Source organism: Gorilla gorilla, chromosome 14 (genome assembly GCF_029281585.2).
Source record: "Gorilla gorilla gorilla isolate KB3781 chromosome 14, NHGRI_mGorGor1-v2.1_pri, whole genome shotgun sequence".
Classification (NCBI taxonomy): domain Eukaryota; kingdom Metazoa; phylum Chordata; class Mammalia; order Primates; family Hominidae; genus Gorilla; species Gorilla gorilla.
In genome coordinates this window covers 20,047,531-20,191,709 of record NC_073238.2, presented here as the reverse complement: position 1 = coordinate 20,191,709, position 144,179 = coordinate 20,047,531, and positions in this window count along the sequence as shown.

Genomic DNA, 144,179 nt, shown 5'->3' with positions numbered 1-144,179 from the left:
TCCATTGAATTCCATTCCATTCCATTCCATTCCATTCCATTCCATTCCATTCCATTCCATTCCATTCCGTTCTACTCGGGTTGATTCCATTCTATTCCATTCCATTCCATTCGATTCCATTCGATTCCAATCGATTCCATTTGATTCCATTCGATTCCATTCCATTCCATTACATTGAATTCCATTCCATTCCATTCCATTCCATTCCATTCCATTCCATTCCATTCCATTGAATTCCATTCCATTCCATTCTATTCCATTCCGTTCCATTCCACTCCACTCCATTCCACTCCACTCCACACCACTCCACTCCACTCCACTCCACTCCACTCCATTACATTCCATTCCATTCAATTGAATTTCATTGAATTCCATTCCATTGAATTCCATTCCGTTCCGTTCCGTTCCGTTCCGTTCCGTTCCACTCTACTCAGGTTGATTCCATTCTATTCCATTCCATTCCATTCGATTCCATTCGATTCCATTCGATCTCATTCGATTCGATTCCATTCCATTCCATTCCATTCCATTTCATTCTATTCTATTGAATTCCTTTCCAATCCATTCCATTCCATTCCGCTCTGCTAGGCTCCGCTCCGCTGCGTTCCGTTCCTTTCCGTTCCTTTCTCCTCGGGTTCATTCCATTCCGTTCCGTTCCTTTCCGTTCCGTTCCGTTCCGTTCCGTTCCGTTCTACTCGGGTAGATTCCATTCTATTCCATTCCATTCCATTCCATTCCATTCCATTCCATTCCACTCGGGTTGATCATTCCATTCCGTTCCGTTTCATTCCGTTCCGTTCCGTTCCGTTCCGTTCTACTCGGGTTGATTCCATTCTATTCCATTCCATTCCATTCCATTGAATTCCATTGAATTCCATTCCATTGAATTCCATTCCATTCCATTCCATTTAATTCCTTTCCATTCCATTCCATTCCATTCCATTCCATTCCATTCCATTGAATTCCATTTCATTCCATTCCATTCCATTGAATTCCGTTCCATTCCATTCCATTCCGTTCCGTTCCGTTCCGTTCCGTTCCGTTGCATTCCGTTCCGTTCTACTCGGGTTGATTCCATTGAATTCCATTCCATTCCATTCGATTCCATTCGATTCCATTCGATTCCATTAGATTCCATTCCATTCCATTACATTGAATTCCATTCCATTCCATTCCATTCCATTCCATTCCATTCCATTCCATTCCATTGAATTCCATTGAATTCCATTCCATTTAATTCCATTCCATTCCATTCCATTCGATTCCATTGAATTCCATTCCACTCCATTCCATTCCATTCGATTCCATTGAATTCCATTCCATTCCATTCCATTCCATTGAATTCCATTCCATTCCATTCCATTCCATTCCGTTCCATCCCGTTCCATTCCGTTCCATTCCGTTCCATTCCACTGAATTCCGTTCCATTCCTTTGAATTCCGTTCCATTCCATTCTGTTCCGTTCCATTCCGTTCCGTTCCGTTCCATTCCATTCCATTCCATTCCATTCCATTCCATTCCATTCCATTCCATTCCATTCCATTCTACTCGGGTTGATTCCATTGTATTCCATTCCATTCCATTCGAATCCATTCCATTCCAATCCATTCCATTCCATTCCGTTCTACTCGGGTTCATTCCATTCCATTCCTTTCCGTTCCGTTCCGTTCCATTCCATTCTGTTCCATTCCGTTCCATTCCATTAAATTCCATTCCATTCCGTTCTAATCGCGTTGATTCCATTCTATTCGTTCCATTCCGTTCCGTTCCGTTCCGTTCCGTTCCGTTCCGTTGCATTCCGTTCCGTTCTACTCGGGTTGATTCCATTCTATTCCATTCCATTCCATTCGATTCCATTCGATTCCATTCGATTCCATTAGATTCCATTCCGTTCCATTACATTGAATTCCATTCCATTCCATTCCATTCCATTCCATTCCATTCCATTCCATTGTATTCCATTGAATTCCATTCCATTTAATTCCATTCCATTCCATTCCATTCGATTCCATTGAATTCCATTCCACTCCATTCCATTCCATTCGATTCCATTGAATTCCATTCCATTCCATTCCATTCCATTCCATTCCATTCCATTCCATTCCATTCCGTTCCATTCCGTTCCATTCAGTTCCATTCCGTTCCATTCCATTGAATTCCGTTCCATTCCTTTGAATTCCGTTCCATTCCATTCTGTTCCATTCCATTCCGTTCCGTTCCGTTCCATTCCATTCCATTCCATTCCATTCCATTCCATTCCATTCCATTCCATTCCATTCCATTCTACTCGGGTTGATTCCATTGTATTCAATTCCATTCCATTCGAATCCATTCCATTCCAATCCATTCCATTCCATTCCGTTCTACTCGGGTTCATTCTATTCCATTCCTTTCCGTTCCGTTCCGTTCCATTCCATTCTGTTCCATTCCGTTCCATTCCATTAAATTCCATTCCATTCCGTTCTAATCGGGTTGATTCCATTCTATTCCCTTCCATTCCGTTCCGTTCCGTTCCGTTCCGTTCCGTTCCGTTCCCTTCCGTTCTACTGGGGTTGATTCCATTCTATGCCATTCCATTCCATTCGATTCCATTCGATTCCATTCGATTCCATTCGATTCCATTCGATTCCATTCCATTCCATTCCATTCCATTCCATTCCATTGAATTCCATTCCATTCCATACCATTCCATTGAATTCCGTTCCATTCCATTCCATTCGATTCCATTCCATTCAATTCCGTTCCATTCCATTCCATTCCATTCCGTTCCATTCCATTCCATTCCATTGAATTCCATTCCATGGAATTCCTTTCCATTCCATTCCATTCCATTCCATTCCATTCCATTCCATTCCATTCCATTCCGTTCTACTCGGGTTCATTCCATTCCATTCCGTTCCGTTCCGTTCCATTCCATTCCATTGAATTCCATTCCATTCCATAGAATTCCGTTCCGTTCCATTCCATTCCATTCCATTCCATTAGATCCCATTCGATTCCATTCGATTCCATTCGATTCCATTCTATTCCATTCCATTCCATTCCATTGAATTCCATTCCATTCCATTCCATTCCATTCCATTCCATTCCATTCCATTCCATTCCATTGAATTCCATTCCATTCCATTCCATTTCATTCCATTCCATTTCATTCCATTCCGTTCTACTCGGGGTGATTCCATTCTATTCCATTCCATTCCATTCGATTCCATTCCATTCCAATCGATTCCATTCGATTCCATTCGATTCCATTCGATTCCATTCCATTCCATTCCATTTAATTCCATTCCGTTCCGTTCCGTTCCATTCCGTTCCGTTCCGTTCCATTCCATTCCGTTCCATTCCATTGAATTCCGTTCCATTCCACTGAAATCCATTCCATTCCGTTCCATTCCATTGAATTCCGTTCCTTTCCGTTCCATTGCGTTCCATTCCGTTCCATTCCATTCTACTCAGGTTGACTCCATTCTATTCCATTCCATTCCATTCAATTCCATTCCATTCCATTCCGTTCTACTCGGGTTCATTCCATTCCATTCCGTTCTGTTCCATTCCGTTCCACTCCGTTCTGTTCCATTCCGTTCCATTCAATTCCATTCCATTCCATTCCGTTCTACTCGGTTTGATTCCATTCTATTCCACTCCATTCCGTTCCGTTCCGTTCCGTTCCGTTCCGTTCCACTTGGGTTGATTCCATTCTATTCCATTCCATTCCATTCGATTCCATTCGATTCCATTCGATTCCATTCGTTTCCATTCCATTCCATTCGATTCCATTCCATTCCATTCCATTCAATTCCATTGAATTCCATGCCATTCCATTCTATTCCACTCCATTCCATTCCATTGAATTGCATTGAATTCCTTTCCATTGAATTCCATTCCATTCCATTCCACTCCATTGAATTCCATTCCATTCCATAGAATTCCATTCCATTCCATTCCATAGAATTCCGTTCCATTCCATTCCATTCCATTCCATTCCATTCCATTAGATCCCGTTCGATTCTTTTCGATTCCATTCGATTCCATTGTATTCCATTCCATTCCATTCCAGTGAATTCCATTCCATTCCATTGAATTCCATTCCATTCCATTGAATTCCATTCCATTCCATTCCATTCCATTCCATTCCATTCCATTCCATTCCATTCCATAGAATTCCATTCCATTCCATTCCATTCCATTGAATTCCGTTCCATTCCATTCCATTCCGTTCCGTTCCGTTCCGTTCCGTTCCGTTGCGTTCCGTTCCGTTCTACTCGGTTTGATTCCATTCTATTCCATTCCATTCCATTAGATTCCATTCGATTCCATTCGATTCCATTCGATTCTATTCGATTCCATTCCATTCCATTGAATTTCATTCCATTCCATTCCATTCCATTCCATTCCATTCCATTCCATTGAATTCCAATCCATTCCATTCCATTCCATTCCATTCCATTCCATTCCATTCCGTTCTACTAGGGTTGATTCCATTCTATTCCATTCCGTTCCATTCGATTCCATTCCATTCCAATCGATTCCATTCGATTCCATTCGATTCCATTCGATTCCATTCCATTCCATTCCATTGAATTCCATTCCATTCCATTCCATTCCATTCCATTGAATTCCATTTCATTCCATTCCATTCCATTGAATTCCGTTCCATTCCATTCCATTCCGTTCCGTTCCGTTCCGTTCCGTTCCGTTCCGTTGCATTCCTTTCCGTTCTACTCGGGTTGATTCCATTCTATTCCATTCCATTCCGTTCCATTCCATTCGATTCCATTCGATTCCATTCTATTCCATTCCATTCCAATCCATTGAAGTCCATTCCATTCCATTCCATTCCATTCCATTCCATTCCATTCCATTCCATTCCATTGAATTCCATTCCATTTAATTCCATTCCATTCCATTCCATTCGATTCCATTGAATTCCATTCCACTCCATTCCATTCCATTCGATTCCATTGAATTCCATTCCATTCCATTCCATTCCATTGAATTCCGTTCCATTCCATTCCATTCCATTCCGTTCCATTCCGTTCCATTCCGTTCCATTCCGTTCCATTGCATTGAATTCCGTTCCATTCCTTTGAATTCCGTTCCATTCCGTTCCGTTCCATTCCATTCCGTTCCGTTCCATTCCATTCCATTCCATTGCATTCCATTCCATTCCATTCCATTCCATTCCATTCCATTCTACTCGGGTTGATTCCATTGTATTCCATTCCATTCCATTTGAATCCATTCCATTCCATTCCATTCCATTCCATTCCGTTCCACTCCATTCTGTTCCATTCCGTTCCATTCCATTCCATTCCATTCCATTCCGTTCTAATCGGGTTGATTCCGTTCCATTCCATTCCATTCCGTTCCGTTCCGTTCCGTTCCGTTCCGTTGCATTCCGTTCCACTCTACTCGGGTTGATTCCATTCTATTCCATTCCATTTCATTCGATTCCATTCGATTCCATTCGATTCCATTCGATTCCTTTCCATTCCATTCCATTGAATTCCATTCCATTCCATTCCATTCCATTCCATTCCATTCCATTCCATTCCATTCCATTCCATTGAATTCCATTGAACTGCATTCCATTTAATTCCATTCCATTCCATTCCATTCGATTCCATTGAATTCCATTCGACTCCATTCCATTCCATTCGATTCCATTGAATTCCATTCCATTCCATTCCATTCCATTGAATTCCGTTCCATTCCATTCCATTCCATTCCGTTCCATTCCGTTCCATTCCGTTCCATTCCGTTCCATTCCATTGAATTCCGTTCCATTCCTTTGAATTCCGTTCCATTCCGTTCCATTTCGTTCCATTCCGTTCCGTTCCGTTCCATTCCATTCCATTCCATTCCATTCCATTCCATTCTACTCGGGTTGATTCCATTGTATTCCATTCCATTCCATTCCATTCGAATCCATTCCATTCCATTCCATTCCATTCCATTCCGTTCTACTCGGGTTCATTCCATTCCATTCCTTTCCGTTCCGTTCCATTCCATTCTGTTCCATTCCGTTCCATTCCATTCCATTCCATTCCATTCCGTTCTAATCGGGTTGATACCATTCTATTCCATTCCATTCCGTTCCGTTCCGTTCCGTTCCGTTCCGTTCCCTTGCGTTCTACTGGGGTTGATTCCATTCTATTCCATTCCATTCCATTCGATTCCATTCGATTCCATTCGATTCCATTCGATTCCATTCCATTCCATTCCATTGAAATCCATTCCATTCCATTCCATTCCATTCCATTCCATTCCATTACATTCCATTCCATTGAATTCCATTGAATTCCATTCCATTTAATTCCATTCCATTCCATTCCATTCGATTCCATTGAATTCCATTCCACTCCATTCCATTCCATTCGATTCCATTGAATTCCATTCAATTCCATTCCATTCCATTGAATTCCGTTCCATTCCATTCCATTCCATTCCGTTCTATTCCGTTCCATTCCGTTCCATTCCGTTCCATTCCATTGAATTCCGTTCCATTCCTTTGAATTCCGTTCCATTCCGTTCCGTTCCTTTCCATTCCGTTCCATTCCGTTCCATTCCATTCCATTCCATTCCATTCCATTCCATTCCATTCCATTCTACTCGGGTTGATTCCATTGTATTCCATTCCATTCCATTCGAATCCATTCCATTCCATTCCGTTCCATTCCATTCTACTCGGGTTCATTCCATTCCATTCCTTTCCGTTCCGTTCCGTTCCATTCCATTCTGTTCCATTCCGTTCCATTCCATTCCATTCCATTCCATTCCATTCCGTTCTTATCGGGTTGATTCCATTCCATTCCATTCCATTCCGTTCCGTTCCGTTCAGTTCCGTTCCGTTCCATTCCGTTGCATTCCGTTCCGTTCTACTCGGGTTGATTCCATTCTATTCCATTCCATTCCATTCGATTCCATTCGATTCCATTCGATTCCATTCGATTCCATTCCATTCCATTCCATTGAATTCCATTCCATTCCATTCCATTCCATTCCATTGCATTCCATTCCTTTCCATTCCATTCCATTGAATTCCATTGAATTCCATTCCATTTAATTCCATTCCATTCCATTCCATTCGATTCCATTGAATTCCATTCCACTCCATTCCATTCCATTCCATTCCATTGAATTCCATTCCATTCCATTCCATTCCATTGAATTCCGTTCCTTTCCATTCCATTCCATTCCGTTCCATTCCGTTCCATTCCGTTCAATTCCGTTCCATTCCATTGAATTCCGCTCCATTCCTTTGAATTCCGTTCCATTCCGTTCCATTCCGTTCCATTCCATTCCGTTCCGTTCCATTCCATTCCATTCCTTTCCATTCCATTCCATTCCATTCCATTCCATTCCTTTCCATTCCATTCTACTCGGGTTGATTCCATTGTATTCCATTCCATTCCATTCGAATCCATTCCATTCCATTCCATTCCATTCCATTCCATTCCGTTCTACTCGGGTTCATTCCATTCCATTCCGTTCCGTTCCGTTCCATTCCATTCCGTTCTGTTCCATTCCGTTCCATTCAATTCCATTCCATTCCGTTCCGTTCTACTCGGTTTGATTCCATTCTACTCCACTCCATTCCGTTCCGTTCCGTTCCGTTCCGTTCCGTTCAGTTCCGTTCCACTTGGGTTGATTCCATTCTATTCCATTCCATTCCATTCGATTCCATTCGATTCCATTCGATTCCATTCGTTTCCATTCCGTTCCATTCGATTCCATTCCATTCCATTCCATTCAATTCCATTGAATTCCATGCCATTCCATTCCATTCCATTCCATTCCATTCCATTCCATTCCATTCCATTGAATTCCATTGAATTCCTTTCCATTGAATTCCATTCCATTCCATTCCATTCCATTCCATTCCATTCCATTGAATTCCATTCCATTCCATTCCATAGAATTCCGTTCCATTCCATTCCATTCCATTCCATTCCATTCCATTCCATACCATTAGATGCCATTCGATTCCATTCGATTCCATTCGATTCCATTCTATTCCATTCCATTCCATTCCATTGAATTCCATTCCATTCCATTCCATTCCATTCAATTGAATTCCATTCCATTCCATTCCATTCCATTCCACTCCATTCCATTCCACTCCACTCCACACCACTCCACTCCACTCCACTCCACCCAACTCCACTCCATTCCATTCCTTTCCATTCCATTGGATTTCATTGAATTCCATTCCATTGAATTCCATTCCGTTCCGTTCCTTTCCGTTCCATTCCGTTCCGCTCTACTCGGGTTGATTCCATTCTATTCCATTCCATTCCATTCGATTCCATTCGATTCCATTCGATCCCATTCGATTCCATTCCATTCCATTCCATTCCATTCCATTCCATTCCATTCTATTCTATTGAATTCCATTCCATTCCATTCCATTCCATTCCGCTCCGCTAGGCTCCGCTCCGCTCCCTTCCGTTCCTTTCCGTTCCTTTCTCCTCGGGTTCATTCCATTCCGTTCTGTTCCGTTCCGTTCCGTTCCGTTCTACTTGGGTTGATTCCATTCTATTCCATTCCATTCCATTCCATTCCATTCCATTCCATTCCACTCGGGTTGATCATTCCATTCCTTTCCGTTTCGTTCCGTTCTGTTCCGTTCCGTTCCGTTCTACTCGGGTTTATTCCATTCTATTCCATTCCATTGAATTCCATTCCATGGAATTCCATTCCATTGAATTCCATTCCATTCCATTCCATTCGATTCCATTGAATTCTATTCCACTCCATTCCATTCCATTCGATTCCATTGAATTCCATTCCATTCCATTCCATTCTATTCCATTCCATTCCATTCCATTCCATTCCATTCCATTCCATTCCATTCCGTTCTACTCGGGTTGATTCCATTCTATTCCATTCCCTTCCATTCGATTCCATTCGATTCCAATCGATTCCATTCGATTCCATTCGATTCCATTCCATTCCATTCCATTGAATTCCATTCCATTCCATTCCATTCCATTCCATTCCATTCCATTGAATTCCATTCCATTCCATTCCATTCCATTCCGTTCCATTCCACTCCATTCCATTCCACTCCACTGCACACCACTCCACTCCACTCCACTCCACTCCACTCCATTCCATTCCATTCCATTCCATTGAATTTCATTGAATTCCATTCCATTGAATTCCATTCCGTTCCGTTCCGTTCCGTTCCATTCCGTTCCGCTCTACTCGGGTTGATTCCATTCTATTCCATTCCATTCCATTCGATTCCATTCGATTCCATTCGATCTCATTCGATTCCTTTCCATTCCATTCCATTCTATTCTATTGAATTCCATTCCATTCCATTCCATTCCATTCCGCTCCGCTAGGCTCCGCTCCGCTGCGTTCCGTTCCTTTCCGTTCCTTTCTCCTCGGGTTCATTCCATTCCGTTCCGTTCCATTCCGTTCCGTTCCGTTCCTTTCTACTCGGGTTGATTCCATTCTATTCCATTCCATTCCATTCCATTCCATTCCATTCCACTCGGGTTGATCATTCCATTCCTTTCCGTTTCGTTCCGTTCTGTTCCGTTCCGTTCCGTCCTGCTCGGGTTGATTCCATTCTATTCCATTCCATTCCATTCCATTCCATTCCATTCCATTGAATTCCATTCCATTGAATTCCATTCCATTCCATTCCATTAAATTCGATTCCATTGAATTCCATTCCACTCCATTCCATTCCGTTCGATTCCATTGAATTCCATTCCATTCCATTCCATTCCATTCCATTCCATTCCATTCCATTCCATTCCGTTCTACTCGGGTTGATTCCATTCTATTCCATTCCATTCCATTCGATTCCATTCGATTCCAATCGATTCCGTTCGATTCCATTCGATTCCATTCCATTCCATTACATTGAATTCCATTCCATTCCATTCCATTCCATTCCATTCCATTCCATTCCATTCCATTCCATTGAATTCCATTCCATTCCATTCTATTCCATTCCGTTCCATTCCACTCCACTCCATTCCACTCCACTCCACACCACTCCACTCCACTCCACTCCACTCCACTCCATTACATTCCATTCCATTCAATTGAATTTCATTGAATTCCATTCCATTGAATTCCATTCCGTTCCGTTCCGTTCCGTTCCGCTCTACTCAGGTTGATTCCATTCTATTCCATTCCATTCCATTCGATTCCATTCGATTCCATTCGATCTCATTCGATTCGATTCCATTCCATTCCATTCCATTCCATTTCATTCTATTCTATTGAATTCCTTTCCAATCCATTCCATTCCATTCCGCTCTGCTAGGCTCCGCTCCGCTGCGTTCCGTTCCTTTCCGTTCCTTTCTCCTCGGGTTCATTCCATTCCGTTCCGTTCCTTACCGTTCCGTTCCGTTCCGTTCCGTTCCGTTCTACTCGGGTTGATTCCATTCTATTCCATTCCATTCCATTCCATTCCATTCCATTCCATTCCACTCGGGTTGATCATTCCATTCCGTTCCGTTTCGTTCCGTTCCGTTCCGTTCCGTTCCGTTCTACTCGGGTTGATTCCATTCTATTCCATTCCATTCCATTCCATTGAATTCCATTGAATTCCATTCCATTGAATTCCATTCCATTCCATTCCATTGAATTCCATTCCATTCCATTCCATTCCATTCCATTGAATTCCATTCCATTCCATTCCATTCCATTCCATTCCATTCCATTCCATTCCATTGAATTCCATTTCATTCCATTCCATTCCATTGAATTCCGTTCCATTCCATTCCATTCCGTTCCGTTCCGTTCCGTTCCGTTCCGTTGCATTCCGTTCCGTTCTACTCGGGTTGATTCCATTGAATTCCATTCCATTCCATTCGATTCCATTCGATTCCATTCGATTCCATTCGATTCCATTCCATTCCATTACATTGAATTCCATTCCATTCCATTCCATTCCATTCCATTCCATTCCATTCCATTCCATTGAATTCCATTGAATTCCATTCCATTTAATTCCATTCCATTCCATTCCATTCGATTCCATTGAATTCCATTCCACTCCATTCCATTCCATTCGATTCCATTGAATTCCATTCCATTCCATTCCATTCCATTGAATTCCATTCCATTCCATTCCATTCCATTCCGTTCCATCCCGTTCCATTCCGTTCCATTCCGTTCCATTCCATTGAATTCCGTTCCATTCCTTTGAATTCCGTTCCATTCCATTCTGTTCCGTTCCATTCCGTTCCGTTCCGTTCCATTCCATTCCATTCCATTCCATTCCATTCCATTCCATTCCATTCCATTCCATTCTACTCGGGTTGATTCCATTGTATTCCATTCCATTCCATTCGAATCCATTCCATTCCAATCCATTCCATTCCATTCCGTTCTACTCGGGTTCATTCCATTCCATTCCTTTCCGTTCCGTTCCGTTCCATTCCATTCTGTTCCATTCCGTTCCATTCCATTAAATTCCATTCCATTCCGTTCTAATCGGGTTGATTCCATTCTATTCCCTTCCATTCCGTTCCGTTCCGTTCCGCTCCGTTCCGTTCCGTTGCATTCCGTTCCGTTCTACTCGGGTTGATTCCATTCTATTCCATTCCATTCCATTCGATTCCATTCGATTCCATTCGATTCCATTAGATTCCATTCCATTCCATTACATTGAATTCCATTCCATTCCATTCCATTCCATTCGATTCCATTGAATTCCATTCCATTCCATTCCATTCCATTGAATTCCATTCCATTCCATTCCAATCCATTCCGTTCCATTCCGTTCCATTCCGTTCCATTCCATTGAATTCCGTTCCATTCCTTTGAATTCCGTTCCATTCCATTCTGTTCCGTTCCATTCCGTTGCGTTCCGTTCCATTCCATTCCATTCCATTCCATTCCATTCCATTCCATTCCATTCCATTCCATTCTACTCGGGTTGATTCCATTGTATTCAATTCCATTCCTTTCGAATCCATTCCATTCCAATCCATTCCATTCCATTCCGTTCTACTCGGGTTCATTCCATTCCATTCCTTTCCATTCCGTTCCGTTCCATTCCATTCTGTTCCATTCCGTTCCATTCCATTAAATTCCATTCCATTCCGTTCTAATCGGGTTGATTCCATTCTATTCCCTTCCATTCCGTTCCGTTCCGTTCCGTTCCGTTCCGTTCCGTTCCGTTCTACTGGGGTTGATTCAATTCTATGCCATTCCATTCCATTCGATTCCATTCGATTCCATTCGATTCCATTCGATTCCATTCGATTCCATTCCATTCCATTCCATTCCATTCCATTCCATTCCATTCCATTCCATTCCATTGAATTCCATTCCATTCCATACCATTCCATTGAATTCCGTTCCATTCCATTCCATTCCATTCCATTCCATTCAATTCCGTTCCATTCCATTCCATTCCATTCCGTTCCATTCCATTCCATTCCATTGAATTCCATTCCATTGAATTCCATTCCATTCCATTCCATTCCATTCCATTCCATTCCATTCCATTCCATTCCATTCCGTTCTACTCGGGTTCATTCCATTCCATTCCGTTCCGTTCCGTTCCATTCCATTCCATTGAATTCCATTCCATTCCATAGAATTCCGTTCCGTTCCATTCCATTCCATTCCATTCCATTCCATTAGATCCCATTCGATTCCATTCGATTCCATTCGATTCCATTCTATTCCATTCCATTCCATTCCATTGAATTCCATTCCATTCCATTCCATTCCATTCCATTCCATTCCATTCCATTCCATTCCATTCCATTGAATTCCATTCCATTCCATTCCATTCCATTCCATTGAATTCCATTCCATTCCATTCCATTTCATTCCATTCCATTTCATTCCATTCCGTTCTACTCGGGGTGATTCCATTCTATTCCATTCCATTCCATTCGATTCCATTCCATTCCAATCGATTCCATTCGATTCCATTCGATTCCATTCGATTCCATTCCATTCCATTCCATTGAATTCCATTCCATTCCATTCCATTCCATTCCATTCCATGGAATTCCATTCCATTCCATTCCGTTCCATTCCATTCCATTGAATTCCATTCCATTCCGTTGAATTCCATTCCATTCCATTCCATTCCATTGAATTCCATTCCATTCCATTCCGTTCCGTTCCGTTCCATTCCGTTCCGTTCCGTTGCATTCCGTTCCGTTCTACTCGGGTTGATTCCATTGAATTCCATTCCATTCCATTCGATTCCATTCGATTCCATTCGATTCCATTAGATTGCATTCCATTCCATTACATTGAATTCCATTCCATTCCATTCCATTCCATTCCATTCCATTCCATTCCATTCCATTGAATTCCATTGAATTCCATTCCATTTAATTCCATTCCATTCCATTCCATTCGATTCCATTGAATTCCATTCCACTCCATTCCATTCCATTCGATTCCATTGAATTCCATTCCATTCCATTCCATTCCATTGAATTCCATTCCATTCCATTCCATTCCATTCCGTTCCATCCCGTTCCATTCCGTTCCATTCCATTCCATTCCATTGAATTCCATTCCATTCCATTCCATTCCATTCCGTTCCATCCCGTTCCATTCCGTTCCATTCCATTCCATTCCATTGAATTCCGTTCCATTCCATTCTGTTCCATTCCGTTCCATTCCATTAAATTCCATTCCATTCCGTTCTAATCGGGTTGATTCCATTCTATTCCCTTCCATTCCGTTCCGTTCCGTTCCGCTCCGTTCCGTTCCGTTGCATTCCGTTCCGTTCTACTCGGGTTGATTCCATTCTATTCCATTCCATTCCATTCGATTCCATTCGATTCCATTCGATTCCATTACATTCCATTCCATTCCATTACATTGAATTCCATTCCATTCCATTCCATTCCATTCCATTCGATTCCATTGAATTCCATTCCATTCCATTCCATTCCATTGAATTCCATTCCATTCCATTCCAATCCATTCCGTTCCATTCCGTTCCATTCCGTTCCATTCCATTGAATTCCGTTCCATTCCTTTGAATTCCGTTCCATTCCATTCTGTTCCGTTCCATTCCGTTGCGTTCCGTTCCATTCCATTCCATTCCATTCCATTCCATTCCATTCCATTCCATTCCATTCCATTCCATTCTACTCGGGTTGATTCCATTGTATTCAATTCCATTCCATTCGAATCCATTCCATTCCAATCCATTCCATTCCATTCCGTTCTACTCGGGTTCATTCCATTCCATTCCTTTCCGTTCCGTTCCGTTCCATTCCATTCTGTTCCATTCCGTTCCATTCCATTAAATTCCATTCCATTCCGTTCTAATCGGGTTGATTCCATTCTATTCCCTTCCATTCCGTTCCGTTCCGTTCCGTTCCGTTCCGTTCCGTTCCCTTCCGTTCTACTGGGGTTGATTCCATTCTATGCCATTCCATTCCATTAGATTCCATTCGATTCCATTCGATTCCATTCGATTCCATTCCATTCCATTCCATTCCATTCCATTCCATTCCATTCCATTCCATTCCATTGAATTCCATTCCATTCCATACCATTCCATTGAATTCCGTTCCATTCCATTCCATTCCATTCCATTCCATTCAATTCCGTTCCATTCCATTCCATTCCATTCCGTTCCATTCCATTCCATTCCATTGAATTCCATTCCATTGAATTCCATTCCATTCCATTCCATTCCATTCCATTCCATTCCATTCCATTCCATTCCATTCCGTTCTACTCGGGTTCATTCCATTCCATTCCGTTCCGTTCCGTTCCATTCCATTCCATTGAATTCCATTCCATTCCATAGAATTCCGTTCCGTTCCATTCCATTCCATTCCATTCCATTCCATTAGATCCCATTCGATTCCATTCGATTCCATTCGATTCCATTCTATTCCATTCCATTCCATTCCATTGAATTCCATTCCATTCCATTCCATTCCATTCCATTCCATTCCATTCCATTCCATTGAATTCCATTCCATTCCATTCCATTCCATTCCATTGAATTCCATTCCATTCCATTCCATTTCATTCCATTCCATTTCATTCCATTCCGTTCTACTCGGGGTGATTCCATTCTATTCCATTCCATTCCATTCGATTCCATTCCATTCCAATCGATTCCATTCGATTCCATTCGATTCCATTCCATTCCATTCCATTGAATTCCATTCCATTCCATTCCATTCCATTCCATTCCATTCCATGGAATTCCATTCCATTCCATTCCGTTCCATTCCATTCCATTGAATTCCATTCCATTCCGTTGAATTCCATTCCATTCCATTCCATTCCATTGAATTCCGTTCCATTCCATTCCGTTCCGTTCCGTTCCATTCCGTTCCATTCCGTTGTGTTCCGTTCCGTTCTACTCGGTTGATTCCATTCTATTCCATTCCATTCCATTCCATTCCATTCGATTCCATTCGATTCCATTCGATACCATTCCATTCCATTCCATTGAATTCCATTCCATTCCATTCCATTCAATTCCATTCCATTCCATTCCATTCCATTCCATTCCATTCCATTCCATTGAATTCCATTCCATTCCATTCCATTCCATTCCATTCCATTCCATTCCATTCCATTCCATTCCATTCCATTCCGTTCTACTCGGGTTGATTCCATTCTATTCCATTCCATTCCATTCCATTCCATTCCATTCGATTCCATTCGATTCCATTCGATTCCAATCGATTCCATTCCATTCCATTCCATTCTATTCCACTGAATTCCATTCCATTCCATTCCATTCCATTCCATTCCATTGAATTCCATTGAATTCCATTCCATTCCATTCCATTCCATTCCATTCCACTCCACTCCACTCCACTCCACTCCACTCCACTGCACTCCACTCCACTCCATTCCATTCCATTCCATTCCATTGAATTCCATTGAATTAGATTCCATTGAATTCCATTCCGTTCCGTTCCGTTCCATTCCGTTCCGTTCGGCTCTACTCGGGTTGATTCCATTCTATTCCATTCCATTCCATTCCATTCCATTAGATCCCATTCGATTCCACTCGATTCCATTCGATTCCATTCGATTCCATTCGATTCCATTCGATTCCATTCCATTCCATTCCATTCTATTCCATTGAATTCCATTCCATTCTATTCCATTCCATTCCATTCCATTCCATTCCATTCCATTGAATTCCATTCCATTCCATTCCATTCCATTCCATTCCACTCCACTCCACTCCACTCCACTCCACTCCACTCCACTCCACTCCATTCCATTCCATTCCATTCCATTGAATTCCATTGAATTCCATTCCATTGAATTCCATTCCGTTCCGTTCCGTTCCGTTCCGTTCCGCTCTCCTCGGGTTGATTCCATTCTATTCCATTCCATTCCATTCGATTCCATACGATTCCATTCGATTCCATTCGATTCCATTCCATTCCATTCCATTCCATTCCACTCCATTCCATTCCACTCCACTCCACTCCACTCCACTCCACTCCACTCCAATCCACTCCACTCCACTCCATTCCATTCCATTCCATTCCATTGAATTACATTGAATTCCATTCCATTCCATTCAATTCCATTCCATTTCATTCCATTCCATTCCGTTCTACTCGGGTTGATTCCATTCTATTCCATTCCTTTCCATTCGATTCCATTCGATTCCATTCGATTCCATTCGATTCCATTCCATTCCATTCCATTCTATTCCATTGAAATCCATTCCATTCCATTCCATTCCATTCCTTTCCATTCCATTCCATTCCATTGAATTCCATTCCATTCCATTCCTTTCCATTCCACTGCATTCCAATGCATTCCACTGCATTCCATTTCTTTCCATTCCATTGCATTCCATTCTGTTCCGTTCCGTTCCGTTCCGTTCCGTTCCATTCCATTCCATTCCATTCCATTCCATTGCATTCTACTCGGGTACATTCCATTCCATTCCATTCCATTCCATTCCATTCCTTTCCATTCCATTCCATTCCATTCCCATTACACTCCCATTCCATTTCCACTCCCATTCCATTTCCACTCCCATTCCATTTCCACTCCCATTCCATTTCCACTCCCATTCCATTTCCACTCCCATTCCATTTCCACTCCCATTCCATTTCCACTCCCATTCCATTTCCACTCCCATTCCATTTCCATTCCATTCCATTCTAGTCAGGTAGATTCCATTCCATTCCATTCCATTCCATTCCATTCCATTCCATTCCACTGCATTCCATTGCATTCCACTTCATTCCATCCCATTCCATTCCATTGCATTCCATTCTGTTCCGTTCCGTTCCGTTCCGTTCCGTTCCGTTCCGTTCCATTCCATTCCATTCAATTCCATTCCATTGCATTCTACTTGGGTACATTCCATTCCATTCGATTCCATTGAATTCCATTCCACTCCATTCCATTCCATTCGATTCCATTGAATTCCATTCCATTCCATTCCATTCCATTCCATTCCATTCCATTCCATTCCATTCCATTCCATTCCGTTCTACTCGGGTTGATTCCATTCTATTCCATTCCATTCCATTCCATTCCATTCGATTCCAATCGATTCCATTCGATTCCATTCGATTCCATTCCATTCCATTCCATTGAATTCCATTCCATTCCATTCCATTCCATTCCATTCCATTCCATTCCATTCCACTCCATTCCATTCCATTCGATTCCATTGAATTCCATTCCATTCCATTCCATTCCATTCCATTCCATTCCATTCCATTCCATTCCGTTCTACTCGGGTTGATTCCATTCTATTCCATTACATTCCATTCGATTCCATTCGATTCCAATCGATTCCATTCGATTCCATTCGATTCCATTCCATTCCATTCCATTGAATTCCATTCCATTCCATTCCATTCCATTCCATTCCATTCCATTCCATTCCATTCCATTGAATTCTATTCCATTCCATTCCATTCCATTCCGTTCCATTCCACTCCATTCCATTCCACTCCACTCCACACCACTCCACTCCACTCCACTCCACTACATTACATTCCATTCCATTCCATTGAATTTCATTGAATTCCATTCCTTTGAATTCCATTCCGTTCCGTTCCGTTCCGTTCCGTTCCATTCCGCTCTACTCGGGTTGATTCCATTCTATTCCATTCCATTCCATTCGATTCCATTCGATTCCATTCGATCTCATTCGATTCCATTCCATTCCATTCCATTCCATTCCATTCCATTGCATTCCATTCTATTCTATTGAATTCCATTCCATTCCATTCCATTCCATTCCGCTCCGCTAGGCTCCGCTCCGCTCCGTTCCGTTCCTTTCCGTTCCTTTCTCCTCGGGTTCATTCCATTCTGTTCCGATCCGTTCCGTTCCGTTCTGTTCCGTTCTACTCGGGTTGATTCCATTCTATTCCATTCCATTCCATTCCATTGCATTCCATTCCATTCCACTCGCGTTGATCATTCCATTCCGTTCCGTTTCGTTCCGTTCCGTTCCGTTCCGTTCCGTTCTACTCGGGTTGATTCCATTCTATTCCATTCCATTCCATTCCATTGAATTCCATTGAATTCCATTCCATTGAATTCCATTCCATTCCATTCCATTGAATTCCATTCCATTCCATTCCATTCCATTCCATTCCATTCCATTGAATTCCATTTCATTCCATTCCATTCCATTGAATTCCGTTCCATTCCATTCCATTCCGTTCCGTTCCGTTCCGTTCCATTCCGTTGCATTCCGTTCCGTTCTACTCGGGTTGATTCCATTCTATTCCATTCCATTCCATTAGATTCCATTCGATTCCAATCGATTCCATTCGATTCCATTCGATTCCATTCCATTCCATTCCATGGAATTCCATTCCATTCCATTCCATTCCATTCCATTCCTTTCCATTCCATTCCATTCCATTCCATTGAATTCTATTCCATTCCATTCCATTCCATTCCGTTCCATTCCACTCCATTCCATTCCACTCCACTCCACACCACTCCACTCCACTCCACTCCAATCCACTCCACTACATTCCATTCCATTCCATTCCGTTGAATTTCATTGAATTCCATTCCTTTGAATTCCATTCCGTTCCGTTCCGTTCCGTTCCGTTCTATTCCGCTCTACTCGGGTTGATTCCATTCCATTCCATTCCATTCCATTCGATTCCATTCGATTCCATTCGATCTCATTCGATTCCATTCCATTCCATTCCATTCCATTCCATTCCATTGCTTTCCATTCTATTCTATTGAATTCCATTCCATTCCATTCCATTCCTTTCCGCTCCGCTAGGCTCCACTCCGCTCCGTTCCGTTCCTTTCCGTTTCTTTCTCCTCGGGTTCATTCCATTCCGTTTCGTTCCGTTCCGTTCGTTCTGTTCCGTTCTACTCGGGTTGATTCCATTCTATTCCATTCCATTCCATTCCATTCCATTCCATTCCACTCGCGTTGATCATTCCATTCCGTTCCGTTTCGTTCCGTTCCGTTCCGTTCCGTTCCATTCTACTCGGGTTGATTCCATTCTATTCCATTCCATTCCATTCCATTGAATTCCATTGAATTCCATTCCATTGAATTCCATTCCATTCCATTCCATTGAATTCCATTCCATTCCATTCCATTCCATTCCATTCCATTCCATTCCATTGCATTGAATTCCATTTCATTCAATTCCATTCCATTGAATTCCGTTCCATTCCATTCCATTCCATTCCATTCCATTCCATTCCATTCCATTCCACTGCATTCCATTGCATTCCACTGCATTCCATCCCATTCCATTCCATTGCATTCCATTCTGTTCCGTTCCGTTCCGTTCCGTTCCGTTCCGTTCCGTTCCATTCCATTCCATTCCATTCCATTCCATTGCATTCTACTCGGGTACATTCCATTCCATTCCATTCCATTCCATTCCATTCCACTCCATTCCATTCCACTCCACTCCACACCACTCCACTCCACTCCACTCCAATCCACTCCACTACATTACATTCCATTCCATTCCGTTGAATTTCATTGAATTCCATTCCTTTGAATTCCATTCCGTTCCGTTCCATTCCGTTGCATTCCGTTCCGTTCTACTCGGGTTGATTCCATTCTATTCCATTCCATTCCATTCGATTCCATTCGATTCCATTCGATTTCATTCGATTCCATTCCATTCCATTCCATTGAATTCCATTCCATTCCATTCCATTCCATTCCATTCCATTCCATTCCATTCCATTCCATTCCATTGAATTCCATTGAATTCCATTCCATTTAATTCCATTCCGTTCCATTCCATTCGATTCCATTGAATTCCATTCCACTCCATTCCATTCCATTCGATTCCATTGAATTCCATTCCATTCCATTCCATTCAATTGAATTCCGTTCCATTCCATTCCATTCCATTCCGTTCCATTCCGTTCCTTTCCGTTCCATTCCGTTCCATTCCATTGAATTCCGTTCCATTCCTTTGAATTCCGTTCCATTCCTTTCTGTTCCGTTCCATTCCGTTCCGTTCCGTTCCATTCCATTCCATTCCATTCCATTCCATTCCATTCCATTCTACTCGGGTTGATTCCATTGTATTCCATTCCATTCCATTCGAATCCATTCCATTCCAATCCATTCCATTCCATTCCGTTCTACTCGGGTTCATTCCATTCGATTCCTTTCCGTTCCGTTCCGTTCCATTCCATTCTGTTCCATTCGGTTCCATTCCATTAAATTCCATTCCATTCCGTTCTAATCGGGTTGATTCCATTCTATTCCCTTCCATTCCGTTCCGTTCCGTTCCGTTCCGTTCGGTTCCGTTCCCTTCCGTTCTACTGGGGTTGATTCCATTCTATGCCATTCCATTCCATTCGATTCCATTCGATTCCATTCGATTCCATTCGATTCCATTCGATTCCATTCCATTCCATTCCATTCCATTCCATTCCATTCCATTCCATTGAATTCCATTCCATTCCATACCATTCCATTGAATTCCGTTCCATTCCATTCCATTCCATTCCATTCCATTCCATTCCGTTCCATTCCATTCCATTCCATTGAATTCCATTCCATTGAATTCCATTCCATTCCATTCCATTCCATTCCATTCCATTCCATTCCATTCAATTCCATTCCGTTCCGTTCCGTTCCATTCCGTTTCGTTGCGTTCCATTCCATTCCGTTCCATTCCATTGAATTCCGTTCCATTCCATTGAAATCCATACCATTCCGTTCCATTCCATTGAATTCCGTTCCATTCCGTTCCATTCCGTTCCATTCCGTTCCATTCCGTTCTACTCAGGTTGACTCCATTCTATTCCATTCCATTCCATTCGATTCCATTCGATTCCATTCCATTCCATTCCATTCCATTCCATTCCGTTCTACTCGGGTTCATTCCATTCCATTCCGTTCCGTTCCGTTCCGTTCCATTCCGTTCTGTTCCATTCCGTTCCATTCAATTCCATTCCATTCCATTCCGTTCTACTCGGTTTGATTCCATTCTATTCCACTCCATTCCGTTTCGTTCTGTTCCATTCCGTTCCGTTCCGTTCCGTTCCACTTGGGTTGATTCCATTCCATTCCATTCCATTCGATTCGATTCCATTCGACTCCATTCGATTCCATTCGTTTCCATTCCATTCCATTCGATTCCATTCCATTCCATTCCATTCAATTCCATTGAATTCCATGCCATTCCATTCCATTCCATTCCATTCCATTGAATTCCATTGAATTCCTTTCCATTGAATTCCATTCCATTCCATTCCATTCCATTCCATTCCATTCCATTCCATTCCATTCCATTCCATTCCATTAGATCCCATTCGATTCCATTCGATTCCATTCGATTCCATTCTATTCCATTCCATTCCATTCCATTGAATTCCATTCCATTCCATTCCATTCCATTCCATTCCATTGAATTCCATTCCATTCCATTCCATTCCATTCCATTTCATTCCATTCCGTTCTACTCGGGTTGATTCCATTCTATTCCATTCCATTCCATTCGATTCCATTCCATTCCAATCGATTCCATTCGATTCCATTCGATTCCATTCGATTCCATTCCATTCCTTTCCATTCCATTCCATTGAATTCCATTCCATTCCATTCCATTCCATTCCATTCCATTCCACTCCATTCCATTCCACTCCACTCCACTCCACTCCACTCCAATTCCCTCCACTCCACTCCATTTATTCCATTCCATTCCATTGAATTCCATTGAATTCCATTCCATTCCATTCCATTCCATTCAATTACATTCCATTCCGTTCTACTCGGGTTGATTCCATTCTATTCCATTCCATTCCATTCGATTCCATTCGATTCCTTTCGATTCCATTCGATTCCATTCGATTCCATTCCATTCCATTCCATTCTCTTCCATTGAATTCCATTCCATTCCATTCCATTCCATTTCATTCCATTCCATTCCATTGAATTCCATTGAATTCCATTCCATTCCATTCCATTCCATTCCATTCCACTCCACTCCACTCCACTCCACTCCACTCCATTCCATTCCATTGAATTCCATTGAATTCCATTCCATTGAATTCCATTCCGTTCCGTTCCGTTCCGTTCCGTTCCGTTCGGCTCTACTCGGGTTGATTCCATTCTATTCCATTCCATTCCATTACATTCCATTAGATCCCATTCGATTCCATTCGATTCCATTCGATTCCATTCGATTCCATTCCATTCCATTCCATTCCATTCCATTCTATTCCATTGAATTCCATTCCATTCCATTCCATTCCATTCCATTCCATTCCATTCCATTGAATTCCATTCCATTCCATTCCATTCCATTCCAGTCCATTCCATTCCACTCCACTCCACTCCACTCCACTCCACTCCAATCCACTCCACTCCACTCCATTCCATTCCATTGAATTCCATTGAATTCCATTCCATTCCATTCCATTCCATTCCATTTCATTCCATTCCATTCCGTTCTACTCGGGTTGATTCCATTCTATTCCATTCCTTTCCATTCGATTCCATTCGATTCCATTCGATTCCATTCGATTCCATTCCATTCCATTCCATTCCATTCCATTCCATTGAATTCCATTCCATTCCATTCCATTCCATTCCATTCCATTCCATTCCATTCCATTCCATTTCATTCCATTCCATTCCATTCCATTGAATTTCATTGAATTCCTTTCCATTGAATTCCATTCCATTCCATTCCATTCCATTCCATTCCATTCCATTCCATTCCATTCCATTGAATTCCATTCCATTCCATAGAATTCCGTTCCATTCCATTCCATTCCATTCGATTCCATTCGATTCCATTCCATTCCATTCCATTCTATTCCATTGAATTCCATTCCATTCCATTCCATTCCATTCCTTTCCATTCCATTCCATTCCATTGAATTCCATTCCATTCCATTCCTTTCCATTCCACTGCATTCCAATGCATTCCACTGCATTCCATTTCTTTCCATTCCATTGCAATCCATTCTGTTCCGTTCCGTTCCGTTCCGTTCCGTTCCGTTCCATTCAATTCCATTCCATTCCATTCCATTGCATTCTACTCGGGTACATTCCATTCCATTCCATTCCATTCCATTCCATTCCATTCCATTCCATTCCCATTACTGTCCCATTCCATTTCCACTCCCATTCCATTTCCACTCCCATTCCATTTCCACTCCCATTCCATTTCCACTCCCATTCCATTTCCACTCCCATTCCATTTCCACTCCCATTCCATTTCCACTCCCATTCCATTTCCACTCGCATTCCATTTCCACTCCCATTCCATTTCCATTCCCATTCCATTTCCACTCCCATTCCATTTCCACTCCCATTCCATTTCCATTCCATTCCATTCTAGTCAGGTAGATGCCATTCCATTCCATTCCATTCCATTCCTTTCCATTCCACTGCACTCCATTGCATTCCACTGCATTCCATCCCATTCCATTCCATTGCATTCCATTCTGTTCTGTTCCGTTCCGTTCCGTTCCGTTCCGTTCCGTTCCATTCCATTCCATTCCATTCCATTCCATTGCATTCTACTCGGGTACATTCCATTCCATTCCATTCCATTCCATTCCATTCCATTCCATTCCATTCCATTCCATTCCATTCCATTCCATTCCGTTCTACTCGGGTTGATTCCATTCTATTCCATTCCATTCCATTCGATTCCATTCGATTCCAATCGATTCCATTCGATTCCATTCGATTCCATTCCATTCCATTCCATTGAATTCCATTCCATTCCATTCCATTCCATTGAATTCCATTCCATTCCACTGAATTCCATTCCATGGAATTCCATTCCATTCCACTGAATTCCATTCCATGGAATTCCATTCCATTCCATTCCATTCCATTCCATTCCATTGCATTCTACTCGGGTACATTCCATTCCATTCCATTCCATTCCATTCCATTCCATTCCATTCTATTCCCATTCCATTCAATTCCCATTTCCCCTCCCATTCCCATTCCACTCCCATTCCATTTCCACACCCATTCCATTTCCACTCCCATTCCATTTCCACTCCCATTCCATTTCCAGTCCCATTCCATTTCCACTCCCATTCCATTTCCACTCCCATTCCATTTCCATTCCATTCCATTCTAGTCAGGTAGATTCCATTCCATTCCATTCCATTCCATTCCATTCCATTCCATTCCATTCCTTTGCATTCCACTGCATTCCATTGCATTCCACTGCATTCTATTCCATTCCATTCCATTGCATTCCATTCTGTTCCGTTCCGTTCCATTCCATTCCATTCCATTCCATTCCATTCCATTGCATTCTACTCGGGTACATTCCATTCCATTCCATTCCATTCCATTCCATTCCATTCCATTCCATTCCATTCCATTCCATTCCCATTCCATTCCCATTCCCATTCCCATTTCCACTCCCATTCCCATTCCACTCCCACTCCATTTCCACTCCCATTCCATTTCCACTCCCATTCCATTTCCACTCCCATTCCATTTCCACTCCCATTCCATTTCCACTCCCATTCCATTTCCGCTCCCATTCCATTTCCATTCCATTCCATTCTAGTCAGGTAGATTCCATTCCATTCCATTCCATTCCATTGCATTCCTTTCCATTCCACTGCATTCCATTGCATTCCACTGCATTCCATTCCATTCCCTTCTACTCGGGTTGATTCCATTCTATTCCATTCCATTCCATTCGATTCCATTCGATTCCATTCTATTCCATTCCATTCCATTCCATTCCATTCCATTCCATTCCATTCCGCTCCATTTCCATGCCATTCCCATTCCACTCCCATTCCATTTCCACTCCCATTCCATTTCCACTCCCATTCCATTTCCACTCCCATTCCATTTCCACTCCCATTCCATTTCCACTCCCATTCCATTTCCACTCCCATTCCATTTCCACTCCCATTCCATTTCCATTCCATTCCATTCTAGTCAGGTAGATTCCATTCCATTCCATTCCATTCCATTCCATTCCATTCCTTTCCATTCCACTGCATTCCATTGTATTCCACTGCATTCCATTCCATTCCATTCCATTGCATTCCATTCTCTTCCGTTCCGTTCCGTTCTGTTCCGTTCCGTTCCGTTCCATTCCATTCCATTCCATTCCATTCCATTGCATTCTACTCGGGTACATTCCATTCCATTCCATTCCATTCCATTCCATTCCATTCCATTCCATTCCCATTCCATTCCCATTCCCATTCCCATTTCCACTCCCATTCCCATTCCACTCCCATTCCATTTCCACTCCCATTCCATTTCCACTCCCATTCCATTTCCACTCCCATTCCATTTCCACTCCCATTCCATTTCCACTCCCATTCCATTTCCATTCCATTCCATTCTAGTCAGGTAGATTCCATTCCATTCCATTCCATTCCATTCCATTCCATTCCTTTCCATTCCACTGCATTCCATTGCATTCCACTGCATTCCATTCCGTTCCATTCCATTGCATTCCATTCTGTTCCGTTCCGTTTCGTTCTGTTCCGTTCCGTTCCGTTCCGTTCCATTCCATTCCATTCCATTCCATTCCATTGCATTCTACTCGGGTACATTCCATTCCATTCCATTCCTTTCCATTCCATTCCATTCCATTCCATTCCATTCCATTCCATTCCATTCCATTCCATTATTTCCATTCCACTCCATTTCCATTCCATTCCCATTCCACTCCCATTCCATTTCCACTCCCATTCCCATTCCACTCCCATTCCATTTCCACTCCCATTCCATTTCCACTCCCATTCCATTTCCACTCCCATTCCATTTCCACTCCCATTCCATTTCCACTCCCATTCCATTTCCACTCCCATTCCATTTCCACTCCCATTCCATTTCCACTCCCATTCCATTTCCACTCCCATTACATTTCCACTCCCATTCCATTTCCACTCCCATTCCATTTCCACACCCATTCCATTTCCACTCCCATTCCATTTCCACTCCCATTCCATTTCCACTCCCATTCCATTTCCACCCCCATTCCATTTCCACTCCCATTCCATTTCCACCCCCATTCCATTTCCAATCCCATTCCATTTCCACTCCCATTCCATTTCCACTCCCATTCCATTTCCACTCCCATTCCATTTCCACTCCCATTCCATTTCCACTCCCATTCCATTTCCACTCCCATTCCATTTCCATTCCATTCCATTCTAGTCAGGTAGATTCCATTCCATTCCATTCCATTCCATTCCATTCCTTTCCATTCCATTCCATTCCACTGCATTCCATTGCATTCCACTGCATTCCATCCCATTCCATTCCATTGCATTCCATTCTGTTCCCTTCCGTTCCGTTCCGTTCCGTTCCGTTCCGTTCCATTCCATTCCATTCCATTCCATTGCATTCTACTCGGGTACATTCCATTCCATTCCATTCTATTCCAATCCGTTCCATTCCGTTCTACTCGGGTAGATTCCATTCCATTCCATTCCATTCCATTAGATCCCATTCGATTCCATTCGATTCCATTCGATTCCATTCTATTCCATTCCATTCCATTCCATTGAATTCCATTCCATTCCATTCCATTCCATTCCATTCCATTGAATTCCATTCCATTCCATTCCATTCCATTCCATTCCATTCCATTCCATTTCATTCCATTCCGTTCTACTCGGGTTGATTCCATTCTATTCCATTCCATTCCATTCGATTCCATTCCATTCCAATCGATTCCATTCGATTCCATTCCATTCCATTCGATTCCATTCCATTCCTTTCCATTCCATTCCATTGAATTCCATTCCATTCCATTCCATTCCATTCCATTCCATTCCACTCCATTCCATTCCACTCCACTCCACTCCACTCCACTCCAATTCCCTCCACTCCACTCCATTTATTCCATTCCATTCCATTGAATTCCATTGAATTCCATTCCATTCCATTCCATTCCATTCAATTACATTCCATTCCGTTCTACTCGGGTTGATTCCATTCTATTCCATTCCATTCCATTCGATTCCATTCGATTCCATTCGATTCCATTCGATTCCATTCCATTCCATTCCATTCTCTTCCATTGAATTCCATTCCATTCCATTCCATTCCATTTCATTCCATTCCATTCCATTGAATTCCATTGAATTCCATTCCATTCCATTCCATTCCATTCCATTCCACTCCACTCCACTCCACTCCACTCCACTCCATTCCATTCCATTGAATTCCATTGAATTCCATTCCATTGAATTCCATTCCGTTCCGTTCCGTTCCGTTCCGTTCCGTTCGGCTCTACTCGGGTTGATTCCATTCTATTCCATTCCATTCCATTCCATTCCATTAGATCCCATTCGATTCCATTCGATTCCATTCGATTCCATGCGATTCCATTCCATTCCATTCCATTCCATTCCATTCTATTCCATTGAATTCCATTCCATTCCATTCCATTCCATTCCATTCCATTCCATTCCATTGAATTCCATTCCATTCCATTCCATTCCATTCCAGTCCATTCCATTCCACTCCACTCCACTCCACTCCACTCCACTCCAATCCACTCCACTCCACTCCATTCCATTCCATTGAATTCCATTGAATTCCATTCCATTCCATTCCATTCCATTCCATTTCATTCCATTCCATTCCGTTCTACTCGGGTTGATTCCATTCTATTCCATTCCTTTCCATTCGATTCCATTCGATTCCATTCGATTCCATTCGATTCCATTCCATTCCATTCCATTCCATTCCATTCCATTGAATTCCATTCCATTCCATTCCATTCCATTCCATTCCATTCCATTCCATTCCATTTCATTCCATTCCATTCCATTCCATTGAATTTCATTGAATTCCTTTCCATTGAATTCCATTCCATTCCATTCCATTCCATTCCATTCCATTCCATTCCATTCCATTCCATTCCATTGAATTCCATTCCATTCCATAGAATTCCGTTCCATTCCATTCCATTCCATTCGATTCCATTCGATTCCATTCCATTCCATTCCATTCTATTCCATTGAATTCCATTCCATTCCATTCCATTCCATTCCTTTCCATTCCATTCCATTCCATTGAATTCCATTCCATTCCATTCCTTTCCATTCCACTGCATTCCAATGCATTCCACTGCATTCCATTTCTTTCCATTCCATTGCAATCCATTCTGTTCCGTTCCGTTCCGTTCCGTTCCGTTCCGTTCCATTCAATTCCATTCCATTCCATTCCATTGCATTCTACTCGGGTACATTCCATTCCATTCCATTCCATTCCATTCCATTCCATTCCATTCCATTCCCATTACTGTCCCATTCCATTTCCACTCCCATTCCATTTCCACTCCCATTCCATTTCCACTCCCATTCCATTTCCACTCCCATTCCATTTCCACTCCCATTCCATTTCCACTCCCATTCCATTTCCACTCCCATTCCATTTCCACTCGCATTCCATTTCCACTCCCATTCCATTTCCATTCCCATTCCATTTCCACTCCCATTCCATTTCCACTCCCATTCCATTTCCATTCCATTCCATTCTAGTCAGGTAGATGCCATTCCATTCCATTCCATTCCATTCCTTTCCATTCTACTGCACTCCATTGCATTCCACTGCATTCCATCCCATTCCATTCCATTGCATTCCATTCTGTTCCGTTCCGTTCCGTTCCGTTCCGTTCCGTTCCGTTCCATTCCATTCCATTCCATTCCATTCCATTGCATTCTACTCGGGTACATTCCATTCCATTCCATTCCATTCCATTCCATTCCATTCCATTCCATTCCATTCCATTCCATTCCGTTCTACTCGGGTTGATTCCATTCTATTCCATTCCATTCCATTCGATTCCATTCGATTCCAATCGATTCCATTCGATTCCATTCGATTCCATTCCATTCCATTCCATTGAATTCCATTCCATTCCATTCCATTCCATTGAATTCCATTCCATTCCACTGAATTCCATTCCATGGAATTCCATTCCATTCCACTGAATTCCATTCCATGGAATTCCATTCCATTCCATTCCATTCCATTCCATTCCATTGCATTCTACTCGGGTACATTCCATTCCATTCCATTCCATTCCATTCCATTCCATTCCATTCCATTCCATTCTATTCCCATTCCATTCAATTCCCATTTCCCCTCCCATTCCCATTCCACTCCCATTCCATTTCCACACCCATTCCATTTCCACTCCCATTCCATTTCCACTCCCATTCCATTTCCACTCCCATTCCATTTCCACTCCCATTCCATTTCCACTCCCATTCCATTTCCATTCCATTCCATTCTAGTCAGGTAGATTCCATTCCATTCCATTCCATTCCATTCCATTCCATTCCATTCCATTCCTTTGCATTCCACTGCATTCCATTGCATTCCACTGCATTCTATTCCATTCCATTCCATTGCATTCCATTCTGTTCCGTTCCGTTCCATTCCATTCCATTCCATTCCATTCCATTCCATTGCATTCTACTCGGGTACATTCCATTCCATTCCATTCCATTCCATTCCATTCCATTCCATTCCATTCCATTCCATTCCATTCCCATTCCATTCCCATTCCCATTCCCATTTCCACTCCCATTCCCATTCCACTCCCACTCCATTTCCACTCCCATTCCATTTCCACTCCCATTCCATTTCCACTCCCATTCCATTTCCACTCCCATTCCATTTCCACTCCCATTCCATTTCCGCTCCCATTCCATTTCCATTCCATTCCATTCTAGTCAGGTAGATTCCATTCCATTCCATTCCATTCCATTGCATTCCTTTCCATTCCACTGCATTCCATTGCATTCCACTGCATTCCATTCCATTCCCTTCTACTCGGGTTGATTCCATTCTATTCCATTCCATTCCATTCGATTCCATTCGATTCCATTCTATTCCATTCCATTCCATTCCATTCCATTCCATTCCATTCCATTCCGCTCCATTTCCATGCCATTCCCATTCCACTCCCATTCCATTTCCACTCCCATTCCATTTCCACTCCCATTCCATTTCCACTCCCATTCCATTTCCACTCCCATTCCATTTCCACTCCCATTCCATTTCCACTCCCATTCCATTTCCACTCCCATTCCATTTCCATTCCATTCCATTCTAGTCAGGTAGATTCCATTCCATTCCATTCCATTCCATTCCATTCCATTCCTTTCCATTCCACTGCATTCCATTGTATTCCACTGCATTCCATTCCATTCCATTCCATTGCATTCCATTCTCTTCCGTTCCGTTCCGTTCTGTTCCGTTCCATTCCGTTCCATTCCATTCCATTCCATTCCATTCCATTGCATTCTACTCGGGTACATTCCATTCCATTCCATTCCATTCCATTCCATTCCATTCCATTCCATTCCATTCCCATTCCATTCCCATTCCCATTCCCATTTCCACTCCCATTCCCATTCCACTCCCATTCCATTTCCAATCCCATTCCATTTCCACTCCCATTCCATTTCCACTCCCATTCCATTTCCACTCCCATTCCATTTCCACTCCCATTCCATTTCCATTCCATTCCATTCTAGTCAGGTAGATTCCATTCCATTCCATTCCATTCCATTCCATTCCATTCCATTCCTTTCCATTCCACTGCATTCCATTGCATTCCACTGCATTCCATTCCGTTCCATTCCATTGCATTCCATTCTGTTCCGTTCCGTTTCGTTCTGTTCCGTTCCGTTCCGTTCCGTTCCATTCCATTCCATTCCATTCCATTCCATTGCATTCTACTCGGGTACATTCCATTCCATTCCATTCCTTTCCATTCCATTCCATTCCATTCCATTCCATTCCATTCCATTCCATTCCATTCCATTATTTCCATTCCACTCCATTTCCATTCCATTCCCATTCCACTCCCATTCCATTTCCACTCCCATTCCCATTCCACTCCCATTCCATTTCCACTCCCATTCCATTTCCACTCCCATTCCATTTCCACTCCCATTCCATTTCCACTCCCATTCCATTTCCACTCCCATTCCATTTCCACTCCCATTCCATTTCCACTCCCATTCCATTTCCACTCCCATTCCATTTCCACTCCCATTACATTTCCACTCCCATTCCATTTCCACTCCCATTCCATTTCCACACCCATTCCATTTCCACTCCCATTCCATTTCCACTCCCATTCCATTTCCACTCCCATTCCATTTCCACCCCCATTCCATTTCCACTCCCATTCCATTTCCACCCCCATTCCATTTCCAATCCCATTCCATTTCCACTCCCATTCCATTTCCATTCCATTCCATTCTAGTCAGGTAGATTCCATTCCATTCCATTCCATTCCATTCCATTCCTTTCCATTCCATTCCATTCCACTGCATTCCATTCCATTCCACTTCATTCCATTGCATTCCACTGCATTCCATCCCATTCCATTCCATTGCATTCCATTCTGTTCCCTTCCGTTCCGTTCCGTTCCGTTCCGTTCCGTTCCATTCCATTCCATTCCATTCCATTGCATTCTACTCGGGTACATTCCATTCCATTCCATTCTATTCCAATCCGTTCCATTCCGTTCTACTCGGGTAGATTCCATTCCATTCCATTCCATTCCATTCCATTCCATTCCACTCCATTCCATTCCATTCGATTCCATTGAATTCCATTCCATTCCATTCCATTCCATTCCATTCCATTCCATTCCATTCCGTTCTACTCGGGTTGATTCCATTCTATTCCATTACATTCCATTCGATTCCATTCGATTCCAATCGATTCCATTCGATTCCATTCGATTCCATTCCATTCCATTCCATTGAATTCCATTCCATTCCATTCCATTCCATTCCATTCCATTCCATTCCATTCCATTCCATTGAATTCTATTCCATTCCATTCCATTCCATTCCGTTCCATTCCACTCCATTCCATTCCACTCCACTCCACACCACTCCACTCCACTCCACTCCACTCCACTACATTCCATTCCATTCCATTCCATTGAATTTCATTGAATTCCATTCCTTTGAATTCCATTCCGTTCCGTTCCGTTCCGTTCCGTTCCATTCCGCTCTACTCGGGTTGATTCCATTCTATTCCATTCCATTCCATTCGATTCCATTCGATTCCATTCGATCTCATTCGATTCCATTCCATTCCATTCCATTCCATTCGATTGAATTCCATTCCATTCCATACCATTCCATTGAATTCCGTTCCATTCCATTCCATTCCATTCCATTCCATTCCATTCCATTCCATTCCGTTCCATTCCATTCCATTCCATTGAATTCCATTCCATTGAATTCCATTCCATTCCATTCCATTCCATTCCATTCCATTCCATTGAATTCCATTCCGTTCCGTTCTGTTCCATTCCGTTTCGTTGCGTTCCATTCCATTCCGTTCCATTCCATTGAATTCCGTTCCATTCCATTGAAATCCATTCCATTCCGTTCCATTCCATTGAATTCCGTTCCATTCCGTTCCATTCCGTTCCACTCAGGATGACTCCATTCTATTCCATTCCATTCCATTCGATTCCATTCGATTCCATTCCATTCCATTCCATTCCATTCCGTTCTACTCGGGTTCATTCCATTCCATTCCGTTCCGTTCCGTTCCGTTCCATTCCGTTCTGTTCCATTCCGTTCCATTCAATTCCATTCCATTCCTTTCCGTTCTACTCGGTTTGATTCCATTCTATTCCACTCCATTCCGTTTCGTTCTGTTCCATTCCGTTCCGTTCCGTTCCGTTCCACTTGGGTTGATTCCATTCCACTCCATTCCATTCGATTCGATTCCATTCGATTCCATTCGATTCCATTCGATTCCATTCCATTCCATTCGATTCCATTCCATTCCATTCCATGCCATTCCATTCCATTCCATTCCATTCCATTCCATTAAATTCCATTGAATTCCTTTCCATTGAATTCCATTCCATTCCATTCCATTCCATTCCATTCCATTCCATTGAATTCCATTCCATTCCATAGAATTCCGTTCCATTCCATTCCATTCCATTCCATTCCATTCCATTCCATTCCATTAGATCCCTTTCGATTCCATTCGATTCCATTCGATTCCATTCTATTCCATTCCATTCCATTACATTCCATTGAATTCCATTCCATTCCATTCCATTCCATTCCATTCCATTTCATTCCATTCCGTTCTACTCGGGTTGATTCCATTCTATTCCATTCCATTCCATTCGATTCCATTCCATTCCAATCGATTCCATTCGATTCCATTCGATTCCATTCGATTCCATTCCATTCCATTCCGTTGAATTCCATTCCATTCCATTCCATTCCAATCCATGGAATTCCATTCCATTCCATTCCGTTCCATTCCATTCCATTGAATTCCATTCCATTCCATTGAATTCCATTCCATTCCATTCCATTCCATTGAATTCCGTTCCATTCCGTTCCGTTCCATTCCGTTCCGTTCCGTTAAATTCCGTTGCGTTCCGTTCCATTCTACTCGGTTGATTCCATTCTATTCCATTCCATTCCATTCGATTCCATTCGATTCCATTCGATTCCATTCGATACCATTCCATTCCATTCCATTGAATTCCATTCCATTCCATTCCATTCCATTCCATTCCATTCCATTCCATTCCATTCCATTGAATTCCATTCCATTCCATTCCATTCCATTCCATTCCATTCCATTCCACTCCATTCCATTCCACTCCACTCCACTCCACTCCACTCCAATTCCCTCCACTCCACTCCATTCCATTCCATTCCATTCCATTGAATTCCATTGAATTCCATTCCATTCCATTCCATTCCATTCCATTCCATTCCATTCCATTCCATTCCATTCCATTCCATTCCATTCCATTCCATTCCATTCCATTCCGTTCTACTCGGGTTGATTCCATTCTATTCCATTCCATTCCATTCGATTCCATTCGATTCCATTCGATTCCATTCCATTCCATTCCATTCTATTCCATTGAATTCCATTCCATTCCATTCCATTCCATTCCCTTCCATTCCATTCCATTCCATTCCATTCCATTCCATTCCATTCCATTGAAATCCATTGAATTCCATTCCATTCCATTCCATTCCATTCCATTCCACTCCACTCCACTCCACTCCACTCCACTCCATTCCATTCCATTGAATTCCATTGAATTCCATTCCATTGACTTCCATTCCGTTCCGTTCCGTTCCGTTCCGTTCGGCTCTACTCGGGTTGATTCCATTCTATTCCATTCCATTCCATTCCATTCCATTAGATCCCATTCGATTCCATTCGATTCCATTCGATTCCATTCGATTCCATTTGATTCCATTCCATTCCATTCCATTCTATTCCATTGAATTCCATTCCATTCCATTCCATTCCATTCCATTCCATTCCATTCCATTCCATTCCATTGAATTCCATTCCATTCCATTCCATTCCATTCCATTCCATTCCATTCTATTCCACTCCACTCCACTCCACTCCACTCCACTCCACTCCACTCCACTCCATTCCATTCCATTCCATTCCATTGAATTCCATTGAATTCCATTCCATTGAATTCCATTCCATTCCATTCCATTCCATTGAATTCCATTCCATTCCACTGAATTCCATTCCATGGAATTCCATTCCATTCCACTGAATTCCATTCCATGGAATTCCATTCCATTCCATTCCATTCCATTCCATTCCATTGCATTCTACTCGGGTACATTCCATTCCATTCCATTCCATTCCATTCCATTCCATTCCATTCCATTCTATTCCCATTCCATTCAATTCCCATTTCCCCTCCCATTCCCATTCCACTCCCATTCCATTTCCACACCCATTCCATTTCCACTCCCATTCCATTTCCACTCCCATTCCATTTCCACTCCCATTCCATTTCCACTCCCATTCCATTTCCACTCCCATTCCATTTCCATTCCATTCCATTCTAGTCAGGTAGATTCCATTCCATTCCATTCCATTCCATTCCATTCCATTCCATTCCTTTGCATTCCACTGCATTCCATTGCATTCCACTGCATTCTATTCCATTCCATTCCATTGCATTCCATTCTGTTCCGTTCCGTTCCATTCCATTCCATTCCATTCCATTCCATTCCATTGCATTCTACTCGGGTACATTCCATTCCATTCCATTCCATTCCATTCCATTCCATTCCATTCCATTCCATTCCATTCCATTCCCATTCCATTCCCATTCCCATTCCCATTTCCACTCCCATTCCCATTCCACTCCCACTCCATTTCCACTCCCATTCCATTTCCACTCCCATTCCATTTCCACTCCCATTCCATTTCCACTCCCATTCCATTTCCACTCCCATTCCATTTCCGCTCCCATTCCATTTCCATTCCATTCCATTCTAGTCAGGTAGATTCCATTCCATTCCATTCCATTCCATTGCATTCCTTTCCATTCCACTGCATTCCATTGCATTCCACTGCATTCCATTCCATTCCCTTCTACTCGGGTTGATTCCATTCTATTCCATTCCATTCCATTCGATTCCGTTCGATTCCATTCTATTCCATTCCATTCCATTCCATTCCATTCCATTCCATTCCATTCCGCTCCATTTCCATGCCATTCCCATTCCACTCCCATTCCATTTCCACTCCCATTCCATTTCCACTCCCATTCCATTTCCACTCCCATTCCATTTCCACTCCCATTCCATTTCCACTCCCATTCCATTTCCACTCCCATTCCATTTCCACTCCCATTCCATTTCCATTCCATTCCATTCTAGTCAGGTAGATTCCATTCCATTCCATTCCATTCCATTCCATTCCATTCCATTCCTTTCCATTCCACTGCATTCCATTGTATTCCACTGCATTCCATTCCATTCCATTCCATTGCATTCCATTCTCTTCCGTTCCGTTCCGTTCTGTTCCGTTCCGTTCCGTTCCATTCCATTCCATTCCATTCCATTCCATTGCATTCTACTCGGGTACATTCCATTCCATTCCATTCCATTCCATTCCATTCCATTCCCATTCCATTCCCATTCCCTTTCCCATTTCCACTCCCATTCCCATTCCACTCCCATTCCATTTCCACTCCCATTCCATTTCCACTCCCATTCCATTTCCACTCCCATTCCATTTCCACTCCCATTCCATTTCCACTCCCATTCCATTTCCATTCCATTCCATTCTAGTCAGGTAGATTCCATTCCATTCCATTCCATTCCATTCCATTCCATTCCATTCCTTTCCATTCCACTGCATTCCATTGCATTCCACTGCATTCCATTCCGTTCCATTCCATTGCATTCCATTCTGTTCCGTTCCGTTTCGTTCTGTTCCGTTCCGTTCCGTTCCGTTCCATTCCATTCCATTCCATTCCATTCCATTGCATTCTACTCGGGTACATACCATTCCATTCCATTCCTTTCCATTCCATTCCATTCCATTCCATTCCATTCCATTCCATTCCATTCCATTATTTCCATTCCACTCCATTTCCATTCCATTCCCATTCCACTCCCATTCCATTTCCACTCCCATTCCCATTCCACTCCCATTCCATTTCCACTCCCATTCCATTTCCACTCCCATTCCATTTCCACTCCCATTCCATTTCCACTCCCATTCCATTTCCACTCCCATTCCATTTCCACTCCCATTCCATTTCCACTCCCATTCCATTTCCACTCCCATTCCATTTCCACTCCCATTACATTTCCACTCCCATTCCATTTCCACTCCCATTCCATTTCCACACCCATTCCATTTCCACTCCCATTCCATTTCCACTCCCATTCCATTTCCACTCCCATTCCATTTCCACCCCCATTCCATTTCCACTCCCATTCCATTTCCACCCCCATTCCATTTCCAATCCCATTCCATTTCCACTCCCATTCCATTTCCACTCCCATTCCATTTCCACTCCCATTCCATTTCCACTCCCATTCCATTTCCACTCCCATTCCATTTCCACTCCCATTCCATTTCCATTCCATTCCATTCTAGTCAGGTAGATTCCATTCCATTCCATTCCATTCCATTCCATTCCTTTCCATTCCATTCCATTCCACTGCATTCCATTGCATTCCACTGCATTCCATCCCATTCCATTCCATTGCATTCCATTCTGTTCCCTTCCGTTCCGTTCCGTTCCGTTCCGTTCCGTTCCATTCCATTCCATTCCATTCCATTGCATTCTACTCGGGTACATTCCATTCCATTCCATTCTATTCCAATCCGTTCCATTCCGTTCTACTCGGGTAGATTCCATTCCATTCCATTCCATTCCATTCCATTCCATTCCACTCCATTCCATTCCATTCGATTCCATTGAATTCCATTCCATTCCATTCCATTCCATTCCATTCCATTCCATTCCATTCCGTTCTACTCGGGTTGATTCCATTCTATTCCATTACATTCCATTCGATTCCATTCGATTCCAATCGATTCCATTCGATTCCATTCGATTCCATTCCATTCCATTCCATTGAATTCCATTCCATTCCATTCCATTCCATTCCATTCCATTCCATTCCATTCCATTCCATTGAATTCTATTCCATTCCATTCCATTCCATTCCGTTCCATTCCACTCCATTCCATTCCACTCCACTCCACACCACTCCACTCCACTCCACTCCACTACATTACATTCCATTCCATTCCATTGAATTTCATTGAATTCCATTCCTTTGAATTCCATTCCGTTCCGTTCCGTTCCGTTCCGTTCCATTCCGCTGTACTCGGGTTGATTCCATTCTATTCCATTCCATTCCATTCGATTCCATTCGATTCCATTCGATCTCATTCGATTCCATTCCATTCCATTCCATTCCATTCGATTGAATTCCATTCCATTCCATACCATTCCATTGAATTCCGTTCCATTCCATTCCATTCCATTCCATTCCATTCCATTCCGTTCCATTCCATTCCATTCCATTGAATTCCATTCCATTGAATTCCATTCCATTCCATTCCATTCCATTCCATTCCATTCCATTGAATTCCATTCCGTTCCGTTCTGTTCCATTCCGTTTCGTTGCGTTCCATTCCATTCCGTTCCATTCCATTGAATTCCGTTCCATTCCATTGAAATCCATTCCATTCCGTTCCATTCCATTGAATTCCGTTCCATTCCGTTCCATTCCGTTCCACTCAGGATGACTCCATTCTATTCCATTCCATTCCATTCGATTCCATTCGATTCCATTCCATTCCATTCCATTCCATTCCGTTCTACTCGGGTTCATTCCATTCCATTCCGTTCCGTTCCGTTCCGTTCCATTCCGTTCTGTTCCATTCCGTTCCATTCAATTCCATTCCATTCCTTTCCGTTCTACTCGGTTTGATTCCATTCTATTCCACTCCATTCCGTTTCGTTCTGTTCCATTCCGTTCCGTTCCGTTCCGTTCCACTTGGGTTGATTCCATTCCACTCCATTCCATTCGATTCGATTCCATTCGATTCCATTCGATTCCATTCGATTCCATTCCATTCCATTCGATTCCATTCCATTCCATTCCATTCAATTCCATTGAATTCCATGCCATTCCATTCCATTCCATTCCATTCCATTCCATTAAATTCCATTGAATTCCTTTCCATTGAATTCCATTCCATTCCATTCCATTCCATTCCATTCCATTCCATTGAATTCCATTCCATTCCATAGAATTCCGTTCCATTCCATTCCATTCCATTCCATTCCATTCCATTCCATTCCATTAGATCCCTTTCGATTCCATTCGATTCCATTCGATTCCATTCTATTCCATTCCATTACATTACATTCCATTGAATTCCATTCCATTCCATTCCATTCCATTCCATTCCATTTCATTCCATTCCATTCCATTTCATTCCATTCCGTTCTACTCGGGTTGATTCCATTCTATTCCATTCCATTCCATTCGATTCCATTCCATTCCAATCGATTCCATTCGATTCCATTCGATTCCATTCGATTCCATTCCATTCCATTCCGTTGAATTCCATTCCATTCCATTCCATTCCAATCCATGGAATTCCATTCCATTCCATTCCGTTCCATTCCATTCCATTGAATTCCATTCCATTCCATTGAATTCCATTCCATTCCATTCCATTCCATTGAATTCCGTTCCATTCCGTTCCGTTCCATTCCGTTCCGTTCCGTTAAATTCCGTTGCGTTCCGTTCCATTCTACTCGGTTGATTCCATTCTATTCCATTCCATTCCATTCGATTCCATTCGATTCCATTCGATTCCATTCGATACCATTCCATTCCATTCCATTGAATTCCATTCCATTCCATTCCATTCCATTCCATTGAATTCCATTCCATTCCATTCCATTCCATTCCATTCCATTCCATTCCACTCCATTCCATTCCACTCCACTCCACTCCACTCCACTCCAATTCCCTCCACTCCACTCCATTCCATTCCATTCCATTCCATTGAATTCCATTGAATTCCATTCCATTCCATTCCATTCCATTCCATTCCATTCCATTCCATTCCATTCCATTCCATTCCATTCCATTCCATTCCGTTCTACTCGGGTTGATTCCATTCTATTCCATTCCATTCCATTCGATTCCATTCGATTCCATTCGATTCCATTCCATTCCATTCCATTCTATTCCATTGAATTCCATTCCATTCCATTCCATTCCATTCCCTTCCATTCCATTCCATTCCATTCCATTCCATTCCATTCCATTCCATTGAAATCCATTGAATTCCATTCCATTCCATTCCATTCCATTCCATTCCACTCCACTCCACTCCACTCCACTCCACTCCATTCCATTGCATTGAATTCCATTGAATTCCATTCCATTGACTTCCATTCCGTTCCGTTCCGTTCCGTTCCGTTCGGCTCTACTCGGGTTGATTCCATTCTATTCCATTCCATTCCATTCCATTCCATTAGATCCCATTCGATTCCATTCGATTCCATTCGATTCCATTCGATTCCATTTGATTCCATTCCATTCCATTCCATTCTATTCCATTGAATTCCATTCCATTCCATTCCATTCCATTCCATTCCATTCCATTCCATTCCATTCCATTGAATTCCATTCCATTCCATTCCATTCCATTCCATTCCATTCCATTCCATTCTATTCCACTCCACTCCACTCCACTCCACTCCACTCCACTCCACTCCACTCCATTCCATTCCATTCCATTCCATTGAATTCCATTGAATTCCATTCCATTGAATTCCATTCCGTTCCTTTCCGTTCCGTTCCGTTCCGTTCCGCTCTTCTCGGGTTGATTCCATTCTATTCCATTCCATTCCATTCCATTCCATTCCATTCCATTCCATTCCTTTCCACTCCATTCCATTCCACTCCACTCCACTCCACTCCACTCCACTCCACTCCACTCCAATCCACTCCACTCCACTCCATTCCATTCCATTCCATTCCATTGAATTCCAATGAATTCCATTCCATTCCATTCCATTCCATTTCATTCCATTCCATTCCGTTCTACTCGGGTTGATTCCATTCTATTCCATTCCTTTCCATTCGATTCCATTCGATTCCATTCGATTCCATTCGATTCCATTCCATTCCATTCCATTCTATTCCATTGAATTCCATTCCATTCAATTCCATTCCATTCCTTTCCATTCCATTCCATTCCATTGAATTCCATTAGATTCCATTCCTTTCCATTCCACTGCATTCCAATGCATTCCACTGCATTCCATTTCTTTCCATTCCATTGCAATCGATTCTGTTCCGTTCCGTTCCGTTCCGTTCCGTTCCATTCCTTTCCATTCCATTCCATTGCATTCTACTCGTGTACATTCCATTCCATTCCATTCCATTCCATTCCATTCCATTCCCATTACAGTCCCATTCCATTTCCACTCCCATTCCATTTCCACTCCCATTCCATTTCCACTCCCATTCCATTTCCACTCCCATTCCATTTCCACTCCCATTCCATTTCCACTCCCATTCCATTTCCACTCCCATTCCATTTCCATTCCATTCCATTCTAGTCAGGTAGATTCCATTCCATTCCATTCCATTCCATTCCATTCCATTCCATTCCTTTCCATTCCACTGCATTCCATTGCATTCCACTGCATTCCATTCCATTCCATTCCATTGCATTCCATTCTGTTCCGTTCCGTTCCGTTCTGTTCCGTTCCGTTCCGTTCCGTTCCATTCCATTCCATTCCATTCCATTGCATTCTACTCGGGTACATTCCATTCCATTCCATTCCTTTCCATTCCATTCCATTCCATTCCATTCCATTCCATTCCATTCCATTCCATTCCATTATTTCCATTCCACTCCACTTCCATTCCATTCCCATTCCACTCCCATTCCATTTCCACTCCCATTCCCATTCCACTCCCATTCCATTTCCACTCCCATTCCATTTCCACTCCCATTCCATTTCCACTCCCATTCCATTTCCACTCCCATTCCATTTCCACTCCCATTCCATTTCCACTCCCATTCCATTTCCACTCCCATTCCATTTCCATTCCTTTCCATTCTAGTCAGGTATATTCCATTCCATTCCATTCCATTCCATTCCATTCCATTCCATTCCATTCCACTGCATTCCATTGCATTCCACTGCATTCCATCCCATTCCATTCCATTGCATTCCATTCTGTTCCCTTCCGTTCCGTTCCGTTCCGTTCCGTTCCGTTCCATTCCATTCCATTCCATTCCATTCCGTTCCATTGCATTCTACTCGGGTACATTCCACTCCATTCCATTCTATTCCATTCCATTCCATTCCATTCCATTCCATTCCATTCCATTCCATTCCATTCCATTTCATTCCATTGCATTCCATTCCCATTCCATTCAATTCCCATTACCACTGCCATTCCATTTCCACTCCCATTCCATTTCCACTCCCATTCCATTTCCACTCCCATTCCATTTCCACTCCCATTACATTTCCACTCCCATTCCATTTCCACTCCCATTCCATTTCCACACCCATTCCATTTCCACTCCCATTCCATTTCCACTCCCATTCCATTTCCACTCCCATTCCATTTCCACCCCCATTCCATTTCCACTCCCATTCCATTTCCACCCCCATTCCATTTCCAATCCCATTCCATTTCCACTCCCATTCCATTTCCACTCCCATTCCATTTCCACTCCCATTCCATTTCCACTCCCATTCCATTTCCACTCCCATTCCATTTCCACTCCCATTCCATTTCCATTCCATTCCATTCTAGTCAGGTAGATTCCATTCCATTCCATTCCATTCCATTCCATTCCATTCCATTCCATTCCATTCCACTGCATTCCATTGCATTCCACTGCATTCCATCCCATTCCATTCCATTGCATTCCATTCTGTTCCCTTCCGTTCCGTTCCGTTCCGTTCCGTTCCGTTCCATTCCATTCCATTCCATTCCATTCCATTCCATTGCACTCTACTCGGGTACATTCCATTCCATTCCATTCTATTCCATTCCATTCCATTCCATTCCATTCCATTCCATTCCATTCCATTCCATTCCATTCCATTCCATTCCATTTCATTCCATTGCATTCCATTCGCATTCCATTCAATTCCCATTTCCACTCCCATTCCATTTCCACTCCCATTCCATTTCCACTCCCATTCCATTTCCACTCCCATTCCATTTCCACTCCCATTCCATTTCCACTCCCATTCCATTTCCACTCCCATTCCATTTCCACTCCCCTTCCATTACCACTGCCATTCCATTTCCACTCCCATTCCATTTCCACTCCCATTCCATTTCCACTCCCATTCCATTTCCACTCCCATTCCATTTCCACTCCCATTCCATTTCCACTCCCATTCCATTTCCACACCCATTCCATTTCCACCCCCATTCCATTTCCACTCCCATTCCATTTCCACTCCCATTCCATTTCCACCCCCGTTCCATTTCCACTCCCATTCCATTTCCACCCCCATTCCATTTCCAATCCCATTCCATTTCCACTCCCATTCCATTTCCACTCCCATTCCATTTTCACTCCCATTCCATTTCCACTCCCATTCCATTTCCACTCCGATTCCATTTCCACTCCCATTCCATTTCCATTCCATTCCATTCTAGTCAGGTAGATTCCATTCCATTCCATTCCATTCCATTCCATTCCATTCCATTCCATTCCATTCCATTCCACTGCATTCCATTGCATTCCACTTCATTCCATCCCATTCCATTCCATTGCATTCCATTCTGTTCCGTTCCGTACCGTTCCGTTCCGTTCCGTTCCGTTCCATTCCATTCCATTCCATTCCATTCCATTGCATTCTACTTGGGTACATTCCATTCCATTCGATTCCATTGAATTCCATTCCACTCCATTCCATTCCATTCGATTCCATTGAATTCCATTCCATTCCATTCCATTCCATTCCATTCCATTCCATTCCATTCCGTTCTACTCGGGTTGATTCCATTCTATTCCATTCCATTCGATTCGATTCCATTCGATTCCATTCGATTCCATTCCATTCCATTCCATTGAATTCCATTCCATTCCATTCCATTCCATTCCATTCCATTCCACTCCATTCCATTCCATTCGATTCCATTGAATTCCATTCCATTCCATTCCATTCCATTCCATTCCATTCCATTGCATTCCATTCCGTTCTACTCGGGTTGATTCCATTCTATTCCATTACATTCCATTCGATTCCATTCGATTCCAATCGATTCCATTCGATTCCATTCGATTCCATTCCATTCCATTCCATTGAATTCCATTCCATTCCATTCCATTCCATTCCATTCCATTCCATTCCATTCCATTGAATTCTATTCCATTCCATTCCATTCCATTCCGTTCCATTCCACTCCATTCCATTCCACTCCACTCCACACCACTCCACTCCACTCCACTCCACTCCACTACATTACATTCCATTCCATTCCATTGAATTTCATTGAATTCCATTCCTTTGAATTCCATTCCGTTCCGTTCCGTTCCGTTCCGTTCCATTCCGCTCTACTCGGGTTGATTCCATTCTATTCCATTCCATTCCATTCGATTCCATTCGATTCCATTCGATCTCATTCGATTCCATTCCATTCCATTCCATTCCATTCCATTCGATTGAATTCCATTCCATTCCATACCATTCCATTGAATTCCGTTCCATTCCATTCCATTCCATTCCATTCCATTCCGTTCCATTCCATTCCATTCCATTGAATTCCATTCCATTGAATTCCATTCCATTCCATTCCATTCCATTCCATTCCATTCCATTGAATTCCATTCCGTTCCGTTCCGCTCCATTCCGTTTCGTTGCGTTCCATTCCATTCCGTTCCATTCCATTGAATTCCGTTCCATTCCATTGAAATCCATTCCATTCCGTTCCATTCCATTGAATTCCGTTCCATTCCGTTCCATTCCGTTCTACTCAGGATGACTCCATTCTATTCCATTCCATTCCATTCGATTCCATTCGATTCCATTCCATTCCATTCCATTCCATTCCATTCCGTTCTACTCGGGTTCATTCCATTCCATTCCGTTCCGTTCCGTTCCGTTCCATTCCGTTCTTTTCCATTCCGTTCCATTCAATTCCATTCCATTCCTTTCCGTTCTACTCGGTTTGATTCCATTCTATTCCACTCCATTCCGTTTCGTTCTGTTCCATTCCGTTCCGTTCCGTTCCGTTCCACTTGGGTTGATTCCATTCCACTCCATTCCATTCGATTCGATTCCATTCGATTCCATTCGATTCCATTCGTTTCCATTCCATTCCATTCGATTCCATTCCATTCCATTCCATTCAATTCCATTGAATTCCATGCCATTCCATTCCATTCCATTCCATTCCATTGAATTCCATTGAATTCCTTTCCATTGAATTCCATTCCATTCCATTCCATTCCATTCCATTCCATTCCATTGAATTCCATTCTATTCCATAGAATTCCGTTCCATTCCATTCCATTCCATTCCATTCCATTCCATTCCATTAGATCCCATTCGATTCCATTCGATTCCATTCGATTCCATTCTATTCCATTCCATTCCATTCCATTGAATTCCATTCCATTCCATTCCATTCCATTCCATTCCATTTCATTCCATTCCGTTCTACTCGGGTTGATTCCATTCTATTCCATTCCATTCCATTCGATTCCATTCCATTCCAATCGATTCCATTCGATTCCATTCGATTCCATTCGATTCCATTCAATTCCATTGAATTCCATGCCATTCCATTCCATTCCATTCCATTCCATTCCATTGAATTCCATTGAATTCCTTTCCATTGAATTCCATTCCATTCCATTCCATTCCATTCCATTCCATTCCATTGAATTCCATTCCATTCCATAGAATTCCATTCCATTCCATTCCATTCCAATCCATGGAATTCCATTCCATTCCATTCCGTTCCATTCCATTCCATTGAATTCCATTCCATTCCATTCCATTCCATTGAATTCCGTTCCATTCCGTTCCGTTCCATTCCGTTCCGTTCCGTTAAATTCCGTTGCGTACCGTTCCATTCTACTCGGTTGATTCCATTCTATTCCATTCCATTCCATTCGATTCCATTCGATTCCATTCGATTCCATTCGATACCATTCCATTCCATTCCATTGAATTCCATTCCATTCCATTCCATTCCATTCCATTCCATTCCATTGAATTCCATTCCATTCCATTCCATTCCATTCCATTCCATTCCATTCCACTCCATTCCATTCCACTCCACTCCACTCCACTCCACTCCAATTCCCTCCACTCCACTCCATTCCATTCCATTCCATTCCATTGAATTCCATTGAATTCCATTCCATTCCATTCCATTCCATTCCATTCCATTCCATTCCATTCCATTCCATTCCATTCCATTCCATTCCGTTCTACTCGGGTTGATTCCATTCTATTCCATTCCATTCCATTCGATTCCATTCGATTCCATTCGATTCCATTCCATTCCATTCCATTCTATTCCATTGAATTCCATTCCATTCCATTCCATTCCATTCCCTTCCATTCCATTCCATTCCATTCCATTCCATTCCATTCCATTGAAATCCATTGAATTCCATTCCATTCCATTCCATTCCATTCCATTCCACTCCACTCCACTCCACTCCACTCCACTCCATTCCATTCCATTGAATTCCATTGAATTCCATTCCATTGAATTCCATTCCGTTCCGTTCCGTTCCGTTCCGTTCGGCTCTACTCGCGTTGATTCCATTCTATTCCATTCCATTCCATTCCATTCCATTAGATCCCATTCGATTCCATTCGATTCCATTCGATTCCATTCGATTCCATTCGATTCCATTCCATTCCATTCCATTCTATTCCATTGAATTCCATTCCATTCCATTCCATTCCATTCCATTCCATTGAATTCCATTCCATTCCATTCCATTCCATTCCATTCCATTCCATTCTATTCCACTCCACTCCACTCCACTCCACTCCACTCCACTCCACTCCATTCCATTCCATTCCATTCCATTGAATTCCATTGAATTCCATTCCATTGAATTCCATTCCGTTCCTTTCCGTTCCGTTCCGTTCCGTTCCGTTCCGCTTTTCTCGGGTTGATTCCATTCTATTCCATTCCATTCCATTCCATTCCATTCCATTCCATTCCATTCCATTCCTTTCCACTCCATTCCATTCCACTCCACTCCACTCCACTCCACTCCACTCCACTCCACTCCAATCCACTCCACTCCACTCCATTCCATTCCATTCCATTCCATTGAATTCCATTGAATTCCATTCCATTCCATTCCATTCCATTCCATTTCATTCCATTCCATTCCGTTCTACTCGGGTTAATTCCATTCTATTCCATTCCTTTCCATTCGATTCCATTCGATTCCATTCGATTCCATTCGATTCCATTCCATTCCATTCCATTCTATTCCATTGAATTCCATTCCATTCAATTCCATTCCATTCCTTTCCATTCCATTCCATTCCATTGAATTCCATTCCATTCCATTCCTTTCCATTCCACTGCATTCCAATGCATTCCACTGCATTCCATTTCTTTCCATTCCATTGCAATCGATTCTGTTCCGTTCCGTTCCGTTCCTTTCCGTTCCATTCCATTCCATTCCATTCCATTGCATTCTACTCGGGTACATTCCATTCCATTCCATTCCATTCCATTCCATTCCATTCCATTCCCATTACAGTCCCATTCCAATTCCACTCCCATTCCATTTCCACTCCCATTCCATTTCCACTCCCATTCCATTTCCACTCCCATTCCATTTCCACTCCCATTCCATTTCCACTCGCATTCCATTTCCACTCCCATTCCATTTCCATTCCCATTCCATTTCCACTCCCATTCCATTTCCACTCCCATTCCATTTCCATTCCATTCCATTCTAGTCAGGCAGATGCCATTCCATTCCATTCCATTCCATTCCTTTCCATTCCACTGCACTCCATTGCATTCCACTGCATTCCATCCCATTCCATTCCATTGCATTCCATTCTGTTCCGTTCCGTTCCGTTCCGTTCCGTTCCGTTCCGTTCCGTTCCATTCCATTCCATTCCATTCCATTCCATTGCATTCTACTCGGGTACATTCCATTCCATTCCATTCCATTCCATTCCATTCCATTCCATTCCATTCCATTCCATTCCATTCCATTCCGTTCTACTCGGGTTGATTCCATTCTATTCCATTCCATTCCATTCGATTCCATTCGATTCCAATCGATTCCATTCGATTCCATTCGATTCCATTCCATTCCATTCCATTGAATTCCATTCCATTCCATTCCATTCCATTCCATTCCATTGAATTCCATTCCATGGAATTCCATTCCATTCCATGGAATTCCATTCCATTCCATGGAATTCCATTCCATTCCATTGCATTCTACTCGGGTACATTCCATTCCATTCCATTCCATTCCATTCCATTGCATTCCATACCATTCCATTCCATTCCATTCCCATTCCATTCAATTCCCATTTCCACTCCCATTCCCATTCCACTCCCATTCCATTTCCACTCCCATTCCATTTCCACTCCCATTCCATTTCCACTCCCATTCCATTTCCACTCCCATTCCATTTCCACTCCCATTCCATTTCCACTCCCATTCCATTTCAATTCCATTCCATTCTAGTCAGGTAGATTCCATTCCATTCCATTCCATTCCATTCCTTTCCATTCCACTGCATTCCATTGCATTCCACTGCATTCCATTCCATTGCATTCCATTGCATTCCATTCTGTTCCGTTCCGTTCCGTTCTGTTCCGTTCCGTTCCGTTCCATTCCATTCCATTCCATTCCATTCTTTCCATTCCATTATTTCCATTCCACTCCTTTTCCATTCCATTCCCATTCCATTCTAGTCAGGTAGATTCCATTCCATTCCATTCCATTCCATTCCTTTCCATTCCACTGCATTCCATTGCATTCCACTGCATTCCATTCCATTCCATTCCATTGCATTCCATTCTGTTCCGTTCCGTTCCGTTCCGTTCCGTTCCATTCCATTCCATTCCATTCCATTGCATTCCACTCGGGTACATTCCATTCCATTCCATTCCATTCCATTCCATTCCATTCCATTCCATTCCATTCCATTCCATTCTATTCCGTTCCATTCCATTCCATTCCATTCCACTCCCATTCCACTTCCACTCCCATTCCATTTCCACTCCCATTCCATTTCCACTCCCATTCCATTTCCACTCCCATTCCATTTCCACTCCCATTCCATTTCCACTCCCATTCCATTTCCACTCCCATTCCATTTCCACTCCCATTCCTTTTCCACTCCCCTTCCATTTCCACTGCCATTCCATTTCCACTCCCATTCCATTTCCACTCCCATTCCATTTCCACTCCCATTTCATTTCCCCTCCCATTACGTTTCCACTCCCATTCCATTTCCACTCCCATTCCATTTCCACTCCCATTCCATTTCAACTCCCATTCCATTTCCACTCCCATTCCATTTCCACTCCCATTCCCTTTCCACTCCCATTCCATTTCCACTCCCATTCCATTTCCACTCCCATTCCATTTCCACTCCCATTCCATTTCCACTCCCATTCCATTTCCACTCCCATTCCATTTCCACTCCTATTCCATTTCCACTCCAATTCCATTTCCAATCCATTCCATTCTAGTCAGGTAGATTCCATTTCATTCCATTCCATTCCATTCCATTCCATTCCATTCCATTCCATTCCACTGCATTCCATTGCATTCCACTGCATTCCATCCCATTCCATTCCATTGCATTCCATTCTGTTCCGTTCCGTTCCGTTCCGTTCCGTTCCGTTCCGTTCCATTCCATTCCATTCCATTCCATTCCGTTGCATTCTACTCGGGTACATTCCATTCCATTCCATTCCATTCCATTCCATTCCATTCCATTCCATTCCATTCCATTCCATTCCATTCCATTATTTCCATTCCACTCTATTTCCATTCCATTCCCATTCCACTCCCATTCCATTTCCACTCCCATTCCCATTCAACTCCCATTCCATTTCCACTCCCATTCCATTTCCACTCCCATTCCATTTCCACTCCCATTCCATTTCCACTCCCATTCCATTTCCACTCCCATTCCATTCTAGTCAGGTAGATTCCATTCCATTCCATTCCATTCCATTCCTTTCCATTCCACTGCATTCCATTGCATTCCACTGCATTCCATTCCATTCCATTCCATTGAATTCCATTGAATTCCATTCCGTTCCATTCCATTCCATTCCATTCCATTCCATTCCATTCCATTCCATTCCATTCCATTCCATTCCATTCCTTTCTACTCGGGTTGATTCCATTCTATTCCATTCCATTCCATTCGATTCCATTCGATTCCATTCGATTCCATTCCATTCTATTCCATTGAATTCCATTCCATTCCATTCCATTCCATTCCATTCCATTCCATTCCATTCCATTCCATTCCATTCCTTTCTACTCGGGTTGATTCCATTCTATTCCATTCCATTCCATTCGATTCCATTCGATTCCATTCCATTCCATTCCATTCTATTCCATTGAATTCCATTCCATTCCATTCCATTCCATTCCATTCCATTCCATTCCATTCCATTCCACTGCATTCCATTGCATTCCACTGCATTCCATCCCATTCCATTCCATTGCATTCCATTCTGTTCCCTTCCGTTCCGTTCCGTTCCGTTCCGTTCCGTTCCATTCCATTCCATTCAATTCCATTCCATTCCATTGCATTCTACTCGGGTACATTCCATTCCATTCCATTCTATTCCATTCCATTCCATTCCATTCCATTCCATTCCATTCCATTTCATTCCATTGCATTCCATTCGCATTCCATTCAATTCCCATTTCCACTCCCATTCCATTTCCACTCCCATTCCATTTCCACTCCCATTCCATTTCCACTCCCATTCCATTTCCACTCCCATTCCATTTCCACTCCCATTCCATTTCCACTCCCATTCCATTTCCACTCCCATTCCATTTCCACTCCCCTTCCATTACCACTGCCATTCCATTTCCACTCCCATTCCATTTCCACTCCCATTCCATTTCCACTCCCATTCCATTTCCACTCCCATTCCATTTCCACTCCCATTCCATTTCCACTCCCATTCCATTTCCACACCCATTCCATTTCCACCCCCATTCCATTTCCACTCCCATTCCATTTCCACTCCCATTCCATTTCCACCCCCATTCCATTTCCACTCCCATTCCATTTCCACCCCCATTCCATTTCCAATCCCATTCCATTTCCACTCCCATTCCATTTCCACTCCCATTCCATTTTCACTCCCATTCCATTTCCACTCCCATTCCATTTCCACTCCCCTTCCATTTCCACTGCCATTCCATTTCCACTCCCATTCCATTTCCACTCCCATTCCATTTCCACTCCCATTCCATTTCCCCTCCCATTACGTTTCCACTCCCATTCCATTTCCACTCCCATTCCATTTCCACTCCCATTCCATTTCAACTCCCATTCCATTTCCACTCCCATTCCATTTCCACTCCCATTCCCTTTCCACTCCCATTCCATTTCCACTCCCATTCCATTTCCACTCCCATTCCATTTCCACTCCCATTCCATTTCCACTCCCATTCCATTTCCACTCCCATTCCATTTCCACTCCTATTCCATTTCCACTCCAATTCCATTTCCAATCCATTCCATTCTAGTCAGGTAGATTCCATTTCATTCCATTCCATTCCATTCCATTCCATTCCATTCCATTCCATTCCACTGCATTCCATTGCATTCCACTGCATTCCATCCCATTCCATTCCATTGCATTCCATTCTGTTCCGTTCCGTTCCGTTCCGTTCCGTTCCGTTCCGTTCCATTCCATTCCATTCCATTCCATTCCGTTGCATTCTACTCGGGTACATTCCATTCCATTCCATTCCATTCCATTCCATTCCATTCCATTCCATTCCATTCCATTCCATTCCATTACATTCCATTTCATTCCATTCCATTCCATTCCATTCCATTCCATTCCATTCCATTCCATTCCATTATTTCCATTCCACTCTATTTCCATTCCATTCCCATTCCACTCCCATTCCATTTCCACTCCCATTCCCATTCAACTCCCATTCCATTTCCACTCCCATTCCATTTCCACTCCCATTCCATTTCCACTCCCATTCCATTTCCACTCCCATTCCATTTCCACTCCCATTCCATTCTAGTCAGGTAGATTCCATTCCATTCCATTCCATTCCATTCCTTTCCATTCCACTGCATTCCATTGCATTCCACTGCATTCCATTCCATTCCATTCCATTGAATTCCATTGAATTCCATTCCGTTCCATTCCATTCCATTCCATTCCATTCCATTCCATTCCATTCCATTCCATTCCATTCCTTTCTACTCGGGTTGATTCCATTCTATTCCATTCCATTCCATTCGATTCCATTCGATTCCATTCGATTCCATTCCATTCTATTCCATTGAATTCCATTCCATTCCATTCCATTCCATTCCATTCCATTCCATTCCATTCCATTCCATTCCATTCCATTCCTTTCTACTCGGGTTGATTCCATTCTATTCCATTCCATTCCATTCGATTCCATTCGATTCCATTCCATTCCATTCCATTCTATTCCATTGAATTCCATTCCATTCCATTCCATTCCATTCCATTCCATTCCATTCCATTCCATTCCATTCCACTGCATTCCATTGCATTCCACTGCATTCCATCCCATTCCATTCCATTGCATTCCATTCTGTTCCCTTCCGTTCCGTTCCGTTCCGTTCCGTTCCGTTCCATTCCATTCCATTCCATTCCATTCCATTGCATTGCATTCTACTCGGGTACATTCCATTCCATTCCATTCTATTCCATTCCATTCCATTCCATTCCATTCCATTCCATTCCATTCCATTCCATTTCATTCCATTGCATTCCATTCGCATTCCATTCAATTCCCATTTCCACTCCCATTCCATTTCCACTCCCATTCCATTTCCACTCCCATTCCATTTCCACTCCCATTCCATTTCCACTCCCATTCCATTTCCACTCCCATTCCATTTCCACTCCCATTCCATTTCCACTCCCATTCCATTTCCACTCCCCTTCCATTACCACTGCCATTCCATTTCCACTCCCATTCCATTTCCACTCCCATTCCATTTCCACTCCCATTCCATTTCCACTCCCATTCCATTTCCACTCCCATTCCATTTCCACTCCCATTCCATTTCCACACCCATTCCATTTCCACCCCCATTCCATTTCCACTCCCATTCCATTTCCACTCCCATTCCATTTCCACCCCCATTCCATTTCCACTCCCATTCCATTTCCACCCCCATTCCATTTCCAATCCCATTCCATTTCCACTCCCATTCCATTTCCACTCCCATTCCATTTTCACTCCCATTCCATTTCCACTCCCATTCCATTTCCACTCCCATTCCATTTCCACTCCCATTCCATTTCCACTCCGATTCCATTTCCACTCCCATTCCATTTCCATTCCATTCCATTCTAGTCAGGTAGATTCCATTCCATTCCATTCCATTCCATTCCATTCCATTCCATTCCATTCCATTCCATTCCACTGCATTCCATTGCATTCCACTTCATTCCATCCCATTCCATTCCATTGCATTCCATTCTGTTCCGTTCCGTTCCGTTCCGTTCCGTTCCGTTCCGTTCCATTCCATTCCATTCCATTCCATTCCATTGCATTCTACTTGGGTACATTCCATTCCATTCGATTCCATTGAATTCCATTCCACTCCATTCCATTCCATTCGATTCCATTGAATTCCATTCCATTCCATTCCATTCCATTCCATTCCATTCCATTCCATTCCGTTCTACTCGGGTTGATTCCATTCTATTCCATTCCATTCGATTCGATTCCATTCGATTCCAATCGATTCCATTCGATTCCATTCGATTCCATTCCATTCCATTCCATTGAATTCCATTCCATTCCATTCCATTCCATTCCATTCCATTCCACTCCATTCCATTCCATTCGATTCCATTGAATTCCATTCCATTCCATTCCATTCCATTCCATTCCATTCCATTGCATTCCATTCCGTTCTACTCGGGTTGATTCCATTCTATTCCATTACATTCCATTCGATTCCATTCGATTCCAATCGATTCCATTCGATTCCATTCGATTCCATTCCATTCCATTCCATTGAATTCCATTCCATTCCATTCCATTCCATTCCATTCCATTCCATTCCATTCCATTGAATTCTATTCCATTCCATTCCGTTCCATTCCGTTCCATTCCACTCCATTCCATTCCACTCCACTCCACACCACTCCACTCCACTCCACTCCACTCCACTACATTACATTCCATTCCATTCCATTGAATTTCATTGAATTCCATTCCTTTGAATTCCATTCCGTTCCGTTCCGTTCCGTTCCGTTCCATTCCGCTCTACTCGGGTTGATTCCATTCTATTCCATTCCATTCCATTCGATTCCATTCGATTCCATTCGATCTCATTCGATTCCATTCCATTCCATTCCATTCCATTCCATTCCATTCGATTGAATTCCATTCCATTCCATACCATTCCATTGAATTCCGTTCCATTCCATTCCATTCCATTCCATTCCATTCCATTCCATTCCGTTCCATTCCATTCCATTCCATTGAATTCCATTCCATTGAATTCCATTCCATTCCATTCCATTCCATTCCATTCCATTCCATTGAATTCCATTCCGTTCCGTTCCGTTCCATTCCGTTTCGTTGCGTTCCATTCCATTCCGTTCCATTCCATTGAATTCCGTTCCATTCCATTGAAATCCATTCCATTCCGTTCCATTCCATTGAATTCCGTTCCATTCCATTCCATTCCGTTCTACTCAGGATGACTCCATTCTATTCCATTCCATTCCATTCGATTCCATTCGATTCCATTCCATTCCATTCCATTCCATTCCGTTCTACTCGGGTTCATTCCATTCCATTCCGTTCCGTTCCGTTCCGTTCCATTCCGTTCTTTTCCATTCCGTTCCATTCAATTCCATTCCATTCCTTTCCGTTCTACTCGGTTTGATTCCATTCTATTCCACTCCATTCCGTTTCGTTCTGTTCCATTCCGTTCCGTTCCGTTCCGTTCCACTTGGGTTGATTCCATTCCACTCCATTCCATTCGATTCGATTCCATTCGATTCCATTCGATTCCATTCGTTTCCATTCCATTCCATTCGATTCCATTCCATTCCATTCCATTCAATTCCATTGAATTCCATGCCATTCCATTCCATTCCATTCCATTCCATTGAATTCCATTGAATTCCTTTCCATTGAATTCCATTCCATTCCATTCCATTCCATTCCATTCCATTCCATTGAATTCCATTCTATTCCATAGAATTCCGTTCCATTCCATTCCATTCCATTCCATTCCATTCCATTCCATTCCATTAGATCCCATTCGATTCCATTCGATTCCATTCGATTCCATTCTATTCCATTCCATTCCATTCCATTGAATTCCATTCCATTCCATTCCATTCCATTCCATTTCATTCCATTCCGTTCTACTCGGGTTGATTCCATTCTATTCCATTCCATTCCATTCGATTCCATTCCATTCCAATCGATTCCATTCGATTCCATTCGATTCCATTCGATTCCATTCAATTCCATTGAATTCCATGCCATTCCATTCCATTCCATTCCATTCCATTCCATTGAATTCCATTGAATTCCTTTCCATTGAATTCCATTCCATTCCATTCCATTCCATTCCATTCCATTCCATTGAATTCCATTCCATTCCATAGAATTCCATTCCATTCCATTCCATTCCAATCCATGGAATTCCATTCCATTCCATTCCGTTCCATTCCATTCCATTGAATTCCATTCCATTCCATTGAATTCCATTCCATTCCATTCCATTCCATTGAATTCCGTTCCATTCCGTTCCGTTCCATTCCGTTCCGTTCCGTTAAATTCCGTTGCGTTCCGTTCCATTCTACTCGGTTGATTCCATTCTATTCCATTCCATTCCATTCGATTCCATTCTATTCCATTCGATTCCATTCGATACCATTCCATTCCATTCCATTGAATTCCATTCCATTCCATTCCATTCCATTCCATTCCATTGAATTCCATTCCATTCCATTCCATTCCATTCCATTCCATTCCATTCCACTCCATTCCATTCCACTCCACTCCACTCCACTCCACTCCAATTCCCTCCACTCCACTCCATTCCATTCCATTCCATTCCATTGAATTCCATTGAATTCCATTGAATTCCATTCCATTCCATTCCATTCCATTCCATTCCATTCCATTCCATTCCATTCCATTCCGTTCTACTCGGGTTGATTCCATTCTATTCCATTCCATTCCATTCGATTCCATTCGATTCCATTCGATTCCATTCCATTCCATTCCATTCTATTCCATTGAATTCCATTCCATTCCATTCCATTCCATTCCCTTCCATTCCATTCCATTCCATTCCATTCCATTCCATTCCATTCCATTGAAATCCATTGAATTCCATTCCATTCCATTCCATTCCATTCCATTCCACTCCACTCCACTCCACTCCACTCCACTCCATTCCATTGCATTGAATTCCATTGAATTCCATTCCATTGAATTCCATTCCGTTCCGTTCCGTTCCGTTCCGTTCGGCTCTACTCGCGTTGATTCCATTCTATTCCATTCCATTCCATTCCATTCCATTAGATCCCATTCGATTCCATTCGATTCCATTCGATTCCATTCGATTCCATTCGATTCCATTCCATTCCATTCCATTCTATTCCATTGAATTCCATTCCATTCCATTCCATTCCATTCCATTGAATTCCATTCCATTCCATTCCATTCCATTCCATTCCATTCCATTCTATTCCACTCCACTCCACTCCACTCCACTCCACTCCACTCCACTCCATTCCATTCCATTCCATTCCATTGAATTCCATTGAATTCCATTCCATTGAATTCCATTCCGTTCCTTTCCGTTCCGTTCCGTTCCGTTCCGCTTTTCTCGGGTTGATTCCATTCTATTCCATTCCATTCCATTCCATTCCATTCCATTCCATTCCATTCCATTCCTTTCCACTCCATTCCATTCCACTCCACTCCACTCCACTCCACTCCACTCCACTCCACTCCAATCCACTCCACTCCACTCCATTCCATTCCATTCCATTCCATTGAATTCCATGGAATTCCATTCCATTCCATTCCATTCCATTCCATTTCATTCCATTCCATTCCGTTCTACTCGGGTTAATTCCATTCTATTCCATTCCTTTCCATTCGATTCCATTCGATTCCATTCGATTCCATTCGATTCCATTCCATTCCATTCCATTCTATTCCATTGAATTCCATTCCATTCAATTCCATTCCATTCCTTTCCATTCCATTCCATTCCATTGAATTCCATTCCATTCCATTCCTTTCCATTCCACTGCATTCCAATGTATTCCACTGCATTCCATTTCTTTCCATTCCATTGCAATCGATTCTGTTCCGTTCCGTTCCGTTCCTTTCCGTTCCATTCCATTCCATTCCATTCCATTGCATTCTACTCGGGTACATTCCATTCCATTCCATTCCATTCCATTCCATTCCATTCCATTCCCATTACAGTCCCATTCCAATTCCACTCCCATTCCATTTCCACTCCCATTCCATTTCCACTCCCATTCCATTTCCACTCCCATTCCATTTCCACTCCCATTCCATTTCCACTCGCATTCCATTTCCACTCCCATTCCATTTCCATTCCCATTCCATTTCCACTCCCATTCCATTTCCACTCCCATTCCATTTCCATTCCATTCCATTCTAGTCAGGTAGATGCCATTCCATTCCATTCCATTCCATTCCTTTCCATTCCACTGCACTCCATTGCATTCCACTGCATTCCATCCCATTCCATTCCATTGCATTCCATTCTGTTCCGTTCCGTTCCGTTCCGTTCCGTTCCGTTCCGTTCCGTTCCATTCCATTCCATTCCATTCCATTCCATTGCATTCTACTCGGGTACATTCCATTCCATTCCATTCCATTCCATTCCATTCCATTCCATTCCATTCCATTCCATTCCATTCCATTCCGTTCTACTCGGGTTGATTCCATTCTATTCCATTCCATTCCATTCGATTCCATTCGATTCCAATCGATTCCATTCGATTCCATTCGATTCCATTCCATTCCATTCCATTGAATTCCATTCCATTCCATTCCATTCCATTCCATTGAATTCCATTCCATGGAATTCCATTCCATTCCATGGAATTCCATTCCATTCCATTGCATTCTACTCGGGTACATTCCATTCCATTCCATTCCATTCCATTCCATTGCATTCCATACCATTCCATTCCATTCCATTCCCATTCCATTCAATTCCCATTTCCACTCCCATTCCCATTCCACTCCCATTCCATTTCCACTCCCATTCCATTTCCACTCCCATTCCATTTCCACTCCCATTCCATTTCCACTCCCATTCCATTTCCACTCCCATTCCATTTCCACTCCCATTCCATTTCAATTCCATTCCATTCTAGTCAGGTAGATTCCATTCCATTCCATTCCATTCCATTCCTTTCCATTCCACTGCATTCCATTGCATTCCACTGCATTCCATTCCATTGCATTCCATTGCATTCCATTCTGTTCCGTTCCGTTCCGTTCTGTTCCGTTCCGTTCCGTTCCATTCCATTCCATTCCATTCCATTCTTTCCATTCCATTATTTCCATTCCACTCCTTTTCCATTCCATTCCCATTCCATTCTAGTCAGGTAGATTCCATTCCATTCCATTCCATTCCATTCCTTTCCATTCCACTGCATTCCATTGCATTCCACTGCATTCCATTCCATTCCATTCCATTGCATTCCATTCTGTTCCGTTCCGTTCTGTTCCGTTCCGTTCCGTTCCATTCCATTCCATTCCATTCCATTGCATTCTACTCGGGTACATTCCATTCCATTCCATTCCATTCCATTCCATTCCATTCCATTCCATTCCATTCCATTCCATTCTATTCCGTTCCATTCCATTCCATTCCATTCCACTCCCATTCCACTTCCACTCCCATTCCATTTCCACTCCCATTCCATTTCCACTCCCATTCCATTTCCACTCCCATTCCATTTCCACTCCCATTCCATTTCCACTCCCATTCCATTTCCACTCCCATTCCATTTCCACTCCCATTCCATTTCCACTCCCATTCCTTTTCCACTCCCCTTCCATTTCCACTGCCATTCCATTTCCACTCCCATTCCATTTCCACTCCCATTCCATTTCCACTCCCATTCCATTTCCCCTCCCATTACGTTTCCACTCCCATTCCATTTCCACTCCCATTCCATTTCCACTCCCATTCCATTTCAACTCCCATTCCATTTCCACTCCCATTCCATTTCCATTCCATTCCATTCTAGTCAGGTAGATTCCATTCCATTCCATTCCATTCCATTCCATTCCATTCCATTCCATTCCATTCCACTGCATTCCATTGCATTCCACTTCATTCCATCCCATTCCATTCCATTGCATTCCATTCTGTTCCGTTCCGTTCCGTTCCGTTCCGTTCCGTTCCGTTCCATTCCGTTCCATTCCATTCCATTCCATTGCATTCTACTTGGGTACATTCCATTCCATTCGATTCCATTGAATTCCATTCCACTCCATTCCATTCCATTCGATTCCATTGAATTCCATTCCATTCCATTCCATTCCATTCCATTCCATTCCATTCCATTCCGTTCTACTCGGGTTGATTCCATTCTATTCCATTCCATTCGATTCGATTCCATTCGATTCCAATCGATTCCATTCGATTCCATTCGATTCCATTCCATTCCATTCCATTGAATTCCATTCCATTCCATTCCATTCCATTCCATTCCATTCCACTCCATTCCATTCCATTCGATTCCATTGAATTCCATTCCATTCCATTCCATTCCATTCCATTCCATTCCATTGCATTCCATTCCGTTCTACTCGGGTTGATTCCATTCTATTCCATTACATTCCATTCGATTCCATTCGATTCCAATCGATTCCATTCGATTCCATTCGATTCCATTCCATTCCATTCCATTGAATTCCATTCCATTCCATTCCATTCCATTCCATTCCATTCCATTCCATTCCATTGAATTCTATTCCATTCCATTCCGTTCCATTCCGTTCCATTCCACTCCATTCCATTCCACTCCACTCCACACCACTCCACTCCACTCCACTCCACTCCACTACATTACATTCCATTCCATTCCATTGAATTTCATTGAATTCCATTCCTTTGAATTCCATTCCGTTCCGTTCCGTTCCGTTCCGTTCCATTCCGCTCTACTCGGGTTGATTCCATTCTATTCCATTCCATTCCATTCGATTCCATTCGATTCCATTCGATCTCATTCGATTCCATTCCATTCCATTCCATTCCATTCCATTCCATTCGATTGAATTCCATTCCATTCCATACCATTCCATTGAATTCCGTTCCATTCCATTCCATTCCATTCCATTCCATTCCATTCCGTTCCATTCCATTCCATTCCATTGAATTCCATTCCATTGAATTCCATTCCATTCCATTCCATTCCATTCCATTCCATTCCATTGAATTCCATTCCGTTCCGTTCCGTTCCATTCCGTTTCGTTGCGTTCCATTCCATTCCGTTCCATTCCATTGAATTCCGTTCCATTCCATTGAAATCCATTCCATTCCGTTCCATTCCATTGAATTCCGTTCCATTCCGTTCCATTCCGTTCTACTCAGGATGACTCCATTCTATTCCATTCCATTCCATTCGATTCCATTCGATTCCATTCCATTCCATTCCATTCCATTCCGTTCTACTCGGGTTCATTCCATTCCATTCCGTTCCGTTCCGTTCCGTTCCATTCCGTTCTTTTCCATTCCGTTCCATTCAATTCCATTCCATTCCTTTCCGTTCTACTCGGTTTGATTCCATTCTATTCCACTCCATTCCGTTTCGTTCTGTTCCATTCCGTTCCGTTCCTTTCCACTTGGGTTGATTCCATTCCACTCCATTCCATTCGATTCGATTCCATTCGATTCCATTCGATTCCATTCGTTTCCATTCCATTCCATTCGATTCCATTCCATTCCATTCCATTCAATTCCATTGAATTCCATGCCATTCCATTCCATTCCATTCCATTCCATTGAATTCCATTGAATTCCTTTCCATTGAATTCCATTCCATTCCATTCCATTCCATTCCATTCCATTCCATTGAATTCCATTCTATTCCATAGAATTCCGTTCCATTCCATTCCATTCCATTCCATTCCATTCCATTCCATTCCATTAGATCCCATTCGATTCCATTCGATTCCATTCGATTCCATTCTATTCCATTCCATTCCATTCCATTGAATTCCATTCCATTCCATTCCATTCCATTCCATTTCATTCCATTCCGTTCTACTCGGGTTGATTCCATTCTATTCCATTCCATTCCATTCGATTCCATTCCATTCCAATCGATTCCATTCGATTCCATTCGATTCCATTCGATTCCATTCAATTCCATTGAATTCCATGCCATTCCATTCCATTCCATTCCATTCCATTCCATTGAATTCCATTGAATTCCTTTCCATTGAATTCCATTCCATTCCATTCCATTCCATTCCATTCCATTCCATTGAATTCCATTCCATTCCATAGAATTCAATTCCATTCCATTCCATTCCAATCCATGGAATTCCATTCCATTCCATTCCGTTCCATTCCATTCCATTGAATTCCATTCCATTCCATTGAATTCCATTCCATTCCATTCCATTCCATTGAATTCCGTTCCATTCCGTTCCGTTCCATTCCGTTCCGTTCCGTTAAATTCCGTTGCGTTCCGTTCCATTCTACTCGGTTGATTCCATTCTATTCCATTCCATTCCATTCGATTCCATTCGATTCCATTCGATTCCATTCGATACCATTCCATTCCATTCCATTGAATTCCATTCCATTCCATTCCATTCCATTCCATTGAATTCCATTCCATTCCATTCCATTCCATTCCATTCCATTCCATTCCACTCCATTCCATTCCACTCCACTCCACTCCACTCCACTCCAATTCCCTCCACTCCACTCCATTCCATTCCATTCCATTCCATTTAATTCCATTGAATTCCATTCCATTCCATTCCATTCCATTCCATTCCATTCCATTCCATTCCATTCCATTCCATTCCATTCCGTTCTACTCGGGTTGATTCCATTCTATTCCATTCCATTCCATTCGATTCCATTCGATTCCATTCGATTCCATTCCATTCCATTCCATTCTATTCCATTGAATTCCATTCCATTCCATTCCATTCCATTCCCTTCCATTCCATTCCATTCCATTCCATTCCATTCCATTCCATTCCATTGAAATCCATTGAATTCCGTTCCATTCCATTCCATTCCATTCCATTCCACTCCACTCCACTCCACTCCACTCCACTCCATTCCACTGCATTGAATTCCATTGAATTCCATTCCATTGAATTCCATTCCGTTCCGTTCCGTTCCGTTCCGTTCGGCTCTACTCGCGTTGATTCCATTCTATTCCATTCCATTCCATTCCATTCCATTAGATCCCATTCGATTCCATTCGATTCCATTCGATTCCATTCGATTCCATTCGATTCCATTCCATTCCATTCCATTCTATTCCATTGAATTCCATTCCATTCCATTCCATTCCATTCCATTCCATTGAATTCCATTCCATTCCATTCCATTCCATTCCATTCCATTCCATTCTATTCCACTCCACTCCACTCCACTATACTCCATTCCACTCCACTCCATTCCATTCCATTCCATTCCATTGAATTCCATTGAATTCCATTCCATTGAATTCCATTCCGTTCCTTTCCGTTCCGTTCCGTTCCGTTCCGCTTTTCTCGGGTTGATTCCATTCTATTCCATTCCATTCCATTCCATTCCATTCCATTCCATTCCATTCCATTCCTTTCCACTCCATTCCATTCCACTCCACTCCACTCCACTCCACTCCACTCCACTCCACTCCAATCCACTCCACTCCACTCCATTCCATTCCATTCCATTCCATTGAATTCCATTGAATTCCATTCCATTCCATTCCATTCCATTCCATTTCATTCCATTCCATTCCTTTCTACTCGGGTTAATTCCATTCTATTCCATTCCTTTCCATTCGATTCCATTCGATTCCATTCGATTCCATTCGATTCCATTCCATTCCATTCCATTCTATTCCATTGAATTCCATTCCATTCAATTCCATTCCATTCCTTTCCATTCCATTCCATTCCATTGAATTCCATTCCATTCCATTCCTTTCCATTCCACTGCATTCCAATGCATTCCACTGCATTCCATTTCTTTCCATTCCATTGCAATCGATTCTGTTCCGTTCCGTTCCGTTCCTTTCCGTTCCATTCCATTCCATTCCATTCCATTGCATTCTACTCGGGTACATTCCATTCCATTCCATTCCATTCCATTCCATTCCATTCCATTCCCATTACAGTCCCATTCCAATTCCACTCCCATTCCATTTCCACTCCCATTCCATTTCCACTCCCATTCCATTTCCACTCCCATTCCATTTCCACTCCCATTCCATTTCCACTCGCATTCCATTTCCACTCCCATTCCATTTCCATTCCCATTCCATTTCCACTCCCATTCCATTTCCACTCCCATTCCATTTCCATTCCATTCCATTCTAGTCAGGTAGATGCCATTCCATTCCATTCCATTCCATTCCTTTCCATTCCACTGCACTCCATTGCATTCCACTGCATTCCATCCCATTCCATTCCATTGCATTCCATTCTGTTCCGTTCCGTTCCGTTCCGTTCCGTTCCGTTCCGTTCCGTTCCATTCCATTCCATTCCATTCCATTCCATTGCATTCTACTCGGGTACATTCCATTCCATTCCATTCCATTCCATTCCATTCCATTCCATTCCATTCCATTCCATTCCATTCCATTCCATTCCATTCCGTTCTACTCGGGTTGATTCCATTCTATTCCATTCCATTCCATTCGATTCCATTCGATTCCAATCGATTCCATTCGATTCCATTCGATTCCATTCCATTCCATTCCATTGAATTCCATTCCATTCCATTCCATTCCATTCCATTCCATTGAATTCCATTCCATGGAATTCCATTCCATTCCATGGAATTCCATTCCATTCCATGGAATTCCATTCCATTCCATTGCATTCTACTCGGGTACATTCCATTCCATTCCATTCCATTCCATTCCATTGCATTCCATACCATTCCATTCCATTCCATTCCCATTCCATTCAATTCCCATTTCCACTCCCATTCCCATTCCACTCCCATTCCATTTCCACTCCCATTCCATTTCCACTCCCATTCCATTTCCACTCCCATTCCATTTCCACTCCCATTCCATTTCCACTCCCATTCCATTTCCACTCCCATTCCATTTCAATTCCATTCCATTCTAGTCAGGTAGATTCCATTCCATTCCATTCCATTCCATTCCTTTCCATTCCACTGCATTCCATTGCATTCCACTGCATTCCATTCCATTGCATTCCATTGCATTCCATTCTGTTCCGTTCCGTTCCGTTCTGTTCCGTTCCGTTCCGTTCCATTCCATTCCATTCCATTCCATTCTTTCCATTCCATTATTTCCATTCCACTCCTTTTCCATTCCATTCCCATTCCATTCTAGTCAGGTAGATTCCATTCCATTCCATTCCATTCCATTCCTTTCCATTCCACTGCATTCCATTGCATTCCACTGCATTCCATTCCATTCCATTCCATTGCATTCCATTCTGTTCCGTTCCGTTCCGTTCCGTTCCGTTCCGTTCCATTCCATTCCATTCCATTCCATTGCATTCTACTCGGGTACATTCCATTCCATTCCATTCCATTCCATTCCATTCCATTCCATTCCATTCCATTCCATTCCATTCTATTCCGTTCCATTCCATTCCATTCCATTCCACTCCCATTCCACTTCCACTCCCATTCCATTTCCACTCCCATTCCATTTCCACTCCCATTCCATTTCCACTCCCATTCCATTTCCACTCCCATTCCATTTCCACTCCCATTCCATTTCCACTCCCATTCCATTTCCACTCCCATTCCTTTTCCACTCCCCTTCCATTTCCACTGCCATTCCATTTCCACTCCCATTCCATTTCCACTCCCATTCCATTTCCACTCCCATTCCATTTCCCCTCCCATTACGTTTCCACTCCCATTCCATTTCCACTCCCATTCCATTTCCACTCCCATTCCATTTCAACTCCCATTCCATTTCCACTCCCATTCCATTTCCATTCCATTCCATTCTAGTCAGGTAGATTCCATTCCATTCCATTCCATTCCATTCCATTCCATTCCATTCCATTCCATTCCACTGCATTCCATTGCATTCCACTTCATTCCATCCCATTCCATTCCATTGCATTCCATTCTGTTCCGTTCCGTTCCGTTCCGTTCCGTTCCGTTCCGTTCCATTCCGTTCCATTCCATTCCATTCCATTGCATTCTACTTGGGTACATTCCATTCCATTCGATTCCATTGAATTCCATTCCACTCCATTCCATTCCATTCGATTCCATTGAATTCCATTCCATTCCATTCCATTCCATTCCATTCCATTCCATTCCATTCCATTCCATTCCGTTCTACTCGGGTTGATTCCATTCTATTCCATTCCATTCGATTCGATTCCATTCGATTCCAATCGATTCCATTCGATTCCATTCGATTCCATTCCATTCCATTCCATTGAATTCCATTCCATTCCATTCCATTCCATTCCACTCCATTCCATTCCATTCGATTCCATTGAATTCCATTCCATTCCATTCCATTCCATTCCATTCCATTCCATTCCATTCCATTCCATTCCATTGCATTCCATTCCGTTCTACTCGGGTTGATTCCATTCTATTCCATTACATTCCATTCGATTCCATTCGATTCCAATCGATTCCATTCGATTCCATTCGATTCCATTCCATTCCATTCCATTGAATTCCATTCCATTCCATTCCATTCCATTCCATTCCATTCCATTCCATTCCATTGAATTCTATTCCATTCCATTCCATTCCATTCCGTTCCATTCCACTCCATTCCATTCCACTCCACTCCACACCACTCCACTCCACTCCACTCCACTCCACTACATTACATTCCATTCCATTCCATTGAATTTCATTGAATTCCATTCCTTTGAATTCCATTCCGTTCCGTTCCGTTCCGTTCCGTTCCATTCCGCTCTACTCGGGTTGATTCCATTCTATTCCATTCCATTCCATTCGATTCCATTCGATTCCATTCGATCTCATTCGATTCCATTCCATTCCATTCCATTCCATTCCATTCGATTGAATTCCATTCCATTCCATACCATTCCTTTGAATTCCGTTCCATTCCATTCCATTCCATTCCATTCCATTCCATTCCATTCCATTCCGTTCCATTCCATTCCATTCCATTGAATTCCATTCCATTGAATTCCATTCCATTCCATTCCATTCCATTCCATTCCATTCCATTGAATTCCATTCCGTTCCGTTCCGTTCCATTCCGTTTCGTTGCGTTCCATTCCATTCCGTTCCATTCCATTGAATTCCGTTCCATTCCATTGAAATCCATTCCATTCCGTTCCATTCCATTGAATTCCGTTCCATTCCGTTCCATTCCGTTCTACTCAGGATGACTCCATTCTATTCCATTCCATTCCATTCGATTCCATTCGATTCCATTCCATTCCATTCCATTCCATTCCGTTCTACTCGGGTTCATTCCATTCCATTCCGTTCCGTTCCGTTCCGTTCCATTCCGTTCTTTTCCATTCCGTTCCATTCAATTCCATTCCATTCCTTTCCGTTCTACTCGGTTTGATTCCATTCTATTCCACTCCATTCCGTTTCGTTCTGTTCCATTCCGTTCCGTTCCGTTCTGTTCCACTTGGGTTGATTCCATTCCACTCCATTCCATTCGATTCGATTCCATTCGATTCCATTCGATTCCATTCGTTTCCATTCCATTCCATTCGATTCCATTCCATTCCATTCCATTCAATTCCATTGAATTCCATGCCATTCCATTCCATTCCATTCCATTCCATTGAATTCCATTGAATTCCTTTCCATTGAATTCCATTCCATTCCATTCCATTCCATTCCATTCCATTCCATTGAATTCCATTCTATTCCATAGAATTCCGTTCCATTCCATTCCATTCCATTCCATTCCATTCCATTAGATCCCATTCGATTCCATTCGATTCCATTCGATTCCATTCTATTCCATTCCATTCCATTCCATTGAATTCCATTCCATTCCATTCCATTCCATTCCATTTCATTCCATTCCGTTCTACTCGGGTTGATTCCATTCTATTCCATTCCATTCCATTCGATTCCATTCCATTCCAATCGATTCCATTCGATTCCATTCGATTCCATTCGATTCCATTCAATTCCATTGAATTCCATGCCATTCCATTCCATTCCATTCCATTCCATTCCATTGAATTCCATTGAATTCCTTTCCATTGAATTCCATTCCATTCCATTCCATTCCATTCCATTCCATTCCATTGAATTCCATTCCATTCCATAGAATTCCATTCCATTCCATTCCATTCCAATCCATGGAATTCCATTCCATTCCATTCCGTTCCATTCCATTCCATTGAATTCCATTCCATTCCATTGAATTCCATTCCATTCCATTCCATTCCATTGAATTCCGTTCCATTCCGTTCCGTTCCATTCCGTTCCGTTCCGTTAAATTCCGTTGCGTTCCGTTCCATTCTACTCGGTTGATTCCATTCTATTCCATTCCATTCCATTCGATTCCATTCGATTCCATTCGATTCCATTCGATACCATTCCATTCCATTCCATTGAATTCCATTCCATTCCATTCCATTCCATTCCATTCCATTGAATTCCATTCCATTCCATTCCATTCCATTCCATTCCATTCCATTCCACTCCATTCCATTCCACTCCACTCCACTCCACTCCACTCCAATTCCCTCCACTCCACTCCATTCCATTCCATTCCATTCCATTGAATTCCATTGAATTCCATTCCATTCCATTCCATTCCATTCCATTCCATTCCATTCCATTCCATTCCATTCCATTCCATTCCATTCCATTCCGTTCTACTCGGGTTGATTCCATTCTATTCCATTCCATTCCATTCGATTCCATTCGATTCCATTCGATTCCATTCCATTCCATTCCATTCTATTCCATTGAATTCCATTCCATTCCATTCCATTCCATTCCCTTCCATTCCATTCCATTCCATTCCATTCCATTCCATTCCATTCCATTCCATTGAAATCCATTGAATTCCATTCCATTCCATTCCATTCCATTCCATTCCACTCCACTCCACTCCACTCCACTCCACTCCATTCCATTCCATTGAATTCCATTGAATTCCATTCCATTGAATTCCATTCCGTTCCGTTCCGTTCCGTTCCGTTCGGCTCTACTCGCGTTGATTCCATTCTATTCCATTCCATTCCATTCCATTCCATTAGATCCCATTCGATTCCATTCGATTCCATTCGATTCCATTCGATTCCATTCGATTCCATTCCATTCCATTCCATTCTATTCCATTGAATTCCATTCCATTCCATTCCATTCCATTCCATTCCATTGAATTCCATTCCATTCCATTCCATTCCATTCCATTCCATTCCATTCCATTCTATTCCACTCCACTCCACTCCACTCCACTCCACTCCACTCCACTCCATTCCATTCCATTCCATTCCATTGAATTCCATTGAATTCCATTCCATTGAATTCCATTCCGTTCCTTTCCGTTCCGTTCCGTTCCGTTCCGCTTTTCTCGGGTTGATTCCATTCTATTCCATTCCATTCCATTCCATTCCATTCCATTCCATTCCATTCCTTTCCACTCCATTCCATTCCACTCCACTCCACTCCACTCCACTCCACTCCACTCCACTCCACTCCAATCCACTCCACTCCACTCCATTCCATTCCATTCCATTCCATTGAATTCCATTGAATTCCATTCCATTCCATTCCATTCCATTCCATTTCATTCCATTCCATTCCGTTCTACTCGGGTTAATTCCATTCTATTCCATTCCTTTCCATTCGATTCCATTCGATTCCATTCGATTCCATTCGATTCCATTCCATTCCATTCCATTCTATTCCATTGAATTCCATTCCATTCAATTCCATTCCATTCCTTTCCATTCCATTCCATTCCATTGAATTCCATTCCATTCCATTCCTTTCCATTCCACTGCATTCCAATGCATTCCACTGCATTCCATTTCTTTCCATTCCATTGCAATCGATTCTGTTCCGTTCCGTTCCGTTCCTTTCCGTTCCATTCCATTCCATTCCATTCCATTGCATTCTACTCGGGTACATTCCATTCCATTCCATTCCATTCCATTCCATTCCATTCCATTCCCATTACAGTCCCATTCCAATTCCACTCCCATTCCATTTCCACTCCCATTCCATTTCCACTCCCATTCCATTTCCACTCCCATTCCATTTCCACTCCCATTCCATTTCCACTCGCATTCCATTTCCACTCCCATTCCATTTCCATTCCCATTCCATTTCCACTCCCATTCCATTTCCACTCCCATTCCATTTCCATTCCATTCCATTCTAGTCAGGTAGATGCCATTCCATTCCATTCCATTCCATTCCTTTCCATTCCACTGCACTCCATTGCATTCCACTGCATTCCATCCCATTCCATTCCATTGCATTCCATTCTGTTCCGTTCCGTTCCGTTCCGTTCCGTTCCGTTCCGTTCCATTCCATTCCATTCCATTCCATTCCATTGCATTCTACTCGGGTACATTCCATTCCATTCCATTCCATTCCATTCCATTCCATTCCATTCCATTCCATTCCATTCCATTCCATTCCATTCCATTCCGTTCTACTCGGGTTGATTCCATTCTATTCCATTCCATTCCATTCGATTCCATTCGATTCCAATCGATTCCATTCGATTCCATTCGATTCCATTCCATTCCATTCCATTGAATTCCATTCCATTCCATTCCATTCCATTCCATTCCATTGAATTCCATTCCATGGAATTCCATTCCATTCCATGGAATTCCATTCCATTCCATGGAATTCCATTCCGTTCCATTGCATTCTACTCGGGTACATTCCATTCCATTCCATTCCATTCCATTCCATTGCATTCCATACCATTCCATTCCATTCCATTCCCATTCCATTCAATTCCCATTTCCACTCCCATTCCCATTCCACTCCCATTCCATTTCCACTCCCATTCCATTTCCACTCCCATTCCATTTCCACTCCCATTCCATTTCCACTCCCATTCCATTTCCACTCCCATTCCATTTCCACTCCCATTCCATTTCAATTCCATTCCATTCTAGTCAGGTAGATTCCATTCCATTCCATTCCATTCCATTCCTTTCCATTCCACTGCATTCCATTGCATTCCACTGCATTCCATTCCATTGCATTCCATTGCATTCCATTCTGTTCCGTTCCGTTCCGTTCTGTTCCGTTCCGTTCCGTTCCATTCCATTCCATTCCATTCCATTCTTTCCATTCCATTATTTCCATTCCACTCCTTTTCCATTCCATTCCCATTCCATTCTAGTCAGGTAGATTCCATTCCATTCCATTCCATTCCATTCCTTTCCATTCCACTGCATTCCATTGCATTCCACTGCATTCCATTCCATTCCATTCCATTGCATTCCATTCTGTTCCGTTCCGTTCCGTTCCGTTCCGTTCCGTTCCATTCCATTCCATTCCATTCCATTGCATTCTACTCGGGTACATTCCATTCCATTCCATTCCATTCCATTCCATTCCATTCCATTCCATTCCATTCCATTCCATTCCATTCTATTCCGTTCCATTCCATTCCATTCCATTCCACTCCCATTCCACTTCCACTCCCATTCCATTTCCACTCCCATTCCATTTCCACTCCCATTCCATTTCCACTCCCATTCCATTTCCACTCCCATTCCATTTCCACTCCCATTCCATTTCCACTCCCATTCCATTTCCACTCCCATTCCTTTTCCACTCCCCTTCCATTTCCACTGCCATTCCATTTCCACTCCCATTCCATTTCCACTCCCATTCCATTTCCACTCCCATTCCATTTCCCCTCCCATTACGTTTCCACTCCCATTCCATTTCCACTCCCATTCCATTTCCACTCCCATTCCATTTCAACTCCCATTCCATTTCCACTCCCATTCCATTTCCACTCCCATTCCCTTTCCACTCCCATTCCATTTCCACTCCCATTCCATTTCCACTCCCATTCCATTTCCACTCCCATTCCATTTCCACTCCCATTCCATTTCCACTCCTATTCCATTTCCACTCCAATTCCATTTCCAATCCATTCCATTCTAGTCAGGTAGATTCCATTTCATTCCATTCCATTCCATTCCATTCCATTCCATTCCATTCCATTCCACTGCATTCCATTGCATTCCACTGCATTCCATCCCATTCCATTCCATTGCATTCCATTCCATTCCATTCCATTTCATTCCATTCCATTCCATTCCATTCCATTCCATTCCATTCCATTCCATTCCATTATTTCCATTCCACTCTATTTCCATTCCATTCCCATTCCACTCCCATTCCATTTCCACTCCCATTCCCATTCAACTCCCATTCCATTTCCACTCCCATTCCATTTCCACTCCCATTCCATTTCCACTCCCATTCCATTTCCACTCCCATTCCATTTCCACTCCCATTCCATTCTAGTCAGGTAGATTCCATTCCATTCCATTCCATTCCATTCCTTTCCATTCCACTGCATTCCATTGCATTCCACTGCATTCCATTCCATTCCATTCCATTGAATTCCATTGAATTCCATTCCGTTCCATTCCATTCCATTCCATTCAATTCCATTCCATTCCATTCCATTGCATTCCATTCCATTCCATTCCTTTCTACTCGGGTTGATTCCATTCTATTCCATTCCATTCCATTCGATTCCATTCGATTCCATTCGATTCCATTCCATTCTATTCCATTGAATTCCATTCCATTCCATTCCATTCCATTCCATTCCATTCCATTCCATTCCATTCCATTCCATTCCATTCCTTTCTACTCGGGTTGATTCCATTCTATTCCATTCCATTCCATTCGATTCCATTCGATTCCATTCCATTCCATTCCATTCTATTCCATTGAATTCCATTCCATTCCATTCCATTCCATTCCATTCCATTCCATTCAATTCCATTCCATTCCATTGAATTCCATTCCATTCCATTCCATTCCATTCCATTCCATTCCATTCCATTCCATTCTGTTCTACTCGGGTTGATTCCATTCTATTCCATTCCATCCCATTCGATTCCATTCCATTCCAATCGATTCCATTTGATTCCATTCGATTCCATTCGATTCGATTCCATTCCATTCCATTGAATTCCATTCCATTCCATTCCATTCCATTCCATTGAATTCCATTCCATTCCATTCCGTTCCATTCCATTCCATGGAATTCCATTCCATTCCATTGAATTCCATTCCATTCCATTCCATTCCATTGAATTCCGTTCCATTCCATTCTGTTTCTTTCCGTTCTGTTCCGTTCCGTTCCGTTGCATTCCGTTCCGTTCTACTCGGTTTGATTCCATTCTATTCCATTCCATTCCATTCCATTCCATTCGATTCCATTCCATTCCGTTCTACTCGGGTACATTCCGTTCCGTTCCATTCCATTCCATTCCATTCCATTCCATTGAATTCCATTCCATTCCATTCCATTCCATTCCATTCCATTCCATTCCATTCCATTGAATTCCATTCTATTCCATTCCATTCCATTCCATTCCATTCCATTCCATTCCTTTCCACTCCATTCCATTCCACTCCACTCCACTCCACTCCACTCCAATCCCCTCCACTCCACTCCATTCCATTCCATTCCATTCCATTGAATTCCATTGAATTCCATTCCGTTCCATTCCATTCCATTCCATTCCATTCCATTCCATTCCATTCCATTCCATTCCATTCCATTCCATTCCGTTCTACTCGGGTTGATTCCATTCAATTCCATTCCATTCCATTCGATTCCATTCGATTCCATTCCATTCCATTCCATTCTATTCCATTGAATTCCATTCCATTCCATTCCATTCCATTCCATTCCAGTCCATTGAATTCCATTCCATTCCATTCCATTCCATTCCATTCCATTCCATTCCATTCCATTGCACTCCACTCCACTCCACTCCACTCCATTCCACTCCACTCCATTCCTTTCCATTCCATTCCATTGAATTCCATTGAATTCCATTCCATTGAATTCCATTCCTTTCCGTTCCGTTCCGTTCCGTTCCGCTCTACTCGGGTTGATTCCATTCTATTCCATTCCATTCCATTCGATTCCATTCGATTCCATTCGATTCCATTCCATTCCATTCCATTCCATTCCACTCCATTCCATTCCACTCCACTCCACTACACTCCACTCCACTCCACTCCAATCCACTCCACTCCACTCCATTCCATTCCATTCCATTCCATTGAATTCCATTGAATTCCATTCCATTCCATTCCATTCCATTTCATTTCATTCCATTCCATTCCGTTCTACATGGGTTGATTCCATTCTATTCCATTCCTTTCCATTCGATTCCATTCGATTCCACTCGACTCCATTCGATTCCATTCCATTCCATTCCATTCCATTCCATTGACTTCCATTCCATTCCATTCCGTTCCATTCCATTCCATTGAATTCCATTCCATTCCATTGAATTCCATTCCATTCCATTCCATTCCATTGAATTCCGTTCCATTCCATTCCATTCCGTTCCGTTCCGTTCCGTTGCGTTCCGTTGCGTTCCGTTCCATTCTACTCGGTTTGATTCCATTCCATTCCATTCCATTCCATTCCATTCCATTCCACTCCATTCCATTCCACTCCACTCCACTCCACTCCACTCCAATCCCCTCCACTCCACTCCATTCCATTCCATTCCATTCCATTGAATTCCATTGAATTCCATTCCATTCCATTCCATTCCATTCCATTCCATTCCATTCCGTTCTACTCGGGTTGATTCCATTCTATTCCATTCCATTCCATTCGATTCCACTCGATTCCATTCGATTCCATTCGATTCCATTCAATTCCATTCCATTCCATTCCATTCTATTCCATTGAATTTCATTCCATTCCATTCCATTCCATTCCATTGAATTCCATTGAATTCCATTCCATGGAATTCCATTCCGTTCCATTCCATTCCATTCCATTGAAATCCATTCCATTCCATTCCATTCCATTCCATTCCATTCCATTGCATTGAATTCCATTGCATTCCATTCCATTGAATTCCATTGAATTCCATTCCATTGAATTCCATTCCATTCCGTTCCGTTCCGTTCCGTTCCGTTCCGCTCTACTCGGGTTGATTCCATTCTATTCCATTCCATTCCATTCGATTCCATTCGATTCCATTCGATTACATTCGATTCCATTCCATTCCATTCCATTCCACTCCATTCCATTCCACTCCACTCCACTCCACTCCACTCCACTCCAATCCACTCCACTCCACTCCATTCCATTCCATTCCATTCCATTGTATTCCATTGAATTCCATTCCATTCCATTCCATTCCATTCCATTTCATTCCATTCGATTCCGTTCTACTCGGGTTGATTCCATTCTATTCCATTCCTTTTCATTCGATTCCATTCGATTCCATTCGATTCCATTCGATTCCATTCCATTCCATTCCATTCTATTGCATTGAATTCCATTCCATTCCATTCCTTTCCATTCCATTCCATTCCATAGAATTCCATTCCATTCCATTCCATTCCATTCCATTCCTTTCCATTCCATTCCATTCCATTGTATTCCATTCCATTCCATTCCATTCCATTCCATTCCATTCCATTGAATTCCGTTCCATTCCATTCCATTCCGTTCCGTTCCGTTCCGTTCCGTTCCGTTCCGTTCCGTTGCATTCCGTTCCGTTCTACTCGGGTTGATTCCATTCTATTCCATTCCATTCCATTCCATTCCATTCCATTCCACTCGGTTTGATCATAACATTCCGTTCCTTTTCGTTCCGTTCCGTTCCGTTCCGTTCCGTTCTACTCGGGTTGATTCCATTCTATTCCATTCCATTCCATTCCATTGAATTCCATTGAATTCCATTCCATTGAATTCCATTCCATTCAATTCCATTGAATTCCATTCCATTCCATTCCATTCCATTCCATTCCATTCCATTCCATAGAATTCCATTCCATTCCATTCCATTCCATTCCATTCCATTCCATTGAATTCCATTTCATTCCATTCCATTCCATTGAATTCCGTTCCATTCCATTCCATTCCGTTCCGTTCCGTTCCGTTCCGTTCCGTTGCATTCCGTTCCGTTCTACTCGGGTTGATTCCATTCTATTCCATTCCATTCCATTCCATTCCATTCGATTTCATTCGATTCCATTCGATTCCATTGGATTCCATTCCATTGAATTCCGTTCCATTCCATTCCATTCCATTCCATTCCATTGAATTCCATTGAATTCCATTCCATTTAATTCCATTCCATTCCATTCCATTCGATTCCATTGAATTCCATTCCACTCCATTCCATTCCATTCGATTCCATTGTATTCCATTCCATTCCATTCCATTCCATTGAATTCCGTTCCATTCCATTCCATTCCATTCCGTTCCATTCCGTTCTTTCCGTTCCATTCCGTTCCATTCCATTGAATTCCCTTCCATTCCTTTGAATTCCGTTCCATTCCGTTCCGTTCCGTTCCATTCCGTTCCGTTCCGTTCCATTCCATTCCATTCCATTCCATTCCATTCCATTCCATTCCATTCCATTCCACTCGGGTTGATTCCATTGTATTCCAGTCCATTCCATTCGAATCCATTCCATTCCATTCCATTCCATTCCATTCCGTTCTACTCGGGTTCATACCATTCCATTCCTTTCCGTTCCGTTCCGTTCCATTCCATTCTGTTCCATTCCGTTCCATTCCATTCCATTCCATTCCATTCCGTTCTAATCGGGTTGATTCCGTTCCATTCCATTCCATTCCGTTCTTTTCCGTTCCGTTCCGTTCCGTTCCGTTGCATTCCGTTCCGTTCTACTCGGGTTGATTCCATTCGATTCCATTCCATTCCATTCCATTCCATTCCATTGAATTCCATTGAATTCCATTCCATTTAATTCCATTCCATTCCATTCCATTCGATTCCATTGAATTCCATTCCACTCCTTTCCATTCCATTCGATTCCATTGAATTCCATTCCATTCCATTCCATTCCATTGAATTCCGTTCCATTCCTTTCCATTCCATTCCGTTCCATTCCGTTCCATTCCGTTCCATTCCAATGAATTCCGTTCCATTCCTTTGAATTCCGTTCCATTCCGTTCCATTCCGTTCCATTCCGTTCCGTTCCATTCCATTCCATTCCATTCCATTCCATTCCATTCCATTCCATTCCATTCCATTCCATTCCTTTCCATTCCATTCTACTCGGGTTGATTCCATTGTATTCCATTCCATTCCATTCGAATCCATTCCATTCCATTCCATTCCATTCCGTTCTACTCGGGTTCATTCCATTCCATTCCTTTCCGTTCCGTTACGTTCCATTCCATTCTGTTCCATTCCGTTCCATTCCATTCCATTCCATTCCATTCCATTCTAATCGGGTTGATACCATTCTATTCCATTCCATTCCGTTCCGTTCCGTTCCGTTCCGTTCCCTTCCGTTCTACTCGGGTTGATTCCATTCTATTCCATTCCATTCCATTCGATTCCATTCGATTCCATTCGATTCCATTCGATTCCATTCCATTCCATTCCATCGAAATCCATTCCATTCCATTCCATTCCATTCCATTCCATTCCATTGAATTCCATTGAATTCCATTCCATTTAATTCCATTCCATTCCATTCCATTCGATTCCATTGAATTCCATTCCACTCCATTCCATTCCATTCGATTCCATTGAATTCCATTCCATTCCATTCCATTCCATTGAATTCCGTTCCATTCCATTCCATTCCATTCCGTTCCATTGAATTCCATTGAATTCCATTCCATTGAATTCCATTCCATTCAATTCCATTGAATTCCATTCCATTCCATTCCATTCCATTCCATTCCATTCCATTCCATTGAATTCCATTCCATTCCATTCCATTCCATTCCATTCCGTTCCATTGAATTCCAATTCATTCCATTCCATTCCATTGAATTCCGTTCCATTCCATTCCATTCCGGTCCGTTCCGTTCCGTTCCGTTCCGTTCCGTTGCATTCCGTTCCGTTCTACTCGGGTTGATTCCATTCTATTCCATTCCATTCCATTCCATTCCATTCGATTACATTCGATTCCATTCGATTCCATTCGATTCCATTCCATTGAATTCCGTTCCATTCCATTCCATTCCATTCCATTCCATTGAATTCCATTGAATTCCATTCCATTTAATTCCATTCCATTCCATTCCATTCGATTCCATTGAATTCCATTCCACTCCATTCCATTCCATTCGATTCCATTGAATTCCATTCCATTCCATTCCATTCCATTGAATTCCGTTCCATTCCATTCCATTCCGGTCCGTTCCGTTCCGTTCCGTTCCGTTCCGTTGCATTCCGTTCCGTTCTACTCGGGTTGATTCCATTCTATTCCATTCCATTCCATTCCATTCCATTCGATTACATTCGATTCCATTCGATTCCATTCGATTCCATTCCATTGAATTCCGTTCCATTCCATTCCATTCCATTCCATTCCATTGAATTCCATTGAATTCCATTCCATTTAATTCCATTCCATTCCATTCCATTCGATTCCATTGAATTCCATTCCACTCCATTCCATTCCATTCGATTCCATTGAATTCCATTCCATTCCATTCCATTCCATTGAATTCCGTTCCATTCCATTCCATTCCATTCCGTTCCATTCCGTTCCATTCCGTTCCATTCCGTTCCATTCCATTGAATTCCCTTCCATTCCTTTGAATTCCGTTCCATTCCGTTCCGTTCCGTTCCATTCCGTTCCGTTCCGTTCCATTCCATTCCATTCCATTCCATTCCATTCCATTCCATTCCATTCCATTCCATTCTACTCGGGTTGATTCCATTGTATTCCATTCCATTCCATTCGAATCCATTCCATTCCATTCCATTCCATTCCATTCCATTCCGTTCTACTCGGGTTCATTCCATTCCATTCCTTTCCGTTCCGTTCCGTTCCATTCCATTCTGTTCCATTCCGTTCCATTCCATTCCATTCCATTCCATTCCGTTCTAATCGGGTTGATTCCGTTCCATTCCATTCCATTCCGTTCCTTTCCGTTCCGTTCCGTTCCGTTCCGTTGCATTCCGTTCGGTTCTACTCGGGTTGATTCCATTCTATTCCATTCCATTCCATTCGATTCCATTCGATTCCATTCGATTCCATTCGATTCCATTCCATTCCATTCCATTGAATTCCATTCCATTCCATTCCATTCCATTCCATTCCATTGCATTCCATTCCATTCCATTGAATTCCATTGAATTCCATTCCATTTAATTCCATTCCATTCCATTCCATTCGATTCCATTGAATTCCATTCCACTCCATTCCATTCCATTCGATTCCATTGAATTCCATTCCATTCCATTCCATTCCATTGAATTCCGTTCCATTCCATTCCATTCCATTCCGTTCCATTCCGTTCCATTCCGTTCCATTCCATTGAATTCCGTTCCATTCCTTTGAATTCCGTTCCATTCTGTTCCATTCCATTCCATTCCGTTCCGTTCCATTCCATTCCATTCCATTCCATTCCATTCCATTCCATTCCATTCTACTCGGGTTGATTCCATTGTATTCCATTCCATTCCATTCGAATCCATTCCATTCCATTCCATTCCATTCCATTCCGTTCTACTCGGGTTCATTCCATTCCATTCCTTTCCGTTCCGTTACGTTCCATTCCATTCTGTTCCATTCCGTTCCATTCCATTCCATTCCATTCCATTCCGTTCTAATCGGGTTGATACCATTCTATTCCATTCCATTCCGTTCCGTTCCGTTCCGTTCCGTTCCGTTCCGTTCCCTTCCGTTCTACTCGGGTTTATTCCATTCTATTCCATTCCATTCCATTCGATTCCATTCGATTCCATTCGATTCCATTCCTTTCCATTCCATTCCATTCCATTGAAATCCATTCCATTCCATTCCATTCCATTCCATTGAATTCCATTGAATTCCATTCCATTTAATTCCATTCCATTCCATTCCATTCGATTCCATTGAATTCCATTCCACTCCATTCCATTCCATTCGATTCCATTGAATTCCATTCCATTCCATTCCATTGAATTCCGTTCCATTCCATTCCATTCCATTCCGTTCCATTCCGTTCCATTCCGTTCCATTCCGTTCCATTCCATTGAATTCCGCTCCATTCTTTTGAATTCCGTTCAATTCCGTTCCGTTGTGTTCCATTCCGTTCCGTTCCGTTCCATTCCATTCCATTCCACTCCATTCCATTCCATTCCATTCCATTCCATTCCATTCCATTCTACTCGGGTTGATTCCATTGTATTCCATTCCATTCCATTCAAATCCATTCCATTCCATTCCATTCCATTCCGTTCTACTCGGGTTCATTCCATTCCATTCCTTTCCGTTCCGTTCCGTTCCATTCCATTCTGTTCCATTCCGTTCCATTCCATTCCATTCCATTCCATTCCGTTCTAATAGGGTTGATTCTGATCCATTCCATTCCATTCCATTCCATTCCATTCCATTCCGTTCTAATAGGGTTGATTCTGTTCCATTCCATTCCATTCCGTTCCGTTCCGTTCCGTTCCGTTCCGTTCCGTTCCGTTGCATTCCGTTCCGTTCTACTCGGGTTGATTCCATTCTATTCCATTCCATTCCATTCGATTCCATTCGATTCCATTCGATTCCATTCGATTCCATTCCATTCCATTCCATTGAATTCCATTCCATTCCATTCCATTCCATTCCATTCCATTCCATTCCATTCCATTCCATTCCATTCCATTCCATTGAATTCCACTCCATTTAATACCATTCCATTCCATTCCATTCGATTCCATTGAATTCCATTCCACTCCATTCCATTCCATTCGATTCCATTGAATTCCATTCCATTCCATTCCATTCCATTGAATTCCATTCCATTCCATTCCATTCCATTCCGTTCCATTCCGTTCCATTCCGTTCCATTCCGTTCCATTCCATTGAATTCCGTTCCATTCCTTTGAATTCCGTTCCATTCCGTTCCATTCCGTTCCATTCCGTTCCGTTCCGTTCCGTTCCATTCCATTCCATTCCATTCCATTCCATTCCATTCTATTCCATTCCATTCCATTCCATTCTACTCGGGTTGATTTCATGGTATTCCATTCCATTCCATTCGAATCCATTCCATTCCATTCCATTCCATTCCATTCCATTCCGTTCTACTCGGGTTCATTCCATTCCATTCCTTTCCGTTCCGTTCCGTTCCATTCCATTCTGTTTCATTCCGTTCCATTCCATTCCATTCCATTCCATTCCGTTCTAATCGGGTTGATACCATTCTATTCCATTCCATTCCGTTCCGCTCCGTTCCGTTCCGTTCCGTTCCGTTCCGTTCCATTCCCTTCCGTTCTACTGGGGTTGATTCCATTCTATTCCATTCCATTCCATTCGATTCCGTTCGATTCCATTCGATTCCATTCGATTCCATTCGATTCCATTCCATTCCATTCCATTCCATTCCATTCCATTCCACTGAATTCCGTTCCATTCCATTCCGTTCCGTTCCGTTCCGTTCCGTTGCGTTCCGTTCCGTTCTACTCGGGTTGATTCCATTCTATTCCATTCCATTCCATTCGATTCCATTCCATTCCATTCCATTACATTCCATTCCATTCCATTCCATTCCATTGAATTCCATTCCATTCCATACCATTCCATTGAATTCCGTTCCATTCCATTCCATTCCATTCCATTCCATTCCATTCCATTCCGTTCCATTCCATTCCATTCCATTGAATTCCATTCCATGGAATTCCATTCCATTCCATTCCATTCCATTCCATTCCATTCCATTCCATTCCATTCCATTGAATTCCATTGAATTCCATTCCATTGAATTCCATTCCATTCCGTTCCGTTCCGTTCCGTTCCGTTCCGCTCTAATCGGGTTGATTCCATTCTATTCCATTCCATTCCATTCGATTCCATTCGATTCCATTCGATTCCATTCGATTCCATTCCATTCCATTCCATTCCACTCCATTCCATTCCACTCCACTCCACTCCACTCCACTCCAATCCACTCCACTCCATTCCATTCCATTCCATTCCATTCCATTCCATTTCATTCCATTCGATTCCGTTCTACTCGGGTTGATTCCATTCTATTCCATTCCTTTTCATTCGATTCCATTCGATTCCATTCGATTCCATTCGATTCGATTCCATTCCATTCCATTCTATTCCATTGAATTCCATTCCATTCCATTCCTTTCCGTTCCATTCCATTCCATTGAATTCCATTCCATTCCATTCCATTCCATTCCTTTCCATTCCATTCCATTCCATTGAATTCCATTCCATTCCATTCCATTCCATTCCATTCCATTCCATTGAATTCCATTTCATTCCATTCCATTCCATTGAATTCCGTTCCATTCCATTCCATTCCGTTCCGTTCCATTCCGTTCCGTTCCGTTCCGTTCCGTTGCATTCCGTTCCGTTCTACTCGGGTTGATTCCATTCTATTCCATTCCATTCCATTCCATTCCACTCGGGTTGATCATAACATTCCGTTCCGTTTCTTTCCGTTCCGTTCCGTTCCGTTCCGTTCTACTCGGGTTGATTCCATTCTATTCCATTCCCTTCCATTCCATTGAATTCCATTGAATTCCATTCCATTGAATTCCATTCCATTCAATTCCATTGAATTCCATTCCATTCCATTCCATTCCATTCCATTCCATTGAATTCCATTCCATTCCATTCCATTCCATTCCATTCCATTCCATTGAATTCCATTTCATTCCATTCCATTCCATTGAATTCCGTTCCATTCCATTCCATTCCGTTCCGTTCCGTTCCGTTCCGTTCCGTTGCATTCCGTTCCGTTCTACTCCGGTTGATTCCATTCTATTCCATTCCATTCCATTCCATTCCATTCCATTCCATTCCATTCGATTCCATTCGATTCCATTCGATTCCATTCGATTCCATTCCATTGAATTCCGTTCCATTCCATTCCATTCCATTCCATTCCATTGAATTCCATTGAATTCCATTCCACTTAATTCCATTCCATTCCATTCCATTCGATTCCATTGAATTCCATTCCACTCCATTCCATTCCATTCGATTCCATTGAATTCCTTTCCATTCCATTCCATTCCATTGAATTCCGTTCCATTCCATTCCTTTCCATTCCGTTCCATTCCGTTCCATTCCGTTCCATTCCGTTCCATTCCATTGAATTCCCTTCCATTCCTTTGAATTCCGTTCCATTCCGTTCCGTTCCGTTCCATTCCGTTCCGTTCCGTTCCATTCCATTCCATTCCATTCCATTCCATGCCATTCCATTCCATTCCATTCCATTCCATTCTACTCGGGTTGATTCCATTGTATTCCATTCCATTCCATTCGAATCCATTCCATTCCATTCCATTCCATTCCATTCCGTTCTACTCGGGTTCATTCCATTCCTTTCCTTTCCGTTCCGTTCCGTTCCATTCCATTCTGTTCCATTCCGTTCCATTCCATTCCATTCCATTCCATTCCGTTCTAATCGGGTTGATTCCGTTCCATTCCATTCCATTCCGTTCCTTTCCGTTCCGTTCCGTTCCGTTCCGTTCCGTTGCATTCCGTTCCATTCTACTCGGGTTGATTCCATTCTATTCCATTCCATTCCATTCGATTCCATTCGATTCCATTCGATTCCATTCGATTCCATTCCATTCCATTCCATTGAATTCCATTCCATTCCATTCCATTCCATTCCATTCCATTCCATTCCATTCCATTCCATTCCATTCCATTGAATTCCATTGAATTCCATTCCATTTAATTCCATTCCATTCCATTCCATTCGATTCCATTGAATTCCATTCCACTCCATTCCATTCCATTAGATTCCATTGAATTCCATTCCATTCCATTCCATTCCATTGAATTCCGTTCCATTCCATTCCATTCCATTCCGTTCCATTCCGTTCCATTCCGTTCCATTCCGTTCCATTCCATTGAATTCCGTTCCATTCCTTTGAATTCCGTTCCATTCCGTTCCATTCCGTTCCATTCCGTTCCGTTCCATTCCATTCCATTCCATTCCATTCCATTCCATTCCATTCCATTCCATTCTACTCGGGTTGATTCCATTGTATTCCATTCCATTCCATTCGAATCCATTCCATTCCATTCCATTCCATTCCGTTCTACTCGGGTTCATTCCATTCCATTCCTTTCCGTTCCGTTACGTTCCATTCCATTCTGTTCCATTCCGTTCCATTCCATTCCATTCCATTCCGTTCTAATCGGGTTGATACCATTCTATTCCATTCCATTCCGTTCCGTTCCGTTCCGTTCCGTTCCGTTCCCTTCCGTTCTACTCGGGTTTATTCCATTCTATTCCATTCCATTCCATTCGATTCCATTCGATTCCATTCGATTCCATTCCATTCCATTCCATTGAAATCCATTCCATTCCATTCCATTGCATTCCATTCCATTCCATTGAATTCCATTGAATTCCATTCCATTTAATTCCATTCCATTCCATTCCATTCGATTCCATTGAATTCCATTCCACTCCATTCCATTCCATTCGATTCCATTGAATTCCATTCCATTCCATTCCATTCCATTGAATTCCGTTCCATTCCATTCCATTCCATTCCGTTCCATTCCGTTCCATTCCGTTCCATTCCGTTCCATTCCATTGAATTCCGCTCCATTCCTTTGAATTCCGTTCCATTCCGTTCCGTTCCGTTCCATTCTGTTCCGTTCCGTTCCATTCCATTCCATTCCATTCCATTCCATTCCATTCCATTCCATTCCATTCCATTCCATTCCATTCTACTCGGGTTGATTCCATTGTATTCCATTCCATTCCATTCAAATCCATTCCATTCCATTCCATTCCATTCCATTCCATTCCATTCTACTCGGGTTCATTCCATTCCATTCCTTTCCGTTCCATTCCGTTCCATTCCATTCTGTTCCATTCCGTTCCATTCCATTCCATTCCATTCCATTCCGTTCTAATCGGGTTGATTCCGTTCCATTCCATTCCATTCCGTTCCTTTCCGTTCCGTTCCGTACCGTTCCATTCCGTTGCATTCCGTTCCGTTCTACTCAGGTTGATTCCATTCTATTCCATTCCATTCCATTCGATTCCATTCCATTCCATTCGATTCCATTCGATTCCATTCCATTCCATTCCATTGAATTCCATTCCATTCCATTCCATTGCATTCCATTCCATTCCATTGAATTCCATTGAATTCCACTCCATTTAATACCATTCCATTCCATTCCATTCGATTCCATTGAATTCCATTCCACTCCATTCCATTCCATTCGATTCCATTGAATTCCATTCCATTCCATTCCATTCCATTGAATTCCGTTCCATTCCATTCCATTCCATTCCGTTCCATTCCGTTCCATTCCGTTCCATTCCAATCCATTCCATTGAATTCCGTTCCATTCCTTTGAATTCCGTTCCATTCCGTTCTATTCCGTTCCATTCCGTTCCGTTCCGTTCCGTTCCATTCCATTCCATTCCATTCCATTCCATTCTATTCCATTCCATTACATTCCATTCTACTCGGGTTGATTCCATTCTATTCCATTCCATTCCATTCGATTCCATTCGATTCCATTCGATTCCATTCGATTCCATTCCATTCCATTCCATCGAAATCCATTCCATTCCATTCCATTCCATTCCATTCCATTCCATTGAATTCCATTGAATTCCATTCCATTTAATTCCATTCCATTCCATTCCATTCGATTCCATTGAATTCCACTCCACTCCATTCCATTCCATTGGATTCCATTGAATTCCATTCCATTCTATTCCATTCCATTGAATTCCGTTCCATTCCATTCCATTCCATTCCGTTCCATTGAATTCCATTGAATTCCATTCCATTGAATTCCATTCCATTCAATTCCATTGAATTCCATTCCATTCCATTCCATTCCATTCCATTCCATTCCATTCCATTCCATTCCATTGAATTCCATTCCATTCCATTCCATTCCATTCCATTCCGTTCCATTGAATTCCATTTCATTCCATTCCATTCCATTGAATTCCGTTCCATTCCATTCCATTCCGGTCCGTTCCGTTCCGTTCCGTTCCGTTCCGTTGCATTCCGTTCTGTTCTACTCGGGTTGATTCCATTCTATTCCATTCCATTCCATTCCATTCCATTCGATTACATTCGATTCCATTCGATTCCATTCGATTCCATTCCATTGAATTCCGTTCCATTCCATTCCATTCCATTCCATTCCATTGAATTCCATTGAATTCCATTCCATTTAATTCCATTCCATTCCATTCCATTCGATTCCATTGAATTCCATTCCACTCCATTCCATTCCATTCGATTCCATTGAATTCCATTCCATTCCATTCCATTCCATTGAATTCCGTTCCATTCCATTCCATTCCATTCCGTTGCATTCCGTTCCATTCCGTTCCATTCCGTTCCATTGCATTGAATTCCCTTCCATTCCTTTGAATTCCGTTCCATTCCGTTCCGTTCCGTTCCATTCCGTTCCGTTCCGTTCCGTTCCATTCCATTCCATTCCATTCCATTCCATTCCATTCCATTCCATTCCATTCCATTCTACTCGCGTTGATTCCATTGTATTCCATTCCATTCCATTCGAATCCATTCCATTCCATTCCATTCCATTCCATTCCGTTCTACTCGGGTTCATTCCATTCCATTCCTTTCCGTTCCGTTCCGTTCCATTCCATTCTGTTCCATTCCGTTCCATTCCATTCCATTCCATTCCATTCCGTTCTAATCGGGTTGATTCCGTTCCATTCCATTCCATTCCGTTCCTTTCCGTTCCGTTCCGTTCCGTTCCGTTGCATTCCGTTCGGTTCTACTCGGGTTGATTCCATTCGATTCCATTCCATTCCTTTCGATTCCATTCGATTCCATTCGATTCCATTCGATTCCATTCCATTCCATTCCATTGAATTCCATTCCATTCCATTCCATTCCATTCCATTCCATTCCATTCCATTCCATTCCATTGAATTCCATTGAATTCCATTCCATTTAATTCCATTCCATTCCATTCCATTCGATTCCATTGAATTCCATTCCACTCCATTCCATTCCATTCGATTCCATTGAATTCCATTCCATTCCATTCCATTCCATTGAATTCCGTTCCATTCCATTCCATTCCATTCCGTTCCATTCCGTTCCATTCCGTTCCATTCCGTTCCATTCCATTGAATTCCGTTCCATTCCTTTGAATTCCGTTCCATTCCGTTCCATTCCATTCCATTCCGTTCCGTTCCATTCCATTCCATTCCATTCCATTCCATTCCATTCCATTCTACTCGGGTTGATTCCATTGTATTCCATTCCATTCCATTCGAATCCATTCCATTCCATTCCATTCCATTCCATTCCGTTCTACTCGGGTTCATTCCATTCCATTCCTTTCCGTTCCGTTACGTTCCATTCCATTCTGTTCCATTCCGTTCCATTCCATTCCATTCCATTCCATTCCGTTCTAATCGGGTTGATACCATTCTATTCCATTCCATTCCGTTCCGTTCCGTTCCGTTCCGTTCCGTTCCCTTCCGTTCTACTCGGGTTTATTCCATTCTATTCCATTCCATTCCATTCGATTCCATTCGATTCCATTCCTTTCCATTCCATTCCATTCCATTGAAATCCATTCCATTCCATTCCATTCCATTCCATTGAATTCCATTGAATTCCATTCCATTTAATTCCATTCCATTCCATTCCATTCGATTCCATTGAATTCCATTCCACTCCATTCCATTCCATTCGATTCCATTGAATTCCATTCCATTCCATTCCATTCCATTGAATTCCGTTCCATTCCATTCCATTCCATTCCGTTCCATTCCGTTTCTTTCCGTTCCATTCCGTTCCATTCCATTGAATTCCGCTCCATTCTTTTGAATTCCGTTCCATTCCGTTCCGTTGTGTTCCATTCCGTTCCGTTCCGTTCCATTCCATTCCATTCCACTCCATTCCATTCCATTCCATTCCATTCCATTCCATTCTACTCGGGTTGATTCCATTGTATTCCATTCCATTCCATTCAAATCCATTCCATTCCATTCCATTCCATTCCGTTCTACTCGGGTTCATTCCATTCCATTCCTTTCCGTTCCGTTCCGTTCCATTCCATTCTGTTCCATTCCGTTCCATTCCATTCCATTCCATTCCATTCCGTTCTAATAGGGTTGATTCTGTTCCATTCCATTCCATTCCGTTCCGTTCCGTTCCGTTCCGTTCCGTTCAGTTCCGTTGCATTCCGTTCCGTTCTACTCGGGTTGATTCCATTCTATTCCATTCCATTCCATTCGATTCCATTCGATTCCATTCGATTCCATTCGATTCCATTCCATTCCATTCCATTGAATTCCATTCCATTCCATTCCATTCCATTCCATTCCATTCCATTGAATTCCATTGAATTCCACTCCATTTAATACCATTCCATTCCATTCCATTCGATTCCATTGAATTCCATTCCACTCCATTCCATTCCATTCGATTCCATTGAATTCCATTCCATTCCATTCCATTCCATTGAATTCCATTCCATTCCATTCCATTCCATTCCGTTCCATTCCGTTCCATTCCGTTCCATTCCGTTCCATTCCATTGAATTCCGTTCCATTCCTTTGAATTCCGTTCCATTCCGTTCCATTCCGTTCCATTCCATTCCATTCCATTCCATTCCATTCTATTCCATTCCATTCCATTCCATTCTACTCGGGTTGATTTCATTGTATTCCATTCCATTCCATTCGAATCCATTCCATTCCATTCCATTCCATTCCATTCCATTCCATTCCATTCCGTTCTACTCGGGTTCATTCCATTCCATTCCTTTCCGTTCCGTTCCGTTCCATTCCATTCTGTTTCATTCCGTTCCATTCCATTCCATTCCATTCCATTCCGTTCTAATCGGGTTGATACCATTCTATTCCATTCCATTCCGTTCCGCTCCGTTCCGTTCCGTTCCGTTCCGTTCCGTTCCGTTCCATTCCCTTCCGTTCTACTGGGGTTGATTCCATTCTATTCCATTCCATTCCATTCGATTCCGTTCGATTCCATTCGATTCCATTCGATTCCATTCGATTCCATTCCATTCCATACCATTCCATTCCATTCCATTCCATTGAATTCCGTTCCATTCCATTCCGTTCCGTTCCGTTCCGTTCCGTTGCGTTCCGTTCCGTTCTACTCGGGTTGATTCCATTCTATTCCATTCCATTCCATTCGATTCCATTCCATTCCATTCCATTCCATTCCATTCCATTCCATTCCATTGAATTCCATTCCATTCCATACCATTCCATGGAATTCCGTTCCATTCCATTCCATTCCATTCCATTCCATTCCATTCCATTCCATTCCATTCCGTTCCATTCCATTCCATTCCATTGAATTCCATTCCATGGAATTCCATTCCATTCCATTCCATTCCATTCCATTCCATTCCATTCCATTCCATTGAATTCCATTCCATTCCACTCCACTCCACTCCAATCCACTCCACTCCATTCCATTCCATTCCATTCCATTCCATTTCATTCCATTCGATTCCGTTCTACTCGGGTTGATTCCATTCTATTCCATTCCTTTTCATTCGATTCCATTCGATTCTATTCGATTCCATTCGATTCGATTCCATTCCATTCCATTCTATTCCATTGAATTCCATTCCATTCCATTCCTTTCCGTTCCATTCCATTCCATTGAATTCCATTCCATTCCATTCCATTCCATTCCTTTCCATTCCATTCCATTGCATTGAATTCCATTCCATTCCATTCCATTCCATTCCATTCCATTCCATTGAATTCCATTTCATTCCATTCCATTCCATTGAATTCCGTTACATTCCATTCCATTCCGTTCCGTTCCGTTCCGTTCCGTTCCGTTCCGTTCCGTTTCATTCCGTTCCGTTCTACTCGGGTTGATTCCATTCTATTCCATTCCATTCCATTCCATTCCATTCCATTCCACTCGGGTTGATCATAACATTCCGTTCCGTTTCGTTCCGTTCCGTTCCGTTCCGTTCCGTTCTACTCGGGTTGATTCCATTCTATTCCATTCCCTTCCATTCCATTGAATTCCATTGAATTCCATTCCATTGAATTCCATTCCATTCAATTCCATTGAATTCCATTCCATTCCATTCCAGTCCATTCCATTCCATTCCATTCCATTCCATTCCATTGAATTCCATTCCATTCCATTCCATTCCATTCCATTCCATTCCATTGAATTCCATTTCATTCCATTGCATTCCATTGAATTCCGTTCCATTCCATTCCATTCCGTTCCGTTCCGTTCCGTTCCGTTCCGTTGCATTCCGTTCCGTTCTACTCGGGTTGATTCCATTCTATTCCATTCCATTCCATTCCATTCCATTCCATTCCATTCGATTCCATTCGATTCCATTCCATTGAATTCCGTTCCATTCCATTCCATTCCATTCCATTCCATTGAATTCCATTGAATTCCATTCCACTTAATTCCATTCCATTCCATTCCATTCGATTCCATTGAATTCCATTCTATTCCATTCCATTCCATTCGATTCCATTGAATTCCTTTCCATTCCATTCCATTCCATTGAATTCCGTTCCATTCCATTCCTTTCCATTCCGTTCCATTCCGTTCCATTCCGTTCCATTCCGTTCCATTCCATTGAATTCCCTTCCATTCCTTTGAATTCCGTTCCATTCCGTTCCGTTCCGTTCCATTCCGTTCCGTTCCGTTCCATTCCATTCCATTCCATTCCATTCCATTCCATTCCATTCCATTCCATTCCATTCCATTCTACTCGGGTTGATTCCATTGTATTCCATTCCATTCCATTCGAATCCATTCCATTCCATTCCATTCCACTCCATTCCATTCCGTTCTACTCGGGTTCATTCCATTCCTTTCCTTTCCTTTCCGTTCCGTTCCATTCCATTCCATTCCATTCCATTCCATTCCATTCCATTCCATTCCATTCTACTCGGGTTGATTCCATTGTATTCCATTCCATTCCATTCGAATCCATTCCATTCCATTCCATTCCATTCCGTTCTACTCGGGTTCATTCCATTCCATTCCTTTCCGTTCCGTTACGTTCCATTCCATTCTGTTCCATTCCGTTCCATTCCATTCCATTCCATTCCGTTCTAATCGGGTTGATACCATTCTATTCCATTCCATTCCGTTCCGTTCCGTTCCGTTCCGTTCCCTTCCGTTCTACTCGGGTTGATTCCATTCTATTCCATTCCATTCCATTCGATTCCATTCGATTCCATTCGATTCCATTCCATTCCATTCCATTGAAATCCATTCCATTCCATTCCATTCCATTCCATTCCATTCCATTGAATTCCATTGAATTCCATTCCATTTAATTCCATTCCATTCCATTCCATTCGATTCCATTGAATTCCATTCCACTCCATTCCATTCCATTCGATTCCATTGAATTCCATTCCATTCCATTCCATTCCATTGAATTCCGTTCCATTCCATTCCATTCCATTCCGTTCCATTCCGTTCCATTCCGTTCCATTCCGTTCCATTCCATTGAATTCCGCTCCATTCCTTTGAATTCCGTTCCATTCCGTTCCGTTCCGTTCCATTCCGTTCCGTTCCGTTCCATTCCATTCCATTCCATTCCATTCCATTCCATTCCATTCCATTCTACTCGGGTTGATTCCATTGTATTCCATTCCATTCCATTCAAATCCATTCCATTCCATTCCATTCCATTCCATTCCATTCCATTCTACTCGGGTTCATTCCATTCCATTCCTTTCCGTTCCATTCCGTTCCATTCCATTCTGTTCCATTCCGTTCCATTCCATTCCATTCCATTCCATTCCGTTCTAATCGGGTTGATTCCGTTCCATTCCATTCCATTCCGTTCCGTTCCGTTCCGTTCCGTACCGTTCCATTCCGTTGCATTCCGTTCCGTTCTACTCGGGTTGATTCCATTCTATTCCATTCCATTCCATTCGATTCCATTCGATTCCATTCGATTCCATTCGATTCCATTCCATTCCATTCCATTGAATTCCATTCCATTCCATTCCATTGCATTCCATTCCATTCCATTGAATTCCATTGAATTCCACTCCATTTAATACCATTCCATTCCATTCCATTGAATTCCATTGAATTCCGTTACATTCCATCCCATTCCGTTCCGTTCCGTTCCGTTCCGTTCCGTTGCATTCCGTTCCGTTCTACTCGGGTTGATTCCATTCTATTCCATTCCATTCCATTCCATTCCATTCCATTCCACTCGGGTTGATCATAACATTCCGTTCCGTTTCGTTCCGTTCCGTTCCGTTCCGTTCCGTTCTACTCAGGTTGATTCCATTCTATTCCATTCCATTCCATTCCATTGAATTCCATTGAATTCCATTCCATTGAATTCCATTCCATTCAATTCCATGGAATTCCATTCCATTCCATTCCATTCCATTCCATTCCATTCCATTCCATTCCATTGAATTCCATTCCATTCCATTCCATTCCATTCCATTCCATTCCATTCCATTGAATTCCACTTCATTCCATTCCATTCCATTGAATTCCGTTCCATTCCATTCCATTCCGTTCCGTTCCATTCCGTTCCATTCCGTTCCGTTGCATTCCGTTCCGTTCTACTCGAGTTGATTCCATTCTATTCCATTCCATTCCATTCCATTCCATTCGATTCCATTCGATTCCATTCGATTCCATTCGATTCCATTCCATTGAATTCCGTTCCATTCCATTCCATTCCATTCCATTCCATTGAATTCCATTGAATTCCATTCCATTTAATTCCATTCCATTCCATTCCATTCGATTCCATTGAATTCCATTCCACTCCATTCCATTCCATTCGATTCCATTGAATTCCATTCCATTCCATTCCATTCCATTCCATTCCATTCCATTCCATTCCATTCCATTGAATTCCATTCCATTCCACTCCACTCCACTCCAATCCACTCCACTCCATTCCATTCCATTCCATTCCATTCCATTTCATTCCATTCGATTCCGTTCTACTCGGGTTGATTCCATTCTATTCCATTCCTTTTCATTCGATTCCATTCGATTCTATTCGATTCCATTCGATTCGATTCCATTCCATTCCATTCTATTCCATTGAATTCCATTCCATTCCATTCCTTTCCGTTCCATTCCATTCCATTGAATTCCATTCCATTCCATTCCATTCCATTCCTTTCCATTCCATTCCATTGCATTGAATTCCATTCCATTCCATTCCATTCCATTCCATTCCATTCCATTGAATTCCATTTCATTCCATTCCATTCCATTGAATTCCGTTACATTCCATTCCATTCCGTTCCGTTCCGTTCCGTTCCGTTCCGTTCCGTTCCGTTTCATTCCGTTCCGTTCTACTCGGGTTGATTCCATTCTATTCCATTCCATTCCATTCCATTCCATTCCATTCCACTCGGGTTGATCATAACATTCCGTTCCGTTTCGTTCCGTTCCGTTCCGTTCCGTTCCGTTCTACTCGGGTTGATTCCATTCTATTCCATTCCCTTCCATTCCATTGAATTCCATTGAATTCCATTCCATTGAATTCCATTCCATTCAATTCCATTGAATTCCATTCCATTCCATTCCAGTCCATTCCATTCCATTCCATTCCATTCCATTCCATTGAATTCCATTCCATTCCATTCCATTCCATTCCATTCCATTCCATTGAATTCCATTTCATTCCATTGCATTCCATTGAATTCCGTTCCATTCCATTCCATTCCGTTCCGTTCCGTTCCGTTCCGTTCCGTTGCATTCCGTTCCGTTCTACTCGGGTTGATTCCATTCTATTCCATTCCATTCCATTCCATTCCATTCCATTCCATTCGATTCCATTCGATTCCATTCCATTGAATTCCGTTCCATTCCATTCCATTCCATTCCATTCCATTGAATTCCATTGAATTCCATTCCACTTAATTCCATTCCATTCCATTCCATTCGATTCCATTGAATTCCATTCTATTCCATTCCATTCCATTCGATTCCATTGAATTCCTTTCCATTCCATTCCATTCCATTGAATTCCGTTCCATTCCATTCCTTTCCATTCCGTTCCATTCCGTTCCATTCCGTTCCATTCCGTTCCATTCCATTGAATTCCCTTCCATTCCTTTGAATTCCGTTCCATTCCGTTCCGTTCCGTTCCATTCCGTTCCGTTCCGTTCCATTCCATTCCATTCCATTCCATTCCATTCCATTCCATTCCATTCCATTCCATTCCATTCTACTCGGGTTGATTCCATTGTATTCCATTCCATTCCATTCGAATCCATTCCATTCCATTCCATTCCACTCCATTCCATTCCGTTCTACTCGGGTTCATTCCATTCCTTTCCTTTCCTTTCCGTTCCGTTCCATTCCATTCCATTCCATTCCATTCCATTCCATTCCATTCCATTCCATTCTACTCGGGTTGATTCCATTGTATTCCATTCCATTCCATTCGAATCCATTCCATTCCATTCCATTCCATTCCGTTCTACTCGGGTTCATTCCATTCCATTCCTTTCCGTTCCGTTACGTTCCATTCCATTCTGTTCCATTCCGTTCCATTCCATTCCATTCCATTCCGTTCTAATCGGGTTGATACCATTCTATTCCATTCCATTCCGTTCCGTTCCGTTCCGTTCCGTTCCCTTCCGTTCTACTCGGGTTGATTCCATTCTATTCCATTCCATTCCATTCGATTCCATTCGATTCCATTCGATTCCATTCCATTCCATTCCATTGAAATCCATTCCATTCCATTCCATTCCATTCCATTCCATTCCATTGAATTCCATTGAATTCCATTCCATTTAATTCCATTCCATTCCATTCCATTCGATTCCATTGAATTCCATTCCACTCCATTCCATTCCATTCGATTCCATTGAATTCCATTCCATTCCATTCCATTCCATTGAATTCCGTTCCATTCCATTCCATTCCATTCCGTTCCATTCCGTTCCATTCCGTTCCATTCCGTTCCATTCCATTGAATTCCGCTCCATTCCTTTGAATTCCGTTCCATTCCGTTCCGTTCCGTTCCATTCCGTTCCGTTCCGTTCCATTCCATTCCATTCCATTCCATTCCATTCCATTCCATTCCATTCTACTCGGGTTGATTCCATTGTATTCCATTCCATTCCATTCAAATCCATTCCATTCCATTCCATTCCATTCCATTCCATTCCATTCTACTCGGGTTCATTCCATTCCATTCCTTTCCGTTCCATTCCGTTCCATTCCATTCTGTTCCATTCCGTTCCATTCCATTCCATTCCATTCCATTCCGTTCTAATCGGGTTGATTCCGTTCCATTCCATTCCATTCCGTTCCGTTCCGTTCCGTTCCGTACCGTTCCATTCCGTTGCATTCCGTTCCGTTCTACTCGGGTTGATTCCATTCTATTCCATTCCATTCCATTCGATTCCATTCGATTCCATTCGATTCCATTCGATTCCATTCCATTCCATTCCATTGAATTCCATTCCATTCCATTCCATTGCATTCCATTCCATTCCATTGAATTCCATTGAATTCCACTCCATTTAATACCATTCCATTCCATTCCATTGAATTCCATTGAATTCCGTTACATTCCATCCCATTCCGTTCCGTTCCGTTCCGTTCCGTTCCGTTGCATTCCGTTCCGTTCTACTCGGGTTGATTCCATTCTATTCCATTCCATTCCATTCCATTCCATTCCATTCCACTCGGGTTGATCATAACATTCCGTTCCGTTTCGTTCCGTTCCGTTCCGTTCCGTTCCGTTCTACTCAGGTTGATTCCATTCTATTCCATTCCATTCCATTCCATTGAATTCCATTGAATTCCATTCCATTGAATTCCATTCCATTCAATTCCATGGAATTCCATTCCATTCCATTCCATTCCATTCCATTCCATTCCATTCCATTCCATTGAATTCCATTCCATTCCATTCCATTCCATTCCATTCCATTCCATTCCATTGAATTCCACTTCATTCCATTCCATTCCATTGAATTCCGTTCCATTCCATTCCATTCCGTTCCGTTCCATTCCGTTCCATTCCGTTCCGTTGCATTCCGTTCCGTTCTACTCGAGTTGATTCCATTCTATTCCATTCCATTCCATTCCATTCCATTCGATTCCATTCGATTCCATTCGATTCCATTCGATTCCATTCCATTGAATTCCGTTCCATTCCATTCCATTCCATTCCATTCCATTGAATTCCATTGAATTCCATTCCATTTAATTCCATTCCATTCCATTCCATTCGATTCCATTGAATTCCATTCCACTCCATTCCATTCCATTCGATTCCATTGAATTCCATTCCATTCCATTCCATTCCATTCCATTGAATTCCGTTCCATTCCATTCCATTCCATTCCGTTCCATTCCGTTCCATTCCGTTCCATTCCGTTCCATTCCATTGAATTCCCTTCCATTCCTTTGAATTCCGTTCCATTCCGTTCCGTTCCGTTCCATTCCGTTCCGTTCCGTTCCATTCCATTCCATTCCAGTCCATTCCATTCCATTCCATTCCATTCCATTCCATTCCATTCCATTCTACTCGGTTTGATTCCATTGTATTCCATTCCATTCCATTCGAATCCATTCCATTCCATTCCATTCCATTCCGTTCTACTCGGGTTCATTCCATTCCATTCCTTTCCGTTCCGTTCCGTTCCATTCCATTCTGTTCCATTCCGTTCCATTCCATTCCATTCCATTCCATTCCGTTCTAATCGGGTTGATTCCGTTCCATTCCATTCCATTCCGTTCCTTTCCGTTCCGTTCCGTTCCGTTCCGTTGCATTCCGTTCTGTTCTACTCGGGTTGATTCCATCCTATTCCATTCCATTCCATTCGATTCCATTCGATTCCATTCGATTCCATTCGATTTCATTCCATTCCATTCCATTGAATTCCATTCCATTCCATTCCATTCCATTCCATTCCATTCCATTCCATTCCATTCCATTGAATTCCATTGAATTCCATTCCATTTAATTCCATTCCATTCCATTCCATTCGATTCCATTGAATTCCATTCCACTCCATTCCATTCCATTCGATTCCATTGAATTCCATTCCATTCCATTCCATTCCATTGAATTCCGTTCCATTCCATTCCATTCCATTCCGTTCCATTCCGTTCCATTCCGTTCCATTCCGTTCCACTCCATTGAATTCCGTTCCATTCCTTTGAATTCCGTTCCATTCCGTTCCATTCCGTTCCATTCCATTCCGTTCCATTCCATTCCATTCCATTCCATTCCATTCCATTCCATTCCATTCCATTCTACTCGGGTTGATTCCATTGTATTCCATTCCATTCCATTCGAATCCATTCCATTCCATTCCATTCCATTCCGTTCTACTCGGGTTCATTCCATTCCATTGCTTTCCGTTCCGTTACGTTCCATTCCATTCTGTTCCATTCCGTTCCATTCCATTCCATTCCATTCCATTCCGTTCTAATCGGGTTGATACCATTCTATTCCATTCCATTCCGTTCCGTTCCGTTCCGTTCCGTTCCGTTCCGTTCCCTTCCGTTCTACTCGGGATGATTCCATTCTATTTCATTCCATTCCATTCGATTCCATTCGATTCCATTCGATTCCATTCGAATCCATTCCATTCCATTCCATTGAAATCCATTCCATTCCATTCCATTACATTCCATTCCATTCCATTCCATTGAATTCCATTGAATTCCATTCCATTTAATTCCATTCCATTCCATTCAATTCGATTCCATTGAATTCCATTCCACTCCATTCCATTCCATTCGATTCCATTGAATTCCATTCCATTCCATTCCATTCCATTGAATTCCGTTCCATTCCATTCCATTCCATTCCGTTCCATTCCATTGAATTCCGCTCCATTCCTTTGAATTCCGTTCCATTCCGTTCCGTTCCGTTCCATTCCGTTCCGTTCCGTTCCATTCCGTTCCGTTCCGTTCCATTCCATTCCATTCCATTCCATTCCATTCCATTCCATTCCATTCTACTCGGGTTGATTCCATTGTATTCCATTCCATTCCATTCAAATCCATTCCATTCCATTCCATTCCATTCCGTTCTACTCGGGTTCATTCCATTCCATTCCTTTCCGTTCCGTTCCGTTCCATTCCATTCTGTTCCATTCCGTTCCATTCCATTCCATTCCATTCCATTCCGTTCTAATCGGGTTGATTCCGTTCCATTCCATTCCATTCCGTTCCATTCCGTTCCGTTCCGTTCCGTTCCGTTGCATTCCGTTCCGTTCTACTCGGGTTGATTCCATTCTATTCCATTCCATTCCATTCGATTCCATTCGATTCCATTCGATTCCATTCGATTCCATTCCATTCCATTCCATTGAATTCCATTCCATTCCATTCCATTCCATTCCATTCCATTCCATTCCATTGAATTCCATTGAATTCCACTCCATTTAATACCATTCCATTCCATTCCATTCGATTCCATTGAATTCCATTCCACTCCATTCCATTCCATTCGATTCCATTGAATTCCATTCCATTCCATTCCATTCCATTCCATTGAATTCCGTTCCATTCCATTCCATTCTATTCCGTTCCATTCCGTTCCATTCCGTTCCATTCCGTTCCATTCCATTGAGTTCCGTTCCATTCCTTTGAATTCTGTTCCATTCCGTTCCATTCCGTTCCATTCCGTTCCGTTCCGTTCCATTCCATTCCATTCCATTCCATTCCATTCCATTCCATTCTACTCGGGTTGATTTCATTGTATTCCATTCCATTCCATTCGAATCCATTCCATTCCATTCCATTCCATTCCATTCCATTCCATTCCATTCCGTTCTACTCGGGTTCATTCCATTCCATTCCTTTCCGTTCCGTTCCGTTCCATTCCATTCTGTTTCATTCCGTTCCATTCCATTCCATTCCGTTCCATTCCGTTCTAATCGGGTTGATACCATTCTATTCCATTCCATTCCGTTCTGCTCCGTTCCGTTCCGTTCCGTTCCGTTCCCTTCCGTTCTACTGGGGTTGATTCCATTCTATTCCATTCCATTCCATTCGATTCCATTCGATTCCATTCGATTCCATTCGATTCCATTCGAATCCATTCGATTCCATTCCATTCCATTCCATTCCATTGAATTCCGTTCCATTCCATTCCGTTCCGTTCCGTTCCGTTCCGTTCCATTGCATTCCGTTCCATTCTACTCGGGTTGATTCCATTCTATTCCATTCCATTCCATTCGATTCCATTCGATTCCATTCGATTCCATTCGATTCCATTCCATTGAATTCCATTCCATTCCATTCCATTCCATTCCATTCCATTCCATTCCATTCCATTGAATTCCATTGAATTCCATTCAATTTAATTCCATTCCATTCCATTCAATTCGATTCCATTGAATTCCATTCCACTCCATTCCATTACATTCGATTCCATTGAATTCCATTCCATTCCATTCCATTCCGTTCCATTCCGTTCCATTCCGTTCCTTTCCGTTCCATTCCATTGAATTCCGTTCCATTCCTTTGAATTCCGTTCCATTCCATTCCGTTCCGTTCCATTCCGTTCCGTTCCGTTCCATTCCATTCCATTCCATTCCATTCCATTCCATTCCATTCCATTCCATTCTTCTCGGGTTGATTCCATTGTATTTCTTTCCATTCCATTCGAATCCATTCCATTCCATTCCATTCCATTCCATTCCATTCCGTTCTAGTCGGGTTCATTCCATTCCATTCCTTTCTGTTCCGTTCCGTTCCATTCCATTCTGTTCCATTCCGTTCCATTCCATTCCATTCCATTCCATTCCGTTCTAATCGGGTTGATTCCATTCTATTCCCTTCCATTCCGTTCCGTTCCGTTCCGTTCCGTTCCGTTCCCTTGCGTTCTACTGGGGTTGATTCCATTCTATTCCATTCCATTCCATTCGATTCCATTCGATTCCATTCGATTCCATTCGATTCCATTCGATTCCATTCGATTCCATTCGATTCCATTCCATTCCATTCCATTACATTCCTTTCCATTCCATTCCATTCCATTGAATTCCATTCCATTCCATACCATTCCATTGAATTCCATTCCATTCCATTGAATTCCATTCCGTTCCGTTCCGTTCCATTCCGTTCCGTTCCGTTCCATTCCATTCCGTTCCTTTCCATTGAATTCCGTTCCATTCCATTGAAATCCATTCCATTCCGTTCCATTCCATTGAATTCCGTTCCATTCCGTTCCATTCCGTTCCATTCCGTTCCATTCCGTTCTACTCTGGTTGACTCCATTCTATTCCATTCCATTCCATTCGATTCCATTCCATTCCATTCCATTCCATTCCATTCCATTCCGTTCTACTCGGGTTCATTCCATTCGATTCCGTTCCGTTCCGTTCCGTTCCATTCCGTTCTGTTCCATTCCGTTACATTCAATTCCATTCCATTCCATTCCGTTCTACTCGGTTTGATTCCATTCTATTCCACTCCATTCCGTTCCGTTCCGTTCCGTTCCGTTCCATTCTGTTCCGTTCCACTTGGGTTGATTCCATTCTATTCCATTCCATTCCATTCGATTCCATTCGATTCCATTCGATTCCATTCGTTTCCATTCCATTCCATTCGATTCCATTCCATTCCATTCAATTCCATTGAATTCCATGCCATTCCATTCCATTCCATTCCATTCCATTGAATTCCATTGAATTCCTTTCCATTGAATTCCATTCCATTCCATTCCATTCCATTCCGTTAGATCCCATTCGATTCCTTTCGATTCCATTCGATTCCATTCTATTCCATTCCATTCCATTCCATTGAATTCCATTCCATTCCATTCCATTCCATTCCATTCCATTCCATTCCATTCCATTCCATTTCATTCCATAGAATTCCATTCCATTCCATTCCATTCCATTGAATTCCGTTCCATTCCATTCCGTTCCATTCCGTTCCATTCCGTTCCATTCCATTGAATTCCGTTCCATTCCTTTGAATTCCGTTCCATTCCGTTCCATTCCGTTCCATTCCATTCCATTCCATTCCATTCCATTCTATTCCATTCCATTCCATTCCATTCTACTCGGGTTGATTTCATTGTATTCCATTCCATTCCATTCGAATCCATTCCATTCCATTCCATTCCATTCCATTCCATTCCATTCCATTCCGTTCTACTCGGGTTCATTCCATTCCATTCCTTTCCGTTCCGTTCCGTTCCATTCCATTCTGTTTCATTCCGTTCCATTCCATTCCATTCCATTCCATTCCGTTCTAATCGGGTTGATACCATTCTATTCCATTCCATTCCGTTCCGCTCCGTTCCGTTCCGTTCCGTTCCGTTCCGTTCCGTTCCATTCCCTTCCGTTCTACTGGGGTTGATTCCATTCTATTCCATTCCATTCCATTCGATTCCGTTCGATTCCATTCGATTCCATTCGATTCCATTCGATTCCATTCCATTCCATACCATTCCATTCCATTCCATTCCATTGAATTCCGTTCCATTCCATTCCGTTCCGTTCCGTTCCGTTCCGTTGCGTTCCGTTCCGTTCTACTCGGGTTGATTCCATTCTATTCCATTCCATTCCATTCGATTCCATTCCATTCCATTCCATTCCATTCCATTCCATTCCATTCCATTGAATTCCATTCCATTCCATACCATTCCATGGAATTCCGTTCCATTCCATTCCATTCCATTCCATTCCATTCCATTCCATTCCATTCCATTCCGTTCCATTCCATTCCATTCCATTGAATTCCATTCCATGGAATTCCATTCCATTCCATTCCATTCCATTCCATTCCATTCCATTCCATTCCATTCCATTGAATTCCATTCCATTCCACTCCACTCCACTCCAATCCACTCCACTCCATTCCATTCCATTCCATTCCATTCCATTTCATTCCATTCGATTCCGTTCTACTCGGGTTGATTCCATTCTATTCCATTCCTTTTCATTCGATTCCATTCGATTCTATTCGATTCCATTCGATTCGATTCCATTCCATTCCATTCTATTCCATTGAATTCCATTCCATTCCATTCCTTTCCGTTCCATTCCATTCCATTGAATTCCATTCCATTCCATTCCATTCCATTCCTTTCCATTCCATTCCATTGCATTGAATTCCATTCCATTCCATTCCATTCCATTCCATTCCATTCCATTGAATTCCATTTCATTCCATTCCATTCCATTGAATTCCGTTACATTCCATTCCATTCCGTTCCGTTCCGTTCCGTTCCGTTCCGTTCCGTTCCGTTTCATTCCGTTCCGTTCTACTCGGGTTGATTCCATTCTATTCCATTCCATTCCATTCCATTCCATTCCATTCCACTCGGGTTGATCATAACATTCCGTTCCGTTTCGTTCCGTTCCGTTCCGTTCCGTTCCGTTCTACTCGGGTTGATTCCATTCTATTCCATTCCCTTCCATTCCATTGAATTCCATTGAATTCCATTCCATTGAATTCCATTCCATTCAATTCCATTGAATTCCATTCCATTCCATTCCAGTCCATTCCATTCCATTCCATTCCATTCCATTCCATTGAATTCCATTCCATTCCATTCCATTCCATTCCATTCCATTCCATTGAATTCCATTTCATTCCATTGCATTCCATTGAATTCCGTTCCATTCCATTCCATTCCGTTCCGTTCCGTTCCGTTCCGTTCCGTTGCATTCCGTTCCGTTCTACTCGGGTTGATTCCATTCTATTCCATTCCATTCCATTCCATTCCATTCCATTCCATTCGATTCCATTCGATTCCATTCCATTGAATTCCGTTCCATTCCATTCCATTCCATTCCATTCCATTGAATTCCATTGAATTCCATTCCACTTAATTCCATTCCATTCCATTCCATTCGATTCCATTGAATTCCATTCTATTCCATTCCATTCCATTCGATTCCATTGAATTCCTTTCCATTCCATTCCATTCCATTGAATTCCGTTCCATTCCATTCCTTTCCATTCCGTTCCATTCCGTTCCATTCCGTTCCATTCCGTTCCATTCCATTGAATTCCCTTCCATTCCTTTGAATTCCGTTCCATTCCGTTCCGTTCCGTTCCATTCCGTTCCGTTCCGTTCCATTCCATTCCATTCCATTCCATTCCATTCCATTCCATTCCATTCCATTCCATTCCATTCTACTCGGGTTGATTCCATTGTATTCCATTCCATTCCATTCGAATCCATTCCATTCCATTCCATTCCACTCCATTCCATTCCGTTCTACTCGGGTTCATTCCATTCCTTTCCTTTCCTTTCCGTTCCGTTCCATTCCATTCCATTCCATTCCATTCCATTCCATTCCATTCCATTCCATTCTACTCGGGTTGATTCCATTGTATTCCATTCCATTCCATTCGAATCCATTCCATTCCATTCCATTCCATTCCGTTCTACTCGGGTTCATTCCATTCCATTCCTTTCCGTTCCGTTACGTTCCATTCCATTCTGTTCCATTCCGTTCCATTCCATTCCATTCCATTCCGTTCTAATCGGGTTGATACCATTCTATTCCATTCCATTCCGTTCCGTTCCGTTCCGTTCCGTTCCCTTCCGTTCTACTCGGGTTGATTCCATTCTATTCCATTCCATTCCATTCGATTCCATTCGATTCCATTCGATTCCATTCCATTCCATTCCATTGAAATCCATTCCATTCCATTCCATTCCATTCCATTCCATTCCATTGAATTCCATTGAATTCCATTCCATTTAATTCCATTCCATTCCATTCCATTCGATTCCATTGAATTCCATTCCACTCCATTCCATTCCATTCGATTCCATTGAATTCCATTCCATTCCATTCCATTCCATTGAATTCCGTTCCATTCCATTCCATTCCATTCCGTTCCATTCCGTTCCATTCCGTTCCATTCCGTTCCATTCCATTGAATTCCGCTCCATTCCTTTGAATTCCGTTCCATTCCGTTCCGTTCCGTTCCATTCCGTTCCGTTCCGTTCCATTCCATTCCATTCCATTCCATTCCATTCCATTCCATTCCATTCTACTCGGGTTGATTCCATTGTATTCCATTCCATTCCATTCAAATCCATTCCATTCCATTCCATTCCATTCCATTCCATTCCATTCTACTCGGGTTCATTCCATTCCATTCCTTTCCGTTCCATTCCGTTCCATTCCATTCTGTTCCATTCCGTTCCATTCCATTCCATTCCATTCCATTCCGTTCTAATCGGGTTGATTCCGTTCCATTCCATTCCATTCCGTTCCGTTCCGTTCCGTTCCGTACCGTTCCATTCCGTTGCATTCCGTTCCGTTCTACTCGGGTTGATTCCATTCTATTCCATTCCATTCCATTCGATTCCATTCGATTCCATTCGATTCCATTCGATTCCATTCCATTCCATTCCATTGAATTCCATTCCATTCCATTCCATTGCATTCCATTCCATTCCATTGAATTCCATTGAATTCCACTCCATTTAATACCATTCCATTCCATTCCATTGAATTCCATTGAATTCCGTTACATTCCATCCCATTCCGTTCCGTTCCGTTCCGTTCCGTTCCGTTGCATTCCGTTCCGTTCTACTCGGGTTGATTCCATTCTATTCCATTCCATTCCATTCCATTCCATTCCATTCCACTCGGGTTGATCATAACATTCCGTTCCGTTTCGTTCCGTTCCGTTCCGTTCCGTTCCGTTCTACTCAGGTTGATTCCATTCTATTCCATTCCATTCCATTCCATTGAATTCCATTGAATTCCATTCCATTGAATTCCATTCCATTCAATTCCATGGAATTCCATTCCATTCCATTCCATTCCATTCCATTCCATTCAATTCGATTCCATTGAATTCCATTCCACTCCATTCCATTACATTCGATTCCATTGAATTCCATTCCATTCCATTCCATTCCGTTCCATTCCGTTCCATTCCGTTCCTTTCCGTTCCATTCCATTGAATTCCGTTCCATTCCTTTGAATTCCGTTCCATTCCATTCCGTTCCGTTCCATTCCGTTCCGTTCCGTTCCATTCCATTCCATTCCATTCCATTCCATTCCATTCCATTCCATTCCATTCTTCTCGGGTTGATTCCATTGTATTTCTTTCCATTCCATTCGAATCCATTCCATTCCATTCCATTCCATTCCATTCCATTCCGTTCTAGTCGGGTTCATTCCATTCCATTCCTTTCTGTTCCGTTCCGTTCCATTCCATTCTGTTCCATTCCGTTCCATTCCATTCCATTCCATTCCATTCCGTTCTAATCGGGTTGATTCCATTCTATTCCCTTCCATTCCGTTCCGTTCCGTTCCGTTCCGTTCCGTTCCCTTGCGTTCTACTGGGGTTGATTCCATTCTATTCCATTCCATTCCATTCGATTCCATTCGATTCCATTCGATTCCATTCGATTCCATTCGATTCCATTCGATTCCATTCGATTCCATTCCATTCCATTCCATTACATTCCTTTCCATTCCATTCCATTCCATTGAATTCCATTCCATTCCATACCATTCCATTGAATTCCATTCCATTCCATTGAATTCCATTCCGTTCCGTTCCGTTCCATTCCGTTCCGTTCCGTTCCATTCCATTCCGTTCCTTTCCATTGAATTCCGTTCCATTCCATTGAAATCCATTCCATTCCGTTCCATTCCATTGAATTCCGTTCCATTCCGTTCCATTCCGTTCCATTCCGTTCCATTCCGTTCTACTCTGGTTGACTCCATTCTATTCCATTCCATTCCATTCGATTCCATTCCATTCCATTCCATTCCATTCCATTCCATTCCGTTCTACTCGGGTTCATTCCATTCGATTCCGTTCCGTTCCGTTCCGTTCCATTCCGTTCTGTTCCATTCCGTTACATTCAATTCCATTCCATTCCATTCCGTTCTACTCGGTTTGATTCCATTCTATTCCACTCCATTCCGTTCCGTTCCGTTCCGTTCCGTTCCATTCTGTTCCGTTCCACTTGGGTTGATTCCATTCTATTCCATTCCATTCCATTCGATTCCATTCGATTCCATTCGATTCCATTCGTTTCCATTCCATTCCATTCGATTCCATTCCATTCCATTCAATTCCATTGAATTCCATGCCATTCCATTCCATTCCATTCCATTCCATTGAATTCCATTGAATTCCTTTCCATTGAATTCCATTCCATTCCATTCCATTCCATTCCGTTAGATCCCATTCGATTCCTTTCGATTCCATTCGATTCCATTCTATTCCATTCCATTCCATTCCATTGAATTCCATTCCATTCCATTCCATTCCATTCCATTCCATTCCATTCCATTCCATTTCATTCCATAGAATTCCATTCCATTCCATTCCATTCCATTGAATTCCGTTCCATTCCATTCCGTTCCATTCCGTTCCATTCCGTTCCATTCCATTGAATTCCGTTCCATTCCTTTGAATTCCGTTCCATTCCGTTCCATTCCGTTCCATTCCATTCCATTCCATTCCATTCCATTCTATTCCATTCCATTCCATTCCATTCTACTCGGGTTGATTTCATTGTATTCCATTCCATTCCATTCGAATCCATTCCATTCCATTCCATTCCATTCCATTCCATTCCATTCCATTCCGTTCTACTCGGGTTCATTCCATTCCATTCCTTTCCGTTCCGTTCCGTTCCATTCCATTCTGTTTCATTCCGTTCCATTCCATTCCATTCCATTCCATTCCGTTCTAATCGGGTTGATACCATTCTATTCCATTCCATTCCGTTCCGCTCCGTTCCGTTCCGTTCCGTTCCGTTCCGTTCCGTTCCATTCCCTTCCGTTCTACTGGGGTTGATTCCATTCTATTCCATTCCATTCCATTCGATTCCGTTCGATTCCATTCGATTCCATTCGATTCCATTCGATTCCATTCCATTCCATACCATTCCATTCCATTCCATTCCATTGAATTCCGTTCCATTCCATTCCGTTCCGTTCCGTTCCGTTCCGTTGCGTTCCGTTCCGTTCTACTCGGGTTGATTCCATTCTATTCCATTCCATTCCATTCGATTCCATTCCATTCCATTCCATTCCATTCCATTCCATTCCATTCCATTGAATTCCATTCCATTCCATACCATTCCATGGAATTCCGTTCCATTCCATTCCATTCCATTCCATTCCATTCCATTCCATTCCATTCCATTCCGTTCCATTCCATTCCATTCCATTGAATTCCATTCCATGGAATTCCATTCCATTCCATTCCATTCCATTCCATTCCATTCCATTCCATTCCATTCCATTGAATTCCATTCCATTCCACTCCACTCCACTCCAATCCACTCCACTCCATTCCATTCCATTCCATTCCATTCCATTTCATTCCATTCGATTCCGTTCTACTCGGGTTGATTCCATTCTATTCCATTCCTTTTCATTCGATTCCATTCGATTCTATTCGATTCCATTCGATTCGATTCCATTCCATTCCATTCTATTCCATTGAATTCCATTCCATTCCATTCCTTTCCGTTCCATTCCATTCCATTGAATTCCATTCCATTCCATTCCATTCCATTCCTTTCCATTCCATTCCATTGCATTGAATTCCATTCCATTCCATTCCATTCCATTCCATTCCATTCCATTGAATTCCATTTCATTCCATTCCATTCCATTGAATTCCGTTACATTCCATTCCATTCCGTTCCGTTCCGTTCCGTTCCGTTCCGTTCCGTTCCGTTTCATTCCGTTCCGTTCTACTCGGGTTGATTCCATTCTATTCCATTCCATTCCATTCCATTCCATTCCATTCCACTCGGGTTGATCATAACATTCCGTTCCGTTTCGTTCCGTTCCGTTCCGTTCCGTTCCGTTCTACTCGGGTTGATTCCATTCTATTCCATTCCCTTCCATTCCATTGAATTCCATTGAATTCCATTCCATTGAATTCCATTCCATTCAATTCCATTGAATTCCATTCCATTCCATTCCAGTCCATTCCATTCCATTCCATTCCATTCCATTCCATTGAATTCCATTCCATTCCATTCCATTCCATTCCATTCCATTCCATTGAATTCCATTTCATTCCATTGCATTCCATTGAATTCCGTTCCATTCCATTCCATTCCGTTCCGTTCCGTTCCGTTCCGTTCCGTTGCATTCCGTTCCGTTCTACTCGGGTTGATTCCATTCTATTCCATTCCATTCCATTCCATTCCATTCCATTCCATTCGATTCCATTCGATTCCATTCCATTGAATTCCGTTCCATTCCATTCCATTCCATTCCATTCCATTGAATTCCATTGAATTCCATTCCACTTAATTCCATTCCATTCCATTCCATTCGATTCCATTGAATTCCATTCTATTCCATTCCATTCCATTCGATTCCATTGAATTCCTTTCCATTCCATTCCATTCCATTGAATTCCGTTCCATTCCATTCCTTTCCATTCCGTTCCATTCCGTTCCATTCCGTTCCATTCCGTTCCATTCCATTGAATTCCCTTCCATTCCTTTGAATTCCGTTCCATTCCGTTCCGTTCCGTTCCATTCCGTTCCGTTCCGTTCCATTCCATTCCATTCCATTCCATTCCATTCCATTCCATTCCATTCCATTCCATTCCATTCTACTCGGGTTGATTCCATTGTATTCCATTCCATTCCATTCGAATCCATTCCATTCCATTCCATTCCACTCCATTCCATTCCGTTCTACTCGGGTTCATTCCATTCCTTTCCTTTCCTTTCCGTTCCGTTCCATTCCATTCCATTCCATTCCATTCCATTCCATTCCATTCCATTCCATTCTACTCGGGTTGATTCCATTGTATTCCATTCCATTCCATTCGAATCCATTCCATTCCATTCCATTCCATTCCGTTCTACTCGGGTTCATTCCATTCCATTCCTTTCCGTTCCGTTACGTTCCATTCCATTCTGTTCCATTCCGTTCCATTCCATTCCATTCCATTCCGTTCTAATCGGGTTGATACCATTCTATTCCATTCCATTCCGTTCCGTTCCGTTCCGTTCCGTTCCCTTCCGTTCTACTCGGGTTGATTCCATTCTATTCCATTCCATTCCATTCGATTCCATTCGATTCCATTCGATTCCATTCCATTCCATTCCATTGAAATCCATTCCATTCCATTCCATTCCATTCCATTCCATTCCATTGAATTCCATTGAATTCCATTCCATTTAATTCCATTCCATTCCATTCCATTCGATTCCATTGAATTCCATTCCACTCCATTCCATTCCATTCGATTCCATTGAATTCCATTCCATTCCATTCCATTCCATTGAATTCCGTTCCATTCCATTCCATTCCATTCCGTTCCATTCCGTTCCATTCCGTTCCATTCCGTTCCATTCCATTGAATTCCGCTCCATTCCTTTGAATTCCGTTCCATTCCGTTCCGTTCCGTTCCATTCCGTTCCGTTCCGTTCCATTCCATTCCATTCCATTCCATTCCATTCCATTCCATTCCATTCTACTCGGGTTGATTCCATTGTATTCCATTCCATTCCATTCAAATCCATTCCATTCCATTCCATTCCATTCCATTCCATTCCATTCTACTCGGGTTCATTCCATTCCATTCCTTTCCGTTCCATTCCGTTCCATTCCATTCTGTTCCATTCCGTTCCATTCCATTCCATTCCATTCCATTCCGTTCTAATCGGGTTGATTCCGTTCCATTCCATTCCATTCCGTTCCGTTCCGTTCCGTTCCGTACCGTTCCATTCCGTTGCATTCCGTTCCGTTCTACTCGGGTTGATTCCATTCTATTCCATTCCATTCCATTCGATTCCATTCGATTCCATTCGATTCCATTCGATTCCATTCCATTCCATTCCATTGAATTCCATTCCATTCCATTCCATTGCATTCCATTCCATTCCATTGAATTCCATTGAATTCCACTCCATTTAATACCATTCCATTCCATTCCATTGAATTCCATTGAATTCCGTTACATTCCATCCCATTCCGTTCCGTTCCGTTCCGTTCCGTTCCGTTGCATTCCGTTCCGTTCTACTCGGGTTGATTCCATTCTATTCCATTCCATTCCATTCCATTCCATTCCATTCCACTCGGGTTGATCATAACATTCCGTTCCGTTTCGTTCCGTTCCGTTCCGTTCCGTTCCGTTCTACTCAGGTTGATTCCATTCTATTCCATTCCATTCCATTCCATTGAATTCCATTGAATTCCATTCCATTGAATTCCATTCCATTCAATTCCATGGAATTCCATTCCATTCCATTCCATTCCATTCCATTCCATTCCATTCCATTCCATTGAATTCCATTCCATTCCATTCCATTCCATTCCATTCCATTCCATTCCATTGAATTCCACTTCATTCCATTCCATTCCATTGAATTCCGTTCCATTCCATTCCATTCCGTTCCGTTCCATTCCGTTCCATTCCGTTCCGTTGCATTCCGTTCCGTTCTACTCGAGTTGATTCCATTCTATTCCATTCCATTCCATTCCATTCCATTCGATTCCATTCGATTCCATTCGATTCCATTCGATTCCATTCCATTGAATTCCGTTCCATTCCATTCCATTCCATTCCATTCCATTGAATTCCATTGAATTCCATTCCATTTAATTCCATTCCATTCCATTCCATTCGATTCCATTGAATTCCATTCCACTCCATTCCATTCCATTCGATTCCATTGAATTCCATTCCATTCCATTCCATTCCATTCCATTGAATTCCGTTCCATTCCATTCCATTCCATTCCGTTCCATTCCGTTCCATTCCGTTCCATTCCGTTCCATTCCATTGAATTCCCTTCCATTCCTTTGAATTCCGTTCCATTCCGTTCCGTTCCGTTCCATTCCGTTCCGTTCCGTTCCATTCCATTCCATTCCAGTCCATTCCATTCCATTCCATTCCATTCCATTCCATTCCATTCCATTCTACTCGGTTTGATTCCATTGTATTCCATTCCATTCCATTCGAATCCATTCCATTCCATTCCATTCCATTCCGTTCTACTCGGGTTCATTCCATTCCATTCCTTTCCGTTCCGTTCCGTTCCATTCCATTCTGTTCCATTCCGTTCCATTCCATTCCATTCCATTCCATTCCGTTCTAATCGGGTTGATTCCGTTCCATTCCATTCCATTCCGTTCCTTTCCGTTCCGTTCCGTTCCGTTCCGTTGCATTCCGTTCTGTTCTACTCGGGTTGATTCCATCCTATTCCATTCCATTCCATTCGATTCCATTCGATTCCATTCGATTCCATTCGATTTCATTCCATTCCATTCCATTGAATTCCATTCCATTCCATTCCATTCCATTCCATTCCATTCCATTCCATTCCATTCCATTGAATTCCATTGAATTCCATTCCATTTAATTCCATTCCATTCCATTCCATTCGATTCCATTGAATTCCATTCCACTCCATTCCATTCCATTCGATTCCATTGAATTCCATTCCATTCCATTCCATTCCATTGAATTCCGTTCCATTCCATTCCATTCCATTCCGTTCCATTCCGTTCCATTCCGTTCCATTCCGTTCCACTCCATTGAATTCCGTTCCATTCCTTTGAATTCCGTTCCATTCCGTTCCATTCCGTTCCATTCCATTCCGTTCCATTCCATTCCATTCCATTCCATTCCATTCCATTCCATTCCATTCCATTCTACTCGGGTTGATTCCATTGTATTCCATTCCATTCCATTCGAATCCATTCCATTCCATTCCATTCCATTCCGTTCTACTCGGGTTCATTCCATTCCATTGCTTTCCGTTCCGTTACGTTCCATTCCATTCTGTTCCATTCCGTTCCATTCCATTCCATTCCATTCCATTCCGTTCTAATCGGGTTGATACCATTCTATTCCATTCCATTCCGTTCCGTTCCGTTCCGTTCCGTTCCGTTCCGTTCCCTTCCGTTCTACTCGGGATGATTCCATTCTATTTCATTCCATTCCATTCGATTCCATTCGATTCCATTCGATTCCATTCGAATCCATTCCATTCCATTCCATTGAAATCCATTCCATTCCATTCCATTACATTCCATTCCATTCCATTCCATTGAATTCCATTGAATTCCATTCCATTTAATTCCATTCCATTCCATTCAATTCGATTCCATTGAATTCCATTCCACTCCATTCCATTCCATTCGATTCCATTGAATTCCATTCCATTCCATTCCATTCCATTGAATTCCGTTCCATTCCATTCCATTCCATTCCGTTCCATTCCATTGAATTCCGCTCCATTCCTTTGAATTCCGTTCCATTCCGTTCCGTTCCGTTCCATTCCGTTCCGTTCCGTTCCATTCCGTTCCGTTCCGTTCCATTCCATTCCATTCCATTCCATTCCATTCCATTCCATTCCATTCTACTCGGGTTGATTCCATTGTATTCCATTCCATTCCATTCAAATCCATTCCATTCCATTCCATTCCATTCCGTTCTACTCGGGTTCATTCCATTCCATTCCTTTCCGTTCCGTTCCGTTCCATTCCATTCTGTTCCATTCCGTTCCATTCCATTCCATTCCATTCCATTCCGTTCTAATCGGGTTGATTCCGTTCCATTCCATTCCATTCCGTTCCATTCCGTTCCGTTCCGTTCCGTTCCGTTGCATTCCGTTCCGTTCTACTCGGGTTGATTCCATTCTATTCCATTCCATTCCATTCGATTCCATTCGATTCCATTCGATTCCATTCGATTCCATTCCATTCCATTCCATTGAATTCCATTCCATTCCATTCCATTCCATTCCATTCCATTCCATTCCATTGAATTCCATTGAATTCCACTCCATTTAATACCATTCCATTCCATTCCATTCGATTCCATTGAATTCCATTCCACTCCATTCCATTCCATTCGATTCCATTGAATTCCATTCCATTCCATTCCATTCCATTCCATTGAATTCCGTTCCATTCCATTCCATTCTATTCCGTTCCATTCCGTTCCATTCCGTTCCATTCCGTTCCATTCCATTGAGTTCCGTTCCATTCCTTTGAATTCTGTTCCATTCCGTTCCATTCCGTTCCATTCCGTTCCGTTCCGTTCCATTCCATTCCATTCCATTCCATTCCATTCCATTCCATTCTACTCGGGTTGATTTCATTGTATTCCATTCCATTCCATTCGAATCCATTCCATTCCATTCCATTCCATTCCATTCCATTCCATTCCATTCCGTTCTACTCGGGTTCATTCCATTCCATTCCTTTCCGTTCCGTTCCGTTCCATTCCATTCTGTTTCATTCCGTTCCATTCCATTCCATTCCGTTCCATTCCGTTCTAATCGGGTTGATACCATTCTATTCCATTCCATTCCGTTCTGCTCCGTTCCGTTCCGTTCCGTTCCGTTCCCTTCCGTTCTACTGGGGTTGATTCCATTCTATTCCATTCCATTCCATTCGATTCCATTCGATTCCATTCGATTCCATTCGATTCCATTCGAATCCATTCGATTCCATTCCATTCCATTCCATTCCATTGAATTCCGTTCCATTCCATTCCGTTCCGTTCCGTTCCGTTCCGTTCCATTGCATTCCGTTCCATTCTACTCGGGTTGATTCCATTCTATTCCATTCCATTCCATTCGATTCCATTCGATTCCATTCGATTCCATTCGATTCCATTCCATTGAATTCCATTCCATTCCATTCCATTCCATTCCATTCCATTCCATTCCATTCCATTGAATTCCATTGAATTCCATTCAATTTAATTCCATTCCATTCCATTCAATTCGATTCCATTGAATTCCATTCCACTCCATTCCATTACATTCGATTCCATTGAATTCCATTCCATTCCATTCCATTCCGTTCCATTCCGTTCCATTCCGTTCCTTTCCGTTCCATTCCATTGAATTCCGTTCCATTCCTTTGAATTCCGTTCCATTCCATTCCGTTCCGTTCCATTCCGTTCCGTTCCGTTCCATTCCATTCCATTCCATTCCATTCCATTCCATTCCATTCCATTCCATTCTTCTCGGGTTGATTCCATTGTATTTCTTTCCATTCCATTCGAATCCATTCCATTCCATTCCATTCCATTCCATTCCATTCCGTTCTAGTCGGGTTCATTCCATTCCATTCCTTTCTGTTCCGTTCCGTTCCATTCCATTCTGTTCCATTCCGTTCCATTCCATTCCATTCCATTCCATTCCGTTCTAATCGGGTTGATTCCATTCTATTCCCTTCCATTCCGTTCCGTTCCGTTCCGTTCCGTTCCGTTCCCTTGCGTTCTACTGGGGTTGATTCCATTCTATTCCATTCCATTCCATTCGATTCCATTCGATTCCATTCGATTCCATTCGATTCCATTCGATTCCATTCGATTCCATTCGATTCCATTCCATTCCATTCCATTACATTCCTTTCCATTCCATTCCATTCCATTGAATTCCATTCCATTCCATACCATTCCATTGAATTCCATTCCATTCCATTGAATTCCATTCCGTTCCGTTCCGTTCCATTCCGTTCCGTTCCGTTCCATTCCATTCCGTTCCTTTCCATTGAATTCCGTTCCATTCCATTGAAATCCATTCCATTCCGTTCCATTCCATTGAATTCCGTTCCATTCCGTTCCATTCCGTTCCATTCCGTTCCATTCCGTTCTACTCTGGTTGACTCCATTCTATTCCATTCCATTCCATTCGATTCCATTCCATTCCATTCCATTCCATTCCATTCCATTCCGTTCTACTCGGGTTCATTCCATTCGATTCCGTTCCGTTCCGTTCCGTTCCATTCCGTTCTGTTCCATTCCGTTACATTCAATTCCATTCCATTCCATTCCGTTCTACTCGGTTTGATTCCATTCTATTCCACTCCATTCCGTTCCGTTCCGTTCCGTTCCGTTCCATTCTGTTCCGTTCCACTTGGGTTGATTCCATTCTATTCCATTCCATTCCATTCGATTCCATTCGATTCCATTCGATTCCATTCGTTTCCATTCCATTCCATTCGATTCCATTCCATTCCATTCAATTCCATTGAATTCCATGCCATTCCATTCCATTCCATTCCATTCCATTGAATTCCATTGAATTCCTTTCCATTGAATTCCATTCCATTCCATTCCATTCCATTCCGTTAGATCCCATTCGATTCCTTTCGATTCCATTCGATTCCATTCTATTCCATTCCATTCCATTCCATTGAATTCCATTCCATTCCATTCCATTCCATTCCATTCCATTCCATTCCATTCCATTCCATTTCATTCCATAGAATTCCATTCCATTCCATTCCATTCCATTGAATTCCGTTCCATTCCATTCCGTTCCGTTCCGTTCCGTTCCGTTCCGTTGCGTTCCGTTCCGTTCTACTCGGGTTGATTCCATTCTATTCCATTGCATTCCATTAGATTCCATTCGATTCCATTCGATTCCATTCGATTCCATTCGATTCCATTCCATTCCATTGAATTTCATTCCATTCCATTCCATTCCATTCCATTCCATTCCATTCCATTGAATTCCATTGAATTCCATTCCATTTAATTCCATTCCATTCCATTCCATTCGATTCCATTCCATTCCATTGAATTCCAATCCATTCCATTCCATTCCATTCCATTCCATTCCATTCCGTTCTACTCGGGTTGATTCCATTCTATTCCATTCCATTCCATTCGATTCCATTCCATTTCATTCCATTCCATTGAATTCCAATCCATTCCATTCCATTCCATTCCATTCCATTCCATTCCATTCCATTCCATACGGTTCTACTCGGGTTGATTCCATTATATTCCATTCCATTCCATTCGATTCCATTCCATTCCAATCAATTCCATTCGATTCCATTCGATTCCATTCGATTCCATTCCATTCCATTCCATTGAATTCCATTCCATTCCATTCCATTCCATTCCATTGAATTCCATTTCATTCCATTCCATTCCATTGAATTCCGTTCCATTCCATTCCATTCCGTTCCGTTCCGTTCCGTTGCATTCCTTTCCGTTCTACTCGGGTTGATTCCATTCTATTCCATTCCATTCCATTCCATTCCATTCGATTCCATTCGATTCCATTCGATTCCATTCCATTCCATTCCATTGAAATCCATTCCATTCCATTCCATTCCATTCCATTCCATTACATTCCATTGAATTCCTTTGAATTCCATTCCATTTAATTCCATTCCATTCCATTCCATTCGATTCCATTGAATTCCATTCCACTCCATTCCATTCCATTCGATTCCATTGAATTCCATTCCACTCCATTCCATTCCATTGAATTCCTTTCCATTCCATTCCATTCCATTCCGTTCCATTCCGTTCCATTCCGTTCCATTCCTTTCCATTCCATTGAATTCCGTTCCATTCCTTTGAATTCCGTTCCATTCCGTTCCGTTCCGTTCCATTCCGTTCCGTTCCGTTCCATTCCGTTCCATTCCATTCCATTCCATTCCATTCCATTCCATTCCATTCTACTCGGGTTGATTCCATTGTATTCCATTCCATTCCATTCGAATCCATTCCATTCCATTCCATTCCATTCCGTTCTACTCGGGTTCATTCCATTCCATTCTTTCCGTTCCGTTCCGTTCCATTCCATTCTGTTCCATTCCGTTCCATTCCATTCCATTCCATTCCATTCCATTCTAATCGGGTTGATTCCATTCTATTCCATTCCATTCCGTTCCGTTCCGTTCCGTTCCGTTCCCTTGCGTTCTACTGGGGTTGATTCCATTCTACTCCATTCCATTCCATTCGATTCCATTCGATTCCATTCGATTCCATTCCATTCCATTCCATTCCATTCCATTCCATTCCATTGCATTGAATTCCGTTGCATTCCATTCCGTTCAGTTCCGTTCCCTTCCGTTCCGTTGCGTTCCTTTCCGTTCTACTCGGGTGGATTCCATTCTATTCCATTCCGTTCCATTCGATTCCATTCGATTCCATTCGATTCCACTCGATTCCATTCGATTCCTTTCCATTCCATTCCATTGAATTCCATTCCATTCCATTCCATTCCATTCCATTCCATTGAATTCCATTCCATTCCATTCCATTCCATTCCATTCCATTCCATTGAATTCCATTACACTCCATTACATTCCATTGAATTCCGTTCCATTCCATTCCATTCCGTTCCGTTCCGTTCCGTTCCGTTCCGTTGCATTCCGTTCCGTTCTACTCGGGTTGTTTCCATTCTATTCCATTCCATTCCATTCGATTCCATTCGATTCCATTCGATTCCATTCGATTCCATTCCATTGAATTCCATTCCTTTCGATTCCATTCGATTCCATTCGATTCCATTCCATTCCATTCCATTGAATTCCATTCCATTCCATTCCATTCCATTCCATTCCATTCCATTCCATTGAATTCCATTGAATTCCATTCCATTTATTTCCATTCCATTCCATTCCTTTCGATTCCATTGAATTCCATTCCACTCCATTCCATTCCATTCGATTCCATTGAATTCCATTCCATTCCATTCCATTCCATTGAATTCCGTTCCATTCCATTCCATTCCATTCCGTTCCATTCCGTTCCATTCCGTTCCGTTCCATTCCATTCCATTCCATTCCATTCCATTCCATTCCATTCCATTCCATTCCATTCTACTCGGGTTGATTCCATTGTATTCCATTCCATTCCATTCGAATCCATTCCATTCCATTCCATTCCATTCCGTTCTACTCGGGTTCATTCCATTCCATTCCTTTCCATTCCGTTACGTTCCATTCCATTCTGTTCCATTCCGTTCCATTCCATTCCATTCCATTCCGTTCTAATCGGGTTGATACCATTCTATTCCATTCCATTCCGTTCCGTTCCGTTCCATTCCATTGAATTCCATTGAATTCCATTCCATTGAATTCCATTCCATTCGATTCCATTCGATTCCATTCGATTCCATTCGATTCCATTCCATTGAATTCCATTCCTTTCGATTCCATTCGATTCCATTCGATTCCATTCCATTCCATTCCATTGAAATCCATTCCATTCCATTCCATTCCATTCCATTCCATTCCATTGAATTCCATTGAATTCCATTCCATTTAATTCCATTCCATTCCATTCCATTCCATTCCATTGAATTCCATTCCACTCCATTCCATTCCATTCGATTCCATTGAATTCCATTCCATTCCATTCCATTCCATTGAATTCCGTTCCATTCCATTCCATTCCATTCCGTTCCATTCCGTTCCATTCCGTTCCATTCCGTTCCATTCCATTGAATTCCGCTCCATTCCTTTGAATTCCGTTCCATTCCGTTCCGTTCCGTTCCATTCCGTTCCGTTCCGTTCCATTCCATTCCATTCCATTCCATTCCATTCCATTCCATTCCATTCCATTCCATTCTACTCGGGTTCATTCCATTCCATTCCTTTCCGTTCCATTCCGTTCCATTCCATTCTGTTCCATTCCGTTCCATTCCATTCCATTCCATTCCATTCCGTTCTAATCGGGTTGATTCCGTTCCATTCCATTCCATTCCGTTCCGTTCCGTTCCGTTCCGTACCGTTCCATTCCGTTGCATTCCGTTCCGTTCTACTCGGGTTGATTCCATGCTATTCCATTCCATTCCATTCGATTCCATTCGATTCCATTCGATTCCATTCGATTCCATTCCATTCCATTCCATTGAATTCCATTCCATTCCATTCCATTGCATTCCATTCCATTCCATTGAATTCCATTGAATTCCACTCCATTTAATACCATTCCATTCCATTCCATTGAATTCCATTGAATTCCGTTACATTCCATCCCATTCCGTTCCGTTCCGTTCCGTTCCGTTCCGTTGCATTCCGTTCCGTTCTACTCGGGTTGATTCCATTCTATTCCATTCCATTCCATTCCATTCCATTCCATTCCACTCGGGTTGATCATAACATTCCGTTCCGTTTCGTTCCGTTCCGTTCCGTTCCGTTCCGTTCTACTCAGGTTGATTCCATTCTATTCCATTCCATTCCATTCCATTGAATTCCATTGAATTCCATTCCATTGAATTCCATTCCATTCAATTCCATGGAATTCCATTCCATTCCATTCCATTCCATTCCATTCCATTCCATTCCATTCCATTCCATTGAATTCCACTTCATTCCATTCCATTCCATTGAATTCCGTTCCATTCCATTCCATTCCGTTCCGTTCCGTTCCGTTCCGTTCCGTTCCGTTGCATTCCGTTCCGTTCTACTCGAGTTGATTCCATTCTATTCCATTCCATTCCATTCCATTCCATTCGATTCCATTCGATTCCATTCGATTCCATTCGATTCCATTCCATTGAATTCCGTTCCATTCCATTCCATTCCATTCCATTCCATTGAATTCCATTGAATTCCATTCCATTTAATTCCATTCCATTCCATTCCATTCGATTCCATTGAATTCCATTCCACTCCATTCCATTCCATTCGATTCCATAGAATTCCATTCCATTCCATTCCATTCCATTCCATTGAATTCCGTTCCATTCCATTCCATTCCATTCCGTTCCATTCCGTTCCATTCCGTTCCATTCCGTTCCATTCCATTGAATTCCCTTCCATTCCTTTGAATTCCGTTCCATTCCGTTCCGTTCCGTTCCATTCCGTTCCGTTCCGTTCCATTCCATTCCATTCCAGTCCATTCCATTCCATTCCATTCCATTCCATTCCGTTCCATTCCATTCTACTCGGGTTGATTCCATTGTATTCCATTCCATTCCATTCGAATCCATTCCATTCCATTCCGTTCTACTCGGGTTCATTCCATTCCATTCCTTTCCGTTCCGTTCCGTTCCATTCCATTCTGTTCCATTCCGTTCCATTCCATTCCATTCCATTCCATTCCGTTCTAATCGGGTTGATTCCGTTCCATTCCATTCCATTCCGTTCCTTTCCGTTCCGTTCCGTTCCGTTCCGTTGCATTCCGTTCTGTTCTACTCGGGTTGATTCCATCCTATTCCATTCCATTCCATTCGATTCCATTCGATTCCATTCGATTCCATTCGATTTCATTCCATTCCATTCCATTGAATTCCATTCCATTCCATTCCATTCCATTCCATTCCATTCCATTCCATTCCATTCCATTGAATTCCATTGAATTCCATTCCATTTAATTCCATTCCATTCCATTCCATTCGATTCCATTGAATTCCATTCCACTCCATTCCATTCCATTCGATTCCATTGAATTCCATTCCATTCCATTCCATTCCATTGAATTCCGTTCCATTCCATTCCATTCCATTCCGTTCCATTCCGTTCCATTCCGCTCCATTCCGTTCCACTCCATTGAATTCCGTTCCATTCCTTTGAATTCCGTTCCATTCCGTTCCATTCTGTTCCATTCCATTCCGTTCCATTCCATTCCATTCCATTCCATTCCATTCCATTCCATTCCATTCTACTCGGGTTGATTCCATTGTATTCCATTCCATTCCATTCGAATCCATTCCATTCCATTCCATTCCATTCCGTTCTACTCGGGTTCATTCCATTCCATTGCTTTCCGTTCCGTTACGTTCCATTCCATTCTGTTCCATTCCGTTCCATTCCATTCCATTCCATTCCATTCCGTTCTAATCGGGTTGATACCATTCTATTCCATTCCATTCCGTTCCGTTCCGTTCCGTTCCGTTCCGTTCCGTTCCCTTCCGTTCTACTCGGGATGATTCCATTCTATTTCATTCCATTCCATTCGATTCCATTCGATTCCATTCGATTCCATTCGAATCCATTCCATTCCATTCCATTGAAATCCATTCCATTCCTTTCCATTCCATTCCATTCCATTCCATTCCATTGAATTCCATTGAATTCCATTCCATTTAATTCCATTCCATTCCATTCAAATCGATTCCATTGAATTCCATTCCACTCCATTCCATTCCATTCGATTCCATTGAATTCCATTCCATTCCATTCCATTCCATTGAATTCCGTTCCATTCCATTCCATTCCATTCCGTTCCATTCCATTGAATTCCGCTCCATTCCTTTGAATTCCGTTCCATTCCGTTCCGTTCCGTTCCATTCCGTTCCGTTCCGTTCCATTCCGTTCCGTTCCGTTCCATTCCATTCCATTCCATTCCATACCATTCCATTCCATTCCATTCCATTCTACTCGGGTTGATTCCATTGTATTCCATTCCATTCCATTCAAATCCATTCCATTCCATTCCATTCCATTCCGTTCTACTCGGGTTCATTCCATTCCATTCCTTTCCGTTCCGTTCCGTTCCATTCCATTCTGTTCCATTCCGTTCCATTCCATTCCATTCCATTCCATTCCGTTCTAATCGGGTTGATTCCGTTCCATTCCATTCCATTCCGTTCCGTTCCGTTCCGTTCCGTTCCGTTCCGTTCCGTTGCATTCCGTTCCGTTCTACTCGTGTTGATTCCATTCTATTCCATTCCATTCCATTCGATTCCATTCGATTCCATTCGATTCCATTCGATTCCATTCCATTCCATTCCATTGAATTCCATTCCATTCCATTCCATTCCATTGAATTCCATTGAATTCCACTCCATTTAATACCATTCCATTCCATTCCATTCGATTCCATTGAATTCCATTCCACTCCATTCCATTCCATTCGATTCCATTGAATTCCATTCCATTCCATTCCATTCCATTCCATTGAATTCCGTTCCATTCCATTCCATTCTATTCCGTTCCATTCCGTTCCATTCCGTTCCATTCCGTTCCATTCCATTGAGTTCCGTTCCATTCCTTTGAATTCTGTTCCATTCCGTTCCATTCCGTTCCATTCCGTTCCGTTCCGTTCCATTCCATTCCATTCCATTCCATTCCATTCCATTCCATTCCATTCCATTCCATTCTTTTCCATTCCATTCCATTCCATTCTACTCGGGTTGATTTCATTGTATTCCATTCCATTCCATTCGAATCCATTCCATTCCATTCCATTCCATTCCATTCCATTCCATTCCATTCCGTTCTACTCGGGTTCATTCCATTCCATTCCTTTCCGTTCCGTTCCGTTCCATTCCATTCTGTTTCATTCCGTTCCATTCCATTCCATTCCGTTCCATTCCGTTCTAATCGGGTTGATACCATTCTATTCCATTCCATTCCGTTCTGCTCCGTTCCGTTCCGTTCCGTTCCGTTCCCTTCCGTTCTACTGGGGTTGATTCCATTCTATTCCATTCCATTCCATTCGATTCCATTCGATTCCATTCGATTCCATTCGAATCCATTCGATTCCATTCCATTCCATTCCATTCCATTCCATTCCATTGAATTCCGTTCCATTCCATTCCGTTCCGTTCCGTTCCGTTCCGTTCCATTGCTTTCCGTTCCATTCTACTCGGGTTGATTCCATTCTATTCCATTCCATTCCATTCGATTCCATTCGATTCCATTCGATTCCATTCGATTCCATTCGATTCCATTCCATTGAATTCCATTCCATTCCATTCCATTCCATTCCATTCCATTCCATTCCATTCCATTCCATTCCATTGAATTCCATTGAATTCCATTCCATTTAATTCCATTCCATTCCATTCAATTCGATTCCATTGAATTCCATTCCACTCCATTCCATTACATTCGATTCCATTGAATTCCATTCCATTCCATTCCATTCCGTTCCATTCCGTTCCATTCCGTTCCTTTCCGTTCCATTCCATTGAATTCCGTTCCATTCCTTTGAATTCCGTTCCATTCCATTCCGTTCCGTTCCATTCCGTTCCGTTCCGTTCCATTCCATTCCATTCCATTCCATTCCATTCCATTCCATTCCATTCCATTCTTCTCGGGTTGATTCCATTGTATTTCTTTCCATTCCATTCGAATCCACTCCATTCCATTCCATTCCATTCCATTCCATTCCGTTCTAGTCGGGTTCATTCCATTCCATTCCTTTCTGTTCCGTTCCGTTCCATTCCATTCTGTTCCATTCCGTTCCATTCCATTCCATTCCATTCCATTCCGTTCTAATCGGGTTGATTCCATTCTATTCCCTTCCATTCCGTTCCGTTCCGTTCCGTTCCGTTCCGTTCCCTTGCGTTCTACTGGGGTTGATTCCATTCTATTCCATTCCATTCCATTCGATTCCATTCGATTCCATTCGATTCCATTCGATTCCATTCGATTCCATTCGATTCCATTCCATTCCATTCCATTACATTCCTTTCCATTCCATTCCATTCCATTGAATTCCATTCCATTCCATACCATTCCATTGAATTCCATTCCATTCCATTGAATTCCATTCCGTTCCGTTCCGTTCCATTCCGTTCCGTTCCGTTCCATTCCATTCCGTTCCTTTCCATTGAATTCCGTTCCATTCCATTGAAATCCATTCCATTCCGTTCCATTCCATTGAATTCCGTTCCATTCCGTTCCATTCCGTTCCATTCCGTTCCATTCCGTTCTACTCTGGTTGACTCCATTCTATTCCATTCCATTCCATTCGATTCCATTCCATTCCATTCCATTCCATTCCATTCCATTCCGTTCTACTCGGGTTCATTCCATTCGATTCCGTTCCGTTCCGTTCCGTTCCATTCCGTTCTGTTCCATTCCGTTACATTCAATTCCATTCCATTCCATTCCGTTCTACTCGGTTTGATTCCATTCTATTCCACTCCATTCCGTTCCGTTCCGTTCCGTTCCGTTCCATTCTGTTCCGTTCCACTTGGGTTGATTCCATTCTATTCCATTCCATTCCATTCGATTCCATTCGATTCCATTCGATTCCATTCGTTTCCATTCCATTCCATTCGATTCCATTCCATTCCATTCAATTCCATTGAATTCCATGCCATTCCATTCCATTCCATTGAATTCCATTGAATTCCTTTCCATTGAATTCCATTCCATTCCATTCCATTCCATTCCGTTAGATCCCATTCGATTCCTTTCGATTCCATTCGATTCCATTCTATTCCTTTCCATTCCATTCCATTGAATTCCATTCCATTCCATTCCATTCCATTCCATTCCATTCCATTCCATTTCATTCCATAGAATTCCATTCCATTCCATTCCATTCCATTGAATTCCGTTCCATTCCATTCCGTTCCGTTCCATTCCGTTCCGTTCCGTTGCGTTCCGTTCCGTTCTACTCGGGTTGAATCCATTCTATTCCATTGCATTCCATTAGATTCCATTCGATTCCATTCGATTCCATTCCATTCCATTCGATTCCATTCCATTCCATTGAATTTCATTCCATTCCATTCCATTCCATTCCATTCCATTCCATTCCATTGAATTCCATTGAATTCCATTCCATTTAATTCCATTCCATTCCATTCCATTCGATTCCATTCCATTCCGTTCTACTCGGGTTGATTCCATTCTATTCCATTCCATTCCATTCGATTCCATTCCATTCCAATCAATTCCATTCGATTCCATTCGATTCCATACGATTCCATTCCATTCCATTCCATTGAATTCCATTCCATTCCATTCCATTCCATTCCATTGAATTCCATTTCATTCCATTCCATTCCATTGAATTCCGTTCCATTCCATTCCATTCCGTTCCGTTCCGTTCCGTTGCATTCCTTTCCGTTCTACTCGGGTTGATTCCATTCTATTCCATTCCATTCCATTCCATTCCATTCGATTCCATTCGATTCCATTCGATTCCATTCCATTCCATTCCATTGAAATCCATTCCATTCCATTCCATTCCATTCCATTCCATTACATTCCATTGAATTCCTTTGAATTCCATTCCATTTAATTCCATTCCATTCCATTCCATTCGATTCCATTGAATTCCATTCCACTCCATTCCATTCCATTCGATTCCATTGAATTCCATTCCACTCCATTCCATTCCATTGAATTCCTTTCCATTCCATTCCATTCCATTCCGTTCCATTCCGTTCCATTCCGTTCCATTCCTTTCCATTCCATTGAATTCCGTTCCATTCCTTTGAATTCCGTTCCATTCCGTTCCGTTCCGTTCCATTCCGTTCCGTTCCGTTCCATTCCGTTCCATTCCATTCCATTCCATTCCATTCCATTCCATTCCATTCCATTCTACTCGGGTTGATTCCATTGTATTCCATTCCATTCCATTCGAATCCATTCCATTCCATTCCATTCCATTCCGTTCTACTCGGGTTCATTCCATTCCATTCTTTCCGTTCCGTTCCGTTCCATTCCATTCTGTTCCATTCCGTTCCATTCCATTCCATTCCATTCCATTCCATTCCATTCTAATCGGGTTGATTCCATTCTATTCCATTCCATTCCGTTCCGTTCCGTTCCGTTCCGTTCCCTTGCGTTCTACTGGGGTTGATTCCATTCTACTCCATTCCATTCCATTCGATTCCATTCGATTCCATTCGATTCCATTCCATTCCATTCCATTCCATTCCATTCCATTGCATTGAATTCCGTTGCATTCCATTCCGTTCCGTTCCGTTCCCTTCCGTTCCGTTGCGTTCCTTTCCGTTCTACTCCGGTGGATTCCATTCTATTCCATTCCGTTCCATTCGATTCCATTCGATTCCATTCGATTCCACTCGATTCCATTCGATTCCTTTCCATTCCATTCCATTGAATTCCATTCCATTCCATTCCATTCCATTCCATTCCATTCCATTGAATTCCATTCCATTCCTTTCCATTCCATTCCATTCCATTCCATTGAATTCCATTACACTCCATTACATTCCATTGAATTCCGTTCCATTTCATTCCATTCCGTTCCGTTCCGTTCCGTTCCATTCCGTTGCATTCCGTTCCTTTCTACTCGGGTTGTTTCCATTCTATTCCATTCCATTCCATTCGATTCCATTCGATTCCATTCGATTCCATTCGATTCCATTCCATTGAATTCCATTCCTTTCGATTCCATTCGATTCCATTCGATTCCATTCCATTCCATTCCATTGAATTCCATTCCATTCCATTCCATTCCATTCCATTCCATTCCATTCCATTGAATTCCATTGAATTCCATTCCATTTATTTCCATTCCATTCCATTCCTTTCGATTCCATTGAATTCCATTCCACTCCATTCCATTCCATTCGATTCCATTGAATTCCATTCCATTCCATTCCATTCCATTGAATTCCGTTCCATTCCATTCCATTCCATTCCGTTCCATTCCGTTCCATTCCGTTCCATTCCGTTCCATTCCATTGAATTCCGTTCCATTCCTATGAATTCCGTTCCATTCCGTTCCGTTCCGTTCCATTCCGTTCCGTTCCGTTCCATTCCATTCCGTTCCGTTCCGTTCCGTTCCGTTCCGTTCCGTTGCGTTCCGTTCCGTTCTACTCTGGTTGATTCCATTCTATTCTATTCCATTCCATTCGATTCCATTCAATTCCTTTCGATTCCATTCGATTCCATTCCTTTCCGTTCCATTCCATTCCATTGAATTCCATTCCATTCCATTCCATTCCATTCCATTGAATTCCATTCCGTTCCATTCCATTCCATTCCATTGAATTCCATTCCATTCCATTCCATTCCATTCCATTCCATTCCATTCCATTCCATTCCATTCCATTGAATTCCATTGAATTCCATTTCATTGAATTCCATTGAATTCCATTCCATTGAATTCCATTCCATTCCGTTCCGTTCCGTTCCGTTCCGTTCCGCTCTACTCGGGTTGATTCCATTCTATTCCATTCCATTCCATTCGATTCCATTTGATTCCATTCGATTACATTCGATTCCATTCCATTCCATTCCATTCCACTCCATTCCATTCCACTCCACTCCACTCCACTCCACTCCACTCCAATCCACTCCACTCCACTCCATTCCATTCCATTCCATTCCATTGAATTCCATTGAATTCCATTCCATTCCATTCCATTCCATTCCATTTCATTCCATTCGATTCCGTTCTACTCGGGTTGATTCCATTCTATTCCATTCCTTTTCATTCGATTCCATTCGATTCCATTCGATTCCATTCGATTCCATTCCATTCCATTCCATTCTATTCCATTGAATTCCATTCCATTCCATTCCTTTCCATTCCATTCCATTCCATTGAATTCCATTCCATTCCATTCCATTCCATTCCTTTCCATTCCATTCCATTCCATTGAATTCCATTCCATTCCATTCCATTCCATTCCATTCCATTGAATTCCATTTCATTCCATTCCATTCCATTGAATTCCGTTACATTCCATTCCATTCCGTACCGTTCCGTTCCGTTCCGTTCCGTTCCGTTGCATTCCTTTCCGTTCTACTCGGGTTGATTCCATTCTATTCCATTCCATTCCATTCCATTCCATTCCATTCCACTCGGGTTGATCATAACATTCCGTTCCGTTTCGTTCCTTTCCGTTCCGTTCCGTTCCGTTCTACTCGGGTTGATTCCATTCTATTCCATTCCATTCCATTCCATTGAATTCCATTGAATTCCATTCCAATGAATTCCATTCCATTCAATTCCATTGAATTCCATTCCATTCCATTCCATTCCATTCCATTCCATTCCATTCCATTCCATTCCATTCCATTGAATTCCATTCCATTCCATTCCATTCCATTCCATTCCATTCCATTGAATTCCATTTCATTCCATTCCATTCCATTGAATTCCGTTCCATTCCATTCCGTTCCGTTCCGTTCCGTTCCGTTCCGTTCCATTCCGTTCCGTTCCACTTGGGTTGATTCCATTCTATTCCATTCCATTCCATTCGATTCCATTCGATTCCATTCGATTCCATTCGTTTCCATTCCATTAAATTCGATTCCATTCCATTCCATTCAATTCCATTGAATTCCATGCCATTCCATTCCATTCCATTCCATTCCATTCCATTGAATTCCATTGAATTCCTTTCCATTGAATTCCATTCCATTCCATTCCATTCCATTCCATTCCATTCCATTAGATCCCATTCGATTCCTTTCGATTCCATTCGATTCCATTCTATTCCATTCCATTCCATTCCATTGAATTCCATTCCATTCCATTCCATTCCATTCCATTCCATTGAATTCCATTCCATTCCATTCCATTCCATTCCATTCCATTCCATTTCATTCCATAGAATTCCATTCCATTCCATTGCATTCCATTGAATTCCGTTCCATTCCATTCCGTTCCGTTCCGTTCCGTTCCGTTCCGTTGCGTTCCGTTCCGTTCTACTCGGGTTGATTCCATTCTATTCCATTCCATTCCATTAGATTCCATTCGATTCCATTCGATTCCATTCGATTCCATTCCATTGAATTCCATTGAATTCCATTCCATTTAATTCCATTCCATTCCATTCCATTCGATTCCATTCCATTCCATTGAATTCCAATCCATTCCATTCCATTCCATTCCATTCCATTCCATTCCATTCCGTTCTACTCGGGTTGATTCCATTCTATTCCATTCCATTCCATTCGATTCCATTCCATTTCATTCCATTCCATTGAATTCCAATCCATTCCATTCCATTACATTACATTCCATTCCATTCCATTCCGTTCTACTCGGGTTGATTCCATTATATTCCATTCCATTCCATTCGACTCCATTCCATTCCAATCAATTCCATTCGATTCCATTCGATTCCATTCGATTCCATTCCATTCCATTCCATTGAATTCCATTCCATTCCATTCCATTCCATTCCATTGAATTCCATTTCATTCCATTCCATTCCATTGAATTCCGTTCCATTCCATTCCATTCCGTTCCGTTCCGTTCCGTTCCGTTCCGTTCCGTTCCGTTGCATTCCTTTCCGTTCTACTCGGGTTGATTCCATTCTATTCCATTCCATTCCATTCCATTCCATTCGATTCCATTCGATTCCATTCCATTCCATTCCATTCCATTCCATTGAAATCCATTCCATTCCATTCCATTCCATTCCATTCCATTCCATTACATTACATTGAATTCCTTTGAATTCCATTCCATTTAATTCCATTCCATTCCATTCCATTCGATTCCATTGAATTCCATTCCACTCCATTCCATTCCATTCGATTCCATTGCATTCCATTCCATTCCATTCCATTCCATTGAATTCCGTTCCATTCCATTCCATTCCATTCCGTTCCATTCCGTTCCATTCCGTTCCATTCCTTTCCATTCCATTGAATTCCGTTCCATTCCTTTGAATTCCGTTCCATTCCGTTGCGTTCCGTTCCATTCCGTTCCGTTCCGTTCCATTCCGTTCCATTCCATTCCATTCCTTTCCATCCCATTCCATTCCATTCCATTCTACTCGGGTTGATTCCATTGTATTCCATTCCATTCCATTCGAATCCATTCCATTCCATTCCATTCCGTTCTACTCGGGTTCATTCCATTCCATTCCTTTCCGTTCCGTTCCGTTCCATTCCACTCTGTTCCATTCCGTTCCATTCCATTCCATTCCATTCCATTCCATTCCATTCCGTTCTAATCGGGTTGATACCATTCTATTCCATTCCATTCCGTTCCATTCCATTCCATTCCATTGAATTCCATTCCATTCCATTCCATTCCATTCCATTCCATTCCACTCCATTCCATTGAATTCCATTCCGTTCCATTCCATTCCATTCCATTCCATTCCATTCCATTCCATTGAATTCCATTCCATTCCATTCCATTCCATTCCATTCCATTCCATTCCATTGAATTCCATTCCATTCCATTCCATTCCATTCCATTCCATTCCATTCCATTCCATTCCATTCCATTGAATTCCATTGAATTCCATTGAATTCCATTCCATTCCATTCCATTGAATTCCATTCCGTTCCATTCCATTCCATTCCATTGAATTCCATTCCATTCCATTCCATTCCATTCCATTCCATTCCATTGAATTCCATTCCATTCCATTCCATTCCATTCCATTCCATTCCATTGAATTCCATTACACTCCATTACATTCCATTGAATTCCGTTCCATTCCATTCCATTCCGTTCCGTTCCGTTCCGTTCCGTTCCGTTGCATTCCGTTCCGTTCTACTCGGGTTGTTTCCATTCTATTCCATTCCATTCCATTCGATTCCATTCGATTCCATTCGATTCCATTCGATTCCATTCCATTGAATTCCATTCCTTTCGATTCCATTCGATTCCATTCGATTCCATTCCATTCCATTCCATTGAATTCCATTCCATTCCATTCCATTCCATTCCATTCCATTCCATTCCATTCCATTGAATTCCATTGAATTCCATTCCATTTATTTCCATTCCATTCCATTCCTTTCGATTCCATTGAATTCCATTCCACTCCATTCCATTCCATTCGATTCCATTGAATTCCATTCCATTCCATTTCATTCCATTGAATTCCGTTCCATTCCATTCCATTCCATTCCGTTCCATTCCGTTCCATTCCGTTCCATTCCGTTCCATTCCATTGAATTCCGTTCCATTCCTATGAATTCCGTTCCATTCCGTTCCGTTCCGTTCCATTCCGTTCCGTTCCGTTCCATTCCATTCCGTTCCGTTCCGTTCCGTTCCGTTCCGTTCCGTTGCGTTCCCTTCCGTTCTACTCTGGTTGATTCCATTCTATTCCATTCCATTCCATTCGATTCCATTCGATTCCATTCGATTCCATTCGATTCCATTCCTTTCCGTTCCATTCCATTCCATTGAATTCCATTCCATTCCATTCCATTCCATTCCATTCCATTGAATTCCATTCCATTCCATTCCATTCCATTCCATTCCATTCCATTGAATTCCATTTCATTCCATTCCATTCCATTGAATTCCGTTCCATTCCATTCCGTTCCGTTCCGTTCCGTTCCGTTCCGTTCCGTTCCATTCCGTTCCGTTCCACTTGGGTTGATTCCATTCTATTCCATTCCATTCCATTCGATTCCATTCGATTCCATTCGATTCCATTCGTTTCCATTCCATTAAATTCGATTCCATTCCATTCCATTCAATTCCATTGAATTCCATGCCATTCCATTCCATTCCATTCCATTCCATTCCATTGAATTCCATTGAATTCCTTTCCATTGAATTCCATTCCATTCCATTCCATTCCATTCCATTCCATTCCATTAGATCCCATTCGATTCCTTTCGATTCCATTCGATTCCATTCTATTCCATTCCATTCCATTCCATTGAATTCCATTCCATTCCATTCCATTCCATTCCATTCCATTGAATTCCATTCCATTCCATTCCATTCCATTCCATTTCATTCCATAGAATTCCATTCCATTCCATTGCATTCCATTGAATTCCGTTCCATTCCATTCCGTTCCGTTCCGTTCCGTTCCGTTCCGTTGCGTTCCGTTCCGTTCTACTCGGGTTGATTCCACTCTATTCCATTCCATTCCATTAGATTCCATTCGATTCCATTCGATTCCATTCGATTCCATTCCATTGAATTCCATTGAATTCCATTCCATTTAATTCCATTCCATTCCATTCCATTCGATTCCATTCCATTCCATTGAATTCCAATCCATTCCATTCCATTCCATTCCATTCCATTCCATTCCATTGCATTGAATTCCGTTGCATTCCATTCCGTTCCGTTCCGTTCCCTTCCATTCCGTTGCGTTCCTTTCCGTTCTACTCGGGTGGATTCCATTCTATTCCATTCCATTCCATTCGATTCCATTCGATTCCATTCGATTCCACTCGATTCCATTCGATTCCTTTCCATTCCATTCCATTGAATTCCATTCCATTCCATTCCATTCCATTCCATTCCATTCCATTGAATTCCATTCCATTCCATTCCATTCCATTCCATTCCATTCCATTGAATTCCATTACACTCCATTACATTCCATTGAATTCCGTTCCATTCCATTCCATTCCGTTCCGTTCCGTTCCGTTCCGTTCCGTTCCGTTGCATTCCGTTCCGTTCTACTCGGGTTGATTCCATTCTATTCCATTCCATTCCATTCCATTCCATTCGATTCCATTCGATTCCATTCGATTCCATTCCATTGAATTCCATTCCTTTCGATTCCATTCGATTCCATTCGATTCCATTCCATTCCATTCCATTGAATTCCATTCCATTCCATTCCATTCCATTCCATTCCATTCCATTCCATTCCATTGAATTCCATTGAATTCCATTCCATTTATTTCCATTCCATTCCATTCCTTTTGATTCCATTGAATTCCATTCCACTCCATTCCATTCCATTCGGTTCCATTGAATTCCATTCCATTCCATTCCGTTCCATTCCGTTCCATTCCGTTCCATTCCGTTCCATTCCATTGAATTCCGTTCCATTCCTATGAATTCCGTTCCATTCCGTTCCGTTCCGTTCCATTCCATTCCGTTCCGTTCCATTCCGTTCCGTTCCGTTCCGTTCCGTTCCGTTGCGTTCCGTTCCGTTCTACTCGGGTTGATTCCATTCTATTCCATTCCATTCCATTCGATTCCATTCGATTCCATTCGATTCCATTCGATTCCATTCCTTTCCATTCCATTCCATTCCATTGAATTCCATTCCATTCCATTCCATTCCATTCCATTCCATTGAATTCCATTCCGTTCCATTCCATTCCATTCCATTGAATTCCATTCCATTCCATTCCATTCCATTCCATTCCATTCCATTCCATTCCATTCCATTGAATTCCATTGAATTCCATTTCATTGAATTCCATTGAATTCCATTCCATTGAATTCCATTCCATTCCGTTCCGTTCCGTTCCGTTCCGTTCCGCTCTACTCGGGTTGATTCCATTCTATTCCATTCCATTCCATTCGATTCCATTTGATTCCATTCGATTACATTCGATTCCATTCCATTCCATTCCATTCCACTCCATTCCATTCCACTCCACTCCACTCCACTCCACTCCACTCCAATCCACTCCACTCCACTCCATTCCATTCCATTCCATTCCATTGAATTCCATTGAATTCCATTCCATTCCATTCCATTCCATTCCATTTCATTCCATTCGATTCCGTTCTACTCGGGTTGATTCCATTCTATTCCATTCCTTTTCATTCGATTCCATTCGATTCCATTCGATTCCATTCGATTCCATTCCATTCCATTCCATTCTATTCCATTGAATTCCATTCCATTCCATTCCTTTCCATTCCATTCCATTCCATTGAATTCCATTCCATTCCATTCCATTCCATTCCTTTCCATTCCATTCCATTCCATTGAATTCCATTCCATTCCATTCCATTCCATTCCATTCCATTGAATTCCATTTCATTCCATTCCATTCCATTGAATTCCGTTACATTCCATTCCATTCCGTACCGTTCCGTTCCGTTCCGTTCCGTTCCGTTGCATTCCTTTCCGTTCTACTCGGGTTGATTCCATTCTATTCCATTCCATTCCATTCCATTCCATTCCATTCCACTCGGGTTGATCATAACATTCCGTTCCGTTTCGTTCCTTTCCGTTCCGTTCCGTTCCGTTCTACTCGGGTTGATTCCATTCTATTCCATTCCATTCCATTCCATTGAATTCCATTGAATTCCATTCCAATGAATTCCGTTCCATTCAATTCCATTGAATTCCATTCCATTCCATTCCATTCCATTCCATTCCATTCCATTCCATTCCATTGAATTCCATTCCATTCCATTCCATTCCATTCCATTCCATTGAATTCCATTCCATTCCATTCCATTCCATTCCATTCCATTCCATTGAATTCCATTTCATTCCATTCCATTCCATTGAATTCCGTTCCATTCCATTCCGTTCCGTTCCGTTCCGTTCCGTTCCGTTCCGTTCCATTCCGTTCCGTTCCACTTGGGTTGATTCCATTCTATTCCATTCCATTCCATTCGATTCCATTCGATTCCATTCGATTCCATTCGTTTCCATTCCATTAAATTCGATTCCATTCCATTCCATTCAATTCCATTGAATTCCATGCCATTCCATTCCATTCCATTCCATTCCATTCCATTGAATTCCATTGAATTCCTTTCCATTGAATTCCATTCCATTCCATTCCAATCCATTCCATTAGATCCCATTCGATTCCTTTCGATTCCATTCGATTCCATTCTATTCCATTCCATTCCATTCCATTGATTTCCATTCCATTCCATTCCATTCCATTCCATTCCATTGAATTCCATTCCATTCCATTCCATTCCATTCCATTCCATTCCATTTCATTCCATAGAATTCCATTCCATTCCATTGCATTCCATTGAATTCCGTTCCATTCCATTCCGTTCCGTTCCGTTCCGTTCCGTTCCGTTGCGTTCCGTTCCGTTCTACTCGGGTTGATTCCATTCTATTCCATTCCATTCCATTAGATTCCATTCGATTCCATTCGATTCCATTCGATTCCATTCCATTGAATTCCATTGAATTCCATTCCATTTAATTCCATTCCATTCCATTCCATTCGATTCCATTCCATTCCATTGAATTCCAATCCATTCCATTCCATTCCATTCCATTCCATTCCATTCCATTCCATTCCGTTCTACTCGGGTTGATTCCATTCTATTCCATTCCATTCCATTCGATTCCATTCCATTTCATTCCATTCCATTGAATTCCAATCCATTCCATTCCATTACATTCCATTCCATTCCATTCCATTCCGTTCTACTCGGGTTGATTCCATTATATTCCATTCCATTCCATTCGATTCCATTCCATTCCAATCAATTCCATTCGATTCCATTCGATTCCATTCGATTCCATTCCATTCCATTCCATTGAATTCCATTCCATTCCATTCCATTCCATTCCATTGAATTCCATTTCATTCCATTCCATTCCATTGAATTCCGTTCCATTCCATTCCATTCCGTTCCGTTCCGTTCCGTTCCGTTCCGTTGCATTCCTTTCCGTTCTACTCGGGTTGATTCCATTCTATTCCATTCCATTCCATTCCATTCCATTCGATTCCATTCGATTCCATTCGATTCCATTCCATTCCATTCCATTGAAATCCATTCCATTCCATTCCATTCCATTCCATTCCATTCCATTGAATTCCTTTGAATTCCATTCCATTTAATTCCATTCCATTCCATTCCATTCGATTCCATTGAATTCCATTCCACTCCATTCCATTCCATTCGATTCCATTGCATTCCATTCCATTCCATTCCATTCCATTGAATTCCGTTCCATTCCATTCCATTCCATTCCGTTCCATTCCGTTCCATTCCGTTCCATTCCTTTCCATTCCATTGAATTCCGTTCCATTCCTTTGAATTCCGTTCCATTCCGTTGCGTTCCGTTCCATTCCGTTCCGTTCCGTTCCATTCCGTTCCATTCCATTCCATTCCTTTCCATCCCATTCCATTCCATTCCATTCTACTCGGGTTGATTCCATTGTATTCCATTCCATTCCATTCGAATCCATTCCATTCCATTCCATTCCGTTCTACTCGGGTTCATTCCATTCCATTCCTTTCCGTTCCGTTCCGTTCCATTCCACTCTGTTCCATTCCGTTCCATTCCATTCCATTCCATTCCATTCCATTCCGTTCTAATCGGGTTGATACCATTCTATTCCATTCCATTCCGTTCCGTTCCGTTCCGTTCCGTTCCCTTCCGTTCTACTGGGGTTGATTCCATTCTATTCCATTCCATTCCGTTCGATTCCATTCGATTCCATTCGATTCCATTCGATTCCATTCCATTCCATTCCATTCCATTCCATTCCATTCCATTGATTTCCGTTCCATTCCATTCCGTTCCGTTCCGTTCCGTTCCGTTCCGTTGCGTTCCGTTCCGTTCTACTGGGGTTGATTCCATTCTATTCCATTCCATTCCATTCCATTCCATTCGATTCCATTCGATTCCATTCGATTCCATTCGATTCCATTCCTTTCCATTCCATTCCATTCCATTGAATTCCATTCCATTCCATTCCATTCCATTCCATTCCATTGAATTCCATTCCGTTCCATTCCATTCCATTCCATTCCATTCCATTCCATTCCATTCCATTGAATTCCATTCCGTTCCATTCCATTCCATTCCATTCCATTCCATTCCATTCCATTGAATTCCATTCCATTCCATTCCATTCCATTCCATTCCATTCCATTCCATTGAATTCCATTCCATTCCATTCCATTCCATTCCATTCCATTCCATTCCATTCCATTCCATTCCATTCCATTCCATTGAATTCCATTGAATTCCATTGAATTCCATTCCATTCCATTCCATTGAATTCCATTCCGTTCCATTCCATTCCATTCCATTGAATTCCATTCCATTCCATTCCATTCCATTCCATTCCATTCCATGGAATTCCATTCCATTCCATTCCATTCCATTCCATTCCATTCCATTGAATTCCATTACACTCCATTACATTCCATTGAATTCCGTTCCATTCCATTCCATTCCGTTCCGTTCCGTTCCGTTCCGTTCCGTTGCATTCCGTTCCGTTCTACTCGGGTTGTTTCCATTCTATTCCATTCCTTTCCATTCGATTCCATTCGATTCCATTCGATTCCATTCGATTCCATTCCATTGAATTCCATTCCTTTCGATTCCATTCGATTCCATTCGATTCCATTCCATTCCATTCCATTGAATTCCATTCCATTCCATTCCATTCCATTCCATTCCATTCCATTCCATTCCATTGAATTCCATTGAATTCCATTCCATTTATTTCCATTCCATTCCATTCCTTTCGATTCCATTGAATTCCATTCCACTCCATTCCATTCCATTCGATTCCATTGAATTCCATTCCATTCCATTCCATTCCATTGAATTCCGTTCCATTCCATTCCATTCCATTCCGTTCCATTCCGTTCCATTCCGTTCCATTCCGTTCCATTCCATTGAATTCCGTTCCATTCCTATGAATTCCGTTCCATTCCGTTCCGTTCCGTTCCATTCCGTTCCGTTCCGTTCCATTCCATTCCGTTCCGTTCCGTTCCGTTCCGTTCCGTTCCGTTGCGTTCCGTTCCGTTCTACTCTGGTTCATTCCATTCTATTCCATTCCATTCCATTCGATTCCATTCGATTCCATTCGATTCCATTCGATTCCATTCCTTTCCGTTCCATTCCATTCCATTGAATTCCATTCCATTCCATTCCATTCCATTCCATTCCATTCCATTGAATTCCATTCCATTCCATTCCATTCCATTCCATTCCATTCCATTGAATTCCATTTCATTCCATTCCATTCCATTGAATTCCGTTCCATTCCATTCCGTTCCGTTCCGTTCCGTTCCGTTCCGTTCCGTTCCATTCCGTTCCGTTCCACTTGGGTTGATTCCATTCTATTCCATTCCATTCCATTCGATTCCATTCGATTCCATTCGATTCCATTCTTTCCATTCCATTAAATTCGATTCCATTCCATTCCATTCAATTCCATTGAATTCCATGCCATTCCATTCCATTCCATTCCATTCCATTCCATTGAATTCCATTGAATTCCTTTCCATTGAATTCCATTCCATTCCATTCCATTCCATTCCATTCCATTAGATCCCATTCGATTCCTTTCGATTCCATTCGATTCCATTCTATTCCATTCCATTCCATTCCATTGAATTCCATTCCATTCCATTCCATTCCATTCCATTCCATTGAATTCCATTCCATTCCATTCCATTCCATTCCATTCCATTCCATTTCATTCCATAGAATTCCATTCCATTCCATTGCATTCCATTGAATTCCGTTCCATTCCATTCCGTTCCGTTCCGTTCCGTTCCGTTCCGTTGCGTTCCGTTCCGTTCTACTCGGGTTGATTCCATTCTATTCCATTCCATTCCATTAGATTCCATTCGATTCCATTCGATTCCATTCGATTCCATTCCATTGAATTCCATTGAATTCCATTCCATTTAATTCCATTCCATTGCATTCCATTCGATTCCATTCCATTCCATTGAATTCCAATCCATTCCATTCCATTCCATTCCATTCCATTCCATTCCATTCCATTGCATTGAATTCCGTTGCATTCCATTCCGTTCCGTTCCGTTCCCTTCCATTCCGTTGCGTTCCTTTCCGTTCTACTCGGGTGGATTCCATTCTATTCCATTCCATTCCATTCGATTCCATTCGATTCCATTCGATTCCACTCGATTCCATTCGATTCCTTTCCATTCCATTCCATTGAATTCCATTCCATTCCATTCCATTCCATTCCATTCCATTGAATTCCATTCCATTCCATTCCATTCCATTCCATTCCATTGAATTCCATTACACTCCATTACATTCCATTGAATTCCGTTCCATTCCATTCCATTCCGTTCCGTTCCGTTCCGTTCCGTTCCGTTCCGTTGCATTCCGTTCCGTTCTACTCGGGTTGATTCCATTCTATTCCATTCCATTCCATTCCATTCCATTCGATTCCATTCGATTCCATTCGATTCCATTCCATTGAATTCCATTCCTTTCGATTCCATTCGATTCCATTCGATTCCATTCCATTCCATTCCATTGAATTCCATTCCATTCCATTCCATTCCATTCCATTCCATTCCATTCCATTCCATTGAATTCCATTGAATTCCATTCCATTTATTTCCATTCCATTCCATTCCTTTCGATTCCATTGAATTCCATTCCACTCCATTCCATTCCATTCGGTTCCATTGAATTCCATTCCATTCCATTCCATTCCATTGAATTCCGTTCCATTCCATTCCATTCCATTCCGTTCCATTCCGTTCCATTCCGTTCCATTCCGTTCCATTCCATTGAATTCCGTTCCATTCCTATGAATTCCGTTCCATTCCGTTCCGTTCCGTTCCATTCCATTCCGTTCCGTTCCATTCCATTCCGTTCCGTTCCGTTCCGTTCCGTTCCGTTGCGTTCCGTTCCGTTCTACTCGGGTTGATTCCATTCTATTCCATTCCATTCCGTTCGATTCCATTCGATTCCATTCGATTCCATTCGATTCCATTCCTTTCCATTCCATTCCATTCCATTGAATTCCATTCCATTCCATTCCATTCCATTCCATTCCATTGAATTCCATTCCGTTCCATTCCATTCCATTCCATTGAATTCCATTCCATTCCATTCCATTCCATTCCATTCCATTCCATTCCATTGAATTCCATTGAATTCCATTTCATTGAATTCCATTGAATTCCATTCCATTGAATTCCATTCCATTCCGTTCCGTTCCGTTCCGTTCCGTTCCGCTCTACTCGGGTTGATTCCATTCTATTCCATTCCATTCCATTCGATTCCATTTGATTCCATTCGATTACATTCGATTCCATTCCATTCCATTCCATTCCACTCCATTCCATTCCACTCCACTCCACTCCACTCCACTCCACTCCAATCCACTCCACTCCACTCCATTCCATTCCATTCCATTCCATTGAATTCCATTGAATTCCATTCCATTCCATTCCATTCCATTCCATTTCATTCCATTCGATTCCGTTCTACTCGGGTTGATTCCATTCTATTCCATTCCTTTTCATTCGATTCCATTCGATTCCATTCGATTCCATTCGATTCCATTCCATTCCATTCCATTCTATTCCATTGAATTCCATTCCATTCCATTCCTTTCCATTCCATTCCATTCCATTGAATTCCATTCCATTCCATTCCATTCCATTCCATTCCTTTCCATTCCATTCCATTCCATTGAATTCTATTCCATTCCATTCCATTCCATTCCATTGAATTCCATTTCATTCCATTCCATTCCATTGAATTCCGTTACATTCCATTCCATTCCGTACCGTTCCGTTCCGTTCCGTTCCGTTCCGTTGCATTCCTTTCCGTTCTACTCGGGTTGATTCCTTTCTATTCCATTCCATTCCATTCCATTCCATTCCATTCCACTCGGGTTGATCATAACATTCCGTTCCGTTTCGTTCCTTTCCGTTCCGTTCCGTTCCGTTCTACTCGGGTTGATTCCATTCTATTCCATTCCATTCCATTCCATTCAATTCCATTGAATTCCATTCCATTCCATTCCATTCCATTCCATTCCATTCCATTCCATTCCATTCCATTGAATTCCATTCCATTCCATTCCATTCCATTCCATTCCATTCCATTGAATTCCATTTCATTCCATTCCATTCCATTGAATTCCGTTCCATTCCATTCCGTTCCGTTCCGTTCCGTTCCGTTCCGTTCCGTTCCATTCCGTTCCGTTCCACTTGGGTTGATTCCATTCTATTCCATTCCATTCCATTCGATTCCATTCGATTCCATTCGATTCCATTCGTTTCCATTCCATTAAATTCGATTCCATTCCATTCCATTCAATTCCATTGAATTCCATGCCATTCCATTCCATTCCATTCCATTCCATTCCATTGAATTCCATTGAATTCCTTTCCATTGAATTCCATTCCATTCCATTCCATTCCATTCCATTCCATTAGATCCCATTCGATTCCTTTCGATTCCATTCGATTCCATTCTATTCCATTCCATTCCATTCCATTGAATTCCATTCCATTCCATTCCATTCCATTCCATTCCTTTGAATTCCATTCCATTCCATTCCATTCCATTCCATTCCATTCCATTTCATTCCATAGAATTCCATTCCATTCCATTGCATTCCATTGAATTCCGTTCCATTCCATTCCGTTCCGTTCCGTTCCGTTCCGTTCCGTTGCGTTCCGTTCCGTTCTACTCGGGTTGATTCCATTCTATTCCATTCCATTCCATTAGATTCCATTCGATTCCATTCGATTCCATTCGATTCCATTCCATTGAATTCCATTGAATTCCATTCCATTTAATTCCATTCCATTCCATTCCATTCCATTCCATTCCATTACATTCCATTGAATTCCTTTGAATTCCATTCCATTTAATTCCATTCCATTCCATTCCATTCGATTCCATTGAATTCCATTCCACTCCATTCCATTCCATTCGATTCCATTGAATTCCATTCCACTCCATTCCATTCCATTGAATTCCTTTCCATTCCATTCCATTCCATTCCGTTCCATTCCGTTCCATTCCGTTCCATTCCTTTCCATTCCATTGAATTCCGTTCCATTCCTTTGAATTCCGTTCCATTCCGTTCCGTTCCGTTCCATTCCGTTCCGTTCCGTTCCATTCCGTTCCATTCCATTCCATTCCATTCCATTCCATTCCATTCCATTCCATTCTACTCGGGTTGATTCCATTGTATTCCATTCCATTCCATTCGAATCCATTCCATTCCATTCCATTCCATTCCGTTCTACTCGGGTTCATTCCATTCCATTCTTTCCGTTCCGTTCCGTTCCATTCCATTCTGTTCCATTCCGTTCCATTCCATTCCATTCCATTCCATTCCATTCTAATCGGGTTGATTCCATTCTATTCCATTCCATTCCGTTCCGTTCCGTTCCGTTCCGTTCCCTTGCGTTCTACTGGGGTTGATTCCATTCTACTCCATTCCATTCCATTCGATTCCATTCGATTCCATTCGATTCCATTCCATTCCATTCCATTCCATTCCATTCCATTGCATTGAATTCCGTTGCATTCCATTCCGTTCCGTTCCGTTCCCTTCCGTTCCGTTGCGTTCCTTTCCGTTCTACTCCGGTGGATTCCATTCTATTCCATTCCGTTCCATTCGATTCCATTCGATTCCATTCGATTCCACTCGATTCCATTCGATTCCTTTCCATTCCATTCCATTGAATTCCATTCCATTCCATTCCATTCCATTCCATTCCATTGAATTCCATTCCATTCCTTTCCATTCCATTCCATTCCATTCCATTGAATTCCATTACACTCCATTACATTCCATTGAATTCCGTTCCATTTCATTCCATTCCGTTCCGTTCCGTTCCGTTCCATTCCGTTGCATTCCGTTCCTTTCTACTCGGGTTGTTTCCATTCTATTCCATTCCATTCCATTCGATTCCATTCGATTCCATTCGATTCCATTCGATTCCATTCCATTGAATTCCATTCCTTTCGATTCCATTCGATTCCATTCGATTCCATTCCATTCCATTCCATTGAATTCCATTCCATTCCATTCCATTCCATTCCATTCCATTCCATTCCATTCCATTGAATTCCATTGAATTCCATTCCATTTATTTCCATTCCATTCCATTCCTTTCGATTCCATTGAATTCCATTCCACTCCATTCCATTCCATTCGATTCCATTGAATTCCATTCCATTCCATTCCATTCCATTGAATTCCGTTCCATTCCATTCCATTCCATTCCGTTCCATTCCGTTCCATTCCGTTCCATTCCGTTCCATTCCATTGAATTCCGTTCCATTCCTATGAATTCCGTTCCATTCCGTTCCGTTCCGTTCCATTCCGTTCCGTTCCGTTCCATTCCATTCCGTTCCGTTCCGTTCCGTTCCGTTCCGTTCCGTTGCGTTCCGTTCCGTTCTACTCTGGTTGATTCCATTCTATTCTATTCCATTCCATTCGATTCCATTCGATTCCTTTCGATTCCATTCGATTCCATTCCTTTCCGTTCCATTCCATTCCATTGAATTCCATTCCATTCCATTCCATTCCATTCCATTCCATTGAATTCCATTCCGTTCCATTCCATTCCATTCCATTGAATTCCATTCCATTCCATTCCATTCCATTCCATTCCATTCCATTCCATTCCATTCCATTCCATTGAATTCCATTGAATTCCATTTCATTGAATTCCATTGAATTCCATTCCATTGAATTCCATTCCATTCCGTTCCGTTCCGTTCCGTTCCGTTCCGCTCTACTCGGGTTGATTCCATTCTATTCCATTCCATTCCATTCGATTCCATTTGATTCCATTCGATTACATTCGATTCCATTCCATTCCATTCCATTCCACTCCATTCCATTCCACTCCACTCCACTCCACTCCACTCCACTCCAATCCACTCCACTCCACTCCATTCCATTCCATTCCATTCCATTGAATTCCATTGAATTCCATTCCATTCCATTCCATTCCATTCCATTTCATTCCATTCGATTCCGTTCTACTCGGGTTGATTCCATTCTATTCCATTCCTTTTCATTCGATTCCATTCGATTCCATTCGATTCCATTCGATTCCATTCCATTCCATTCCATTCTATTCCATTGAATTCCATTCCATTCCATTCCTTTCCATTCCATTCCATTCCATTGAATTCCATTCCATTCCATTCCATTCCATTCCATTCCTTTCCATTCCATTCCATTCCATTGAATTCTATTCCATTCCATTCCATTCCATTCCATTGAATTCCATTTCATTCCATTCCATTCCATTGAATTCCGTTACATTCCATTCCATTCCGTACCGTTCCGTTCCGTTCCGTTCCGTTCCGTTGCATTCCTTTCCGTTCTACTCGGGTTGATTCCTTTCTATTCCATTCCATTCCATTCCATTCCATTCCATTCCACTCGGGTTGATCATAACATTCCGTTCCGTTTCGTTCCTTTCCGTTCCGTTCCGTTCCGTTCTACTCGGGTTGATTCCATTCTATTCCATTCCATTCCATTCCATTCAATTCCATTGAATTCCATTCCATTCCATTCCATTCCATTCCATTCCATTCCATTCCATTCCATTCCATTGAATTCCATTCCATTCCATTCCATTCCATTCCATTCCATTCCATTGAATTCCATTTCATTCCATTCCATTCCATTGAATTCCGTTCCATTCCATTCCGTTCCGTTCCGTTCCGTTCCGTTCCGTTCCGTTCCATTCCGTTCCGTTCCACTTGGGTTGATTCCATTCTATTCCATTCCATTCCATTCGATTCCATTCGATTCCATTCGATTCCATTCGTTTCCATTCCATTAAATTCGATTCCATTCCATTCCATTCAATTCCATTGAATTCCATGCCATTCCATTCCATTCCATTCCATTCCATTCCATTGAATTCCATTGAATTCCTTTCCATTGAATTCCATTCCATTCCATTCCATTCCATTCCATTCCATTAGATCCCATTCGATTCCTTTCGATTCCATTCGATTCCATTCTATTCCATTCCATTCCATTCCATTGAATTCCATTCCATTCCATTCCATTCCATTCCATTCCTTTGAATTCCATTCCATTCCATTCCATTCCATTCCATTCCATTCCATTTCATTCCATAGAATTCCATTCCATTCCATTGCATTCCATTGAATTCCGTTCCATTCCATTCCGTTCCGTTCCGTTCCGTTCCGTTCCGTTGCGTTCCGTTCCGTTCTACTCGGGTTGATTCCATTCTATTCCATTCCATTCCATTAGATTCCATTCGATTCCATTCGATTCCATTCGATTCCATTCCATTGAATTCCATTGAATTCCATTCCATTTAATTCCATTCCATTCCATTCCATTCGATTCCATTCCATTCCATTGAATTCCAATCCATTCCATTCCATTCCATTCCATTCCATTCCATTCCATTCCGTTCTACTCGGGTTGATTCCATTCTATTCCATTCCATTCCATTCGATTCCATTCCATTTCATTCCATTCCATTGAATTCCAATCCATTCCATTCCATTCCATTCCATTCCATTCCATTCCATTCCGTTCTACTCGGGTTGATTCCATTATATTCCATTCCATTCCATTCGATTCCATTCCATTCCATTCGATTCCATTCGATACCATTCCATTCCATTCCATTGAATTCCATTCCATTCCATTCCATTCCATTCCATTCCATTGAATTCCATTCCATTCCATTCCATTCCATTCCATTCCATTCCACTCCATTCCATTCCACTCCACTCCACTCCACTCCACTCCAATTCCCTCCACTCCACTCCATTCCATTCCATTCCATTCCATTGAATTCCATTGAATTCCATTCCATTCCATTCCATTCCATTCCATTCCATTCCATTCCATTCCATTCCATTCCATTCCGTTCTACTCGGGTTGATTCCATTCTATTCCATTCCATTCCATTCGATTCCATTCGATTCCATTCGATTCCATTCCATTCCATTCCATTCTATTCCATTGAATTCCATTCCATTCCATTCCATTCCATTCCCTTCCATTCCATTCCATTCCATTCCATTCCATTCCATTGAAATCCAT